Source organism: Eulemur rufifrons, chromosome 19 (assembly GCF_041146395.1).
Source record: "Eulemur rufifrons isolate Redbay chromosome 19, OSU_ERuf_1, whole genome shotgun sequence".
In the NCBI taxonomy this organism is placed as follows: domain Eukaryota; kingdom Metazoa; phylum Chordata; class Mammalia; order Primates; family Lemuridae; genus Eulemur; species Eulemur rufifrons.
Genome location: NC_091001.1, coordinates 79137383 through 79281561, shown reverse-complemented (window position 1 = coordinate 79281561; position 144179 = coordinate 79137383). Strand labels below are relative to the sequence as shown.

The window sequence follows — 144179 nt, the reverse complement described above, 5'->3', positions numbered from 1 at the left end:
AGCAAAGCTTTTAGACTTTATTCTGATGGTTCTCTGAAGGGTGAAATCAGCAGACAAACCTGACTAGATTTGCATTTTGAAAGCATCCCTTGGGTAGCAGTGAAGAAAATGAATTAGAAGGGCCAGAATGGAAGCAGAGAGTCCAGACAGGAGGCTCCTGCAGGAGTCCAGGTAGGGGACGCCGCTTGGACTAGAGGCGTGGCAGTGGAGGCAAAGAAAGAAGATTCGTCTGAGAGCACTTCAGGAGTGACAATCCAGAGGTGGGTGAGGAGAGAAAGGACCCAACACTAGAAATTGGATTTTCCAATATAAACTTCAGTACCTATTATAACTTTATCTCCTTTGAGCTACCAGATATCTGGGAAGGTAGTAGAGTAAAGGGAATCTCACAGTTATCAAGAATTCCGGGCAGGAAATTAAAAAAAAAAAAAAGAATTCCTGGCTTCCTGGCAGGGCACAGCGGCTTGTGCCTGTGATCCCAGAATTTGGGAGGCTGAGGCAGGAGGATCTATTGAGCCCAGGAGTTTGAGGTTGCTGTGAGCTAGGCTGACACCACAGCACTCTAGCCTGGGCAACAGAGCAAGACTCTGTCTCAAAAAAAAGAAATTTTTCGGCCGGGCGCGGTGGCTCACGCCTGTAATCCTAGCACTCTGGGAGGCCGAGGCGGGTGGATTGCTCAAGGTCAGGAGTTCGAGACCAGCCTGAGCAAGAGCGAGACCCCGTCTCTACTAAAAATAGAAAGAAATTATATGGACAACTAAAAATATATATATAGAAAAATTAGCCGGGCATAGTGGCGCATGCCTGTAGTCCCAGCTACTCGGGAGGCTGAGGCAGTAGGATCGCTTAAGCCGAGGAGTCTGAGGTTGCGAGGTTGCTGTGAGCTAAGCTGACGCCACGGCACTCACTCTAGCCTGGGCAACAAAGTGAGACTCTGTCTCAAAAAAAAAAAAAAAAAAAAAAAAAAGAAATTTTTGAATACATAATAGCCAAAATTTTTCTGAAGTTGATGTTGTTTAAAGTAAAACATGTCTTAGGGGTTTACAACATATATAGAAGTAAAATGTATGATCACAATAGCCCAAAGGATGGGAGAGAAGTGGAAATATACTATTGTATTTAAGGTTCTTAAATTAAACCTTAAATTAAACCTTAAATTAAAATTTAAGGTTCTTAAATTTTATGTGAAGGGGTGAAATAGCATTTGAAGGTAACCTGGGTTAAGCAATTTATCTGAGGTTGTACGTGTGATGGAGCTGGGATCTGAATTAAGCAGTCCGGATTGCCAAGCCGTCTGTGGAGAGGTGAGATGTGAGGTCAGGAACATACCATGAGCTTATGCGTCTCTGTAAGCCAAGGAACACCCCCAGAAGTCGGGGAGAGGCAACTGTGGTGTTTTGTTACAGCAGTCCCAGGAACTAATATAATCCCTAAAACTCCCAGTCTGTGCAAGGTAAAGAAGTTCTGTGGGCCCAGCGGGAAGTGAATGTTGATGGCTGGACATTAAGTTGACAAAATAAACTAGCTTTGGGATCTAAGCGCCATAGGGAAAAGCACGAAGGGGGGACTGGTTGGACTGGTTTTCTCATAAATCTCAGTGACTTTAATCCCAACCAGGTCAAATCTAAAGTTAATTGATTCAGCGAGTAATGCCTGAGCAGCTACTCCACGTGTGAGGCTGTGCTGGGCCCACTGGGGAAGCCAGGTGAGTCAGCTGCCTCTGCCCCGGAGGAGCTCGTTCCAATAGATTCACCTGTGCCCACGGTGTAACGACCAGGTCAGTAATTAGTTAAGGTGTGAGTAACAGGCTGTGTGGGTTCCAAATGAAGAGAGCGATTCATTCTACCTGGGGAAGGAGGAGGAGACGGCTCACTAGACGATGCCTGACTGTGGGGTGCACGGCCCCCCCCCCAGCAGAGGAAAACAAATCTACAGAAATGCCGGTTCTTGTCTGGGGACTGTGTCACCCATAATGCGGTCATGCTCTCTGCTCGGTGGAGAGGTGCAAAGCTGCCTAGCCACCGCTCACACAGGAGGGGATTCTCTGGGCTCTGAAAATCTCTGCTTTTCCCTTCTGGTTCTCCACTGGGGTGCGTGCTCACCACCACTCTCTGCAGAGGGTGGGGAAGGCGGTGAGGGTGGAGAAGGTGCACAGAGGACGGGGGACCGCTAACCATCTCTTCTCAATTACATTTTGTTAGAGAGCGGGTGCCTTGGGGAGAGGAGCAGGCCCTTGTCTGACATTTGCAGGATCTGGGGCGAGGGTGTAGCCCACTTGTCTAAGCTCCATCTACAGTGCCCAAAATTGACACTCCATGGGCCCATTTGGGCCTATCTGGTGGCATGGTCCACAGTCTGGAGAACTGGCTCAGAAAAGAGGCCACGTAAGCCCTGAAAGTAGACTTGGCCCTTCTGAGCGAGAACATACTACAGTGCTGTAGGACAGCCTCCAATAAGAAACAATGATTTGGCCCCAAATATCAATAGTGTTGAGTTTTTTTTGTTTGTTTGTTTGTTTTTTGAGATAGAATCTCGCTCTGTTGCCTGGAGTAGAGTGCCATGCCATCAGCCTAGCTCACAGCAACCTCAAACTCCTGGGCTCAAGCAATCCTCCTGCCTCAGCCTCCCAAGTAGCTGGGACTACAGGCATGTGCCACCATGCCTGGCTAATTTATTTTTCTATATATGTTTTTAGCTGTCCAAATCATTTCTTTCTATTTTTTAGTAGAGACGGGTTCTCGCTCTTGCTCGGACTGGTCTTGAACTCCTAACCTTGAGTGATCCTCCTGCCTCGGCCTCCCAGAGTGCTAGGATTACAGGCGTGAGCCACCACGCCTGGCCAGTGTTGATTTTTGATGAATGAATTTTTAGTACCTTGAGCATGAGCATTTGGACTTGCTTGCTGGAGGGTATTGAGCCTGAAGACAGATCACAAGCGCTTGGGGCCCCTAATGGGGCCCAGAGCAACTGCTTCCAGAAAAATGGGCCCAAATCAGCAGAAATACAACCTGGGACTGTACTATCAGCCTCAACAAAGGGACTTGGGGCCCAGCAATCAGCCATGCCCATGCCATGCTCCCTAAGACTGATCGGTGGGAACTGCCTGTCCCTTTTCCCTGTGCAACTTTGTCACCCACCTCACCCACCTCACCCACCATCGCCTCACCTTTGGTCTTCACTGGGGCAGCTCTCTGATCAGATAAACCCCACTGCCTAAGCTGAACACCTGAGTTTTCTTTGCAGCTTAATGCTCACCATGCCTCACAGTGTCTCCTTTTATAAATCAGACTGTACAACTCAGGACACAGAATGTTCACTTAGGTCCATGTGACCCAAGGGCCAAGCTCAGCTGAGCAGCCAGGGCTCTGGTAGGGATGCTTTGAACAACATTTTACCAAATGTTTCTGGCCTCCCTCTAGCCCAGAGCAGAAAGTGGCGGTCAGGAAGTTCCAATGCCAACCCCTTCCACTGCATTCCTGGGTTCAGGACAACTTTTTAAGCTGAGCATACTGCATTCACTTAATTCTTCTAGATATAAAATAACCAGTAGATGTGTCTACTCTGAGCCTGTCAGCAGGCAGGGCCAACTCTAAGTGCTCAATCTCTTCTTCGGAATCTCAAGGCCTGGGATCCCAGCAGTTCTAGGATCTAAAGGCTTTTCGGTCTCCTGAAGCTCCCTCTAGTTCCGATGATGTTAATTAGCTAAGCAAAGAGGAAAAAAAGGTGCACTTTGATTATGCAATGAATTCCTAATGATTCTTCATTCCTTCCTCAGAAAATATTTATCTGACATTTACTGGACACGAGGTACTGTGCTAAGCACAGGCGTGTGGTGGTGAAGAGCCATTTTCCCATATAACAGTACCCAGGCTGACTCGGAGATTTACCATGTCAGGCAAGAAAGGGAGAAAGGTGTTAATGAAGTATTCGCCATGCAATTTTGAAACCAAGTATATTAAGAGAATGCAAAGCCATAAGGTAGAAATAGTAATAAAAATCTGATTTCTATAAAAGTATAGATATAGCCAGAAGTTAACCAGCCATTGTTCCCTAACTTCCTTACTGCTGTAGCTGCTCACTGCTTACATGGTACTATCCTCCCTGCCAAGTGCAAGATTTGTGCTTTCCCCAACAGCTTCTGCAGATAGTACTGCCATTGGGAAGCCAAAGACTGGTCTTCGAGATATTTTTCAGACTCTGCATTTGTTGGGAGGGACCCACTGATCTCAACTGGACCTGTGTGTGGACACATGTGGGAACAGATCCTTGAGACCCCCTATCCAGGAAATTTATCAGCTAAGATGATTTCTGCTTCCCAACCCTGTGAGTTCATCTCCAGCCAATCAGCAGACCCAATTCCCTAGCCCTTTCTTCACCAAACCACGTTTAAAAACCTTAGTCCCCAAATTCCTGAAGGGATGAATTTGAGACATTACTCCCATCTCCTTGCCTAGTGCCTTGCAGACTAAAATTCTTTCACTGCTGCAACACCTGTTGTCTCAGTGTTGGCTTTTACTGGGCAGTGGACAAGGGACCGGGTTGGGCTGTAGCAATTTCACCAGAGTAAAAACAACATCCTGGGAAATAATTCTTTAAAGGGTAAAGAGAGAATGTTTAAGAAGGGGGTTATCAGAAGAAAAGGGGAAAGAAAGGATTCTTAGTGGCTAGTTTTTACAAGCACCTCAATCATGCACGTATTTTTCAGCATCTGAGAACTACAAGTCAGCATCAGTTTTAGAGAGAAATAGAACAAAGGCTCCTTTCTGTGGTAAGAATATATTAGCTTAATGTTGCTTTTTAAAAAAAGTTTCCACTGACCTTAAAAACATTGAAATCTAAGAAATTGGATTCCGGAGTTTGAGGGTGAGGGAATCCCGGGTTGTGGCCACACAGCCACACCAACAGCAAAAACAAAAGGAAAATGAGAAAAATGGGGCTGCGGCCTGAAACACTAGGAATCCGGGTCCATGCGGGGGGGCCCTGGGGACTGCCAGGAACACGCCCCGTCCCTGCCACGTGACCTTCTCTAGCCTTCCCCTGGGGCTTGGAGACAAAGGAGAGGGTGGAGACTTGGGGACAAAGAGCAAGAGCTATAGAGACTGGCCCTGGGGTGAGGACGCCGCGGCCACCTGGGTCTGAGTTTCTGTCTTTGTTTGTTATCTCACCCAAAGGAAGGTAAACATTAACTGCAGCTGTAAAAGGACTAAGTAAGCAAAGGCACCCGGGAGGACCTCTAAGGGTCCCTGCTCATTCAGTCTGTTCGCCTTGCTGAGAGCAGAGCTTAGAGGGGAAAGGATTTTACGACCAGCTCTAGCCCCCAGCCCCTCCTTTCGGGGCTCTTTCCTTCCTTTCAGGGTCTCCCCTATGGCTCCCCATCTGATCTCTGGGCAGACTCCCCTCTCTGCCTCCATCTTACATTTATGCCTCCAGCTGCTGTCCCTGTGCTGGGAGATAAGTACATCACAGAAGAGGAAACTGTGCTCCCTGGTGACTGGGTGTCACCAAGCAGCCAATTGGTGGGAAAGGAGATCGCTTCTGTTATTTGATGGTGTTGAGAGAAATGCAAATATCATGATAATGAGGCCAGCCTGGAAGACTCGGGGAAAGCGGGACAGAGATTCAGGTCCCTGCAGGGCTGTGGAATCCATTTCTTCTAGGTACAGTGAAACTATGTCCTGTGGCTTCACATTTATAATGTCCACTATTTGAAATGTCTGTGACTCCCTCTCTCTCTCTCTCTCTCTCTCTCTCCCCCCCCCCCCCCCCCCCGTCACCTACACAGAAACACACTGAGAGCTAGATGCAATTTAGAAATTAAATCTCTGTTGAACAGACTGTGAGTTTAAATTTTGGAGAAAAGGAATAAAAATTTCAGTTCTACAGTTCAACGTTGAGTTTATCTGCCTTGTCTTTTTATTAGGAGTTCTGCCTGGTGCTCCTACCTGCCCCGATTCCTCTCTGACTTCTCCTGTAGCTGATGGAGAGGAACCTTGGAGTTGCAAGCTCTTCTGAGACTCCCAGCAGATCCTTTGCTAGTCACAGTGTGAGGATACACATTGATGAGGCCAGTTTTTAAAAATAGCTAGACGGATTTAAGGTCACAAAACAACATATGTTTTCCTCAGTTGCTTATTAATGAGTCATTAGTTCTAAGGGCAACATTTTTCTTTCCTTTTTATTTTTGAAAACTGAAGATGTAATTTACGTACAAAATGCACAGATCTTAGGGGTACTGTCAGGAAGTCTTGACGAATGCATACATTTGTTCAACTTGTGTAACTCACACCTCTATCAAAATGCAGAACGTTTCCACTACCCTCCAAAAGTTTTCCCGTGCCCTTTCCCTGGGGAGGGGACTCCCAACGCCACCCCTGTCCCTGGCAACTGTGTTCTGATTTCTGTCACCGTAGATTAGCTTGCCTGATCTAGAATCATACAGAGTGTGTATGAATGGAATAAATGGAATCACACGAGTGTGCTCTTGTGGAGCTGCCTTTTATTGCTTAGCACGGTGTTCCTGAGGTTTGCCCCTGTTGTTGCAGGTACCCACAGTTCGTTTTGTTTTGAAGGTACCTTTGATAGAAAATTTATTAAGTGCCCTCTGTCTAGGGTCTGTTCCTAGGTACTATGTTTGGTGTTAAGTGCGTGTGGTGTTGGCTTCCTTCTGTGTCAACTTAGGTGAGTTGGAATGACATTGCCCAGAATCCCTGTCCCTGTATATTCCAGTTAGTGTTTGCTACAAGAGAGATTTGCACAGTATTTGGAAGATGTAGGTGAAGCAGCAGCCATTTTTTTAGACTCGGAAGGTAGGGTGCAGGCAGCAGGTACTGAAGCAGCTAAGTGTGTTGTTACTGAGATGCCAGCTCACTCCCGGCTGCAGCTCCTCCAGCCCCGCCAGAACTCCTTCAGCTTCTCCAAGGTCTGAATCAAGTGTGTGCAGCTCCACCTGAAGGGTTCCAGCATCTCCCATGGGGCATTCAGAGCATCTGTGTTGGAAGTGGTGAGAGTCAGGCCTGGGTTTTACTTGTCCTCATGGGTTCTAGTCATCCTCAAAGTTCCCACGTGTTCTCGCTCCCATTCAAGCCCAGCTTGCTTTCCCGACTGCCAGTGTGGCAACCTACTGTGACTTCACAGAGACAACAGCCTTGTTTTCCACCAGTTCCCACAATTGTGTGATTCTGTGTTGTCCCTGAAATAAGTCCTTTATTCTTTCTCATTCGCAGTGGCTCAGATTCTCTGATCAAATCCTACCTGATTCAGAAGGGACAAGAAGTCAAACACCCATGTGGACAATGCATCCAGCATCCAACTTGCTAGCTCCTTGGATTTGGAACCCAGTTGTGGTTTCCTGCTGTCCGCTTTGGCAGTCCTCTTCTGTGGCCACACATTGGATGCCAAGGACCCCGGGAACTGTCCACCTCTCTCTCTCCTTGCAGGAATCCTGGTCCTTCCCACCTTCTTGCTCCCTCTCCATCACTCACCTGCTCCCAGTCCACATCTAGACCAGCCACCTTGACTTCTTTTTTGTCTCAGTCCTTCAGCCTCCTCTCCAGTCTGTCCCTCACCCACTTTCCTGCCAGCAACTTCAGTGCTGTTAAGAAAAATTATCTAAAACTTGGAAACAAAGCAAGAGGACTGCATGTCCTTTCAATGTGGTTTACCATGATTTACAGACTCGCCAAGGATTATTTAGTTATCAGACGAATGAATCTAAGTTTGACTTTGCTATTTACTATTTTTTTTTTTTTGAGATAGAGCCTTGCTCTGTCGCCTGAGTTAGAGTGCCGTGGCATCAGTCTGGCTCATAGCAACCTCAAACTCCTGTGCTCGAGCCATCCTCCTGCCTCAGCCTCCCGAGTAGCTGGGACTACAGGTGCGAGCTACCATGCCCAGCTAATTTTTCCTATTTTTGATAGAGGCTAATTTTTTCTATTTTTGGTAGAGATGGGGGTACTGCTCTTGCTCAGGCTGGTCTTGAACTCCTGACCTGAAAGGAACCTCCCTCCTCAGCCTCCCATAGTGCTAGGATTACAGGCATGAGCCATCACCTGGCCTTGCTATTTACTACTGATAACTACCGGGATACTGCAGTTACATGTTAATTTGCAGGCTTTTGTCCAATAGAGATGCAAATGACTTCTGTGTGATGGGAAAGAAAAACTAAGGTTTGGTTTTATTGCCCTGTGGGACTTTGATCAGTTTCTATCGAACTTGGCAAATGGATTCTAACATTCTAAATACCCAGGTCCTCAGTGCTTGTGGAACCAGCTTTACCCTCTTACTGGTTCACTCATTAATCGATGAATTGCATAAAATCTTTGACGCATGTTCATTTCCTATTTGTATCAGAATCACATTTTCAGGCTGGTCCAAGACCAATGGTGTATTTTTTGTTTGTTTGTTTTTGTTTTTTGAGACAGAGTCTCACTCTGTTGCCTGGGCTTTAGAGTACTGTGGCGTCAACCTAGCTCATAGCAACCTCAAACTCCTGGTCTCAAGCAGTCTTTTTGCCTCAGCCTCCCGAGTGGCTGGGACTATGGGTGGGCACCACCATGCCTGGTTAATTTTTTGTTTCTATTTCCAGTGGGCCGGCTAATTTTTTCTATTTTTAGTAGAAACAGGGTCTCGCTCTTACTCAGACTGGTCTCAAACTCCTGACCTGAAGGGATCCTCCCGCCTCGGCCTCCCAGAGTGCTAGCATTACAGGCCTTAACCACAGTGCCGCCCAGCCCCAAGACTAATGGTGTTTACAACTAATTGATCACAACCAGCTACAGATTTTTTTGTTCCTTCTCCCTTCCCACTGCTTTACTTAACTACTCTTTAAAAAAAAAAAAATTCACATTTTAAAATTTTTGAAAATTATACTTCGATAATACCTTCTTTCTTTGTCCATTCGAAGCATCGGCTCTGCAAACCACCAACCCTGTCTCCATCCGGCCACTTGTGCCAAACCATTCTGTGACATGATTTTCCTCCAACAGCGTCCAGCAAGGCCGGAGTGGACAAGGCTAATTACGGTTGCTCTGCAGTAGCTTCATCAACTACCCTCTCTTTCCTGTATTTTCACCTTTTTCTTCCCTTCAGCCTACAAATATGCTCAAATTTTGTCCTTCTTAAAAAAATATCACTCTTGACCTGAGAACATGCAAACACAGGGGAAAATACCATGGTTATTGCTTGGGATTATCATACTATTGAATCACTGGTCTTTCCTCTGCTGATCTGTTGGGGAGGGAAGAGCCAAGATTCCGGTAAGAAATTAGGGAAGAAGAGGCAAGGCATTTCTGTTCTGGTTCTAGACTCTAGGTCAATCCTACCTCAGGCAAAAGTACTTCCTCATATGGTCTGTCTTTGTTCACTGGATTCTTCTAGAACCCTGGGTTTTTAGGCCAAACACTCACCTATATCATTGTATTCCCTTGCCAGCCAGAGACCTCTGTGTATGTATAGTCATGCCTCAGTTAACGATGGGGATATATTCTGAGAAATGCAGTTAGGTGATTTTTGTCATTATGTGAACATTATAGAGTGTACTTACACAAACCTAGGTATAGTCTACCGTACACCTAGGCTTTATGGTATAGCCTATTGCTCCTAGGCTATAAACGTATACAGCAGGTTACTTACTTAATACTGTAGGCCATTGTAACACAATGGTAAGTATTTGTGTATCTAAACATGTCTAAATATAGAAAAGGTACTGTAAAAATATGCTATAAAAGATAAAAAATGGTATATTCATATAGTGCACTGACCATGAAAGGAGCTTACAGGACTGGAAGCTGCTCTGGGTGATTCAGTGAGTGGTGAATGAATGTGAAGGCCTAAGACATTACTGTACATCTAGGCTACACTAGATTTTAAAAAAAAAATTTTTTTCTTTCTTCAATAATAAATTAATCTTAGCTTACTGTAACATTTTTTTCTTTAATTTGAGATAGGGTCTTGCTGTGTTGCCCAGGCTGGTCTCCAACTCCTGGCCTCAAGCAATTTTCCTGCCTCAGGCTCCCAAGTAGCTGGGACTATAGGCATGTGCTCCAATGCCTGGATATAACTTTTTTACTTTATAAATTTTTTAAAACCTTTTGACTCTTTTATAATAACACAGCATAAAACACAAACACATTGGACAACTGGGCAAAAATATTTTCTTCCTTTATATCCTTATTCTATAAGCTTTTTTCTATTTTTTACTTTTTAAATTTTTTGTTAAAAACTAAGACACAAACACACACAGTAGCCTAGGCCTACACAAGGTCAAGATCATCAGTATCACTCTCTTCCACCTCCACATCTTGTCCCACTAGAAGGTCTTCAGGTCCAATAACACACATGGAGCTGTCACCTCCTATGATAACCTTCTGGAATATCCCCTTAAGGACCTGCCTGAGGCTGTTTTACAGTTATCTTTTTTTTTTTTTTTTGGACAGGTTCTTGCCCTGTCACCCAGGCTGGAGTGCAGTGGCCCGATCATAGCTCACTGCAACCTCAAGTTCCTGGGCTCAAGTGATCCTCCTTCCTTAGACTCCCAAATAGCTAGAACTACAGGTGCACAGCACCATGCCCAGCTATTTTTTTTATTTTTTGTAGAGATGGGGTCTCACTGTGTTGTTCAGGCTTGTCTTGAACTCCTGGCCTCCCAAAGTGCTGGAATTATAAGTGTGAGCCACTGCACCCAGCCTAACTTTTTTTTTTAATAAGTAGAAGCAGTACACTCTAAAATAAACATATAAAGTATAGAATAGTATAGTAAAAACCAGTAACACAGGTATTTTTATGATTATCAAGTATTCTGTACTGCACGTGCTATGCTTTTATACAACTGGCAGCACAGTAGATTTGTTTACAACAGCATCACCACAAACACGTGAGCAATGCGTTGAGCTACATCATTACAATGACTAGGAGGATACCAGGTGATAGAAATTTTTCAGCTCCTCTATAGTTTTATGGGACCACTGACATATGTGTGGTTGACTGAAATGTCCATATGCAGCACATGACTGCGTTACCTATAAGGACCTTCATTCATCCACTCATTTATTCATGCATCACACATTTATTCAGTGTCTACATAAACAATGCATGTGTTAACGCTGGAGATACAATGGGTGGCAAAGACCTAGTCCTTGCCTCACAGAGCTCATAGTCTGGTGTGAGAAATGGATATTAATCAAATAACCCTCCAAATACAAAATCACATCTGTGAAAAGTGCAACAAAAGAGAAATACTTGGGACTCTAGGAGGATCTGTCCTGTCTGATAGAGTCAGTAAAGTTTTCTGAAAAGAAACAAGGATCATGCTGAAGTCTGAAGGATGAATCAGTATTAATTAGACAAACCAAGGGGGCAGAACATTTCAGGTGGTCTCAAAACACCGTTTCTATCCCTAGCATAGCATTTATTTTAGTGTTTCATTAGCATGAGCACTTATTAATGAGATAATATAGGAGGTGGACTTTGGCTACCTGCCTGAGCCTTGAGCCAAAGCTTAAGTGTGCTTACAATACTGAACAAAAGCTTTGAAAATGATTAATACCCAGCTTCAGGAGGAGGTAGCTCTGCTTTCTTTAACGGGACGTGCCACCCGTTGGAGCAGGGGTCAGCTGGCCCCAGTCAAAGCCAACACAAATTGGTTATTGCTGAGAGGAAGCCCAAAGGCGACCACTCATAGACCTTTTGCCTTCTTGTAATGCTAAAAATCATACCCAAGGGTAGAGATTTAACATGCTAATGAGAAATGTGATGTATGAAGAAGCATGATCACCGGATGGGCAGCTGCTAACAAAACTGCCTCTACATGCTATGATTTCAATGCTAGAGTTAAACTTTCTCCCTCTACCCTTTAGAAGTTCCCCATCCCTTTATTTGGAGAGCCAGGAGGATTCCTCCTTAACCAGTGCTGTCTCTCTTTTGTTCGGGCAAAATCACATACACGCACGCACACACACACACACACACACACACACCCATAAAGCTTTGCCTGCATAAATTCCTTTTTCAGTCTATTTCTATTGACTTGTGTAACAAGACCCGTGAGGTCGGTAACAGCAATGGCTATGTCTCCTTCACTTCTCTCCTTTCCTCACCCCGCAGAGTTTTTAGCCTAGTATTTCATACATAGTAGGTTCTCAAAATATTTGTAGAACTGAAGTGTGTCTTTCTCCAGTTTCACTCCAAGGTCAGGGAAAGGCTGTACTCACTGTCTTCACCTCTATCTCCCACTCATCCCCCGTAGTCTGTATTCTGCTCTCCCTGCCCCAACACTCCTCTGAAACTGCTCTTGCTGAGATCACTGCAGCCTCCCGGTGCCCAAACACAATAGACAATTTCAGTTCTTGCCTCAGCCTGAACTCTATCTCATTGGTTTCTTTTAACTGTTCTTTTCTTCAAAAACTTCCCCTTCCTATTTTTCTCGATCTCACTCTCTTCAGGTACTTTAACTCTCTAATTGTTTCTTCTCAATATTTTTTAAGAGCTCTAGTTCCTCTACCTATCCCTCAATTATTGGTGTGCCCAGAAATCTAGTCTCAGCTTCCTTTTCTTCTCTTCCTGGGTAATTATTAATAATTCATATACACCATCAACTATGACCTTAGATACTGATGACTCTGATATCTCTCCATTTATCTATCCTAAAACTTTCTTCTTAGCTCCAGATACGTGTTTTCAACAGTGTATTAAAAGTCTGTCTCTAGATGTACCACAAGCACCTCAGACTCAAATATGAACTGACTCTCATCCTTAAATCTACTGCCAAACCTGCTCCCTCCCCTTCACTCCCCGTCTCTGTAAATGGTACAGCCATTTACCCTGTCACCAAATCCAGAACACTGGAGTCATGCTTAATTGCTTTCCTTTTCCAGCCTCCTGTGCCCTGTTGACTCTATCTCAAACACCTCTTGGGTTTGCGCTCTCTTCTTCAACGTCTCCTCCCCACCAACGTCCTGGCTCAGGCCTTTGTTGTCTCTTTCCTTTGACACGGTCCCCTGACCTCAGTCTTCTGACCCCTCTAAGCAGTCATATCACACCAAGTGGGTGTTTCCACACGCCTGACCATATCCCTCCCAGGATTTGTCATCACTTAGATAACATCCCCACTCCCTTATCTCCCATCACGCCCAGATGTACCCTATAATCTAGCCATGTTCAGCTATTTTTAGCTTCCCAAACTCATCACACAGTTTACCCATCTTTTGACCTTTGTATAGGCTGTTCCCTCTGTCCAAACGCCCTTTCCCTACTTGTTGGCCTCACAAATTCGTGTGCATCCTCAGGACAATTTGAGCATCCCCTCCTTGTGCAGCTATCTCTTGTCTTCTCTGTGCCCTTGTAGCACCTTGACATTTCCGTACCACTTATCTTCTACTCCCTTAGTCCTGGACTGTGAAGTCCTCGAGCAGAGTGACCTGTCTTATCCATCTCATCTCTTAGCCGGCACTGTGGCTAATCCAACGAACATTGATTGGAAAGGTAGTGCATTAAGTGAAAAGAAAGCCTCTTTAATCAAGAAATTTACTATTGGGTAAATAAAATTAATCTATAAACATAAAATGGAAAGGGAATGTAGAGCTGTATATGAGTGAATGCAAGGTAATAAAATGCCATGAGGCTGAGACCAGAACTTACTGATAAGACAAGATTTCTATTGAAATCTCAGTGATTTTTAAAATCAATTTTTATAAGCTTTTACATGAAAACCTTTTGTCATATGTACAGACAAGTGTTTTTTCCCAGTTTTTTGCTTGTCTTGTAATTATGTTGGTGTTTGTTTGTTTGTTTGTTTGAGACAGCGTCTTACTCTATCACCCAGGCTGGAGTGCAGTGGCCCAATACAGCTGGCAGCACCACTCCTGGCTAATTTTTTAATTTTTTAATTTTTTGTAGAGATGGGGATCTCGCTATGTTGCCTAGGCTGGTCTCGAACGCCTGGCCTCAATTAATCCTCTTGCTTTGGCCTCCCAAAATGCTGAGATTACAGATATTATATTATTTTTGTTTTATAGAAAGTTTACATTTTCATATAGCCGCATCTATCAGCCTTTTTCATTAAGTTTTTTTCTTCCATTACTTTCATGCTTTGAAAGAGATTTCCCACCCAGAAAGTAAATAACTATTTGTTGAATTTTTCTTCTAGATTTTTGAATGATTTTATTACTTGCAGTCATTATTCAATCCATATGGACTTAATCTCAGGGTATAGCATGAGACCAGGATTTTAAATTAATACATTTAAAAGTAATCTATTTCTCCAATGCCATGTCATGAATGAATGAATGATCTTTTTCCAATAGAATGGAGGTCCCTGTAAAGGTAAGCACCCAGTTACAAACTCCTTTTAGAATCAATCAGAAGTTATTAAGTGGCAGAGTTTATCTGATATAGAAGTCAACATTTCTTTAGCTTTTGACTACTAAGACACAAACTTTAAGGTTGACAAGAGCATTACATGAGTTAATGCATATGCATTCGCTATTATTTCACAAATTACTGAAAGGTTGCAGTTTAATGTCCAAATTATTATAAGTTGCTAAGAATGAACTTGCATAGGAAATTAAAATGTACTAATGATGGCGCCAATTGTTAGACAAAGTGGTCTCTCAGCTGAAATGCTTACTCATTGGTCTGCCATAAATGCTTTCAAGTAATAATCATTCTCTTTGGTGTTCAGGAAAAGATCAGTATCCAGACTGAACTTTGGAGCCCTGAAAAAAAGCGATTAATTTTCCCTGAAAGACACTCTGGAGATTAGTTTATGGACTCCCCACACCCCAGGGGCCCCCACAGTGCCCTCACGACAGGTTTGGGCACCATGCTGTCTCTCTCTTCTGCAAAGCTCAGCGCTGTACCTGGCACTATTGCCTGGTATTAATATGTAGCTATTTCTTTTGTAAATTCAGTGTGTGCGTGATTACTCCCAGCTAGGCTGGAGGCTTCTCAGGAACAGGACCTATAATATCTTCTACTTCGTGGACGCCATTAGCACTTAGTACAAAGTTGTACACATAAATTTAAGTTATTTAAGTGCTTAGTAAATAAGTTACAAATTAATCCCATGCCAGCCCTGTGCTTCGGTGGAGTGATTAGAAAGGTCCTACAAGGCCCTGCTGCTTGAAACATACCCCTCAAAGACATGTTTCTGTGCCTAGATGCTCACCATTGCCTGCTTTATAAAGATAAAACATCATCTCCAGAAGGCTTGTATTAAAACCTAAACTAGGCCGGGCGCGGTGGCTCACGCCTGTAATCCTAGCACTCTGGGAGGCCGAGGTGGGCGGATCGTTTGAGCTCAGGAGTTCGAGACCAGCCTGAGCAAGATCGAGACCCCATCTCTACTAAAAAATAGAAAGAAATTATATGGACAGCTAAAAATATATATAGAAAAAATTAGCCGGGCATGGTGGTGCATGCCTGTAGTCCCAGCTACTCGGGAGGCTGAGACAGGAGGATTGCTTGAGCCCAGGAGTTTGAGGTTGCTGTGAGCTAGGCTGACGCCACGGCACTCACTCTAGCCTGGGCAACAGAGTGAGATTCTGTCTCAAAAAAAAAAAAAAAAAAAAAAAAAAAAAAAAAAAAACCTAAACTAGGGGGGACAAAAAAAAAAAAAAACCCTAAACTAACCTGGGAGGTGAACTCATTAGCACATTATCTGTCTGACAGTTTCCTAGCAGACAGTTTGGGCTTAGGATTGTGTCCAGGGAAAGAGCTAGAGAACCCAGGACCCCACTTTGGGGATGCTGATGATGGGAAGCCCTCCATGAGGGCTGGGAGCAGATGAGTCCACTGGACTGGGCACGCGTGGGGAAGGGCGGGGGAACCCTAACTGGGCTGGAGGGCATCTTGACACAACCAGAGTCCATGTGTAGCACAGAGTCCTCACCAACCAGCCCAGCACTGTTGAGTATAAACTAAGCATTAGAGTGAATTCTCATCTGAACTTGGCAGACAGGCTGAGCAGTGGCTCATGCCTGTCATCCTAGCACTCTGGGAGGCCAAGGAGGGAAGATCACTTGAGCTTAGGAGTTGGAAACCAGCTGTATCTACTAAAAATAGAACAATTAGCCAGGTGCAGTGGTATACAACTGTAGTCCCAGCTACTCAGGAAGCTGAGGCAGGAGGATCGCTTGAGCCCAGGAGTTTGAGGTTGCAGTGAGCTATGATGATGCCATTGCACTCTAGCTGGGGCAACAGAGCGAGACTCTGTCTCCAAAAAATAAATAAATAAATAAATAAATAAAGGAAACTTGGCAGATAAATGACTGATCCAAGGCTGCACTTAGAACACTGAGTGGTGACTAAGAGCTACTGCTCTCTGCCGGCTGCTCTACTTTGAGAAACACCTGCTGAGCTCACTTGATCTTGTTCCAGTTGCAATGAGAACCAAAGCAGGGGAGCAGAGAACACAAGTTCTCATCTGGAATTGCAGTGGTGCAGCCCTTGACCCACAACCAGTAGAGCTTCTGAATTCTCAGTGACCTTCTGTACACAAAGGCACCTGTGCGTATGCATTACATGGTGAGGGCCTCTGTGTACATAATCTCATCACGGGGTTTTTTTTTTTTTTTTTTTGAGACAGAGTTTCACTCTCTTGCTCGGGCTAGGGTGCCTTGGCGTCAGGCTAGCTCACAGCAACCTCAAACTCCTGGGCTCAAGGGTTCCTCCTGCCTCGGCCTCCCAGAGTGCTAGGAATACAGGTGTGAGCCACCATGACCGGCCGCTCAGCATGTTTTTTATAAACTGCTTGGTAGGGTGGTGGGTGGGATTCAGAAGTCAGCAGCATCCTCTGTCCCCCGGCAATCCCCAGCAGGAAGCAGACAGGGAAGGTTCCTTTGGTTACAAGGGCTTGGCTGGTTTATTACTTTCATTCTAATGGGCGTTTTTATGGCAGGGAAGCAAAGTACAAAATATTTTATAGCCATTCAGATAGTAAGTCTGACACCCATTTCAAAGAGCAAAAGCCTATGTAAAGAGGCTAACTAACTATAAGGTCCTTTTGGAATCAATTGTAAGTTACTAAGTGCCAGAGCATATCTGATACACACATAAACACTTCTTTAAGTTTTCCCTACTGAGACATAAACTTTAGGGTTGGTAGCACCAAGGCTATGTGGTGTGGTGAAAGGGTGTAGGTTTTAGAGTCCCACAGACCTAGCTAGGATCAAGGCTTATGGCCATTATTCACCAACAATCCAATCTTGGTCATTACTTAATTTTGGTTAACCAATTTTCTCATTTGTAAAATGGAAATAAGTGATAACTAGTTCACAGTCTCTGGGAAGATTAAATGAGGTAATACGAAAGAAAGCATATAGAAGCAAAGTGCCATGTCCTCCACGTCAAGATGGCTCACTAACCCTTCACCAGTCTGAGATATTCTTTTAACTATCTGTAACATTTAGACCCACATACTAATTTCCCTGGACTGTTTTTTTGATCAAAGAGGAGGTGGAAACTTGGTTCTTAACAGTGCTCCAACTGTGTAAGAGATTCAACTCAGTACCCATTAGCTGCTAGCTGTATTCCAGCAAGTTCTGTGAGTTGCTCACCATGGAGGAGAAAGGAGGGTGGGGTCTCGGGGGAAGGCAGGGGATGCTAACTGTAGATTTGCTTTCTGTAGCACTTTATATGATCATCATCACCACCACTATTTTAACCAGCTGCTAGTTCACCTAGTAAATCCTGCATGGGAATGGGAATGTGGTCACTACTTGATCTGTCCACAAGACTTCCCTACAGACTCCTGAAGTTCCCCTTCTTTTCTGCAAACAGGAAACCAACCAACAGACATGACAAATCCTCCCTCCTCCAACGCTCTATCCACATTCTTGGTTTCCTTCTCCTTTCACTTCCTTCTACTAATTCCCTGCCATCCTTCTCCCTCTTACTCACCCCATCCTCAATGACTTCTGATCCTTGGTGCTGTAGGATGGGGATAACCGGGACTCCCAGCAACATTATCAAGCTGAGTACACTCTGAGTCAGTTTTGTGTACAGTGATGATGTGTGTTGTGTGTGTCTCAGCCGGACTATGACACTTGATAATTCCCTCATCCTGAGTAGGAGTATAAATGAAATTAAGTTTGTCAGATTTAGTTCATTCTTTTTTTTTTTTTCCCTTTGAGACAGAGTTTCACTCTGTCACCCAGGCTAGAGTGCAGTGGTGTCATCATAGCTCATTGCAACCTCCAACTCCTGGGCTGAAGTGATCCTCCTGCCTCAGCCTCCTAAGTAGCTGTCGTGCACACAACACCTGGCTAAGTTTTCTATTTTTAGTAGAGATGGGATGTCACTCTTGCCCAGACTGGTTTAACATTTAGTTCATGCTTATCACAAACCTTGATTTTCTAGGGACATCTCAGGAGTTGGGACATACAGATCATTCCAGAAAGGAGAGTAGTCTAAGTGTGTATCTTTCCCTTTTTGTTTCCTTATCATGCCTTGCAAACTGCCAATGCATTAGTCCTCAACCAGCTCCAGGAGAACTCATGGAGACAGCCTTTTTTGACCCAGTCTGGGAGGAAAGTTCCTCATAATTGTTTGTATATATTTGGCTGCTTCAGAGGTGTCATTAAACATGAGCACCACCATGTCTAAAAAAAAGCTCTCAAGTTTCATTCGGGCTGTTGCATGCATTGTAAATGACCCATCATAAAGACCCACCCCTCTCTGATCCTGATAAGGCAAAGGTTAATGTCCGCCTCTGTTTGCCACACTCCATTTCCTTCTACGTAAGCCAGAACAGGGTATCTGGAACCAATTGTTTCCTCTATGAGCTGGCCATGAGGACACTGTATTCTTTTCTCAGTGTTGAATGGTTAAGTCTTACACAAAGTAGATGCCCAATAAGTACTTATTAATGATCACGACTCAACCATTCAGGTAGCTATGAAGCTAAGACCAGTCGCCCCGCGGCCCCTATGTTACCATGTGCTCCCAGAGAGAGCACTTCTACCCCTGCCTATAAAAGCTGCCACCACTACTGTACCCTGTGGGGAAGAACAGTCATCCTGAAGCCCCCTAACATTCATACTAACTATTCAATCTTCACACAATTTAGGCTGATTTCCCATCTTTCTCCAAGAGCTTCTCAGGCTAATCCCATCACGACTTATATTGCCATTTGCCTTAGTTGCTGCCAGAAGAACAAGCCTTCTAGGTCATCCAACATCGAGATTGGATACTCACCCCAGTACCCCTGAGATCGTCCTCTAATCTGATCAAACCCCTCCCCCTCCCCTTCCCAAACTCTTCCACTGTGCCCTTTGCAACCAGATATGTCACCGTTAAATGTTCTCATAGTGGCTGGGAGCAGTGGCTCATGCCTATAACCCTAGCACTTTGGGAGGCTGAGGTGGGAGGATCACTTGAGCCCAGGAGTTCAAGCCCAGCCTGAGCAACAGAGCAAGACTCTGTCTCTACAAAAAATAGAAAAATTAGCTGGGCTTGGTGGCACACACCTATAGTCCCAGCTACTCAGGAGATTGAGGCTGGGGAATTACTTGAGCCCAAGAGTTTGAGGTTGCAATGAGGTATGATGATGCCACTGCACTCTATCCCAGGTGACAGAGTGAGACTGTCAAAAAAGAAAAGAAAAGAAAAAAGGAAAGAAAAGCAAAGAACAGCAAAGCAAAGCAAAGTAAAAAGAAAACATTGGTCCGAGTGCAGTGGTGTTTACAACTAATTGCTCACAACCAGTTACAGATTCCTTTGTTCCTTCTCCACTCCCACTGCTTCACTTGAACAGTCTAAAAAAAAAAAAAAAAAAGAAAGAAAAGAAAAGAAAATTGTCCTCGTAGCCCCATCCTCTTCTTTGAACGTTCCTTTCACCTCCTGGCAGTAAATGAACCCAGATGTCCCTGAGGAACCCATCTCCTGAGAAGCCCTGGCAGGTAGAGCTGTTTTTACCTGACATCCCAGTCACCTCAGGGCCAGGAGGTGTAGTAGTTTTCTACCTACCATTTCAAAACTATTTCTTTCCTTTTTTCCTTCAGACACCCAGCTTCTTTGAAGCCCCTGCTATCACCTCTTATCCTTCCAGCTCACTTACTCAAGAGCTCCCATTGTCATTGACGACCATTTCTCTCTCCTCTCTGGTCTTCACTTCCAGATCCTGCTTAGGTTCTGGGGCCCAGCATTCTCAACCCACTTTTGCAAATGCCATCTAGAACCATCTTGTCCCTCTCTCTTCTATCATACTGACCTGAAATATCCCATTCTGATTGAACTCCACGACCTACTCTCTCAGAGCCGGCACCCAAGCAGCTGGGCACTGCCGGAGAAACTCACACAAGGCAGATGACTGATTTCGGTCCAGCCTCAAATGGCCACACCATACCACCTGGCATCACCACCACGTTTCCCAGGAAAGTTCACTTTCCTACTCTAAAATGACTCTCACTTTTTCCCTATTTTTCTAAAAACGCCCATAGCACATAGCTTTAAGGGGAAATAAAATGTCTATATAGCCTCAAATTATCTTCCCTAGAACATTTATTATAACTCTGATGGTTTTAACATATGTCCATAAACTCTTTCATATGCCTCCCTTCAGGGGGTGCCTCTTAATTTCCCTCCCCTTGGGCTAAATATAGTGACTCACTTCTACTGAATAGAGTATGAAAGGGTAACAGTAGAAACTTAATAGAGGAAGTATCTGGCAGACACCACCTTGTCCAAGTGATCAAGCTTGACATAACCAGTAATAAACCATACTGATTCCATGCAGTCACCAACATGATGTGATGAAAAGGGCTTACTACCTCTGTGGCATTCTCCCCCAAATCCCATAACCTCAGTCTACTCATGAGAAAACATTAGACAAACTGTGGTTGAGGGACATTTTACAAAACACCTGACCAGTTCTCTTCAAAAGTGTCAAGGACTGGCCGGGCGCGGTGGCTCACGCCTGTAATCCTAGCACTCTGGGAGGCCGAGGTGGGCGGATCGTTTGAGCTCAGGAGTTCGAGACCAGCCTGAGCAAGAGCGAGACCCCATCTCTACTAAAAATAGAAAGAAATTATATGGACAGCTAAAAATATATATAGAAAAAATTAGCCGGGCATGGTGGTGCATGCCTGTAGTCCCAGCTACTCGGGAGGCTGAGGCAGTAGGATCGCTTGAGCCCAGGAGTTTGAGGTTGCTGTGAGCTAGGCTGATGCCACGGCACTCACTCTAGCCGGGGCAACAGAGTGAGACTCTGTCTCAAAAAAAAAAAAAAAAAAAAAAGTGTCAAGGACAGAAAAAAAGGAAAAGACTGAGAAACTCTCCTAGATTGGAAGAGACTAACGAGATATAATGACTAAATGCAATGTGGGACCCTGGATTGGATCCTACAATAGTGAAAGGACAGTAATGGAAAAAACTGGGAAATTTCAGACAAAGTCTATGGCTTAGCAATACCATACCAAGGTTAATTTCTTAGTCTTGATAAAGGTACCATGGTTATGTAAAATATTACTAATAACACTAGGGGTAACTGGGCAAAGGTCGTATGAAAACTTTCTGTCCTATATTTGCAACTCCTCTATAGATAGAAAATTATTTCAGAATAAAAATAAAAAAATAATAACTTCTGTGTCTCCTCATCCCCATACCCTTCTCTCAGCTGGTGACCTCACTTCCTGTGTTGTTTAGGAAAGGGTCAGAGCAGAACTCTTCCATTCTCCCACCACCAGGGTAGCTGATGCATCTGCCACTGCCTCCACCCTGCTCTGCAAAAGCAGACCGGCCCTGCTCTTCTCAAGGCCCAGCCCCTCTGGTAGTGCTCTGGGTCTCCTCCCTCACCTCTCTCCCTTCCTCAAGGATGTCCCTCCTTCACTTAGTCCTGTTCTTTCCATGCCACCCATCTTCTCTCTCACCAGGCTCATTTTCGTCATCACATCAACGTGCTATATTATCTCTTGGATGAGCAAGACTCTCCCTTGAGCCCTCATGTTTCTCACTTTACTACCCCTTTTCCCTTCCCGCCTTGTAAAACATCTTGCAAGAGTTATCTGCATTTGTTCTCTCTATTCCTTGATTGCCATTTTCTCTCAATTTCTCTCCATGCTGGCCACCATTCCACTGAAATGACAAATCCAGAGAACTTTTCTGTGCCATCATCCTTGACTTCGCAGCAGCATTCAGCACCGTTGACCCTTAACTGTATTTTGAAACCACTGTTTCTCTTGGCTTCAGGGGTATTTTGAAAACCCCTTTCCCTAGTTTATCCCCACGTCACTGGCCCCTGCTCCTGCAGCTCCTTTCCTGCCTCCTCCTCTTCTACCAAACCCTTGAATCAGGGAGTACATCAGGGCACCATCCTAAACTCTTCTTTTCTCTATCCACACCCTCTCCCTCATTACATCATACCCTCCCTTAGCTCTAAAATGCCACCTATGTGCAGATGACCCCCATAGGGACTGGGACTTGCATATGCCACACTCTACTTAATCTCTGTATGGATGATCAAACTTTCCCCCCAAGTCCCTTCCTCCTGCAGTCCTCTCCATCTCAGCAAATGGCACCATCATCCCCCCAGAGCTGCTCAAGCTGAAAACCTAGAAGTAATCTTTGATTCTTCCCTTCCCCTCATATCCCCACATTGGTATTAGCAAATCCTATCTGCTATAACTCCAAAAATATAACTCTTAGATATTGATACTTATTTTCATTTTCACAGACACTATGCTTGCCCAAATTAACATAATTTCTCACCTGGACTACTACAATAGTTTCTTAATTCATCTCCATTCTCACATTTGCCATCCATTCTCTACAAAACACCCAGAAGTGCTCTTTTTACAACATAAAACATGCCTGTCCTCTATTCTCTCCCTATATCAGAATAATCTTCCAACTCCTTACCATTCCTTATGGCATTGCAAGAGATCACTCCTGCCCTCAAATTCTCCTTTCTCCCTGTATCAGATTCAGAATAACCTTCAAACTCCTTTTACCATTCCTTATGGCATTACAGGAGATCACTCCTGCCCTCAAACTTCTCCCCTCTTAATTACCCAGTTCCAGCCCCATTGACCTCCTTCCTGTTCTCCCGGCATACCTTGCCTATCTTATCAATGGCAATATGAGACATTAGGTCAAATCCATTCCTGAAATCAAGGTATGCTATTATTTAAGGCAGCTCTCAATCAAAAGTGGTACTGCCCTCCCAGAGGGCTGGAAGTGTGTGGAGGCTTTTCTGGGTTGTCAAAATGACTGAGGGGGATTGAGTGGCTGAAGACTAATCTCCTTGAAATGTTACGAAGAACATCCTATCTAAAATACCAATAGTCCTCCATGTAGAGACATCTTGTCTAAGGCATTCTTGTGTCCACAAAAAAGAACTGTGCAAGAATGTTCATAGCAACTGTATTCATAGTAGCCCAAAACTGGAAACATCCCAGTGTCTACCAACAGGAGAATGAATAAATGAACTATGGTGTATTTGTACAATAAAACACTGACTGCTCAGCAATAAAAGATAACAAATTATCAATAAATGTTAACATGATGAATCTCAAAAACATGCTGAGCAAAAGAAGCTTTAAATGAAAAATTATTAATACATAAGTATAATTCCATTTATATGAAAGTGCTAGCAGGACCAGCTATATAATTTCTGGGGCTCAGTACAAAATGAAAATGTGAGATCCCTTGTTAAAATATCCTTAAGAGGCCGGGCGCGGTGGCTCACGCCTGTAATCCTAGCACTCTGGGAGGCCGAGGTGGGCGGATCGTTTGAGCTCAGGAGTTCGAGACCAGCCTGAGCAAGAGCGAGACCCCATCTCTACTAAAAATAGAAAGAAATTATATGGACAGCTAAAAATATATATAGAAAAAATTAGCTGGGCATGGTGGCGCATGCCTGTAGTCCCAGCTACTTGGGAGGCTGAGACAGGAGGATCGCTTGAGCTCAGGAGTTTGAGGTTGCTGTGAGCTAGGCTGACGCCATGGCACTCACTCTAGCCTGGGCAACAGAGTGAGACTCTGTCTCAAAAAAAAAAAAAAAATATCCTTAAGAACTTCAAAATGGTGACAACAGAGCATTAAACCAAGTGTGGGGTCTTTTTAAGCACGGGGTCCTATGTTACCACACTGGTTGCATGCCCATGAAGCTGGCTTTAAATTCTAGCATAGGCAAATCAATTTATGGTGAAAAAAATTACATATATATGTAAATAAAATTGAGGTTGCATCTGGAAGGGGCAAGAATGGCTGGGAAGCGAAAAATGGAACCTTCTAGAAATCATAGTTATGCTTACCTTGATAAGAGTCTGGATTACAGGAATATGCCTTTGTCAAACTCATTTAATGTTACACTTAAAAGTTTTTCTTTTTGGTGGGGGGGCATGGGCAATATACATAACCTAAACTTTTGTACCCCCATAATATGCTGAAATAAAAAAAAGTAAAAAAAAAAGTTTTTTATTGTAAGTTTTACCTCAAAAGAAAAGAAAAAGACTCTAAGCAAATATTGACTTCTAGTTAAGGATAGACATGCTCAAGTATTTGGGGAGAAGTGTACTGAAGTCTGCAACTAACTTTTAAATGCATTAAAATAATAAGACAGATGAAAAGACAAGTGATAAAGCAAGTAGAGTAAAACATTAATGCTATAATCAAGGGATGAGCATACAGTTTTCACTGTAAAATTCTTTCAACTTTTCTTTCTTTTCTTTTTTTTTTAGCTTTATTTATTTAGAGAAGGAGTCTCGCTATGTTGTCCAGGCTGGTCTCAAACTCCTGGCCCCAAGCGACCCTCCCATTTCAGCCTCTCAAGTAGCTGAGATTACAGGTATGAGCCACTGCACCTGGCGTTTTCAACTTTTCTCTATGTTCAAACATTTTCATGATAAAATGTTGAAAATGTATATTACACCTAATAATAGAACTTCAAAATACATGAAACAAAAACTGACAGAACTGTAAGGAAAAATAGATTTGTTCACAATACATTTGCCCATAATGTCCACAATTAGAGTTGGATGTTTTAATACTCCACTCTTGATTCTGATAATTGATAGAAGTAGGCAGAAAATCAGAAGGAATATATAAGATCTGAACAACACCATCAACTTAACTGACATTTACACAATACTCCACCTAAAATACTTATTCTTTTCAAGTGCACATGGAACATTCACCAAGATGGACCATACGCTGGGTTATAAAACACATTTTTTTTTTTTTGTTTTTGAGACAGAGACTTGCTCTGTCACCTGGGCTAAAGTACAATGGTGTCATCACAGCTTACTACAATCTCAGACTCCTGGGCTCACGCGATCCTCCTGCCTTAGCCTCCTGAGTAGCTGGGACTACAGGTGTGTGCCACCATGCCCGGCTAATTTTTTCTATTTTTTTGTAGAGATAGGGTCTTTCTCTGCTCAGACTGGTCTCAAACTCCTGGCCTCAAGCAATCCTCCTGCCTCAGCCTTCCAGAGTGCTAGGATTACAGCATGAGGAATTATGCCTGTCCTAAAATACGTTTTTTTTTTTAAAGTTTTATTTTGTTTTTAATTGGCACTTAATAATTGTACATATTTCTGGTGTACAATGTGATGTTTATAATGTATACATTGCGTAATGATGGAATTGGTAAATTAGCATATCCATCACCTCAAACATTTATCATTTGTTTGTGGTAAGAAAATTCAAAATTTTCTCTTGTAGCTATTTTGAAATAGACAACACATTATGTTAACTATAGTCATCCTACTGTGTAACAGAACACCAGAACTTATTATTCCTATTTTTTTTTTTTTTTTTTTTAGGACAAGGGCTTGCTGTCACCTAGGCTGGAGTGCAGTGGCACGATCATAGCTCACTGTGCGCACCCCTGAACTCCCAGACTCAAGCAATCCTTCTGCCTCAGCCTCCCGAGTAGCTGAGATTACAGATGCGAGCAAGCCGCTGGCTGGCTTTATTCCTCCTATCTGTTACTTTGTACCCATTGACCAATCTTTCCCCTTCCTACCTCTCCAGCCTCTGATAACCACTATTCTACTCTGTGCTTAATATGAGACCAACTTGTCTAGATCCCACATATGAGTGAGATCATGTGATATTTGTCCTTCTGTGCTTAGCTTATTTCACTTAACGTAATGCCCTCTAGGTTTATCCATGTTGTCACAAACATGAAAAAAGATTTCATTCTTTTTATGGCTGAATAGTATTCCATGTGTATATATACCAAATCTTTTTCAATCCATTCATGTGTTGATGGACACTAAGGTTGATTCCATATCTTGGATATAGAGAATAATGCTGCAATAAACACGGGAGTACAGATGTCTGACACACTGATTCCATTTTCTTTGGATAAATACCCAGTAGTGGGATTGTGGGATCATATGGTAGTTCTATTTTTACTTTTTTTTTTTTTAGATGGAGTCTCACTCTGTTGCCTGGGCTAGAGTGCCATGGCGTCAGCCTAGCTCACAGCAACCTCAAACTCCTGGGCTCCAGCAATCCTACTGCCTCAACCTCCCAAGTAGCTGGGACTACAGGCATGGGCCACCATGCCCGGCTAATTTTTTCTATATATTTTTAGTTGTCCAGCTAATTTCTTTCTATTTTTAGTAGAGACGGGGTCTTGCTCTTGCTCAGGCTGGTCTTGAACTCCTGAGCTCAAATGATCCTCCTACCTCGGCCCCCCAGAGTGCTAGGATTACAGGTGTGAGCCACTGCGCCCAGCCCTATTTTTGCTTTTTTGAGGAGCCTCCATACTGTTGTCCATAATGGCTGTGCTAATTTCCATTCCCACCGACAGTGTACAAGAAAGAGTTCCCCTTTCACTGGACAAGGTGGTACCAGCCTGTAGTCCCAGCTACTCAGGAGGCTGAGGCAGGAGGATCTCTTAAAAAAAAAAAAATCAATGTAATTTGCCTTATAAATAGATTAAAGAAGAAAAACCATATGATTATCTCAGTAGACAGAGAAAAAGCATTTGGCAAAATTTAACTACTTGTGACAAAAACTCTTAGCATACTAGAATTAGAAAACAATTTTCCATTTGATAAAGGGCAATCCATAATAAAACCTGCAGCTAACATAATACTTACTAGTAAACAATTGAATGTTTTCTCCCTAAGATCAGAAACAAGGTAATGATGTCCATTCTTTTTTTTTTTTTTTTTGAGACATAGTCTCACTGTGTTGCCGTAAAGTGCCATGGCATCAGCCAAGCTCACAGCAACCTCAAACTCCTGGGCTTAAGTGATCCTACTACCTCAGCCTCCCAAGTAGCTGGGACTACAGGCATGTGCCACCATGCCCAGCTAATTTTTTCTATATATATTTTTAGTTGGCCAGATAATTTCTTTCTATTTTTAGTAGAGATGGGAGTCTCGCTCTTGCTCAGGCTGGTCTCGAACTCCTGACCTCGAGTGATCCGCCCACCTCGGCCTCCCAGAATGCTAGGATTACAGCCGTGAGCCACCTCGCCCTCACCACTCGGGAGGCTGAGGCAGAAGGATTGCTTAAGTCCGGGAGTTTGAGGTTGCTGTGAGCTAGGCTGACGCCATGGCACTCTAGCCCAGGCAACAGAGAGTCTATCTCAAAAAAAAAAAAAAAATACTCCTACTCTATCAATTAATACTCTGTACCACCCATTATATCTTTTCCTAACTAGTTTCTCTCCTTTTCCATCCACACTTTGGCTTTTGTTGTGACTTTTTTTTTTTTTTTTGAGACAGAGTCTCACTCTGTTGCCCGGGCTAGAGTGAGTGCCGTGGCGTCAGCCTAGCTCACAGCAACCTCAAACTCCTGGGCTCAAGCGATCCTCTTGCCTCAGCCTCCCGAGTAGCTGGGACTACAGGCATGCGCCACCATGCCCAGCTAATTTTTTCTATATATATTTTTAGCTGTCCATATAATTTCTTTCTATTTTTAGTAGAGATGGGGTCTCGCTCTTGCTCAGGCTGGTCTCGAACTCCTGAGCTCAAACGATCCGCCCACCTCGGCCTCCCAGAGTGCTAGGATTACAGGCGTGAGCCACCGCGCCCGGCCTGTTGTGACTTTTTAATTGGGTTCTTAGTTGATGGACTTCAGGAGTTTGGTTAGAAAAGTTTAGCTGTTGTTTTAAATTTTGTCATGTTTCTTTCTTAGTCAATTATATGTCAAACTGATTACTATACAAATTAAAAAGCAACTCTATAAAAATTGAGAATGATTTTAGAAATGTATTTGGGTATGAAATCTTACCAAATAATAATAAATGTTCTTAAATATGACACTAGAACTACAGAAGATTCACAAAGCATAAAATGAGAGTAATTCTGAGCAGTGAATGACAAATTGAGGTGTTAAAGAGCTATAAAAATAAACAATACCTTGGATGCACACTCAGATTCTGTGAGTCAAAGATTAGTATGGTATTTTGTCATCTATTTAATAATTATGTTTACTCAATTCACTTCATTGCAACGAACAATAAACAGTTGTCAAGTTGCAAGATGTAGTTCTCCTGGTTAAGTAACAGATTTAGACCTGGCAATGGAACATTTTGCAAATAAAGCCACAATAGCCAGTTAGATGATTCTTGGGAAAAGTATGTGTAGTTTGGGGGCTGGCAGTGTCCAACTTCCTGAAAACATCCAAAATGCAGCAGACAATAAAAATCTGGTTGATAACTTGTTCCTGATTTCTTGGTACTATTCTTTCCACTTAAAACAAATTGCTCAACAGACCACAAATCTCCAAAACTAGGTCTAGCAACTCAGATTTATTAATATATTTAAAACACTGGCAGGATTTCCTTAAGATGTCAAAATCTAATAATTAAATAGCTTGCTTAATGCATCAAGTAAAATTCAAATTATAGAGATACTTATACCAATGTGACTATTTACATTAATCAACTTACCTATATTTCAACAGGAGAGTACAACACACTTAAATTATTATTCAATATAAGCATAATCTTTGACTTGACATACTTGTAAAAATTAATCAAATTTAGTTGAGTCTTAAAATTGCTTTTCACCTTTCCCCTTTTGAACTGTTAACACTCACAATTTCTTAAGCAGATAAAAAGCCTCTTTTAAATAGGTTATAATATTACAGCTAACAAAAATAGCATTAAAAACACAGAAGTTATTAAAAGCTTTAAGTCATTACAATTTTAAGGCTAATAATAGTGTGTTGTGATTTGAATTCATTTGCACTGAAATAAATTATTGTCCTTTGTTTTACTTCCCTGAATTTTCTTTTCGAAGGACTCCTCAACATTGTTTTCTAATATTAGTCAAAACCAAAATTATCTCAGCTCCCAGCATTTGGCTCTATGGGAACACATTTTCCTACGTTTTCAAGTGCTAAAAATACTTATAAAAAAGGGAAAAGAATTATTGAGCGTAATTATAAAGAAATACGAATTGATCATTCTCGAAGAGCTAGGGAGATTTCTTCTTTCTTCTTTTTTTTTTTTTTCCCTAGTTTCAAAAGAGTACAATTAGACTGTCAAGTAAAGCTCAAAGGTCGTTTGTTTTAAGGTGCTTCGGGCGGCTCTCCGCTTCTCTTTGTATTGCACTTTAGCTTCCCTGTTCTTCTTCAGTCCCCGCACCCTTTTCCCCAGGCCCCATTCTTCAAGGCTTAGAGAGTACGGCTCTTCAGTGTAAAGTCTCAGTAGAGTACTATTAAAACATCTCCGAGGCCACAAGGGTACCTGCGGCCGCCACAGAGAGGAAGCACCTGGGGCGACACGGGGCGGAGCGCGGGCGCACACCTGGGGAGGTGGCTGCGCCCCAACGGCCGAGCTGGGGGAGGGGAGGGGGGGAGGGGAGGGGAGCCTACCCCGCCCCCCGCCCCCGGGCGGTGACTCATCGCGGAGCTCTGGCCCGCAGAGGTGAGCAGCCCCGAGTGGTGGCCGAGAGGCGGGGCTGCCAGGTCGGGCAGGTCTGTGCTCCGCCCTGCCGCGCACCCAGAGCGCGCCGTCCCCCGGAGAGCTCGCATCTTAAGCCGGGTACGGGAACCGCCGCGCCTCAGCCCTCCCGACGCCAACTCGCACGCCTCTGGCCTCGAGCCGCCCTGCCGGCCCGCGGCTCCCCGCGCCGCACTCCCTCCACGCGTCCTCCCGCGAGTCCCGGGGCCGCCCCACGCCCCTCTTCTCGGCGCGCGCGGCATGGCACCCCCCCAGGTCCTTGCGTTCGGGCTCCTGCTCGCGGCGGCGACGGTGACAGTGGTTGCGGCTCAGCAAGGTGAGGTGTGGACTTGGAGCGCAGTGGTGGAGTTGGGCTGGGCGGGGTGGCAGTCCTCGACGCCCGAGGTGGGGGTAGTGAGGAGGGGACCAGGAGGCTGTGCTTTCCCGCCTGGAGACCGTTGGCGCGGGCTGAGCCCCGGCTAGGCCCTCCGCGCGGAGGCGGCGGCGGGAAGGCGCCCGCTCACGCCGGCTGGAGGGAGCAGCCTCACTTTTCAGCTTTGTGCGCCTGTCTAGGGAAGTGGCCCGGGGCGGGGACAGGCGGGGAACGGAGTGGCCTGGTCTGGAGATCCCGCGGCCACAGAACCAAGGCCTCAAGCCAGGGCGTGCCCACCTCCTCTGGCTGGATGAACTTGGGGTTACAGACCAGCCGGGGCCGGTGGTGGAGTCTCTGCGACGGCGACCAGCCGTCCCTCCCCTACTCGGGTCGCCTGCGGTGGGCCCCGGATGTGGACCTCGGGCGGGGACAGGTGGCTGTGGGCAGGCGGCCAGGGCCGCTACGCACCTGCGCGCGGGAGACGGGCCTCCCGGGCCTTGACCGAAGGGCGTGTGGATGTTTTCCCTTTTCTAAGAATCATATGAGTAATGCTTTATAAGTTTATTGTAGGGAGGCAGAAATAACAATAACCGTAAAGAGTAAAGAACCTGTAATCCCACCACTTCGGGAGTCCCACAGTTAATAATTGTGTATTTTTTTTTTCTTTTAGACGTACTCTTAACATTACTTTAAACCTAAACATGTAGTTTTATATCTTGATCTTTTTCCTATTTTTCTCTTTTTTTTTTTTTTTTTTTTTTTTTTTTTTGAGACAGAGTCTCACTCTGTTGCCCAGGCTAGAGTGAGTGCCGTGGCGTCAGCCTAGCTCACAGCAACCTCAAACTCCTGAGCTCAAGCGATCCTCCTGTCTCAGCCTCCCGAGTAGCTGGGACTACAGGCATGCGCCACCATGCCCGGCTAATTTTTTCTATATATATTTTTTTTAGCTGTCCATATAATTTCTTTCTATTTTTAGTAGAGGTGGGGTCTCGCTCTTGCTCAGGCTGGTCTCGAACTCCTGAGCTCAAACGATCCGCCCACCTCGGCCTCCCAGAGTGCTAGGATTACAGGCGTGAGCCACCGCGCCCGGCCCTGATCTTTTTCCTATATAAGATCCAGGCTGGAGTGCAGTGGATCCTGGGCTCAAGCAATCCTCCTGCCTCAGCTCCGGGAGTAGCTAGGACAACAGGCGCACACCACCATGCCCAGCTACTTTTTTCTATTTTTAGTAGAGACGGGGTCTGGCACCCCTCACCTCAAGCCATCCTCCCGCCTTGGCCTCCCAGAGTGCTAGGATTACAGGAGTGAGCCACTGTGCCTGGCCTCCAGTTTTTCTTACTCTGGAATAAACAGCTTGGCTGCCATCTCTTGATTTATTTATAAGATGTTGCCTAGAAGTGAAGTGACAAGCTCTCTCTAAAGACTTTTATACTTTCACCAACTGGGTGGCCTAAATTCAACAACTACACTTTGAAAATAATGCAGTTTAATCAACTTGTGATTTTTCTAGCTTCAATCTGGGACTTAGTACTTCATATTAAATTACTTTGAAATGGTAATAGTTGCTATAGGCGTATGCTCAGAAAGTCTGTACCTGACTGGTCTGTTTTAAATTTCACATCCTTTGGGGATGAAAAATGTGTTTTATACAAGTACAGTATAGTGCTGCATAAGATTTTAACTCCTTGAGGACAGCTGCCATACTTTCTCCTTTTGTGACTCCAATATTGTGTTTAGTGCTGGACAGATTATAAGGGGTACATATCGATTATAACAGACACTGAGAAAAATTAAAGTCCACTTCGGGTACTTGGGATATGAAGGATCCATATAAAAATTCTTTGGTTTGTCATGCTAGTTTTTGTTTTCAATGATTGCGCTCTCTTAACTAGACAAATAAAAGGAATTAGATGGGCTTGCCAATTTGAAGTTAAAATCAACTTTAACTTCATTTGAGTTAAAGGATAAAAGTCAAGGATGAAGTCAAGGATAAAACTGTTAAACTGACATCAATACCCAGGATGGGTTGCTTAGTATCACTTTCAAAATTAGGTACCAGGATTTGATTTAGTTAGGAAACCCACATACAAGGATGCCCCCAAATTCAATTGAAAGTATAATTTTTCCAAGATATAAAGTGGTCTAGAGATTGAATATGTTCCTGTTAAACCCAAAAGCAAGTATCCCTTATTTAAGAAAATGAGGTGGGAGAGGGAGAGAAGGTAAGGATTCACACAGATCCTAGAATTGGAGTTGTTAATTTGTTTTTGGAAAAGAAGAAGTGACTTATAGGCAGGGATGTTTCTAGCAGGATAGGAGGAAGGAAAGAGCTGAGACTGGAAGTATCACAAAGGCAAAGCTGGATATGATGTTTGGACGGCTGAGTCCTTGTTTAAAAAAATTGAAACAGGAATGCATGCAGATTAGACTATATATGCAAAGTATTTAGCAAATGCCACTTAGGAAGCACTGAAATTGTAGCTTGAAAGTAAAACATTCAGGACCATCTTAAGGCTTTGTGTCTCTGTAAGTTGGATATTATTGTCAGAACATAATTCACCTGGGATATCACAGTTGCTAATTGAATCTACATTTTAAAGTGAATTTTTTTCATTTTCTAGAATGTATCTGTGAAAACTACAAGCTGTCCACAGACTGCTCTTTGAACGTACATGGCCAGTGCCAGTGTACTTCAATTGGTACACAAAATACTGTCATTTGCTCAAAACGTAAGTAAAATATCCTTATTACCTTTAAACTTTATTTTGACTTAATACTTCTTTAATTGACATGCCTCGAATTGGGAAGAGTTTTATTGGCTCAAATCTGTTTGCTGTTACTTTATCGAAATTATCTCACATCTGAAGCTTTTATTTTCAGAAAGAAAGTGTGGGAATATGAAAGTTTGAAATAATCTTTGGCCCTAGGAGTTTGGAGTTAAATTTAAAAACTTTTTCCCCTGTAAGTATGAAACCAGTTATTTTTCAGTTTGACATTAAGCTTTCTTTTCAGTGGCTTCCAAATGTTTGGTGATGAAGGCAGAAATGACTGGCTCAAAGTCTGGGAGAAGAGTGAAACCTGAAGGGGCTCTGCAGAACAATGACGGACTGTATGACCCCGACTGCGATGAGCAGGGGTTCTTTAAAGCCAAGCAGTGCAACGGGACTGCCACATGCTGGTGTGTGAACACTGCCGGGGTCAGAAGAACTGACAAGGACAGTGAAATAACCTGCTCCGAACGAGTGAGGACCTAGTGAGTGGAACTGCCTATGTTACTTGTTTTCATGTGTTTCAGATTCATTTCATTAAACTTATTTTTGAATATATAATATAATTTCATAGTTTAGAATTCAAAAGATAGGAAAGGATATAATGTATGTGAATAATTTAATCTATTTATATATTTGCTCATTTAATGTGTTTTGAAAGTGAGATATGCTTGTCTTAGGGATTATTTAGTCAAAAGGAACAGAAACCCACTAAAGCTACCTTAAGCAGAAAATACTTTATTGGAAGGGACTAGAAACTGGAAAGGTGTCAGGACCAAAACCAGTACTTTCTCCATTTCCATCTTCCACCATCAATTTTCTGTTTCTCAGTGCTTTTTTTTGTCTTTTCACTTGAACAGGGAACCAACATGGCCAGCTCAGCCTTGACTTCTGTTGTGGCCAGATAGCCAGAGAGTAGGGGGTCAGTATTAGAAAGGGTGTTCCCTCCTGGATGGGTTCTTTATGAAGGATGTATGAGCGGAGAAATTATGGGTATACCTACTGCCCACATCCTTTTTCTGCTAGCTCTACTGTAAATCCACTTGAGAATTTTAGTATTAGCTTATTAGGAAAGTAGTATAAAAGACTTGAGTTATAGTCAGTTGACACTGTTTTTTACTTTATAGCTGGATCATCATTGAACTAAAACACAAAGCAAGAGAAAAACCTTATGATGTTCAAAGTTTGCGGAAGTAAGTGCAATTAAATGCATCATATTATTCTTGCACAATTGGTGTTCAAATCTTCTATCCTACACCATTAGAAAAACCAAGTCTAAATGCTTTTTTATATTTCTGAAAAATAAAGTTATTTGAAATAGAATTGCAAGAATAATACAAAGATTCCTGTAGTACCGTTCACTTAGATTCACCAATTAACATTTTGCCATACTTTCTTTTTATATGTGTATGCGTGGATGCATATGTGTGTGTACTTTATCTATCTATGCATGTATAAACCACTTGAGAGCAAACTGTAAATGTCCTATCCCATTGCCCCTAAGTACTTTAGTGTATCTTTTCCTAAGATCAAAAGGCATTCTCTTAAATAAACTACTATACAATGATCAAATTCAGGAAATTTAATGTTATATTACATTGTGCCAGTTTTCCCAATGTTGTCCCTTGTAGTAAGTTTCTCGTCTTTGATCCAGGACCCAATCCAAGATCATGTATTGCATTTAGTTGTCATGACTCTTTAGTCTCTTTTAATATGGAACAGTTTCTTGGCTTTTCTTTGTCTTTCATGACATGAATTTTTGAAGAGCATGGGCAAGTTGTTTTATATTAAGTCCCTCAAATTTGGGTTTGTCTGACATTTCCTTTGTTTTTTTTTTTTTGTTTGTTTGTTTTGTTTGTTTTTGAGACAGTCTTGGTGTGTTGTCTAGAGAAGAGTGCAGTGGTGTCATAATAGCTCACTGCAACCTCAAACTCCTGAGGTGAAGTGATCCTCCTGCCTCAGCCTTCCAAGTATCTGGGACTACAGACACATGCCATAACGCCCAGCTAATTTTTCTATTTTTAGTTAAGATGAGGTCTCACTCTTGCTCAGGCTGGTCTCAAACTCCTGAGCTCAAGCAATCCTCCTGCCTTGGCCTCCCAGAGTGCTAGGATTACAGGCGTGAGCCACTGTGCCTGGCCTGACATTTCCTCTTAACTGAAAATAGGTTATACATTTTTGGTAGGAAAACTATTTAAGTGATCTTGTGTCCTTCACAGTACTTTGCATCAGAAGGTGCATGATGTCCGTTTATCTGTTTACTAGTAATGTTAACTTTGATTAAAGTGGTATCCACCAAGTTTTTCCATTGTAAAATTACCATTTTCCCCTTTGTAGTTAATAAATAATCTGTGGGCAGATACTTGGATACTGTGTAAATGTTCTTTTTCTAATTAAACTGACACTCAGCAGTTATATCAATGGACAATTCTAGCCTGAATCATTTATTATTATGACCATTGCAAAATGGCATAAAAATCTCAACTTTAGTTAATGACAGCTGTAGACCTTGGGCTATCTGCTTAGTTAAAAAATAGTGCTTCTTACTGTTGTGTGGTACAAACATTTTTTTAAACACAGATTTTTAATTATTTACAGTGCGCTTCAGCAGACACTCACAACTCGTTATCACCTGGATCCAAAATACATCACAAACATTCTGGTATGATTTTCTAATAAATGAGCTTTAGCAGAAAGTTGGTAGAACAACATGGTTTTGGTATAGAGGACAGCCAGTGATCTTAATAGTGGTTAAATGCATTTGAGTAACAGTTTTAAGTCCTGGGTACTTAATGCGTATTTCCTGTGGTGGTAGTTCTCCTTCCATAGCCTTTAGAAAACCCCATTTTACCCTTAAAAAAATGTAGTATGTCTTAGTATTCCTAAGACATGTGAATCTTCTTACCCTGAAGAACCTCTTTCTCTGATTGCTTTTGGCACATATGTACCTTAGGATATTACTCTAGTTCCCCATCTTCTTTGGTTTGAGGAACTAGTCCTTACCTAGTTAGCCCTTTCTTAACTCTTTCAACTTTGGTATGGAAGAAAAAAAAGATGAGTGACTAGTGTGATGGAACTCTTTAGAGGCAGTATGAATTTATTCTTATATTTTCTGGATTAAAATTAATGTCATTTTAGAAGGAATATATCTTTTTGCTCTCTAAAAACAACATGGTAAATGCATACTGCATTTTGGATTTCATTTCTTATTATTATTTTTTTTTTTTTTCTTTTTTATTCCGCCTCCTCCTCCCTGGATTTCATTTCTTTAGTATTTTAGTTTTACATTAATTCTATACTGAGTATTCTGATTATTGAATATTTTCATATGTTTTTGATTATATTAATACCAATTTGTATTTTTTAATTTTTCCCCCAGTATGAGAATAATGTTATCACTATTGATCTGATACAAAATTCTACTCAGAAAACTCGTAATGATGTGGACATAGCTGATGTGGCTTATTATTTTGAAAAAGATGTGAGTATAATCTTCCTTGTTTTATTCCTGTATTCAGAAATGTAATGTTCCTAGCACTCTGGGAGGCCGAGGTGGGAGGATTTCTTGAGGTCAGGAGTTTGAGACCAGCCTGAGCAAGAGTGAGATCCTGTCTCTACTAAAAATAGAAAGAAATTAGCCAAACAACTAAAAATAGAAAACATTAGCCGGGCATGGTGGTGCATTCCTGTAGTCCCAGCTACACGGGAGGCTGAGGCAGGAGGATTGCTTAAGCCCAGGAGTTTGAGGTTGCTGTGAGCTAGGCTGACGCCACGGCACTCTAGCCTGGGCAACAGAGTGAGACTCTGTCTCAAAAAAAAAGAAATATAATGTTGTCTATCATGCCCAATGGATTCAAGATCTTTCATCAGGCCAGGCGCAGTGGCACGTGCTTATAATCCTAGCACTCTGGGAGGCCAAGGTGGGAGGATCACTTGAGCTCAGGAGTTCGAGACCAGCCTGAGCAAGAGCAAGACCCCATCTCTACTAAAAATAGAAAAATTAGCCAGGCGTGATGGTGTGCACCTGTAGTCCCAGCTACTCAGGAGGCTGAGGCAGGAGGATCACTTGAACCCAGGAGTTTGAGGTTGCTGTGAGCTAGGCTAATGCCACTGCACACTAGTCAGAGCAATGGAGTGAGACTCTGTCTCAAAAAAAAAAAAAAAAAAAAATAGAAAAGATCTTTCTTCAACTTTTTCTGCACTAATGGACCAACCATGTCTCCAAGTGGTTCTTCTGCAGTTCATTTCATCCTCCCTGTCACTTACATGTGCCTATCTTATTTGTATATTTATGCCTCTTATCAAATTGTTCTGCCTAGAAAATCTTCACTTTCTTATAATTTTTTTTTTTTTTGTATTTCTGGGTTGGGTTTTTTTGTGGGTCTTTTTTGTTTGTTTTTTATTTCAAATACTGAAAAAGTCCCCTGGGCTCCGTGGGGCTCCCCATGCTCACGGCTCCTTTCCCCCACACTCACTCCCCTCTCCCCACATCAAATCTATTTCAAGGACAGCACTTTTTTTGTTTGTTTGTTTGTTTGTTTGTTTGTATTTTTGAGGCAGAGTCTCACTCTGTTGCCCAGACTACAGTGCCCTGGCGTCAGCCTCGCTCACAGCAACCTCAAACTCCTGGGCTCAAGCAATCCTACTGCCTCAGCCTCCTGAGTAGCTGGGACTACAGGCATGCGCCATCATGCCCAGCTAGTTTTTTCTATATGTTTTTAGTTGTCTGGTTAATTTCTTTCTATTTTTTAGTAGAGACGGGGTCTCGCTCTTTCTCAGGCTGGTCTTGAACTCCTGACCTCGAGCGATCCTCCTGCCTCGGCCTCCCAGAGTGCTAGGATTACAGGTGTGAGCCACCTCGCCTGGCCAAGGACAGCACTTTTTTAAATGAACAATTAACATTAGGTTCTCAGCTAGCTCTACAGAATCAGAGGAGCTGTTTGAATCTGTTGTATGTAGACTGAGTTTCTTTTGTCTGGCACGAGGTCTCCAGCCATATCCAAAGGCATTTACCCACAGAACTGAACTAGAACTGCTTACCTTTAGTCTACTCCACTTCCTCCCCCTCACACCTACCCTACAGCAGTCACATGGTCAAGGAGGAGGATAGTTAGCAATGTTTTTATCAACTCCAAGCTCTAATTCATATTCTCCCAAATCTCCCTCCCCACCCTCTCAACCCCACCCCCAGGATTTCATTGAGATTTCTCCCAACAGTTATTTGGAAAAAAGGTAAAATAAAAAAGGTTCAAGGTCTTGGTGCTCAGCCCAAGGGGTTCCATGCGCTGGGACACCAACGTGCAGGGGCTTCTTCCTCTCCAGCCGGTGCTGAGCCACCTCCTGACCCTTGGCTGCAAAAGCAGGGAGAGGCAGGAGCCAGCACAGGACCCAGGGGGGCAGCGTCTCAACTTGGCCACCCGCAAGCTTGCTGGTGATGAGCGAGGACTTTCTCTGGGCAGATCCTGTAGGGTAGGGATGTCATCAGCAGTCACCAGGGTCTTGTCTGGTCCTGTACTTGGCAGGTACTCATTCTTCATCTTGGCTTTGGCCATGTTGTAGTCTCCTGAGTCAAAGTATTTTTGCTGTTTCTCCTCGCTGGTCTCCTCCGCAGGGTTCTCTTTGTCTTGTTTCTGGGACATGGCGGACCGGGACTGTGGAGTGGAGTGTAGGACTCCACTCCACTGTAGGACTGGGGTGTAGAGGCCCCGGGAAGTCAGCCAGAGAAGGGAAGAGGGAGGGGAAACAAGAACAACCTGCGCTGCTGCTTCGGCTCGGCTCCTGTCACTAGGGTTGCTCAGTCAAAATGGCCTATAATTCTTACTTATTATCTCCTTAGTAGTTACTTAGTTTGTGCAAACATCCTCCACTGTTACGATTTACAAATATATTTTGTGCACGAGTCTGTGTACAAAAAAATACCATGTAACTGATGTGATTAAAATATTTTCCTTAAATATTTTAAAGAAATATTTATATTTTCAAGGATCATTTCTACAGTTGGTTACTAGAGAAGTTTCTCTGAATATGTAGAGCAAAATAATAAAAATTTTGTTAAACTTTAACATATCATAGTGAAGTATTTTCTGATAAAATATGAGACGAACTTCAAAATAGTCTGGGCCGGGGTTGGGGGCTAGAAATAAGAATAGATGAAGTAAGATTGTGCATGGGGGGATATTGTTGAGTGTGGGTGATAGGTTCATTGTATTACTCTTTCTGCTTTTGTGTGTGTTTGAAAGTTTCCTATAATAAACCGTTTTTTCAAAGTTTCAATGGAGCAGATTGTTATCACTATAACCATAAAGATTCTTGGCAGCAGTTTTTATGGCATACAATTGGTGTGTAATTATATGTAGCCATAGTTGGCTTTCTTAAACATTTTTAAATGCTTTTCTCCTTTTCAATATAGCTTAAAGGTGAATCCTTGTTCCATTCTAAGCAAATGGACTTGAGAGTAAATGGGGAACAACTGGAGCTGGATCCTGGTCAAACTTTAATTTACTATGTTGATGAAAAACCACCAGAATTTTCAATGCAAGGTCTAAAAGCTGGTGTTATTGCTGTCATTGTGGTTGTGACAATAGCAATTATTGCTGGAGTTGTTGTGCTGGTGAGTACAGAACAAGTCAAATTTCATTGAAGGGTGTATTCTTTGAAGAAAAGGTTAATGATATGAAAAAGTTACATCCAGGTTCTAAACATTTTAATGAAAGAAAATCTTCATTTTTTATAATTCTCTGTAGTGAATTATTCTATTGCATTCCTGGTCCCTTTTTACAAAACATCCATTTTATGAATCACAAATGGATACCAACCCAAAAAAGGTTGCAGCTGAGCACTTCACAGGCCAGCTATGTTGCCAACAAGCAGCAAATGTCCTTCAGTTCTAACTGCAAACAGGTCAACACGCCTGCTGGGATTAATTCAAAACATCTGAACTCCCAAACCACTCAATAAGATGGAACAACAGAGCACAAAATTAAAGTTAGCATAGAAAAGAGTTAAAACTGATAAATATGAAGCAACAATTCTAAGTAAAGATTAGCAAATTGAATTCATCAATGTTTCCACAGAAGAATGTATCATCTGAAGAAGCAGGGTTTATTTTAGGAATGTAAGGATAATTCAGCATTAGGAAATCTTAACAACACAAAAGAATTCAGAAAGAGATTTGAGGGTATGTGGGAACTTACATTTTCAGTTCAGTGGAATTACCATACTTGTTTATGCATCTGGAAGAAAACAAAAGTGGAATTCCTATCTCATCCTACCAGGGCTGGCCATATTACCCGACTGCATGTGAATGGCATGTCGAGAACACAGCAGTGTGAAAAGAGTTGGGCAGTGCGCCTCTGTTCAACACAAATTCCAGATGGATTGTAGTTTAAAATGTAAAAAAATAAAACAAGTCTCAAGGAAAATTACGAAATGTTTGTATGGCCTTGTGACAAGGGAATTCATGGAAGGCAAGAGATCCGTGAAGAAAAAGACATATGTATTTGACTTCATTAAAATTAAACATCTTTTTTTTTCTTCTTTTTTCTTTTTTTTTTTTTAGGCAGAGTCTCGCTTTGTTGCCCAGGCTAGAGTGAGTGCCGTGGCGTCAGCCTAGCTCACAGCAACCTCAAACTCCTGGGCTGAAGTGATCCTACTGCCTCAGCCTCCCATGTAGCTGGGACTACAGGCATGTGCCACCATGCCCGGCTAATTTTTTCTATATATATTTTAGTTGGCCAGATAATTTCTTTCTATTTTTTGTAGAGACAGGGTCTCGCTCTTGCTCATACGGGTCTTAAAGTCCTGACCTTGAGCAATCCTCCCGCCTCGGCCTCCCAGAGTGCTAGGATTACAGGCGTGAGCCACCACGCCTGGCCTAAATTTAAACATTTTATATGACAAAGATACTAGAAAGTAAAAAATATCAATGATAGACTGGGGAAAAATATTCATGATGTCTAAAGCAAAAATGGATATTATCTATAATATACAAAGAATTCTTACAAATTGATGAGGAAACCTAAAGTAAGAATTACAACAGGTATAGATAGATGATTTATAAAAGAGGAATTTCAGATGGCAAATAAACATGAAAGATTAATCTTAGAAATCTAATTGTCCTGTAGAAATGAAAGCACAAGTACAAAAAAAGCACATTCATGATTATGCAGTTTTGCTTGTGAGGGTGAATCTGGGAAAAAACCTGAGTATGTATCAGTGGGAGAGTACACTGTGATATATCTATGATATGATAATGCAAATGAGTTCAATCTATATCTTTGGTTTTGGAATAGTTCCTATGATGTTGATACAGGCTCTGTAAAGAGAGAAATGATATTACATGATCCCACTTTTAGACCATCAAACTTATATGCATGTGTTTATGTATGTTTCTATTAGTATGGAAGAAGATGTAGAAGAATGCACACCAAACTTAAATTTCATTAAAGATTATTCATTGTTTTAGTTCATTGTTTCTTTTTTTTTTTTTTTTTTTTGAGACAGAGTCTCACTTTGTTGCCCGGGCTAGAGTGAGTGCCGTGGCGTCAGCCTAGCTCACAGCAACCTCAAACTGCTGGGCTCAAGCGATCCTACTGCCTCAGCCTCCCAAGTAGCTGGGACTACAGGCACGCGCCACCATGCCTGGCTAATTTTTTCTATATATATTTTAGTTGTCCATGTAATTTCTTTCTATTTTTAGTAGAGACGGGGTCTCGCTCTTGCTCAGGCTGGTCTTGAACTCCTGACCTTGAGTGATCCACCTGCCTCGGCCTCCCAGAGTGCTAGGATTACAGGCGTGAGCCACCGCGCCTGGCCTCATTGTTTCTTAAATTAAAATTTTACTAAATGTTTATGGATTTTTAAATTAAGTATGTTTAGGAATTGTGTCCATTAAAAGCATATATGTTGACTGGGTTTGGTGGCTCATGCCTGTAATCCCAGCACTCTGAGAGACTGAGGCAGTAGGACTGCTTCAGCCCACGAGTTTGAGGTTGCAGTGAGGTACGATGACGCCACTGCACTCTACCCAGGGCAACAGAGTGAGACTCTGTCTCAAAAGAAAAATAGCATATATGTCAATTTTGACCAACTTTTTTGAGTATCAGTCCTAAAAATAGTAATCATTTTTCTTCCATTTAGGTTATTTCCAGAAAGAAGAGAATGGCAAAGTATCAGAAGGCTGAGGTAAATGGATTACTTAATTAATAAAAAGGCTTTGTTGAATCTCTTACTCCTAATAATCACCGTACTTTCCTAGACTCTGATGGAACTCAATTATGCTGGAGTCTGTTTGTACCGTGGGGTCTTAAGGACAGTCTTAGAATGCACTCTTACCTAAACTTTCTTGCATGAGTTCCATGGCAGACCACCTAATATTGAATTCTGCTTCACAGAAGAGTATAACGGAAAACGTATGATTTTTATTTTACAATGTGTTAACATTTAGTGGAAAATTTTAGAGCTGTGGTCTCCAACCCCCAGGCCTCAGACTGGTACTGGTCCGTGGTATGTTAGGGACTGGGCCACAGAGCCCTCCCCTCTGTAGTCCATGGAAAAATTGTCTTCCATGAAACTGGTCCCTGGTGCCGAAAAGGTTGGGGACCACTGTTTTAGAGGCATACTCCAGTGAGTTCACATTAGGGAAACTCAGTGTTACTAATGATCTGATATATTGTCTCTATGCCAGTGAAATAATAATTTTAAATGAACTTAATTTGTCATAATAAATCTGTTGCATACTAACTAGTCACCTATACTAGTGTGAAATCAAAGTGTCAGATTTTTAGTGTGCTTAGTCTCTTGGAATTAGATTGGAACACACTTGTCCTTGAACCCTATCAATAACATTTTTTGTATACTCACCAATTTTTGTATATCTGTGTGTATTTATATGTACCACTTACTAGTATTTTAGCAAATAACAAAAATAGAAATGTAAAAGAATATTGAAAAAATCTAATAGAACCAGAAAATTCTAGCATTTTCTTCCCAATCCATAGTAACCATCTGGTTTACCTGGTTTGGTGACCATAGGTTTAGGGGACTGTCTCTGAATTGAATTGTAACAGACAAGCAGAATGACAATGTAGTGTTGTGGTTAAGAGCAATAGACCTGGATTTGACCACTTATTAGCTGGACAAGTTATATAACTTCTTTAAGCCTTTATATTTCCTCATCTATAAAATGAAGATAATAGTACAGACCTGTTGCAAAGATTAAATGTAATCTGTGTAAAGTAAGATTGACATTAATCTACATAAAGTGTTGGTCCCATGCTTGGCATAGCAAAATGTTTGTCAACAGTAATAGGAGTAATTATCACTGTTTTCTCAGTTCTGCCTATAATTATGTGATCTGGGATACTTATTTTTGAACTTCAATTTCCTCACCTATAAAATGAAAGATTGGTAATAGAAAATGAACTGATTCTTCCTAGCTATAAAAATAGTATAAATTTAATAAAAATCTTATCTATTTTTGAAGATCTAGCATACTTGCTACTTTCCGTAGTCATTTTGGCCATCTTATCTCTAAATAGCAGCTTGGACACATTCAGTTTGTGTTTCCTTGTAATATAGATGTCTTTTTTTTTTTATTTAAATAAGTCTTATAAATGTGGATCATCTTGCTTTCCTCTCCAAATGTTTGTTTTTTTTTTTAACTGTTTCCAGAATAAACAAAAAATTGGAAAATTACTTAAAATTTTTTTCCTGTGCCTTTTCTCTCTGTTTCAGATAAAGGAGATGGGAGAGATGCATCGAGAACTTAATTCATAACTGTCATTTGAAGATTACAAGAAGGGAAATTAGCAAACAGACTCAGATTACAAATGTGTGAACATGGGACAAAGGGAAGATCTTGGAGGATTACTGTTTTGTTAGTTAACATCATATATTTGCAATAGTGAAGTCTGTACTCAGAATATAAGCAGCATAAAATTGACTTTACCAATCTTAAAATTTGACCACAAGTGTCTTATATATGCAGATGTAATAGAAAACCCAGAACTTGGACTCCATAGTTAAAATTATTTATGCATAACATTGAAGAGTATGCATTAGATATGCTTCCACAGTAGAGTTTAAATGACTACTGTCTCATTTGTGATTGAAAGCTGCCTTTCTATTTGAGTCTTGTACATATAAACTTTTTTTATGAACTTTGAAATAAAACATTTAAAACTGAATTTTATAACTTTGAATCATATTGAGTGAAATTTCAGATTTCATGGCATACACATAATAGGTTAAAATGCTTTGAATGCCAACTATAAATGAGAGTTTTCCATGAGTACTTATAAACATGTATATTTGATATAAAATGTAGGCCGGGTACAGTGGCTCCTGCCTGTAGTCCAAGCAACTGGGGAGGCTAAGGCAGGAGGATTGCTTGAGCCCAGGAGTTTGAGGCTGCAGTGAACTATGATCATGCCACTGCACTCCAGCATGGGTAACAGAGGGAAACCCGGTCTCTAAAATATATATATTTTATATATACATAACATAACATATACATACACATAACATATATATATGGTATATAATCTATAATATGGAACTTCTGTACAGAAAAATCAATTTTATTCTGTGTGAATCTAAGATTCTGTTTTAGACAAAAATTGGCATTTTGATACAACACTTATACCTTGAAGCAGAGTTAATTACTGAGGAGTGTTAGAAACCATGAAGTCTGTGGTTGCTTTAGTTAAAACTGTTTAATACAGCATTTTTAGTGTCTTACATAATGAACAATTATGATACAAATACATTTTATTTTTAGTTACCTAGAAAAGTTACTACGGGGCAGGTACAGTGGCTCATACCTATAATCCTGACACTGGGAAGCTGAGATGGGAGAATCACTTTAGACCAGGAGTTTGAGACTAGCCTGAGCAACACAGCCAGACACCCATCTCTATAAAAAACTTAAAAATTAGCCAGCTTTGGTGACACATGCCTGTAGCCCCAGCTACTTGGGAGGCTGAGGCAGGAGGATTGCTTGAGTCCAGGAGTTGGAGGCTGCAGTGAGCTATGAACACACCACTGCACTCTAGCTTGGTGACTGTGAGACCCCATCTCCAAAAAAAAGTTACCATGAAGTTGAAATATCCTGAAATATTTTGCTTTTAGTAAGTCCTTGACAGGACTTAGTAAAACTATGAAAAGGATAACAGTAAAGAAAATATGAAAGCTAGATTTAAGCATTTATTAAATACCTGTGATTTGTATTCCTTCTGTGCTGGGCAGAATTCTGTGATGGCCCCCAAGATTTACCGCTGATGTACATCCCCTATATAAGTCACTTGCCCTCCACCCCTTGAGTGTGGCAGGACCTGTGAACGTGATGGGCCATTTTAATCTGTAACAAGATAAAAGTTACATTATATGGCACAGGTGAAGGGATTTTGCAGATATAATTAAGATCCCTAATCAGTTATTTTGAATTAAAAGGGCGATTAGTCTGGGTGGGCCTAACCTAATCAGGTGAACCTTTTAAGAGCGTCTAAAAGAGATAAGAAGCAGAAATAGAGGTGCTCTCCCGTTAGCTTTGGAGAAAACTGCCATGTTGTGGGGAGGGCCATGTGTCAGGGAGCAGCAGGTAGACTCTAAGAACTGAGGGCCTCAGTTCCACAACCACAGGAACTGAATTTTGCCAGTAACTAGTGAGCGTGGAAAAGGCCCCTGAGCCCCTGATGAGACGGTAGCCCGGGCCAACACCTTCACTGCAGTCTTGAGACCCTGGACAAAAGACCCAGTTAGCCTATGCCTAGACTTCTGACTCATGGAAACTGACATAATAGATGTTTTAAGATGCTAAATTTGTGGCAATTTATTATGTAATGATAGAAATTAATACAGCTAGAAAAAGTAAGAAGAACTATAAAGACTATAGGAAAAGTAGACATAAGAAGCAGCCGCTTACCCCTAGGGCTGAGACAGCAACTGAAGAAGAGACCCTCTCCATTCCCCCCAGCCCCTATACTGGGCTGAGATCCAGACCTTGTGGGAGAAGAAACTGGGACTCATTGAATAGCAGAGAGGTTGCTGTGGTGCCGCAGTGGCAGAACTTTTTGAAAATTTGAGTTGTGGAACTTGCTGGAAATCTCTCTAGGGTAGGAATCATCAAACTTATGATCATCAGGCTGGCCTGCTACCTGTTTTTATACAGTCCAGGGGTCAGTGATGGTTTTTGCATTTTTAAATGGTTGAAAAAATCAAGAGTATTTTATATATGAAAATTATATGAAATGTACATTTCAGTGTCCATAAAGTTTTATTGGAGCACAGCTACAATCATTCATTTATGTATTGGGTGTGGCTGTTTTGCACTACAACAGCAGAGTTGAGTACAGTTGACCCTTGAACCATGAGGGGTTTGGGGCACCCACCCCTGCACAGCTGAAAATCCACATATAACTTTTTTTTTTTTGAGACAGAGTCTCGCTTTGTTGCCCGGGCTAGAGTGCCGTGGCGTCAGCCTGGCTCACAGTAACCTCAAACTCCTGGGCTCAAGCAATCCTCTGCCTCAGCCTCCCGAGTAGCTGGGACTACAGGCATGCGCCACCATGCCCGGCTCATTTTATCTATATATTTTTAGTTGGCCAGATAATTTCTTTCTATTTTTAGTAGAGACAGGGTCTCGCTCTTGCTCAGGCTGGTCTCGAACTCCTGAGCTCAAACGATCCACCCAATTCAGCCTCCCAAGTGCTAGGATTACAGGCGTTAGCCACCACGCCCGGCCTCACATATAATTTTTGATTCCCCAAGAACCTAACAACTAATAGCCTAGCGTTCACCTAAGCCTTACTGATAATAAACAGTTGATTAACATATTTTATATGTTATATGTGTATTCTTACGATAAAGAAAACTAGAGAAAAGAAAATGTTATTGAGAAAATCATAAGGAAGAGAAAATATATTACCATTCGTTAAGTAGAAGTGGATCATCACAAAGGTCTTCATCCTCATCATCTTCACATTGAGTAGGCTGAGGAGAAGGAGGAAGATGAACAGTTGCTCTTGCTGTCTCAGGGGTGGCAAAGGTGGAAGAGGTGGAGGAGGTGGAAGGGGAGGCAGGAGAGGTAAGCACACTTGGGTGTAACTTTTATTGAAAAAAAATCTGTGTATAAATAGACCCATGCAATTCAAACTCGTGTTGTTCAAGGGTTGACTATAGTTTTAACAGACCCAGTGGCCCACAAAGTCTAAAATATTTACTCTCTGATCCTTAATTTACTGAGCCCCGCTCTTGGGTGCTGGGGGAAAGCTATTCATAGGCAGGTGTCTCAGCAGACACCAAAGGCACTCTGTGAAATTGCCCATGGGTGGGGGGCTGGGCAGGCACTCAGGGAAGCTTCTGGCAGGTGCAGCAGTGCGCTGGAGAAGCCACCCATGCTGCAAGAGCCTGGTGATGGAGAAGACTGGGTGCTGCAAGGAGCCTGCCAAGCCAGCACACAAGAGCTAGGAAACAATCCTTCTTCTTGCAGTGCCTCTCAGCGCCCTCTGCTGACCAAGCTTCAGATCCATTTTCACAGAGAAGCAAAAACGGTGAACTTGAAACTAAGGCATAAGTCAACTGGCACACTCGTCAATCTGTTGCCTCCTAGTCTCTGTCCTATCACTTCTGAAGCTACTATTGCTAAGGTCAACACTGACCCTATTGCTGATGACTCTGTTCCCTCAGTGTTGAATCATTTGGTCTCCCTGAAGTCTATCACCATGATGACTTCCCCGTTCCCTACCCCTGTATGTTGCCTATACATTCTCTTCTTTGGCTTCACTGGTATTAGTGTCTTCTAATTGTTTTCCTCTTCTACTGACTCTGCAATAGTGATGTACCCAGGATTTGTCTTTACTTCTATTTTTCCTCCCTTTTTCTTCCTGGAGGGTTTCATCCATTACCTTGCCTTTGTTACCATCTGTGAACCTAGATGATAACAGAAGCACCATCTCCATCTCTGTTCTTCATCTTGAGTTTTGTACTAAACTGTCTGTTTCATGCAACTAGCCTTTAATGATCTCTTCATCTTCCTCCACAAACCTATTTCATCTCATGTATTCTCAGAGTCAGTTAATAGCATCTCCAGGAACCAAGTCCCAAATTCCTCTCTCTCTCACTTCTGCCATTATTTTAATTGCCAGTTCCTGTGATTCTCCCCCAGAAATAAATGCTCCTCTAATCTGCTTTCTCTTACACACTTCCCTTGGTCTCTTTGCCACCAATCTATTCCCACTCCAGCCCAAACCCCACATTGCTCTCAGAATTATTTGCCTAAAGTTGATCATAACACTTTTTTAAATTTCAAAATATTAAGGGGGTACAAATGTTTTTGTAACATGGATAGCTTTTATAATGCTTAAGTCAGGGCTATCAGTGTGCCCATCACCCCAGTAGTGTTCCTTGTACTGATAGGTAGGTTTTTACCTCTCTCCCCTCCTCCCTTCTTGATTTTCAATGACCTTTATATCTTTTTGTGCCCATGTGTGCCGACAGATTAGTCCCATATCATCAGAGAGTACGTGAGGTGTTTGTTATAATGGTCTGGATAATGGTCTCCAGTTCCATTCAAATTACTGCAAAAGACATTATTTCATTCCTTTTTATGGCTGAGTAGTACTCCATGGTATATATGAACCACATTTTCTTTATCTACTTGTGAATTAACGGGCACCTAGGTTTGTTCCACATCTTTGCAACTCTGAATTGTGCTGTGATAAACATTTGAGTGCAGATGTCTTTTGATAAAATGATTTATTTTCCTTTGGGTAGATACCCAACAGTGGGATTGCGAGATTGCTGGATCAAATGATAGGTCTACATTTATTTTTTTGAGGAATCTCCATACTGTTTTCCACAGAGGTTGTACTAATTTGCAGTCCCAATAAGAATGTATAAACGTTCTTACCTCGCTGCATCCATGCTAGCATCTATTGTTTGCTGACTTTTTAATAATGCCCATTCTGATAAGGGTAAGGTGATATCTCATTGTAGTTTTAATTTATAGTTTTAATTTCCCTGATGATTGATTAGTGATGTTGAGCATTTTTTTCCATAAGGTTTTGGCCATTGTCTATCTTCCTTTTTTGAGGGGGGGGGGGCACAATCTTCTGGTAAGGATGGGAAAACCTGCTAGACAAATTCTAAAAGAGATGTAACACTCATTTATCTATCTTCGTTTGAAAAATTTTTCATGTCGTTTGCCCACTTTTTGATGGGGTTATTTTTTTCTTGCTGATTTGTTTGAGTTATTTGTAGATTGATCAGAACACTTTTATACGACATAAAAGCTACCCCTTTCCTCCGCCAGAGGGGCATATAAGGTCTTTCACAGTCTGGCCCTGTAGTGAGCACTTTTTCTCCTTCTGACTGCCCAGAATCCTATCTCCTTAATCTAGGGAAAATTCTCTGTGTGTGTGGTGTTGATGACAGCCAGTTTTCCGCCTCCCTCTTCGGAAGTTTAAGAGCAGAGATCCTCCCTTTGCTCTGAGTATCCAGGACACAGGCACCCCCACCTATGACTTGGAATCTTGTGATGAAAGGAAGAACAGTTGAGAAAACACTCATGGCAGTGGTGTTATGAGAGCAATGGCAGTTGGAGGAGCATTGCAAGGTTGGCATCTCAGCCCGTGGGGTCCTGTGCATCCAGCTGTGGTCGCTCTACTTGGCCTCCTTTGGCTTCTCCTTCCTCTCCACTCCCATTGCCAATAACATGCCCCAGAACTTCATCCCACACCTGGATTAATGTAATTCCTGATTTCCCTGATACCAAATTCTCCCTATTCTCAATCGTTTCTCGATGTCATTCCCAGAATAACTAAAATCTAGTCACAATCTACGTTATTTCCCACTAATACTCCCAATATATCAAATTTTGCTGCATTCAAGATTTTCCTTTCCACTCCAAATGTTCCTGTTCCTCTGTCCTTTCACACGTTTGCTTGAGTTCTATCATGTCTTTGCTTATGTTCTTTCTTACGCGTGGGAAACCCGCTACTTAGCCAAGGCCCAGTGGAAGATCTACTTCTTTCACAAATCTTAACACTGCAACCTTAGCTCTTTCTACTTTCAATACTCAAAGTATACATAATTTCATAATTCTTCCCATCATCTTAAAACATGTTACCCTTCCCTTACTAAAAATTCCAACTGACCCTGTCCTCCTAACAAGCTACCATTCCTGTTGCCATCTCTCTTTTTCTTTCTTATCAAACTTTTAAAAGGGAACTAGCATATTCTGCTTTCAGAATGAACTCTTTAACCCGTAGAGCTTCTGTTCCCTATGTCAACTAATCAAAGAGCTTTCTCAAAAACCAAGGACTTCTCCAGATTCTTTGTCCATTTTTAAATTGGGTTCTTTATTATTGAGACATAAGAGTTCTTTGTTTATTCTGGATACAGTCACTTACCAGATATAAGGTTTGCTACACGCTAGGATAGTGATAATAAAGAAGAGAGACAATAACAAGTGTTGGTGAAACTGTGAAGTTGGAACCCTCATGCACTGCTGGTGGGAATGTAAAATGTTGCAGTCATTTTGGAAAATGGTTTGGCATAGCATGTAAATCATATGGGTTGTAGCTGTGGTCTCCAACCCCCAGGATGAGGACCAGTACTGGTCTGTGGCCTCTTAGGAACTGAGCCGCAAAACAGGAGGTGGTTACAGTGGCTCACGCCTGTAATCCTAGCACTCTGGGAGGCCAAGGCAGGAGGATCGCCCGAGGTCAGGAGTTCCAGACCAGCCTGAGCAAGAGTGAGACCCCGTCTCTACTAAATATATAGAAAGAAATTAACCAGACAACTAAAAATATATATAGAAAAATTAGCCGGGCATGGTGGCGTATGCATATAGTCCCAGCTACTTGGGAGGCTGAGGCAGTAGGATTGCTTGAGCCCAAGAGTTTGAGGTTGCTGTGAGCTAGGCTGACACCATGGCACTCTAGCCTAGGCAACAGAGTGAGACTCTGTCTCAAAACAAACAAACAAAAAAATTTCTTAGCTGGAGATGGTGGCATGTACCTTAGTCCCAGCTACTCGGGAGGCAGAGCTGGAAGGATCACTTCAGCCCATGAATTCGAGGCCAGCCTGGGTGACAGTGAGACCCCACCGTTTTTTTTAAATTCAGGTTTGAAACACATTTTCTTTCTCAGTACACAGTCTTGCTCTAGATTCTGTATACACACAGATGGTTACATGTACAGAATCTGAAGAAAGACTGAATTCTATCACTTACTAGCTCTGTGATCTTGAGCAAGTTACTTCACATCTCCAAGTTTTCATTTTTTTCATTGTAAAATAAAAATCATAATAGTACCTAACACCTAGAGTTGAGAGGATTAAAACAGTGAGCACATGTAAAAATTTAAAAAACACCTGACAATCAGTAATTGCTGATGAATGTTAACCAATATTATTAACTATAAATAAACATATACACACTCATTCCTGTCCTTTCCAGATGTTTAGTAAGAGAGACAGGTAAACAGATATATCTCTAAAACAATTCGGCAAGTATCATAACAGAGATATGAATGAAGTGGGACCTCAGCCAATAATGCAACTGATTACACCTGGGGAGACTGGGCAGGCTTTTCTGAGATCTTCGAACTGAGGACTGAAGGATGTCCAGGAATTTGCAACACAAAGGTCAGGGAAGGGCCATTCCAGAGCAGAGGGTCAAGTTTGTGTTGAAGTCACATACGGGAAGGTAAGTTCATTGTTCCAGATCTTAGCATAGAGGAGAGAGGAGAGAGTGTTGCCAAACCGCAGGAGATATTGCTGAAAAGGTAGTCTGCAATTAGACGATCCAAACTTTCTCCACTGCTCAAAGGCATTTGAATTTTAACCTGTAGATCAGTGATTTCTAAATTCAGCTGATTGTCAGGAATACCCAGGGAGCTTTCAAAAAAGATTCCAGGCTCAACCTCCAGAAATTATGACCCGTTATATGTGGGTGAGGCCAATGAATATGTTTGAAACCCCCAGGGTGATCCTGCTGCTGAATTAGGTTTGGGGGCCACTTCCGTGGGGGAAAGGTGAGTCAAACAGCATTGTGCAATACCTTTAATTTTGCAGGATGCATCCTGAGCTCCTTCAAGTCTTTGCTCAACATTTAAAAAAATTTCAATACTCCCTGATCTATGTATTTTTTTTTTTTACCTACTTCTAATGCATCATTTCGTTTACTTAACTGAATCCTTTCATTAGACTATAAACAGAACAAAAGCAATGATTTTTCTCTTTACTGGTGATCCTAAGAGCCAAGAAGAGTCATATAGCCATAGCAGGCCATATAAATACATTTTTGAATGAATGAATTAAATCAACGAGTGGACGAAACGAGAATTTGGCTAGCAGGGAGCAGGAAGGAGGCTATGGAGAAAAAACCTGTAATCTTGTGGTATTTGCTCAAAAAAGAAAAGGGAGGTACTGTTGAGGAGAAGGGATCGCGCTAAATATGCGCGTCTGCGGGCCGGCGCACAACCTAGGAGCAAGCATGCGCAGTGCACAGAGTCCCCAGCGTGCGCGGGAAGCTGGGCCGCGTCTGTTTATGATTGGCTGCCGCGGCGGACTCCCACCCACCGACAGGCAGCGCTGGATGCTGATTGGGTGTATCCGTAGAGGCCGGACGCCGTCTGCGGGGCGAGGGAGGGGAGGCGCGAAACAGCTTAGTGGGTGCGGGGTCGCGCGGCTCCTTCAGCCAGGCGGAGGAACGAGGTTCTGAAATGGCGGTGCAGCCGAAGGAGACGCTGCAGCTGGAGAGCGCGGCCGAGGCCGGCTTCGTGCGCTTCTTCCAGGGCATGCCGGAGAAGCCGACCACCACGGTGCGCCTCTTCGACCGGGGCGACTTCTACACCACGCACGGCGAGGACGCGCTGCTGGCCGCTCGGGAGGTGTTCAAGACCCAGGGTGTGGTCAAGCACATGGGGCCGGCAGGTGAGGGCGGGCACGCGCGGGCTTGGGAGGGTTTCGGGGTCTGGGGCGGCTGTGGCGCGGCTCCAGTCTCCCCCTAGAGAAGTGGGCGGCGGGCCGCCTTTCCGGCGTGGGGGTGGGGACGTTGGTGGTGCGGGGTGGGGAATTCTGCTTCCCCCACCCTGCTTGGCCCAGGAGGGACGGAAAATCCGTGCCTCCTCAGGTGCCGCACTTATAACTAACACTCACGAAGTGTTTACGCCGTGCCTGGCGTTTTAATATATTTTCTTGTTTCATTTTCCTGCAGTTGCGTAGGTCTCGCTTTGGCCTGTAGCTCTCACTACAAACACTGCCAAAATCTTTTATTACAAACAGCAGCCAGGAGTGAGATTTAGAATAGAGGGGGTTCGGGAGCGTCTGTCATATCACCCACATAATTTTGTCTACACGACAGCTTTATACCGCCGGTTCAGTTTAGGTCCTGTAATGGACCACTATTGAGCGGCAGTAAGGGAAAGTGGTCAGGACCATGGACTCTAGAGCCGAGCTGCCTGGATTCAAGTCCCTGCTCCTCCAGTTATTATCGTGTGACCTTTGGGCTAGTCATGGAAGCTGTCTGTCCTTCAGTTCAGCATTCAGTGTCCTCCATCACCCCCTGCATCCTCCAGCACCATCTCTCCCTGGAAAGCTACGGACTTCTCACCCTGTGCGGACTAGATGTTCTGGATAGTTCATGTTGACCCCTTTTCTCCCTGGCTTCTTTGCTTTTTCTTTCAGTTAGGATAATGGGAAGAGCATTCTGGGGGAGTAAGGAGTTGTGGGTTCTCATCCTGACGCTGCCACGTGCAAATGCGATGTTAACCGACGAGATGTTTCATTCATTAGATAGAAATTTATCGTCAGGGTTATGGACACTAGATGAAAAGGCAGCATCTCCACTTTTGTAGAGCTCACTCTGTTGGGGAGCAAGGCAGATATGATTACAGTTCAATTTGGAGATTTATGGAGGTGAGCTCCACAAGAAGTTGGTCTAGATGCTTAGAGGCAGGATCACCCAAGGCTGGAAACCTCATAAGAGGCATGGGATACTAAATTCCACTTGGAGTCATGGATAGTTTGCTGTGGGAGAGTGCCTGAAAGGAGGTAGATTCGTATTGCTGCTGCAGAAAATGAGAATGAGGAGACTGGTCCAGGTGGGTGGGGTCAGAGGACAAAAGGCTTTTTATGTTTTGCTCAGATTTTTTTTTTTTTTTTTTGAAGCAGTTTCTCGCTCTGTCGCCCTGGCTAGAGTAAGTGCTGTGGCGTCAGCCTAGCTCACAGCAACCTCAAACTCCTGGGCTCAAGCAATCCTCCTGCCTCAGCCTCCCGAGTAGCTGGGACTACAGGCATGGGCCACCATGCCCAGCTAGTTTTTTCTATATATATATTTTTAGTTGGGATCCTCTCGCCTCTGCCTCCCAGAGTGCTAGGATTACAGACGTGAGCCACCGTGCCCGGCCTGCTCAGATGTTGAAATTATATACTGTAAGTAGTGACAAGTCTGAAGACTTTTAAGTAAACGTTGAGTGGTGTGTTGGATTGTTTTGGCTATAGCGTGGAGGATGGGTTATAAAGGGGCAAGAGTTGAGGTATAGCACCAGTTAAGACTAGTCAGAGGTGGGATGTGGTGGCTCACACCTGTAATCCTGGCACTCTGGGAGGAGGAGGCAGGAGGATCGCTTGAGCCTAGGAGTTTGTGGTTGCTGTGAGCTGTGAGCACTCTAGCCTGGGCAACAGAGCAGGACTGTCTCAAAAAAAAAAAAAAAAAAGACTTGTCAGAGATAGTTATAGGTGGCTTCATAGTTAATGATGGTCTCAGTTGCTTTTCAATTTAAAGTGATTATTTGAATCCTGTTATTCAAGGCTAGAGCACATGCCTCTCTCATTTTTGAATTCAGCTTAGAATAGTTTTAGCATTTAGAGTGGTGTAAAAAGTTCTAAGCTCCTGTATACATTTTATGATTTGGATCACTGATTTTTTTAAGCACTGTTAAATATTCTAATACTTTTATTTTTGTAATTTAGATTGTGAAAGAAATAATGGGTGCTAAATATTACATGTGTTTATTGGGAAAGGAATTTTGTATGAACAACCAGGAATCTTTTATATTGGAGCACAGGTTTTTAAAAAACCATAATGCCGCCTTTGTTGCCCTTGAAGAGTAAAATGTGACTGTTTACCAGGGACATTTCTATTACTAGAATAACTTAGATAGTCACCTCATCTTAATCATGTTCAGAGTATGGTTAAAGGTGAATTTAACTTTTCAAATAGATTAACGAGAAAATATGAGTTATTCCCAAGGCTCCATTTCTTACACCAGAGACTTACACCAAAGACATAAAGGGTTGTCCTGATATTTGGGCATTATAATAAGAGTTATAAAAAGATGGGTAGTTTGTTAGAAATTGAAATAACTGAAAAAGGGAGGCACTCAAAAATGTACCATGATTCCCAAAAGCTGGTGAATTGTTCAAGGTGAAATGGAACTAAGGACTTTTTATAACGTACGTAAGGTTGCCGATACTTCTTTTTGGAGAGGAATTTTTCTTCATTTTAGTATTATGCCATGTGGGTAAATAGTTAACAAACTTTTCCTTTGCTACTCTGTTCCCCTGGAAACCTAATAAAGAAAGTTAGCTGTGTTTCTAGGCAGCATTGCCTATTACAAAAATGACCCCAGATTGGTAAATTACATCTGGACTCGAGGAAATATAAATACCTGATAAGGACCCCACACTTTGAGCTTTCTAAATGCACTGTTATAATAACTGGCTTGTTCCTTGTGGGGCTGCTGGAAGCTGCGCATACAGAGTAGTACAGGAGATATTGGCTCCTGAGGGCATGAGCTTCTAAACCAAGGTAGCCACTTGGACCACTGATGTGGATTCTGCTTCTTTCAACTGAAATGTCCTAAGGAAAAGGGCTGTGTACTGAGAGGAATATGTGATGCTGCCCAGCTGGCAAGCGATTTCTCTGAGTGGACTGGTATGTATGGTGATCTTCTGAGTCAGTGTTTAGCTGAACCTGGTGGACATTGTATACACTTACTAGTCTTTTGCTGTTAATCATTTTTGTGAAATGATGGTTTTAAAAAATTTCATTACCCGACAAATGAAAATGTTGGTAACCCTGAATTGGTACCCAATTTTTTGTTTTTGAAGTATTGCTGGTCTGTGAAATCTAACCTGAGAACCATTCTTACTCTGGATTTGAGTTTAAAATAGGCAAAGATTATAAAATTACAGTGCTTGCAAGAGTATGATGAAATAATATTATTTTCTGGAAAGCAATATGGCAGTAGTATATTAATCCTTAAAAATCTTTGTGGATATATAAAGAATTCCTACTACTCAGTGTAAAAGTACTGGCAGAAGACTTTACAGATGATATTTAAATGTCCAAAAAATGTATAACAAGGACCCCATCAGGGAAATGCAAATTAAAACTATAGTATGATACCACTACTTTACACCAGAATGACTAAAATGCAAAAATGATGGGATATACCAAGAGTTGGCAAGGATGTGGAGCATCTGGAATACCCATACACAGCTGGTGGGACTGTGTTGGCATAAATTGCAACTGTCTTGGCAAACTGTTTGGCATTATCTATTAAAGTTGAACGTACACATATCCCATGACCCAGCAGTTCTACTTAGCAGTGGAATACTCAGGAGTATACACCAAAAGAAATGTATATCTGTTCACCAAAAGACATGTATGAGAATGTACATAGCCCTAAATGGGAAACTACCCAAATGCCATTCAGTAGTAGAATGGATAAGTAAATTTTGGTTCATTCCAAGTAGAATATACTGTAGATAATGAACAACACTGCATGCAAAAAATATGAGTGAACCTCATGAAAATTGTGTTGGGTGAAAAAGAGGCCAAGGGCTGGGCGTGGTGGCTCACACCTATAATCCTAGCACTCTGGGAGGCCGAGGCGGGAGGATCGTTTGAGCTCAGGAGTTCAAGACCAGCCTGAGCAAGAGTGAGACCCCGTCTCTACTGAAAAAATAGAAAGAAATTATATGGACAACTAAAAATATATAGAGAAAATTAGCCAGGCATGGTGGCGCATGCCTGTAGTCCCAGCTACTCGGGAGGCTGAGGCAGTAGGATTGCTTGAGCCCAGGAGTTTGAGGTTGCTGTGAGCTAGGCTGACGCCATGGCACTCTAGTCTGGGCAACAGAGTGAGACTCTGTCTCAAAAAAAAAAAAAAGAAAAAGAAAAAGAAGCCAGGCATAAAAGGGAACTTACAGTTTGGTGCCATTTATATAAATATGAAAATAGCAAACATAATTTATATGCTGTTAAAAGTCTCTCTAGTGTGATTGCTCTTGCTGGGGAAGGAGTGAGTGACTGACTAGGAAGGGATACAGGAAGAGAGGGTGTTTCTTGGGGTGAGTTGTGTTCTGTTCTTGAGCTGGGTGCTGTTTTTAGGAGTGTGTTCAGTCTCAAAATTCGTTGGGCTCTCTTTCCCTCTCTCTTTGTTGCTCTGTTTCTTGCTCTTGCTCTCTCTTTTTTGATCTCTTTCTCTCTTGTTCTTGCTCTTTTGCATGCATGCTGTTTGCTTGCTAGTATCCAACCCTTGATTGCCCATGCCTACCACCTGAGGAATCCTACCTGACCAAGCAAGTTGGCTGATAATCTCTTTACCTTTCTCTTCTGTACTTAATAAGGCAATAAATGAATTCTGGCATTTCATAAAACTTTTCTGCAAAAGTGGTACCAAAAGCGTTTTTTGGTTACCTCTCAGTTAAGCTAAACATTTAGTCAAACAGAACTTTCCATTAACCCATGAGTCCATTACCAGCACTATCAATATAGTAAGAATAAAATCCCACCCAAGGGGATTTTCTGGGGTAATGAGACTATCTCGATTGTGGTGGTGGTTATGTGACTGCATGTGTTTGTCAAAATTCATAGAAATGCACATTAAAATGGTCAAATTTTACTGATGTAAATTATACCTGAATAAACCTGATTAAAAAAGTGAAAAAAATTCATTGGACTGTATATTTATGATACGTAGACTTTTCTGTTTATATCTTGTACTTTAATAAAAAGTTACCCGAAAATGCTTATATCCATTAATCAGGAGTTCCACATCTAGGAATTTATCCCAAGGAAATAATCAGACAAGTGAACACATTCACATTCAGAAATGCTTATCCTGTTATTATTTTTTTCTTTTTCTTTTTCTCAGGGACAGGATCTTTGTTGCCTAGGCTGGGGTGCAGTGGTGCCATCATAGCTCACTTGACAAACTCCTGGGGTCAAGCAATTCTCCCTAGTAGCTAGAACTACAGGCATGCACCACCACACCTGGCTAATTTTAAAATTTTTTGTATAGATGGGGGTCTCGCTATGTTGCCCAGGCTGATCTTGGACTCCTAGCTTCTTGGCCTACCAAAGTGCTGGGGAGTAAGCCACTGCGACTGGCCTTCATGTCATTATTTATCATAGAATTATTTACTTACAGTCTAAACAAACAGAAGGCCCTAGGGATATGTGTGCTCCCATGTTCTTTGCAGCATTATTCATAGTAGCCAAGATATGGAAACAACTTAAGTGTCCATCCATATATGAATGGATAAAGAAACACAGTGGAACATTATTCATCCTTAAAAAGGAGACCTTGCCATTTGTGACAACATGGATTAACCTAGAAGACATGCTAAGTGAAATAAGCCAGATACAGAAAGAAAAATACTGCATGATGTCACTTATGTGGAATCTAAAAAGAGTTGAATACACAGAAAGAGTAGAATGGTGTTTACCAGGGGTGGGGAGCGAGAGGAAATGGGGAAATGTAGGTCAAAAACAAAGTTGCAATTATGTAGGATGAGTAAGTCTAGAGATCTAATGTACAGCATGAGGACTATAGTTAATATCGTATAGGGAAAATTTGCAAAGAGGGTAGATTTTAGGTGATCTCACCACAAAAAATGTAATGGATATGTTAATTTGCTTGAGTGTAATAATCATTTTACTATGGATATGTAATATATATCAAGATAACATTTCAAATACCTTAAGTATATACAATTTTAAAAAAACGAACAGAGGGCAATAATTTCCTAAGTTATGGCACCAAACTTAAAATCCCTGTATATCTGTTCCAACAGAAGACTGACTGCCCATATTATTTCTGCAACCTTTACTTCAGCTCCCAAAGTCCTCGTTTTGTTTTGGCTCCCTCCCTGCTCCCTTGACCCAAACAGTTGTTCCTTTCTTCCTACACTTTTCTACTGTCTACACTCAGGTCCCATTTTATGGATAACAGTTTTCCCTATAATTTTTGGCCTTGTTACCTTCTGCTCTTACCTGAAACTCAGCTCTTTATAGCTTTGCTCCTCAATGTGGCACATGAACCAAAGCATTGGCATCACCTGAGTGTTTGTTAGAACTTTAGAAAGTCTGGAGGCCCCCACTCCAGACATACTGAATCAGAATCTTTGTTGATGGATATCCGTAGGTGATTCATACACACGTCAGTATCTGAGGAGCATTGTAGAATACACTGATTCCTTTTTTTTTTCCTTCTTCTTTCTTTCTTTCTTTCTTCTTCTTCTTCTTCTTCTTCTTTGTTCTTTCTTCTTCTCATGTAGGGCATTTGTTCATAGGGAGGCCACAGGTTTTGTGTCCCTCATCGCAGTGACCCCAAGTTCCTGTTGGGTGTGTTGTAAACAGAGGGGCCATTCTTCAGGCCGCCTGCTCTGAGCACACCTCTCACTGATTCCTGATAGAGGTTACACTTCTTGAAAAATCTGGGACTTTGTCACCTTTCCCTACATTCTTTAGCAATCTTATCTCTGACTATGGAAAATATAAATTGTTAGAACTCTGTCAATGTCCTGCCATCAAACTTGTGCTTTTAAAAAAGATGTAAACATCTACCATATAAGGCACCTACTTAAAGTGTGTTTACAGTGGTTTTTAATATATTTACAGAGTTGAGGACCATTCACCACAGTAAATTTTAGAACATTTTCCTCGAAATCTAGAGCCTTTCGCTCTAAAAAGAACCGTGTACCCATGATCAGTCACTCCTTGTTTCTCCCATAATCTCCCCAGCCCTGGGCAGCCACTCTTCTATTTTCTGTCTCCAGATTTGCTTATTCTGGACATTTCATCTAAGTGGAATCATACATTATGTGGTCTTTTGTGACTTGGCTTCTTTCACAATATTTTCAAAGTTTATCTATGTTGTCAGTTCTTCATTCCTTTTTATTGCCAAATAATGTGCCATTGTATGGATATCCTACATTTTGTTTATTCATTTTCCAGTTAATTTGGGTTGTTTCTTGAACTTATGCTTTTCATTTGTACCTGTTGGAAGAACCTGCTGGGCCAAAATGAGCCTTTGCTGTGCTCTGGGTGCCATCTCCTCTTCTCAGAAATGGTTTTCTGTTTTCTTTTTCCAAAAAGAAAGTTATGTAGCTTTTGTCTCTTTTTGTGTCAGAGCTCAACTTGGAAGGTATCTCCTCTTGGAATCTTTCCTTCATTCCCATGTTAAGTTGCCCCTCTTAGGTGTTCTCTGCCCTAGGACCGTGTAAAGCATTTACTCTTGCCTGCTTCCCTTAATGGACCGAAAGCTCTGGAGGGCAGGAATTGTATTTTAACGCATCTCTTCCTGTAAATCTCCAGCACCTGGCACAAATGAATGGAGGTGGGGGTTCTAAATTATTCTTGAAGAAAAGAACCTTTTTTTTTTGAGACAGAGTCTCATTCGTGCCCAGGCTAGAGTGTTGTGGCGTCAGCCTAGCTCACAGCAATCTCAAACTCCTGGGCTCAAGCAATCCTCCTGCCGCAGCCTCCCGAGTAGCTGGGACTACAGGCATGTGCCACCATGCCTGGCTAATTTTTTCTACATATTTTTAGTTGTCCAGCTAATTTCTTTCTATTTTTTTAGTAGAGACGGGGTCTCACTCTTGCTCAGGCTGGTCTTGAACTCCTGAGCTCAAACGATCCTCAGTGCCTCGGCCTCCCAGAGTGCTAGGATTACAGGCATGAGCCACCGCATCTGGCCAAGAAAAGAATCTGGAGGGTATTTTTTTCTGCCATACCTCAGGTAGAGGCTGGATAGCTTCCTCTTCTGGTTCCCAGTTTCATACCAGGAAGTCAGCCCTACTTCTGAGCTAGTCTCACTTAAAGCATAATTAGCTGCACTTCAGATGTTTGTCAGGAAGCCGTGACTTAAAATGCACTGCCACCCATCTTTGGAGTATACGCTTGAAGGCTGGGCATCCTATCTGTAGATTCATAATGGGGGTAGGGAAATCCCTGACAGGGGGTGGAGGGGAATCACCTCATTCATCTCTTCACCATAACCCACTCCTCAGAAATCCCCGCAGTGGTGAACTGGTGTTCCTGTTGAATGTGTCAGTAAAAAGACTGAACCATTGCTCTGGATCCTTCTTCCCAGGAACAGGCAGATAACATTGACTTGTAAAGTGGTCGAGTGTTAAGAGTGGAATGAGCTTGCTTATTCGTCCAGGTAAAAGCATTCAAATTCAAATGCTTTAAAACCCTATGCTGGCCAAGTTATTCTGCTGCCACATCATATTAGGCTAATTTAAGAGCTCTTCCAGAATTATGCCAGACCAGTATTTTTTTTCCTTTCCCCAGAATTGTTTTTGCTGAATTGCCTTCTGATTGAGGAATGATATGAAAAACAATGGTTTTGAAACTTATTGCTGTATTTACTGAAAGTTGCTGATGATATTTGTAATGGTATTTATGAGTGTTTCTGGAAGAAATCTCTCTCTTGAGTTTTGTGTTAACTCTGGCTTGGTGCTTTTGTTGAGTAAGTTTGTTTTTTTTTTATGATGTTTCATCATATACGCAATGTAACTTACATGGATTTCAACTAGATGGGCTGATATGGTAACCAGTCATTCTGGTTTGCCTGGACTGAGGGAGTTCCTGAGACAGGGGACTTTCAGTACTAAAACTGAGAAGATCTTGGGCAAACCATGATGAATTGGTCGCCTCATATGTTATATAAAAATGGGGAATAATTTAAATGAGGCCTGCCATTCCACTCTGAGGTTCTGATACTGAGTGAGTGCTAGTTAGGACACGTAAGTCTGCTGCACCCTAGATAGGCCTTAGTTACTTATTATGTCTCTGAAAATGTGAGTACAGGCCTTGCTGAATGGGATTCTAGAGTAAACATAATTTCCATGCTACTGGCTTTCTAAATGCAAGCTAAAGAAACAGTAGTCTATTCAAGTATGTAAGAAAATGTGGCTGTGTTGAACTTATTTATTTACATATTTTATTTTAGAAGTGAGGTTTTGCTTTAGTGCCCAGGCTGAACTTGAACTTGAACTCCTGGGCTCAAGCAGTCTTCCCTCCTCAAGTAACTGGTGGTGTTGAAACCGCAGGGAGTTTTGGCTTAGGTCCAGTTGCTCATTGCACAAAGATCCAATTATTGAGACAATGCGGATTGCAAAGGAAGAAAGGAATTTTTAATGTGACAGATCTTATTGGGAGAACAGGAGAAGCTGCCTCAAATCTGTCTCTGACTAATGAAGATCCTGGGCTTTTCAAGGAGAGGCCATGTGCCTAGGGGCAGGTCAAGGGGGATGGTGAGTCTTGTCGACAAGTTTGCCCTGAGGCCTTCAGAATCTCAACTCCTTTGCCCTGAGGCCTTCAGAATCTCAACTCCTTTGTCCTGCAGAAAATCCATCGTTTCTGGGAAACAACTCAGAAGGGAAAGGTCTAGTAAAGGGAGAGGATTATTAAAAACATAGAGGGGTCATTGAAATTTGTTGATGGAGCCGGTTATACTGGCACTACAGGTGGTATCTGCACACGACTTATGTTGGATTTACTGAGCTGAGAACTGGTGGGAGTTCTTTTGAGACTGAGCATAAATGTACCTGTCTGAACATAAATATTCCTGTAGTTCAACAGTGGGTTGAAGCTGAATAGCTGCTCACTCTGACCCAGTGAGTCGAGAGTCCTCCTCTGCCCTAATTTGCTTCCCTTATTTTGTCACAGTGCCGACCATTTTATATGGTCTCTGTTGGACCCATTTGTCATCTGTCAGCTCTTGTTATTCTTATCTGTGGCCTCTCTTGTTTATTTGTTACCTGCCTGGTCTCTGTAGATAATTCACTTTGCCAGGGCTGGATTAGATCATAAGAAATGTTCTAGTAGGGACTAACCTAGAGATGCAAGATTTGAGCTAGTTTTCAGGTTGTCTGTTGACTGAGGATTCCTGTCTGTTACTCGGCACTTGTCCACAAGGCCGAATAACGATGATGAGCAGTTTGAGGAGAAGGAAAGAGAGAGTTTACTTTGCAGGCAAAGGAGGAAAAATGGCAGACCTTCGCATCTCAAAATCCCAAATTTCCTGAACATTCACGGAAATACAGACCTTTTAAAGGATGGGTTCTCAGCTTCAGACAATTATAGTTGATAATTCTGATCATCCTATCTCTGCTGAAGACAATCTTGTGACCTCCACTCATGATCTCCCTGTCAGGTTGGGCTGGGCCGGGCCATCTTCTGTTGCTAAATGTCCCCTAGAGAAGCAGAATAGCCCCAAGTTGAGAACCGGTGATCCGAGATAAAGACCAGAAAATTTGAAAATTCTGTGTTGACTGGGCAGAGGAAATAGATTTACTCATACTTTATGTATTATAGTGTTTTGTTGTTGTTGGAGAGAGGGTCTTGCTCTGTCACCCAGGCTGGAGTGTGGTGGTGCCATCAGAGCTCACTGCAGCCTCAAACTTCTGTCCTTAAGCAATCTTCCTGCCTCAGCCTCCAAAGTAGCTAGGACTACAGGTGCACAACACCATGCCCAGCTAATTTTTGGTGGGGGGTGGAGATGGGGCCTCCCTATGTTGCTCAGGCAACTCTCAAGCTCCCAGGCTCAAGTGATTCTCCCACCTCAGCCTCCCAGAGTCCATAGATTATAGGCCTGACCCTCTCTACACCTGGCCGGAATGGTGGTGTTAATTGGCAAAACCAACCAAGAGGATAGTCTGACAATATTTGGGAAAGTCCCACATATCCTTTGATAAAATCCAGTTTAGATACTCACATTCAGTGAAGGAAGCATGCACAAGGTTATTCATGCAGCATTATGATAATTACAAAAGACTATAAAAACCTACATATCCATCAGTAAGAGACTAATTAAATTATACAACGTCCTTCTAGTCATTGGGATGTTTGCAGCTGTCGACAGAAAGAAGTGCATTATATACTGATGAAACATTCTCTAAAATATAAGTTTAAAAGAAAACATGGTACAGGACAGTATGTGTAGTGTGCAACTATTTATGTAAAAGAGGAAAAAATAATGCTTTATATTTGCTCATGTTTGTGTAGACAGTGTTTACAAATATGTTCTACAAACTGATAATTAGGTTGGTGAACTGGATGTGTAGGGGACAGTGGTGAAAGGGAGACTTCATTGTACCTCTTTGAATCTTTGAGTTTTGAACTATATGAATATATTACCTAGAACATTTTGCAATGGATAATGACTGACTGATTTTCATGGACCTTTTGAAAAATTAATTCTATTTTATACAAATAGTATATAGCTTTTATTTCTCTCTCTTTTTTTTTTGAGACAGAGTCTCACTCTGTTGCCCGGGCTAGGGTGCCTTGGCGTCAGCCTAGCTCACAGCAAGCAACCTCAAACGCCTGGGCTAAAGCAATCCTGCCTCAGCCTCCCAAGTAGCTCGGACTACAGGCATGCACCACCATGCCTGGCTAATTTTTTCTATATATTTTAGTTGTCCGGCTAATTTCTTTCTATTTTTAGTAGAGACGGGGGTCTCACCTCTTGCTCAAGCTGGTCTTGAACTCCTGACCTCGAACAGTCCTCCTGCCTTGGCCTCCCAGAGTGCTAGGATTACAGGCATGAGCCACTGCACCCGGCCCAAATACTATATAGTTTTTAAATAATACTTTTATTCAAACTTGTGAAAAATTATAGAAAAGGACAAGTAAGGTTAGTTATATATGTATTTACCCATTATTTTATCTTTATATGATCTTCAAAAGTTTAGCTTTCGTTGTACAGGCTCTGTAAAAGTAGAGGGGCTATGTCGATTTGATATTTTATGCCTCACCTACCATAGTCCCTGGACATAAAATAGGTGCTTGATAAATAATTTATTGAATAAATAAATTACTGAGAACTCTATAGGAAGTTCTTGGGGAAACATTGTGTTAGGTGCTTGAACACTCACTACCTCAAGTTTGTAACATGTACTTTTTTTTTTTAAGGAGCAAAGAGTCTGGAGAGTGTTGTGCTTAGTAAAATGAATTTTGAGTCTTTTGTAAAAGATCTCCTTCTGGTTCGTCAATATAGAGTTGAAGTTTATAAGAATAGAGCTGGAAATAAGGCATCCAAGGAGAATGATTGGTATTTGGCATTTAAGGTAATTATATTTTTTTAAAAATTTACTTTTTTTAAGAGTAGAAAAAATAAAAATATGAAGAATTCAACTGTGCTTTAATAATTTAAGCAGGCTATGATAGAAAATGCTTTGAGACACTTTAACAATTAAGCATGTGGTTTTTAAAAAGTTAATAGTTTAATAGCAATTTAGAAATTCTGTGGATCCTCATTATAAGGTAAATTCGAATATGCTGAGCCTTGTCACTGTTCCTAAAACAATGTTATATAATAACCTGGACATAAAGTTGAATATCAGCGTTAAGCAAGGGTTTGATTTTACCATTTCAGTACATCAAAGTACTTAAAAATCAAGTCCAGATTTACCTTATCCCAAATATCTCATTTATACACATTTGTCATACATTTGTATCTTTGTATATAACTTTCTTTTCCATTAGATTGTAAATTTAAGTAAGTCTAGAACATCATTAATGGTGATCATATTCCTCGGTGTGCCTAGGAAGGCACACTGACATGCATGCTTCTAATGCCTTTAAGGAGATAGTGCTATTGATTTTTGTTTTATTTATTTAATGGCTGTCTTCCTTTTTTTTCTTATTAGTCTATAAGGTTATGTGTTTGGTTTTTTTGCACACATAATACCTGCATAGACTACGTTGTTAAGAAATACTGGAATAAATTAATGGTTAATAAATTAATGGTTAAAATGTTGGGGAGGTGAGATTTCTTCTTGAAAGGGAATGAATAAATGTATGGTGAGGGGGCAATGCTCTGAGCTTGTAGTCAGGTTTCATTTCTCCTCTGTTCGTAATGCGTGACCTTGGCAAATTCCCCAACCTTCTCCTGCATCTGTTTCTCATAAAGAGTAAAATTATTAGGTTTTTAAAGATGCTTTTTGACTTTAAAGTCTTATGAGTTTTTTATTATGGGGCTTAATATAATATTTAAACATTTGATGTTGGAGCTATGTCAGATATAGTATTCTTCAATCCTCATTCCATATTCCCTCTCCCCTCCAATTCCTTTGTAAATATAGACATTTACTGTAGATTATATCTGGGAGAATTTAGCATCCTACATTACAGAGTTTCCAGTTTAATTCTTAACTGTACTGAGAAAAGTGGGACTGACATTTTTAGCCTATGTCTTGATAGATTTTAATTGAAAATTAAGGGTACCACAAAGGGATGTTTACTATCCTGTTCTTCACAGAATTGAATAAGTAACAAAAACAAAATGTGGAATCACAGGTTCAGATGGTTACCATGATTATCAGCTGATGACACCTCACCTCCCTTAAGTCATATTAGAATTCTTCAGGATGAATTTTTTTTTTTTTTTTAAACTCCCACCCTTTAGGTCAGGGGAAAAAAATTTTAAGATATGTATCTTTGCCAGGTTAAAAAGATGGTGTCTTCATCCTGACATTTTAGGAAGTCCAGATCTGTAAACTGATAAAACTGATTTGTCTTTACTTTTATTAACTTACTGATTCTATTGGAAAATATTGGTGATATTTGAAGGAGTTGATTTCTATGATTGATTTCTTTTTCATGTTCTCAATAGTATGTTCAGAGCAGGAAAGGACCTTAGATAGGACCTCCTTCAGATATTACCAGCCTTATCCTTTTCAAGGATCCCCAAGAACCTAATTTTATTAGTTGCTGGTTCACTTTTGAGTGTTTTTTTAAAGGTGTGTTTTATAACTTATACACGTAAATCTAAAGCATATATGTGAAAAACAGTGTTTCTTTTCTTTTTTTTTTTTTTCATTTGAATTTCAGATACAACTTTTTTTTTTTTGAGACAGAGTCTCATTCTATTGCCTGGGCTAGAGTGCCATGGCATCAGCATAGCTCACTGTAACCTCAAACTCCTGGGCTCAATCATCGCTCTGCCTCAGCTTTCCGTATAGCTGAGACTACAGGTGTACACCACCAAGCCCAGCTAATTTTTTTTTTTTTTTTTTTGAGACAGAGTCTCACTCTGTTGCCCAGGCTAGAGTGAGTGCCGTGGCGTCAGCCTAGCTCACAGCAACCTCAAACTCCTGAGCTCAAGCGATCCTCCTGTCTCAGCCTCCCGAGTAGCTGGGACTACAGGCATGCACCACCATGCCCGGCTAATTTTTTTCTATATATATATTTTTAGCTGTCCATATAATTTCTTTCTATTTTTAGTAGAGATGGGGTCTCGCTCTTGCTCAGGCTGGTCTCGAACTCCTGAGCTCAAACGATCCGCCCACCTCGGCCTCCCAGAGTGCTAGGATTACAGGCGTGAGCCACCACGCCCGGCCTAATTTTTTTAAAAAGTTTTTGTAGAGACAGGGCCTTGCTATGTTGCCTGGGCTGGTCTTGAACTCCTGCCCTCAAATGATCCCTCCCGCTTACACCTCCCAAAGTGCTGGGGTTACAGATGTGAGCCACCATGCCCGGTCTCCATTTCATTTTTGATTTAGATTTTAATCAATAATCTATGGTTGTAAGGGATTCAGAATCATGAAAAGATAAATGATTATCATGATTATGATGCTAAAGACATTCAAAGATGGCTACAGGTTGCTTAAATAGGGCTGCTAAACTTTGCTCATTTGGAGAACTGTTCATTTTCTATCTCATGTGTAAAACCATGGTCTCTCTCTATCTAACTGTCTCATGTGTAAAACTGTGGTCTATCAATTGCCCCAGAAATACCTGATGTTAACAGCAACCTATCAGCTTCTAATTGGGTTGAAGTATATACTGTCACCCACTGAATTGACACAAGCTTAGTCAAAAGCAAAGAAACTTGGCCATTTAGTTACCTTGTGCAGTCTTTAAGAGATTTCTAACCTTTCTGAAATATAGCTTGAGTATCCCTTATCTGAAATGCTTGGGACCAGAAGTGTTTTGGATTTTTTTTTTATTTTGGGATGTTTGCATATGCATAATGAAATATCTTGGGATAGCACCAAAATTTAAACATGAAATTCATTTGTTTCACATACACCTTATACACATAGCTTGAAGGCAATTTCATACAATATTTTAAACAATTCGGTGCATGAAATAAAGTTTGTGATAAGTACTTATGTGTGGAATTTTCCACTTGTGACACCATATTGGTGCGTAAAAAGTTTCAGATTTTAGACCATTTTGGATTTTTACATTAGGGATGCTCAACCTGTATTGAAAATAGGTCAGGCCGGGCGCGGTGGCTCACGCCTGTAATCCTAGCACTCTGGGAGGCCGAGGTGGGCGGATCGTTTGAGCTCAGGAGTTCGAGACCAGCCTGAGCAAGAGCGAGACCCCATCTCTACTAAAAAGAGAAAGAAATTATATGGACAGCTAAAAATATATATAGAAAAAATTAGCCGGGCATGGTGGTGCATGCCTGTAGTCCCAGCTACTCGGGAGGCTGAGACAGGAGGATCCCTTGAGCTCAGGAGTTTGAGGTTGCTGTGAGCTAGGCTGACGCCACGGCACTCACTCTAGCCTGGGCAACAGAGACTCTGTCTCAAAAAAAAAAAAAGAAAATAGGTCAAGGACCCTTTATTTGGAAATCACTGATTTAGAACAGTCTCTGCATTTTACAGGTAAATATGTTGATTTAAAGAGGTGACATTCCCAGTTCAGTAAGCTAATAGTACTGTTGTCCTACGTGATATAGCTACTCAGTGAGAATACTGATATGAGCAACCATTAGGTAGTTTGAGAATATAGAAATTTAAGCATAGCGCTAACAGGCTTACCAGTTTGAGTACCTTAATGGTTACATGTATAAGCACAGCTGCCAGATTTCAAATTGAAAATCACTTTTGATACAGTTATTTTTAGATGTGCCCAAGTATTCTGAAAATAATTGGAAACAGAGGGAGGGAGAATGCTTTATAGAAAATGTAATAATTAGAATATATGGTCATAAGCAATTTTTTTGGTAAGAAAACTTTAATAAAATTCATCAAGATTGGGTAATTCTTGTTTGCTAGTAAAATTTTAAAGTATGTTCAGTTTCTTAAAAAGTTTTATTTTTGTTTAGGCTTCTCCCGGCAATCTATCTCAGTTTGAAGACATTCTCTTTGGTAACAATGATATGTCAGCTTCCATTGGTGTTGTGGGTATTAAAATGTCCACAGTTGATGGCCAGAGACAGGTTGGAGTTGGGTATGTGGATTCCATACAGAGGAAGCTAGGACTGTGTGAGTTCCCTGACAATGATCAGTTTTCCAACCTTGAAGCTCTCCTGATTCAGATTGGACCAAAGGAATGTGTTTTACCAGGAGGAGAGACTGCTGGAGATATGGGGAAACTGAGGCAGGTAAGGGAATCAAGTCTAGTGATAGAGAATACGAGCCTGGGAAAGGCTCTTTAATTAACATGATATTCTTTTATTTAAGGAAAAAATTAAAAAGTCAAATTTTTGTATATAGTTAAAATAATGTTTTATTTTGAGGAATAAAATAATGATGTTTATCTTTGATGGAAACTTTGTACCTTTAATTATACTTTAGAACAAGTTATTTCTTGTTTGACTTATTCTACCTCAGATCTTTTCTCTCCTTCCCTTTCTCCCTCCCTCCCTTTCTCTCTGTCTTACTTTGTTCCAAAAGAATAATTACTATAGAAAATATTACTGTATTTAGCATGTGAAACATTAGATTTGTCAAGTAAGATGCAGTTCTTTAGGATTTTTTTTGATAGTTCGAGTGGAAATTTACCCTCTTATTTTACTGATTGTATAGGTATATAGTTTATTATTTAGATATTTCTTAAGGGATATTGTATCCCCCAAGGATTCTTTTCTTTTTGTGGGCCTCATATACCATAAGCACTGCTGTGCAAATCTGTGATGGTCATTTTTAGCATAGATAGTATCTAAGCAACTTTCCACAAGTAATATTCTGAGTTTTTACCAGTAACTATTTTTGAAAGCTTCATGTGAACATAATTTTACATTTTGATGAAAATTAAAGTTTATAGCTTTAGAAAGTATGTTAATACGTGTATGTTACCAATGTCTTGCACATTGTATAAACCTTTAATGTGGATTAATAATCTGTTAAGCTCTTGTCACTTTATATTTGTCAGTGTTAAAATTTTCTTCATTGCTTTTCTTCTTCCTTTTCCCATAGCAGTTTAAACTATTTCTTGTAAAATAGGTTATTCAGAGAGGAGGAATTCTGATCACAGAAAGAAAAAAAGCTGACTTTTCCACAAAAGACATTTATCAGGACCTCAACCGGTTGTTGAAAGGTAAAAAGGGAGAGCAGATGAATAGTACTGTCTTGCCCGAAATGGAGAATCAGGTATGTAGATTATAAACATGACTTTATTCTTAAGTGATAATAGTGACTTTTTAGAAGGCTACTTCTGTCACATCTCAAAAGCTGAACTGTGGATCAGTGATATTAAGCTTATTTTATCTATGATGAAGCTTTAAAAAAAACCTCAAGGAAATGACTAGAAAAATTTAAACATAACCTTAAATATAATCTCATTATATTTGCACTACACATATTCCTGGGGTGTGGAGGGGTCTTAATAGTTTCACACGAGGGAACCTGACTTCTGGCACTTAAAGTAGTTGAGATAGAATAGTGACTGGAGGGGAAAAAAAATCCGTTTCCTGTTTCATCTTTATTATGTAGCAGCTATGGGGTCTTTAATATATTACTTCACCTTTTTGAGAGGCAGTTTTATTATCTGTTAAATAAGTCTAAAAATACCTGCCTTAAAGGATTGTTATGGAAATTAGTAGGTAATAAGGGTGAAAATATATACATATAGCACATAGTAATGCCATAATAAATATTACATCTCAACAGTTTGGCTCAGAAATTGGCATGGTTATGTATGTTCAGTGGTAGAAATGAGTGTGCACACAATGTAACTTTTATGAGATTTTTCATTGGTTGAAGTTTATCTTACTGGTCAAATTTTAGAGGTGGGAATGGCTTGAGAGATGTATTGTTATGGTAAAATATTGGACAAACTCTTATCTGGATATTTGTGGATCATGAATAAGTAAAATGAAAAATCTGTTGTTTTTTATTTAAACAAGACAGAACAGACTTTATAACTGCTTATAATTTTTAGAGTACATTTCAGACTGGAATGAGAAACTTATGACTATAAAGATTTTTCAGTGATTGTTTATCAAATAGTGGTTTGAACCTTATAACCTAATTTTATCTGTTTATATTTTACTATGTATTGTGAGACAATCAAAAACCAATATGGATGAGTAATAATCCCAGTAGTAGAGCAACTTATCCCGTTTTTGAAAATATGAGGAAGTTTTTAGAGCTACCAAAACGTTTTTCTCTCTGCCTCCTGGTGTCATAGCAGATTTTTGCTTATACCTTTATTAGAGTTTATTAGAGTTTAGCAAGGGCAGATAGATTACTATGTTATCAAATGGGAAAAATAAACGTACTTGGTAGGGTGGAAAGCCTAGTAGGTGCTCATGGTGTGGGTGGAGAAAGATTTCTCACACAGAGATTAAGGTATAAAAGTAAAATTTATTTTATCTTCTTAGAGGAGGCGGGGTGGGGAAAGAGCAGGAAGATGGGTGTGGCATCCCAAAGCAAGAGAAGGGAGATACCAGCAGTGATTTTAAGGGGATGAAGATAACAAAAGCAGCAGCAGGTTGTCAAAGTCCCAGACTGGGTTTCCTGCCTTTCCTTGGAGAAGGGATTATCACAGGAGATGTGACTTTGTCCTTGAGATGTGGTTGAGGCTTGGAGCTCGTTCTCATGCTGCTTACTCAGGAACTCTGTAAAAGCAGATTCTTAAAAAACAATTTTGAAAGAGAGAGATTTACATCTCTTTTCTGTCCATTAAATTCTTTTCAGAAGTTGTGCAAAACAGAACTCCTGCAGAGTCCCTGTTAGTGAGAGAACTCATCATAGAATTGATCTTTAACTGTTACTGGGGAAATTGTAGGATTAGGTATATTCCTGTTATTTTTGCAAGGCTGCCTTTACATATTCACAATGAACAGTACCAAGTATTAATATATTTTAATAAGTAGAATTTGTCATTGAGCTATCAGTATGATGTGTTGTATTTTATGCTGTAGTAATAACATAGGCAGTAAGAATATAGATAAATTGAATTTATTTTCTTTAAGTACACATATGGGAAAGTACATATACCATAAGTATATAACTGAATTTTCATAAACTGAGTACACCCACATAACTAGCATCCATGAAACAGAATATTACTAGGAGCCTAGAAGCCCCTCTCATGCTTCCTCATACTCGTTACCGCAACCAGGGGTAATCTATGGTCACCTTGTTCTCACTTCTGACAGAGTAGGTGAGTTTTGCCTATTTTTATAGTTTATATAAGTGGAATTACGTAGCATATACTCTCGTGTCTAATTTCCTTCATTCAATATTGTGTTTGTAAGATTTATCCATATTCTTGAGTAGTTGTTGATTGTGTCATATATATTGTTGTGTAATATTCCATAGTGTGAACATGTCAGAATTTATCCATTTTATTCTTGGTGGGCATTTGGGTAATTTCCATTTTTGGCTGTTATAAAATAATGCTGCTATTACAGTTAATTTTCACTTCCTAAAAGTCATTTTCTAATCAAGAGATTTAAACTTTGATTTTCTTGGTTAGGTTTGGGAAGGAACACCAAGAAAAATGATAGAATTCAGAGTTTATTTTTATTTTGTGTTTTTAAAAAATCTCTAGAATTAGTCCTTGTAATAATAGGGATCTTTTATTTTAAATTCTTAATTTTAGGTTGCGGTTTCATCGTTGTCTGCAGTAATCAAGTTTTTAGAACTCTTATCAGATGATTCAAATTTTGGACAGTTTGAACTGACTACTTTTGACTTCAGCCAGTACATGAGATTGGATATGGCAGCCGTCAAGGCTCTTAACCTTTTCCAGGTAAAATACATGGGTTGCAAATATTGACTCATTAAAAAATGTTTTCTTTGATATATACTGAAGGATCTTACAAAGGAACTTAAATATTTTGAAATATTATTATACTTTGAACAGATAAGTAGTTTTGAGTTGCCATAGATTTTTTCAATTTTTTTTTTTTTTTTTTTTTAAAGAAATTGGGCTGGCTGTGTAGCCTGGGCTGGAGCACAGTGGCTGTTCACAGGCTACATGATCATAGTGCACTACGTACATACAGACCCCTCCTGGGTTCAAACAATCCTGCCTCAGCCTCCAAAGTAGCCAGGACTGTGGGTGTGTGCCACCATGCCTGGCTCTTGAATTGCTATATTTTATTTTTCTAGTTTCGAGCTATATGTACAGTATTTATCCTGACTTTATGGATAATTTTGTATATTAACAGCAATTCATTAAAATTACATTCTAAGATGTTTTATATATAAAACTGCAGTAATTATAAAGTAGGGGAAAATATTCAGCCTAAAATATAGATTAACATGTTGAAAAATTGGTTTGGTACTTTTGTGGAAATTTCTCATTTATTAGTAATATTTGAAGACTATTATGTGTTCTTGTTCCCAAAATTATTTAATTACTTTTCATGGCATCGTAAGGTTTTCACTAATGAGTGTGCCATTCTTTCTATTTTATTTTTTATTCACTAGGGTTCTGTTGAAGATACCAGTGGCTCTCAGTCTCTGGCTGCATTGCTGAATAAATGCAAAACCCCTCAAGGACAAAGACTAGTTAACCAGTGGATTAAACAGCCTCTCATGGATAAGAACAGAATAGAAGAGAGGTATATCATTAGTATATACTTTTGTCAGCTTTAAGTAATTTGCAGTTATTCCATATGATTATACTACTTATTCTTTCCTTTTTTTTTTTTTTTTTTAAATACAGATGGGGTCTCGCTCTTGCTCAGGCTGGTCTCGAACTCCTGAGCTCAAGCGATCCTCCCACCTCCGCCTCCCAGAGTGCTAGTATTACAGGCGTGAGCCAACTTGCCCGGCCTTGTATTACTTATTCTAATATGCAATTTTGCACCTATATTTTTGGCATTTAACTGCACAGAGAGCCACGTGCTAATAGAGTAGTAGTGGCGTAGATTGATTTAAAGAACTTATTCTTCTTAATTTTTTTTTTTAAAGTAAAATTTATTAGAGAGATAGTATGGTATAGAGTATAGACTTGGGAGCCCAGAGTACCTTGGTTCATATTATGAGTAATCTTGGGCAAATTACTCAACCTCGCTGTCATAGTTTCTTCACTTTTAATCTTCACTTTTAAAATGACAATAACTCACCTACTTCATAGGGTTGTTATGAGGATTAGGTGATTTACTATGTATAAAATACTTTGCACTCCAGCCTGAGCAAGAAAGAGTGAGAACTTGGCTCTTAAAAACAAAGAAACAAACAACTTTGAGCAGGGTCTGGCACATAGGAAGCACTTCATTGTTCTAGAAAGGATTTAAGGTGACCTAAACATATTTTAGAAAATCTCTAAAACTGAGGAAATGAAAAGTTACATAGTTTTGTTACCCTCATATGACTAGTGATCGGAAATATTTTATTTTTAGATAAGAGTTTTAGGGCCGGCGTGGTGGCTCATGCCTGTAATCCTAGCACTCTGGAAGACCAAGGTGGGAGGATTGCTTGAGGTCAGGAGTTCAAGACTAGCCTGAGCAAGAACTGAGACCCTGTCTCTACTAAAAGTAGAAAAAAATTAGCCACACATGATGGTATATTAGTCCTAGCTACTTGGGAGGCTGAGGCAGGAGGATGGCTTGAACCCAGGAGTTTGAGGTTTCTGTGAGCTAGGCTGACGCCATGACACTCTAACCCCAGCAACAGAGGGAGAATGTGTGTGAAAAAAAAAAAAAAGAGAGAGTTTTAAAACTTTTAGATGAAGTGTAATATATGTAAGAGCACAAATTTCATGTGTGTGGCTTGATGAATTTTTCAAAGTGAACACATCTATATAACAACCTGGAAGTCAAGAAGTGACATAACTAGCATCACAGAAACTCCTCTCAGTTCTCCTGCTAATTAACTACCCCTCTTACTTCAAGAGCAACCGTTGTCCTGATGTCATACATTAGTTTTGCCTGTTGTTGACCTTTATATAAATGAAATCATTTTATATAGTGTACTCTTATGTTAGACAATCTTTTTTCTTAAACATGGTTGTAATACTAATATAGTTTTATGCCCTGTTTTTTTTCTACTTATGCTTTTATTATCATAAACATTTTTTTTTTTTTTTTTTCTTTGTTAAGACAGAGTCTCACTTTGTTGCCCAGGCTAGAGTGAGTGCCGTGGCGTCAGCTTAGCTCACAGCAACCTCAAACTCCTGGGCTTAAGCGATCCTACTGCCTCAGCCTCCCGAGTAGCTGGGACTACAGGCATGCGCCACTATGCCCGGCTAATTTTTTCTGTATAGATTTTTAGTTGTCCATATAATGTCTTTCTATTTTTAGAAGAGACGGGGTCTCGCTCTTGCTCAGGCTGGTCTCGAACTCCTGACCTCGAGCGATCCACCCGCCTCGGCCTCCCAGAGTGCTAGGATTACAGGCGTGAGCCACCGCGCCCAGCCAGATTCAGCTTTTTTTTTAGAGACAAGGTGTCGCTCTATCACCCAGGCTGGAGTACAGGGGCGAGATCATAATTCGCTGTAGCCTCCAACTCCTCGGCTGAAGTGATTCTTCTACGTCAGCCTCCCAAGTAGCTGGGGCTACAGGAACTCACTACCACACCCAGCTATTTCTTTTCTTTTTTAAACTTTTTGTAGGGAGGAGGTCTCACTTTGTTGTCCTTGCTGGTCTCCACCTCAGGCAATCCTCCATCTCAGCCTCTCAAAGTGCTGGGATTACAGGTGTGAGCCAATATGTTAAATAAGTATATGATATTTCATTGACTGGATGTACTTTATCTTTCTCAATATTCAGGTTATTCTAATGACCTTATTGTGCACCTACTGTTTTCCATTTGGCCAATTAATATATGTTGCCAGAATGAGTAAAAGAGATTCAACATTTTTATGGCTTTGATATTGTTAAATCTTTCAAGAATGATTTGTTGAATACTTAAATGCTCGTGGTTTATAAAAGCATAATGATTTTATGACTATTTGGGAAGATGCCAGGCAAACATAAAGTAGTTGATCAGTATTGTAAGACACCATGCAAATAATTACCAAGCTAAATGTTAGTCTTGTGGATTCCAAAGAACCTTACAATAAAAACAACTCACAGGTTAGTGAATTCTGAGTGTTTAGATATTTCATTGAAATTGCTTAAGATGATTTCCGAAGCCAGGTTTGTTGGGGAAGAAGAGTGGGGTTTGGTGACTTAGAATAAGAAATTGGAAGGATTGGATCCCCAAATAAAGAAAAGATAAATGTTTGAGGCCGGACATGATGGCTTATGCCTGTAATCCTAGCACTCTGGGAGGCTGAGGCAATAGGATCACTTGAGCTCAGGAGTTTGGGACCAGCCTGAGCAAGAGGGACACCCTGTCTCTACTAAAAATAGAAAAAATTAGCTGGGCATGGTGGTGCATACCTGTAGTCCCAGCTATTCAGGTGGCTGAGGCAGGAGGATCACCTGAGTCCAGGAGTTTGAGGTTGCTCTGAGCTAGGCTGTTGCCACAGTACTCTAGGCATGGCAACAGAGCAAGACTCTTGTCTCAAAAAAAAAAAAAAAAAGATAAATGTTTGAGGTGACAGATATCCCAGTGACCCTAATTTGATCATTATGCGTTGTACACATGTATCAAAATAAGACATGGGCACCAAAAATATGTACAACTATGATATATCAATAAAAGAATTTGAAGGATTGGATACTTCACAAGTAGTTAAGGCAATTTATAATTTTTAATGTTAGTTATTGTGAAGTAAGTAATTACATCTCTATGTGTCAAAATGCAAATAGAATGGAAGGATATACAGCAATAAGTTTTCCACCTTTGCCCCCCAACTCCCAGGACCCTTTCCTCAGGGTCTGTGTGTTGCACAACTCCAGGGGCATGTTTCTTTTTTTAAATTTTTTTTTCTTCTAAAACATGTATACCTCCATACAGGGGCACATTTCTTCTTGTATTCTATGTGAATTGCCACCACCTGCCCTGGGAGCAACAAAGTGTTATCAGTTTCTTGAGTATCCTTCCGGGGAAAGTCTGTGCATAAACAAGCAAAAATGTATCTTTTCTCCCTCCTCTTTTAACTTTTTTTTAAAAAGGAAATGATAGGTAATTTAAATAACTCAAGCTATGGGTCATTGGTTATATTTTTCACTTTTGGCTTATGGGAAAAGACGAAGTGTCAGTGATCCCCTTCTAGTTTAACAACTGGAGCTTGCATGTATTTAGACCTTTCAGAAACCAGGCCGGGCGCGGTGGCTCACGCCTGTAATCCTAGCACTCTGGGAGGCCGAGGTGGGCGGATCGTTTGAGCTCAGGAGTTCGAGACCAGCCTGAGCAAGAGCGAGACCCCATCTCTACTAAAAATAGAAAGAAATTATATGGACAGCTAAAAATATATATATAGAAAAAATTAGCCGGGCATGGTGGTGCATGCCTGTAGTCCCAGCTACTCAGGAGGCTGAGACAGGAGGATCACTTGAGCTCAGGAGTTTGAGGTTGCTGTGAGCTAGGCTAACGCCACGGCACTCACTCTAGCCTGGGCAACAGAGTGAGACTCTGTCTCAAAAAAAAAAAAAAAAAAAGAAACCTAAGATGTCTTTTAATATTATTACCAGAGTAACAAATTATTTAGAAGACAAGCTTTCAAAATCAGATTTTTTAAGAGAGGAAGGAAAGATTACTATCATGAGACATAGCAATAATTTCCAAAATTTGGTGGTCCAACAAGACTTAATTATTAGAAATAGCATTTGTGAGAATGGCTTCATGAGTCAGAATATTATGTGCTCTTTATTCCACCTGTAGGGTAAGAGAAATACTCTTTTTATCTTGATGAGAAATTTTTTTTTTTTTTTTTTTTGCCAGCAAATAGAAAGGCCTGTGGTTTTCAAGGTCAAGTGTTGAAAATCCACACAGTAGGAAGAGTTATTTCTTATACAGGCTTTGTTTGGACAGTCTCCTTGTTTTTATCACCACCTCAACTCTGCCTGCTGTCGTACCTCGTGCTTCTTAGTTTAAGATTTCCTGGGGTTCTCAGGGCAAATCTGTTATCTCCCTCTCTCAGCATTTAGGATTGATCTTCCTTTTGGGTTACACATAAAGTCAACTTTTTCTGTTTCTTACTGTCATTGTTTTGGGGTGATTTTCCAGAAGAGAAGGTACTGGAAATCTTTATTCCACCCTCACACTCTAAGTAAGTAGTTAATTTTAAAGTATATGGCTATAGGGTCAATTTCATTAAAGAAAGCAAAGATTTTTCTTCTATTTTTATTACAGCAGACATAGAGACAAGTGTCACTAGAGTTTGGTGCATGTATCTTGTCAAGGACTGTAGCCAGTGGTGGGTTCAGGAATAATGATGAAAATGGAATTACTTTTAAATTATTGTGAAGAGAGAAGGAGGAGGAGGGTGATAATACTGGTTTCTACTATGTACCTGGCCCTTTGCTAAGCACCTCATATTCATCAGCTATAATGTAGTGGAGACTGGCTTTAATGCCAGTCCTGACTGACCCTAGACCTCATGCTCTTTTTTTTTTTTTTTTTTTTTTTTTTGAGACAGAGTCTCACTTTGTTGCCCGGGCTAGAGTGAGTGCCATGGCGTCAGCCCAGCTCACAGCAACCTCAAACTCCTGGGCTCAAGCAATCCTACTGCCTCAGCCTCCCGAGTAGCTGGGACTACAGGCATGCGCCACCATGCCCGGCTAATTTTTTCTATATATATTTTTAGTTGTCCATATAATTTCTTTCTATTTTTTAGTAGAGATGGGGTCTCGCTCTTGCTCAGGCTGGTCTCGAACTCCTGACCTTGAGCGATCCACCCGCCTCGGCCTCCCAGAGTACTAGGATTACAGGCGTGAGCCACCGCGCCCGGCCGCCCTCATGCTCTTAATCGTTGTGCTTTATTGCTTCTATCAGTGATATTTAATTTGATCCCAGTTGGATTTTATCATCAGAAATAAAACTTGTATTATTTTGGTCTTGATTTAAATTATATCCATGAATCACTTTATTGTAATGTTCATCTTCCCGTTCACTAAAACCTACTTGAAACTATGAGAATATGTTATTATCTTCTAGGAGTGAGTTTCTAGGGATTGCTTCCTTTTTGTACTTTAAAGAAATTAGAAATTATTTATAAGAGCCATGTTCATATTGTTTTTTCCCTTATTTTCTGGTAAGTCCAAAGAGTCCTTGTGTCTGCACATACACTTGAGACTGTTGCTTTATAGCTTTAAGCTTTTCTTTTGTCTTTTCATAGATTCATCTGAAGCTTTGGTAATTTTTTCGTGTTTTTAAACTTAGAATTCTACAAGGAATATTAAATATGTTAGCATGTGAACTAGTTTATTCTTGTGAAATTGCTGATGGATGTTGAATTTATTTTTATTGCCTTCTAGTTTAAGATTGAATAGTCATCTTTTTTTTTTTTTTTTTTTGAGACAGAGTCTCACTTTGTTGCCCAGGCTAGAGTGAGTGCCGTGGCGTCAGCCTAGCTCACAGCAACCTCAAACTCCTGGGCTCAAGGGATCCTCCTGTCTCAGCCTCCTGAGTAGTTGGGACTACAGGCATGCACCACCATGCCCGGCTAATTTTTTCTATATATATTTTTAGCTGTCCATATAATTTCTTTCTATTTTTAGTAGAGATGGGGTCTCGCTCTTGCTCAGGCTGGTCTCGAACTCCTGAGCTCAAATGATCCGCCCACCTCGGCCTCCCAGAGTGCTAGGATTACAGGCGTGAGCCACCACGCCCGGCCTGAATAGTCATCTTAATTAGAAATGTCTTTAAGTAAAAGTATGGCTCTTGTAAAGAGAAAGCTTAGAAATGGTGGTGGTGCTTGTGTGAGAGTATATCATACCTCTAGGGTCCCTAAACTTGTATTTTCATTTTGGCTTCAGAATGTTTGTGCAAGAATATCTCTAGTGAGTCCATGTTATGTGGAAATAGAGCCATCTGGAAATCATACAGTGAGTGCAGTTTCTTTAAAATAGTCAAGCATTGCTTGAACTTCTGAGGAAGAGCAGAAGGGCTTCAACTCTACTACTTTTCCACCACTATTTTTTCCTCCTCTAAGTCAAGTTTAGTGGAGACTCTTTTATTCTGGTGTCTGGGCTGATCTGATAGCCACTCTGAGTTTCATTAGCGTGCATTGCAAAGGCAACTGTTTTTCCAGTGCTTTCATGGGTACCATGGAGGTTCTTACTCCATTGGCCCTTTATCATATTGACCTCTTCCTCAGCTTTCTTTCTCAGTTAAAAGTTACTGTCGCTGTGCCCGTAGTCCCAGCACATGCCTGTAGTCCCAGCTACTTGGGAAGCTGGGGCAGGAGGTTCACTAGTTCAAGCCCAGCCTTGGCAAAATAGCAAGACCTTCATCTCCAGAACAACAAAGTTGCTGGCGAAGGTCACATAATGCTACTTAAGCCCGTTGTACTTTCATGCTGGCTAGCTTTCATTGATGCTGGGTCTTACTTTTATTGCATAACTCATTATAGTGACTAACCCCAAATTTTTTACTTTTCCCGAAAGCCTTCAGCTACCTCCTGCCTCTAAGCAGATGATTTCTTCCTTAGTCATTGTGACCTCAAAATATATCTGTATTTTCAGTCTTTTACTCTCTGGCTCTTTCTCAGAAGAAGACTTAACATTTCTTTCCTTTCCAAAGCTAATGTTTCCGTTTTACCTGTGGTTATAATTTTTTCCTATTCCGCTTCAGTTTTCTTCCAATGCATCCTTAACTTTTCTCCCTTCAAATCTTTGCTGTTGCCTCCACCTGGCCCCACAAGTATTGTCCCTCAAATTCCGTCTCTGTAAATACCAACTATTCAGACTATGGGTAAATGAAATACCCCAAACTGAAGTTTCCCGGTTCCCACAGGAACTTCCTCTGGCCCAGCACAATATCCCTAATGTATCAAATGAGTGGTTCTGAGTGCAAGAATCAAAAACTTGTAGTTGCAGTTCTTTAGGTACTATGTTTGCTCTCAGCCTTATAAAAATGGCGTTACATAATCCCAGTCAGCTCTTAAATATGAGAGCTCAGAAATTCTAGTTTTAAAGGATAGAATGTTGATTTTAAAATACCAAAAATTTCATGATTAACTGATTCCCAGTAATCTTGAATGCCAGTCAGTTTGCAGGTTAATATTGTATCAAATTGTATACTGCTAAGTAATTTTATTATAGGATTGATAGATATACTATGTTATGCCAACAATAACTTTGATACTTCTAAAATTGTGATTCAGCAGTGGCATTGTCATGGAAACAGCAGAGTAGTCTTTTTTTTTTCTTTCTTTTTTTTTTTTTTTGCTTCTTTGAGCTAGAAACATACACTGACACTGTAATTATTTCTGCAATGGTATAGTGAATAGAATTGTGAAACTAGCAATTTATTAGGCTTTTAATGATATCTGGACCAAAGACTAAGGGGGGATGTGTATATTGCTTTGTGCTGTTTTTTTGAAGCTTTTTCATTTCTTTGCTATTTTGCTTCTTTCTTAATGCCCTTATTGGAACTTTAGAAGTGGAAATTGTGAAATAACTTAAAATTTATTTTTTTTAATCAGTTTTTGGGAAAGCACTCAATGTAAGGTTGACATCATTTTCCTTTGACTATACGGTTATTATTTGGTTTTAAATTGGGGGACCTAAGGACAGAAGTCTGATGGTTGTTTCTGAATTTCTGAGAATTGTTAGAAGATGAAAATCCTAGCACCCTGGGAGGCCGAGGCAGGAGGATCGCTCGAGGTCAGGAGTTCGAGACCAGCCTGAGCAAGAGCGAGACCCCGTCTGTACTAAAAACAGAAAGAAATGATCTGGACGGTTAAAAATATATATAGAAAAAAATTAGCCGGGCATGGTGGCACATGCCTGTTCTCCCAGCTACTCGGGAGGCTGAGGCAGAAGGATTGCTTGAGCCCAGGAGTTTGAGGTTGCTATGAGCTAGGCTGATGGCACGGTACTCTAGCCCGGGCAACAGAGCGAGACTCTGTCTCAAAAAAAAAAAAAAAAAAAAAAAATACATATATATAGTCTTTGTGTGCTTACTTTTTACTTTGGAGGTAGCATATTTTTTTTCCCTCATATAACATGTTAGTTAAACATTTTGATGATGCAGGAATTATAAATGCTGGTGGAGAGGTCACTAAATAAATAGTTAAGAGATTTAGAAAGCAGATTTGTTTCCTTTCTCAATCCCTGTGTAATTTGAGAGTAAATTTACTGCTCAAGTAGTTTATAAATATAAAGAAAATGGTTGCTCATCTGATAGCATTCCAAACCTTGAATCATTTGCTGTGCCCAAGGCCTCCAAAAAGGTTTCCCTAAGACTATAGCTAGAGATGTATAAATGTGTAGGAACAATTTCCCTACCTTCGGTTGTTAAATTTACCTTTCAGCTATTCAGTAAAGTCTACAACATTGTTTTTCAAATTCCAAGTTGTGGCCAGGCAGTGGGTTGTGTAATTAGTGTAGTGAGTGATAACATTTTTGAAAAATTAAATACAATAGAAAATAACAGTTTATCATATATGTTAAGTGCTGTTTTGTGAGACCTATTTTAATTATACATCTGTGCATGCATGTGCAGCATCATGATATAAAGACATATTTCTTGCTGTGGGTTACAGTGAAAAAAATGGAAAGCCACTGATTTCAAGTAAATTGCAAAAGCAGTCTGGGCTACATGTTCTATAGTTTTTGAAACAAGCTGAGATTTTATTTATTGACTTTGGGAAGCAATAAAATTATTCAGTTTTTTAATTAATGTTTTTGGCTTTGTACTGTCAAGAGGTAATTTTGGAAAGTATTCTGAAAAATTGTAAGACCTTCTGATAGACTATTGGATTTGGTAACATTCTTGGACTGTAATTCTATTTCATTAAACGTCACTGTTTACATGTGCAATAATATGTCAATAACAACAATGTCTCAGTAATGAAATTTTTCTATTTAAGAAATGTCAATTTGATGTAAGTCAAAACTGGGTATATTTTAGTGTCTTATGACACTACTTAACTTAACATTAATTTGATGCTTAGCTAATCAGGAAATGCTTGCCTCATAGTTTTATGGAGCTTTCCACCTCTAAAACAGGGGTCCCCAATCTATGGTGAGTTGTATAATTATTTCATTATATGTTACAATGTAATAATAATGGAAATGAAGTGCACAATAAATGTAATGCACTTGAATCATCCCTAAACCATCCCCCCTCCCTCCCTGGTCCATGGAAAAATTGTCTTCCATGAAAACAATCCCTGGTGTCAAAAAGGTTGGGGACTGTAGCTCTAAAAGAAGCTAACATTTCAGAATAGATTAAATCTTACATGCAGTTTTGAGTTCATTTGGTTGAGCCTTATGTGCCTAGTTGACAGACTCTCATTTTATACTAAGATATTTAAGATTAATTCTAGTTAATTTATTTCAGATTAAATTTAGTGGAAGCTTTTGTAGAAGATGCAGAATTGAGGCAGAGTTTACAAGAAGATTTACTTCGTCGCTTCCCAGATCTTAACCGACTTGCTAAGAAATTTCAAAGACAAGCAGCAAACTTACAAGATTGTTACCGACTCTATCAGGGTATAAATCAACTCCCTAATGTTATACAGGCTCTGGAAAAATATGAAGGTAACAGATGATTTTGGTTTTTTTGTTTTGCTTCACCCTTACAATTTATGCTTGGCAAATGTGCTGTCCTTATACAGTTGGTGGTAGTGATTCGCTCTTGTGACACATTGTTTTCTAATAACAGATTTGTGTTGACCTGTAGGTTCATGCAGAAGACATGAGTCATCTTAGAATTTTTGCTTTTTAGAAATGATTGTTAGCATTACTGGGTTTATTATTAAGGCCTATTTGCACGAACAGAGGCAGGATTTGATGGCTGAAGAGACTCACAGGACCCAAATGACAGTGTTTACACATCTCAGTTTATTACAGGAAAATCTAGTAGCAGCAGTAGTTAGGATATGCATCACAGTCAAAGGCTGTCATAGTAAGTTGTCCTGAGAGGTCAGATGCAGGTTCTAATTGTCCTTTCTTCTATAAAGTTCGTTGTGGGGTGTGAACTTTCTCAGATCAGGATGTGTACACAGGACACTGTGGAACCAGGGAACCCAAATGAGAGTCTTGGCTGGGCTTTTTTATATTTTCCTGGTCAAGTGGGCAAGTTCCTATTTGGTAATTAGCATCTACAGCAGAGTCCTCTGAGGGGAAGGGGGGTGTGCTCACTGAGACCAGGTGCAAATCACCAATCGCAATAAACAATGCCAACAAACTTGGACTAACCACCCAGAACGTCTTCAGACCCATGATTACAAAACACCACCGTTAAATCAGTATGTTTCATGCCTTGATCAGGAGCCATTGCCATGCAGGAATTTTAACAAAACAGCACAGACTAATATTAGCACTGTTGGAATTAACCCTCACAGCACACCTATGAGAGAAAGTTACGACAGAAGGTCTCGGTGTTGTCTAACAGCTGAAGTGAAGTGGGGTTACCAGAATAAAGTGAGCAAAGTCACATTTAGTTGATTAACACACAGTAAGGTATATAAAAATCAACTTGTGATAAGCATAGTTTTTTAACTTTATTATTTATTTATTTATTTATTTTGCGACAGAGTCTGTCGCTGTTGCCCAGACTGGAGTGCCGTGGCGTCAACCTACCTCACAGCAACCTCAAACTCCTGGAATTAAGCAATCCTTCTGCTTCGGCCTCCCAAGTAGCTGGGACTACAGGCATGCGCCACAATGCCCAGCTCATTTTTTCTATATATATTTTTAGTTGTCCAGATAATTTCTTTTTATTTTTTCTTTTAGTGGAGACAGGATCTTGCTCTTACCCAGGCTGTTCTTCTTTTTTTTTTTTTTTATTTCATCTTGTTACGGGGGATACAGAATTGCAGGTTACATACGTTGCTCCTGTACCGCCAGGCTGTTCTTGAACTCCTGACCTCGAGCGATCCTCCTGCCTCGGCCTCCCAGAGTGCTAGGATTACAGGTGTGAGCCACCGTGCCCGGCCAGTTTTTAACTTTAATTGAACATGTTTCTACAACCATTTTAGTAGTTATAGTGTTATCTCTTAACACATAAAGCATTTTAAATGTCACTTAAAAATCTTCATCTCTTGAAACTATTAAAATATACTTTTCAATATTATGGGAAAATACTGTTCTGCTTTTGTAGACAGACTTAAACTCAACTGTGTGATGACAAGTTACAAAATAAGTATAGATTTAAAATTTGTGGTAATCTTTTCTCTTGTTTATCTAGTGTAAAAGGTAGCTAAGTGCTTACCTTCTCAAAGTACCTGTGTTATAAAAAGTGTTCCCCTTGTAGCCAAAGCTCTTCATTAGACTGATAAGACTTAGAACTCTGGCATTTATTTCCACCAAAGCAGAAATAGAGAAAATGTTCTCACGCTACTTTAGTGTGGCTTAGGTAGCCATTTACCCTCCTTATGCCTCAATTTCCCAGCCCATAAATGAATATCTTCCATTGCTATGCTTTTCTGCTTCCATATCCTCTGGTCTTGTCCAGTAGGACCAGCTGGAAACACAAAGCGATGCACCAGTATTAGGAATGGGATCAGAGTATAATTATGGAGATAGGCTCTTTAAATAATTGAATCTCACCATTTACATCAGCCATTTTGATCCTTTTCTCCTCATACATCTCTTCTCTCATATAGTAAATAAATATCCTTTTATTTTCCTCAGAAAGTACTTGCCTTGAGTTTGGAACTCCCTTAATTTCCTTTCCCCATGTTCCTACCCCCTTGTTTTTATTCTTTATTTCCCACTTTCCTTTAATCTCTCTATTGGCTCTTTACCACCAAGTATTTTAAAATGCTCACATCTATCCTATTAAAAAAAAAAAAAAAGGCAATGTTGTCCCTAGGTCTTTAGTTAGTACCATTTATATCTATCTATCCCTCTTTCCATTCCCAGCCAAGTTTCTAAAAGCCTACATTTCCCATCGTTCATTCACTCGTCTGGTTTCCAGCCCTGACCACAGAATTGAAATAACATTTGCTAGGTGACCTGTTTTTTGCTAAATTTAGTGAATGTAGTGTAGCCCCTCTCTTCCTAGTGAGGCATCACTGATTAATTTGACAATATTACGCCAGGCGAGGTGGCTCACGCCTGTAATCCTAGCACTCTGGGAGGCCGAGGCTGGAGGGTCACTTGAGCCCAGGAGTTTGAGGTTGTTATGAGCTAGGCTGACACCACAACACTCTAGCCCTGGCAACAGAGTGAGACTCTGTCTCAAAAAAAAAAAAAAAAAAAAAAAAAAAAAGAATTTGACAATCTTGATCTTCCCGAAACTCTCCTCTCTAGGATTTTGTTAAACATTTTTGTGTTCCTGGTTTTCATTTTGTTCTATGGTTATTCCTCTTTATCCTTTTTTTTTTTTTTTTTTTTTTTTTTTTTGCCTTTCTCTTAAGGGTTTCCCTCACCTGTTCAAGTTCTGTTTTTGGCTCCCTTCTCACTTAATACAAGGAACTTTAAAGCTGGAATTCTTGAATGAGTTTTTGGAGTCTTCCTGAAATTTTATGCAAAATTTTGTATATATGCATATTTTCCAGAGAAAGGATCTGTAACTTTCATCAGATACTCAAAAGCATAGTTTAACACTCTTTCCCCCACTGCCCCCCAAAGGTAAGAAGTACTGCTCTGTACACATATTCCGTGGGTGATCTTTCTCACTCTCTGGCGTAATTATGGAAGTTAGGAATTGGGGATGGGGCTGATTTGGCTCCCTTCCTCAACCTCCCTGTGTATGCATGGTCTGAAATACTTGATGGGAGTTTTGCAACAAGTCAATAATTTCATAATTTTATGGTGTTACACTTAAGTTATAGACCTGTGAGAGATCATAACATTATCGAAATCAAATGCTTCACATTATAGGTTTGGCAACTGTTGTCCAGTTAAGATATTTGAAATCACATGGCCTGGACGGTATTAGAGGGGGAAGACTGTTGTTCCAGGTTTTGTGGAGTGCTAAGAGCTGTGTTTCTTTCTATTATACAAAATGTTTGAGACTCTGGTTGTACCTTGGTCATTGGGAACCTGAAGGATCTCTTGAATTTTTTTCCAACGACAACAGAATGGCGTTTTGCAGAGTTCAGTGTAGCTCCGTAGCATATTTATTTCAAGGAGAAAATCAAAAGTGGGACTAATTTGTGAAGAAAATAGACCAAATGCACTATCTTTAAAAATAAAATTCTGACTATTAACAGTTTATTTATTTATTAACAAACAGGATCTCACTCTGATGTCCGTGCTAGAGTGCAGTGGCATCATCATAGTTCACTGCAATCTCAAACTCCTAAGTTTAAGCAATCCTTCTGCCTCAGCCTCCTGAGTAGCTGGGATTACAGGCATGAACCACTACACCCGGATGATATTTAAATTTTTTTGTAGAGATGGGATCTTGCTATTGCTCAGGCTGGTCTAGAACTCTGGCCTCAAGTGATCTTCCCACCTGGAGCTCCCAAAGTGCTAAGATTACAGGCATGAGCCCCTATGCCTGCCCAATTTTTTAAATATATTGGTAGAAATTGAGTATGCTCTGTTGCCATCTTGTGGGGGTTTTTTGTTTTTTTTTGAGACAGAATCTTGCTCTGTTGCCTGGGCTAGAGTGTCATGGCATCAGCCCAGCTCACAGCAACCTCAAACTCCTGGGCTCAAGCAATCCTCCTGCCTCAGCCTCCTGAATAGCTGGGACTGCAGGCATGGGCCACCATGCCTGGTTATTTTTTTTCTATTTTTAGTTGTCCTTCTAATTTCTTTCTATATTTAGTAGAGATACGATCTCGCTCTTGCTGTGACTGACCTCAAGCGATCCGCCGGCCTCGGCCTCCCGGAGTGCTGGGATTACAGGTGTGAGCCACCACGCCTTTTTTTTTTTGGTTTTTGATTAACTCTAAGCTTAATGTTATCTTAACGTCATTCCTGAAAAAAACTGAAAATAAAGTGAATTGAGAGACCAGTAGGTGGCAGCAACAGTATAGAGAGTAACTTTGCATTGAGTGATAAAAGCTGTTTTTCTTCTTTTTTTTTTTTTTTTAGATAGAGACAGGCTTTGGTCTGTTACCATGGCTGGAGTAGAGTGTAGTGGGCTCAAGTGATCCACTTGCCTCAGGCTCCAAAGTGGCTAGGACCACAGGTGTGCTCCACCACACCTGGCTGATTTTTCTTATTTTTTGTAGAGATGAGGTCTCACTATGTTGCCCAGGCTAGTCTTGAACTCCTGGCCTCAAGTGATCCTCCCATCTCAGCCTCCCAAAATGCTGGGATTACATGCATGAGCCACCACACCCGGCCAAGAAAAATATTTTCATTGTGACTTAGTGCATACCACATAGATACTGTATATATAAAAACTGAAATAATCACATAATAAATTGTATGAAACTGAAGCAATGTATAAAACTAAACCAATAAACAATACTCCTATGTATGTTGATATTTTCTATTTTATGTCAAAGGTGAATCTTTGGATCTTGCCTTTAAAAGTCATTTCTTGAAGACAAATAGATATCAATTGCCTACTTTGTGCCAAACATTGTTCTAGGACTTACAAGGGTAGATATGACAGATAAGGTTCCTGTTTTGTGGAGGTTCTGTGATAGTGGAAGGGTAGAGGGACACATATAATAAGGAAATAAATGAGCAAGAATTTCAAATAGTAATAAGTACAATAAAGAAAACATTGATGTGATACAGTGATTTGGCAGGGGCCAAGGAGGCAGTAGATCTGGAGACCCTAAAAAAGAAGGCTTCTTTAAGGAATTTCTGTTTAAGGTGAGACTTGAACCATGAGAAGGAGCCAGCTGTTCATATCTTGGTGGTGAGGGCTGGGAAGTTAGTTGGGTCTGCTAGTGCAGGTACCTAAGGCTGGCATGGGCTTGACTTGTTGAAGGAGTGAAGGAAAGCTAGAGTGGTCAAGTGTAGAGGTAGAGAACTAGGGCAAGGTTGGTAGGAGTTGAGGCCAGAGAGGCAAGGCTTGTCTGACATTTTAAACCTTTTTGTGCCATGGGCTCTTTTGGCTTCTAATGAAGCCCATGAATCCCTTCTTCACATAGTGTTTTCAAATGCATAAAATAAAACACATAGAGTTACAAAGAAAACCAGTTTCTATTGAAATATGCTTATCAAAATATAACACAAATTGTTGATATAGATATATGTCCTTTTCATTAATGCATTTAAAAACATCTGGCAGAAGATCTACTTTAATTTTGAAGTAAGAATGAGCTTAAATGATACTTCAGAATATTTCCAGAAACTATGATATAAAATATAGCTGATATTTTGTTTGGTAACAAAGACCCAGGTACTGGTAATATTAATATTACTGTAGTTTATTGTCTACGTTAATGATGGAGGGAAATGCTAACTTTCGGTTAGAGGTTAGAGAAAATAAAGATGGAATTTACTTTTCCATGTTTATGTACTACTCTGAATTCAAGGGATCATTGGGTTAAGACCCCAGGATAGCTTGTGTAGGGCATTCTAGGCTGTGATAACTAGTACAGAATGTAGTTTTTCAAAACCCTATTGGAAATTGGCAATTGAGGTTCAGTACAAGTAGGCGAAGGAATTCAAGATGCTAGTGAAAGTTTGCAGGATAAGGGAGCAGGTGAGCTCGGAGGGGGTTTGTAGACTCTGAGAAGAGCTGCAGGAAAGTGGGCCTGTGTGTTTGAGAGGCTAGAGATGTTGAGAGTGACATAGGTTCTGAAGTTTATATAGGTATTTCTGTAATAATACTATGTATGTATCCTTGGAAAGCCTTCTTTAAAGTCGTGCTAGAAAATTAACAGAGCTTATGGAAAAAATAGGGTTGGTGCAGACTTTACATGAAAATTTTAAAACCATTACTAACAAAAGCATTAACAAACTTTGATAAAATCAGTGGCCTCCATTGCATTTGCATCCAGCACCAGCTTCAGGCAACTCTTCCCAGCCTTACAGTCAGGAGCTCTTGTTTCCTCCTTTGAGATATAGGTCACTGAGGGGCGTTTGCTTCTAATGGAGGTCAGTTTCATCAAAATTAAAAATCTAAAAGCAGAGTATAGAATTTAGTCAATTTTTTTTTACAGACTGGCAAGGGTCACTCCTCAGCCTTCCCACGTATCTTAAAGTAGTGAAAAGTATAGTGACCATTAAGCTGACTACCCAGAAGTCTTCATTGCTGAGACTTACTCTTGTATCAGAGCTTGCCTTTGATCCCTTCAAAACGTTAATAGGCTGGAAAAAAAAATTCATGAACCAACACCACCTCTGTATTTTACTGCCATAATTCCTTTATTTACCAATACCACATAAGCGGACTTGAAATAAAGAACCAGGCATTGTAGCACAACAGACATTATGTGGGCAAAGTGTTGTTTATAGTCTTTCTAAATGATATTTCACACATATGTACTATTTTCTAAATATGTTTAGATGCTGTTGTGATTAATAAAATATGAATTCTTAAAACAATTTTGCTGACTTCATAGTAGCTTTTCATCATTCTCACTAGCTACTAAAATGGCAAAGTTTGGGAACTATTGCTTTGAAGTGAAATTCAGTGTGCTAGAGATTGCTTGCAGAATTCTAGGGGAATTTATTGGATAGCAGGAAAAAAAGTACTTGCATTATACCAATAGTAATAGAGTAACTGTTGAACTTCTGTTAAGTGTCAAGGACTATACTAAGTGTTGTATATAATTATCTCATTTATTCATCTCCTAGGTAGCTACTGTTATTATTCCATTGTACAAAAAGGAAAAGGGAGCTCAGAGTAACATGCTCCAAATAACAGAGCCAGTAGATAGCAGAGCTGGGATTGGCACCCAAGGTCTCTCTACTCCTGCTTTTTCACGCTATTTATTCTGTTGCTTTACTTATTCCTTCTTACATAATTCCCCAGCATATACTCTTAAATAGCATCAAGCCAAGTTCCATTGTGTAAAAACTTGGCTTGATTTAACCTCTGGTAATTTGAACACTCTGTTATTAATGGAAATTAGGAAAAGCTAGAGGTCTTATTTAATGGCTTTGACTTTGGGTTATTAAATCAACAAGAAGTAAAATTCATTTAGTTGTAATTAATGTCAGGTTTCTGCATCTCTAGTACTCAGTTGTCAAGGAGATTACAGACAAGCAGGGGAGGCAGTGTATTGTTAGTAGGAAGCTCTGAGTGTTAGATCACCTTCCTTTCTATAAAATAGATTATTAGACACATTTGAATTAAGACACCTGAGTAAATGGTAACTTTGGAGATGTGCTGTATTATTTGTACCATTTGAATCAAATGATGCTCGTTATGTCAGTCAAATTTGTATAATCAGTAGTCCTGTATTTTTAAAAATGAGAACTTTTATTTTTCTTACTGCTTTCTTTTAGGAAAACACCAGACATTATTGTTGGCAATTTTTGTGACTCCTCTTATTGATCTTCGTTCTGATTTCTCCAAGTTTCAGGAAATGATAGAAACAACCTTAGATATGGACCAGGTATGCAATATACTTTTGAATTCAAGCAACAGAATATTTTTGAAAAGCAAAGACACATTAGAAAAGTTTGCAGATTTCTCTTTTTAGTAACTACTTGTGGCACTTTTGTGTGTGGCACTTTTGTAGACAGTGGATGTAAGATTGAGATAGGAAAAGAATTTTTAAAAAAAAAAACCAATTGCTTCAATGGATGCAAATAAAGATTAACAGAAGAAATGAATACTGGGCATAACTGGCCTGGTTAAAGAAAATCTCATAATAAACAATTTCACATATGCAATTAGGTTTTGTTTCATTTCCAAGAGAGAAGGAAAATTATAGTCACTAGGATAGGGAAGAGAAGGTCGTGGTAAATATAGGACGTGAGAAAACTCTTTTGTTTATTTCCTGTGTAGAGAAGTTGTTTGGGAGAGAAGGTTAGAATATGTGTATATCTTCTCAATAGTTGTCAAATATAACTAAAAAGTTAACCTTGTTTAACTAAATACTGTTTACTTCCAAATTTCTTGTTAATTGAGAACATTTAGGGTTTAATTTAAATGACCCATATCCTCAAGTCTTTAACAATTTTGAGTGGTAATTTGTACATAAAGTGGGAATAGTTCCTGAAATAATTGAAAATACACTTATATGAAAATGAATTCAAAAGCAGAATTTATGAAATGGTAAAGTTTTATTTTGTATCTGTTAAAAATTTATTTATATGAACAAGTTTAATATAATGAGGCCATTTAATATAGTGTTTTTAAATTGTGACTTTAATATTTTGAAATTTTTCTGAATTTTGTTAAAATGATTATGCAGGGAATATGTGTTTGTATTATTCATATTAAGGTAACAGCATAGTTTACTAATTGTTAGATTCTTTGCATTCTTCTCAATACCTGTGAGTGTGAATTAATATTTGCCCTATGTGATGTTGATTTGTTTTTACTAGGTCATTAACTAAGACTTAAAGAAGTTAAATCTCATTTGCTCTGTGCTGTATTTTAAAAGTACATAAGTGTATGTATAGTATATTTTATGTCATTGATGGGGCAGTCTTTTCCATTTACTTGCAGATTAAACAACCAAAAAACTTGTATTAATATCATTATCTGTTGTTTAGGAAAACTTGCATTTTGGCTTTTTCTTCCATGATATTGCTGTTATTGAAATGATTTTTTTTTTTTTTTTTTTTTTTTTGAGACAGAGTCTCACTCTGTTGCCCAGGCTAGAGTGAGTGCCGTGGCGTCAGCCTAGCTCACAGCAACCTCAAACTCCTGAGCTCAAGCGATCCTCCTGTCTCAGCCTCCCGAGTAGCTGGGACTACAGGCATGCGCCACCATGCCCGGCTAATTTTTTCTATATATATTTTTAGCTGTCCATATAATTTCTTTCTTTTTTTTTTTTTTTGAGACAGAGTCTCACTCTGTTGCCCGGGCTAGAGTGAGTGCCGTGGCGTCAGCCTAGCTCACAGCAACCTCAAACTCCTGGGCTTAAGTGATCCTACTGCCTCAGCCTCCCGAGTAGCTGGGACTACAGGCATGCGCCACCATGCCCGGCTAATTTTTTGTATATATATATTTTAGTTGTCCATATAATTTCTTTCTATTTTTAGTAGAGACGGGGTCTCGCTCTTGCTCAGGCTGGTCTCGAACTCCTGACCTCCAGGGATCCACCCGCCTCGGCCTCCCAGAGTGCTAGGATTACAGGCGTGAGCCACCGCGCCCGGCCTATTGAAATGATTTTAAGTGCTTCTTAGATATAGAACTTTTTAGGTCAACAGGAGGCAGAAATACTGGTTCCAAGACATCTGGATGCTGAACATGTTTTGCACAGGCCTCTCTGAGGATGTGGCCTTGCTTATGATGGATGGAGCAGAGTTGGGTATTTGTTAACATTCCTTTAAATGAAAATATGTAAAGGTGTTCCTGATGATTGACAAAAAACTATGACTATAATAAAGCCTAATAGGGGGTGGGACAGCAAGTATTGAACGTTTCATTGTCACCACAGCTATATACCCTTGAAGGAACCCAGCCCAGGCAAAACTCTGCTGAAATGCTGCAGTTGATTTTGCCATTTGCGTCCACGTTTATTCCTTTTTTTTTTTTTTTTTTTGAGACAGAGTCTCACTCTGTTTCCCGGGCTAGAGTGCCATGACATCAGCCCAGCTCACAGCAACCTCAAACTCCTGGGCTCAAGCGATCCTCCTGCCTCAGCCTCCCGAGTAGCTGGGACTATAGGCCTGTGCCACCATGCCTGGCTAATGTTTTTCTATATATATTTTTAGCTGTCCAGATCATTTCTTTCTATTTTTAGTAGAGATGGGGTCTCGCTCTTGCTCAGGCTGGTTTCGAACTCCTGACCTCGAGCAATCCTCCTGCGTTGGCCTCCCAGAGTGCTAGGATTACAGGCGTGAGCCACTGCGCCCGGCCTTGCCTTGTATTTTATGTTGTCTCATTGTAAGAGAGCTATGTTAGAGTCTTTTTTTTTTTTAAGTTTTTTATATGATATATGAATTTTTCTATCCTTTTTGAGTCTTTATGGTTTAGGTAAAAAGGGTTATAACTGGGATTTTATTTATTTTTAATTTGATTTTTTTAGTCCATTTTGTTTATTTTGATTACTAATATCTTTGGATTGATTTCTGCCAAACTGTTTTGTTATTCCTCTTTCTGATTCCTCTTGCCTGTCCTATCTTACTTTTATATTGATTCGGTTTTTAAGATTCCATTTTGCCCTCTCCCTCTGCCCCTCCCCAATCCTGTCTCTCACACACACTGCTTTGGAAGTTATACACGGTTTTTTTATTTCAGAATATTACAGGAGTATAAACGTTTTGGTTGCATGTACTGCTTTTTTTACAGTTTGAGTCAATGTTGTAAGTGTGCCCATCACCCTGATAGTGTGCATGATACCCATTAGGTGTGAATTTACCCAACCCCTCCTCATCCTCATTTAAAAAAAAATGTTTATACTTAACACATCAAAGTCTAATTCCTATAATAATCTTCTCACTTAATCTCCCCAAATACTAGGACCTTAGGATACAGTAAATCAGATTATATTTCTTCATTATTATTTAGTATTCTAGTTCTGTCTTTTTCAGGCCTCAGATTTACGTTGTGCAAAGTCAATGTTAAGTTTACATTTGTCCATATGCTTACAGTTTCTTTGCTATTCAGTCCTTCTTTTTGGTTATTTTTTTAGAAGTTCCTTTATTGAAGGTCTCTTTGTTACCCTTGTTCTTGAAGGACACTGTATCTAGGTGTACAATTCTAGGTTGACAGTTATTTTTCCTTAGTAACTATAAGATTGTATCGTGCTGTCCTTTGGCTTGCATTATTATTGATGTTTTAAAGTCTTGGTGCCAAATAGCAATTCCTTTTACTTCTCTGCGTCCAAAGGTAGATTTCTTTTTATTTTTCATATTTGGGTTTATTGTATTTTCTCAATTACAGAATTCATGTCTTTGATCAATTCTGGAAAATTACCAGTCATCATCTCTTTGAATATTATGTTCCTTTCTTGTTTCCTAAAACTATGCTATGATTGGACATATGTTAGACTTTTTCTGCCATGTGTCTCTGTGCTGCTCTCTTTGTGATTACTTCAGATGCTCTGATTCATTGGGCATCTCTTTAGCTCTAGTATGTTACTAGACCAATTCATCAGGGTTTTTTTTTTTTTTTTTCCCCCAAAGATTATGTTTTTCATTTACAAAAGTTATTTGGCCCTTTTAAAACTCTGCCTAGTCTGTTTGGGGTTTTTTTTTTTTTTTTAGTGGTATTTTGTTTTTTGCTCACATGTTCCATTCTCCTTTATGGTTCTTTAAAAGTTTTAAATATACTGAAATATACTTAACATTCCATATCTGAAATCTCTTGGGTTTTAATCTCTGTTCCTTGTTTCTGTTGAGTCCTTTTCTTTTGTTTTTACTCTTGGTGGCTTGTTTTCTTGCCTGTTTTATATGTTTAGATTGTGAATTCTTGTTTAGCTGGGTTCTGTGCAAATCATACAGACAAATCACACATCCTCCCTCGGATAAAATTTGCTTTTGCCAGACACCCCACAGTGTAAGTAGCCTAGGAATACTTTTAGGTTCGTTTCTCAGCCTGGAGCTTTCCAGATTTATTAGGGTGAAGATTTAGCTGCTAAAAAAGAAACCAACAATAAATGACAGTGGCTTAAACAAGAATAGAGGTTTGATTTTCATCATAACAGTCTGGGCATAACAGCACAGGGCTGGCCTCGCAGGCAGCTCCACTGTTATCTAGGACCTGGCTCCTCCCTTGTTGCTCTAGTACCTCTGCATGCTGCCTTCATCTTCAAAGCCCAGGATGACTTGCCACCTTATTTCATTCCAGCGATTGGGAAAGGGTTACAGCAGAGCTGACCGAGAACAAACTGAATGGCACAAAAAGGGTGGAGAGAACCAGGTTTATTTACGCCGGGCTCAGAGGGGGCTCGCCACCAAATTCTGAGCCCCGAACAGAGTGTGTAGTGATCTTTCATACATTTTGTTTTAGGAAGGTTGTAGGGTACAGTTAAAATGTGCTTAACGTTAATGGGGCAGGGTCTCGAGCGACCCCAGTTCCTGGTATAGAGTTTCTGTGGAATTTCTTCCTGTCTTATCTTACCATGGCAGATAAAATTGCTGCAAGCAGTTTACACAGAAGCAAGAGCGGCAGCAGTTGAGCAGTTACATAGGGGCTTGTTCATGAGGAGGGGTTTTGCTTAGTGGAATTTTGCTTTTTTCTAATCAAAGGACAAAAGGGGAAGAGGAAGATACATTCTGGAAATGGTACACTTCATTTCTATTGGCCAGAATTTATTCATATACACATACCTACCTGCAATGGAAGCTGGAAAGTATATTCTTTGTTCTGAGTAGTTACGTGCCCTGCTAAAAATTATCAGTTCTATCACTGTAGAAGGGAGCGTATAATAGAAACAGTCAACAACCAGCAGCGTCTTTGACTGCCAACACAAATAGAAGGCATTTGAAATCTAAGCCCCTGTGAAGGCAGGTTTTCAGTCACAAACTGTCGGGGGAGAGATTCTGCCCCTACGTTCCCTTCCCTAGGGACCCAAGCTGATAGAGATAGGTTTCCCTATTATTGCCATTTATCATTTATCTGAGGTGGGTTTTAGAAATGGTCCACCTGGCTTTATGCTGGGGACTCTCCACTTTGCAGGGACTCAGAGCTCTAGTTTCTGTAACTCCAGCTATATGTTTATTTGGAAATATGGCTTATAATATTTTATCTAGTATTTTTAAGGTAGGGGAACTTTTAAAAAAATATTATTTAAAGATAGCTAATATCTTCCATATTTATACCTCCTTTTGTGTAGCCTTATGCAATGGCTGTGTGTTTCTGGTGCCCAGGTAGGGGATGCTGTTGGAAAAGAAGCTAGGTTAGGAGATACAGTAGAGGTCAGATGTTGTGTTTGTTGGACTACCTCAGTGCTAGGTAAGAATACCTAGTTGGATGGTGTATTTATTATCCTAGATTGTTTGGGGGAAGTGACATATTGCTGAAGATGCCTAATTTGTTGTGTGGCCCTTAGAATATTTACTTTAGTAAGTTAGAGCCTACTTACTCACTTTTCCCTGTCTGTGTTGGGTCTCCCCAGTAGCCCTTTCAAAACAGTATTCCCCTATCTGAAGATGGAGAATGTAAGAAAATTCAACTTTCTTCTCTCTATATTTGGGATTATTAGTATTAGTGAGAATTCTCATCGGTTTTTTGTGTTTTGTGTTGATTTTTTTTTTTTTTTTTTGACTTAATAGAGTTCTGGAAGGTATATGGGGTGAGGATAGGAACTTGGCCTTGCTCTGCTCACCTCTCTCAGATTCATTGGAAGAGTCAGGTTCTGTTCTATAGCATTGTTTCAATGCACCATTGATTGTAGCATTATTTTTTTCCCTGAATTATCATAAGTCTTGGTCCTTATTTCTAGATAATCTTCATTATCTGTTCAAATTACTGCAGCATATTCTATTCTATGGACATACCACTGTGCAAGTATTGTGATGTTTTATTATTTTTAAGTTATGCTGTAAAAAATAAATCTGCAGAGATGTTATTCAACTGTGTGTTATTGTGCTTTTCTTGTATTATTTCCTTAGATTGAATTCCTAGGAGTAGAGTTGTTATGTCAGACTCTAACAAATATCTCTGAGTCTCATTGCCTATTGCTTTCTTCGTTTTCAAAGGTTATACCAATTTAGATTATCACATAAATGAATGAGTATACTAATTTCACTGTGGCCTCGCTAATATTTGGTGGTGGTTTCTTTTTCTTAAAAATAAAAAAAAAGGCTGTAGAATAATCTGAAGGTTGTTTAACTATTCATATCTTTTATTATTATAGCATTTTCCCATGAATTAGTTTACTACTTATTTTCTCATCTGTGAGTTGTAGGTGCTTATACTTGCCCATTTAATGGCCTTGATTTTCATATATATGCAAACAGTGCCTTTATAAAAGAAAATTATTAAGCTTCACTTCATATTTTTACATTTTATGAAGCCATTTTTACAAATCTTTCATCTTTTAAAAATCACATTTAATAATTTAAATTTTAATATTTTATATTAAATCTTTTGGTTTTAAATTGAGAAGATTATTTGATAAATATTTTATTCTCTTTTTTTGCTAGCTTTCTGTAATTTTCTTTATTCCTTTTGTAGTTCACTGTTGGTATATAAAGGTGTACTCTAAATGCATAGTAATTAGGAACATTTTTTTTTCTTTTTTTTTGGTAAAGACAGATCTCACTGTGTTGCCCAGGTTGTTCTCGAACTTCTGGCCTCAAGCAATCCTCCTGCCTTGGCCTCCCTGCGAGCAATTGTCTCAACCTCATTTATTGCAATTCTATTTTATCATCTTGTTTTAGAAAATTGATTCTCTTATATTAAGTTTTTCTATATAATTGTCTAATGGTTTTTAATGCCTAATAAGGACAGATTTTATTTTATTAAAAATGTTCTTTCATAATTTTGTTTAAATTTTTATTGTTTTGTTTCAGAAAAGATTTCTACTGAACAGTCACTAGGAATGAATAGCTCTTAATTTGTTTGATTTAATTTTCTGTTTTCATATTTTGCCTCTTCCCTTATCAATTCTTTTAAATCTTCTAAATAGGTAGTCATCTTTATAAAGGCCCTATTTTATCAAGACTTTGTTTCTGAATATGTATATTTTTGCTATTGTAAATGAGATCTGTTTTTCATTATGGTTTCTTGCTGTTTATTACTGGTAAGAATTTAGTAAACAGGTTACTTAAAAAGTATGCTTTTAAATCACGAGATTTTGATGAATTTTCAGTTTGAAGAAATAAAATTCTATAGTTTTTTGGTTTTTTTTTTTTTGTTTTTTTTTTTGTTTTTTTTTTTGAGCTAACTTTTAGATTCCTAAGATGGATCCTTGGTTTGGGCAAAACCACACATTCTATTACAGGTTTTGAACATTGAACTTTCTTTAATAATAATGTTTTGAGCTCTAAGGTCCTAATGTCAGAACTTTACATCTCTTAATGAATAGAAACTTAATAGTTGTGACTGTGTAACTTAACTGATAGCAAACTATTTGACTTAAAACATTAATGAAATTTAAATAAGTAGAAGAAAATATTTGCTTCATGATTTATATCTTTACCTGTCATTTATACAGTTTAGCTACTCTTCTGTTTGTAGGTGGAAAACCATGAATTCCTTGTTAAACCTTCATTTGATCCTAATCTGAGTGAATTAAGAGAAATAATGAATGGTTTGGAAAAGAAGATGCAGTCGACATTAATAAGTGCCGCCAGAGATCTTGGTAAGAATGGGTCATTGGAAATTGGAATAATTCTTTTGTCTACACAACGTCCACACTGGTGCCAGAAATATTTTACTAATTTCCCATCCCAAAGATGACACATTCTTGCCAAACAGAAATTACCCAGTAGGCCCTTGCATGATATCATTTAAATAAGACCTATTTTAAATACCATCTCTGCTGTAAGCCTGATCTCCTAGGAATAGTTCATTGATTCGTTTGAGGCGTTCTAACCACTTCATTAATACCAACATTTTTTAAAATGTCTGTCTTCCATACTAGGTTATTAATTCCCCAAGGGTTCACACTTTTATTCTAGATTTCTAAACAACTTTTTCTTTCTTTTTTTTTTTTTTCAGATTTTTTTTTTTTTTGAGACAGAGTCTCACTTTGTTGCCCAGGCTAGAGTGAGTGCCATGGCGTCAGCCTAGCTCACAGCAACCTCAAACTCCTGGGCTCAAGCAATCCTCCTGTCTCAGCCTCCCGAGTAGCTGGGACTACAGGCATGCACCACCATGCCCGGCTAATTTTTTCTATATATATTTTTAGCTGTCCATATAATTTCTTTCTATTTTTAGTAGAGATGGGGTCTCGCTCTTGCTCAGGCTGGTCTCGAACTCCTGAGCTCAAACGATCCACCCTCCTCGGCCTCCCAGAGTGCTAGGATTACAGGCGTGAGCCACCGCGCCCGGCCATAAACAACTTTTTCTTTAACCCTTTTTAAAAAACGTTTGTTGAATGAATAAATGAATCCTAGAATGTTGGAACTAGAAAACCCCTTGGAGCAGTAATATTTAATCTTCTAGATAATCTGATTAAAGTTATGGATCCTCTTCCCAGAAATATGCCCATACCTACATATATTAATACAAAAAATTAGTCTGTAGTTTTCATGGAGAATCCAAATATGGACTAGATCCTAGATTAAGAACCTTTGCCTTAAAGCTATTGAAGTCCACCTTCCTCATTTCATAGCTAAGTTACTGTATATTTTCTTTTTTTTTTTTTTGAGACAGAGTCTCACTTTGTTGCCCAGGCTAGAGTGAGTGCCGTGGCGTCAGCCTAGCTCACAGCAACCTCAAACTCCTGGGCTCAAGCGATCCTCCTGCCTCAGCCTCCCGAGTAGGTGGGACTACAGGCATGCGCCACTATGCCCGGCTAATTTTTCTCTCTATATATTTTTTAGTTGTCCATATAATTTTTTTCTATTTTTAGTAGAGACAGGGTCTCGCTCTTGCTCAGGCTGGTCTCGAACTCCTGACCTTGAGCGATCCACCTGCCTCGGCCTCCCAGAGTGCTAGGATTACAGGCGTGAGCCACCGCGCCCGGCCTGTATATTTTCTTAATGATTTAAAAGTACTAACATATTTCTGTCTTTTCACCATATGTTAATTTGATTGGCTAGAAATTTTTCCACTAAAGAAAGAATTCTATTGAGAATATGTCATCGTATACATTAATTATTGCCTATTCTTGGTCTATTTTATTGAATGCTAATGAGAAAATTAATGGCAAACATCTATTTTTACAGTTTAAATTAAATTTAATTTCATTTTAGAATTAAATAGGTTTGTTTTATAAAAGAATTATGTTGAAAGCAACATAAAGAACACTCAAATTGGGAAGAAACACTGTGAAAAGCATTAGGCTGGGAATTGGGAAACATGAGTTCTAGTTTTAATTTAGAAACTTTGTGAAGCTTTTTACAAGTTTCTGGTTTTCAGCATATTCGTTTGTAAAATTAATAGGTTGGATTCAGTGCTTGGTTTCTTAGACCTACATGTCATCAGAAATACCTTTACACTTTGAGGATATGAGCTTCATTTTAGAGTTGTGATTTTCATGGTATCCTAAGTTAAATAAATATAGTATTCCATGAATACTATTGTCTTTCACATTTGACAATGTTGCTATTGTTAATATTATGCTAAAACACATATACAAGCAGCAAACTGCATCCTATACTGGTGAAAATGGTCCTTTGGCCAGGTACATAATCCCAGCACTTTGGGAGGCAAAGGTGAGGGGATTGCTTGAGCCAGAAATTCAAGACCAGCCTGAGAAACATAGCAAGACCCTGTTCCAAAAAAAGGGTGGGAGGGGGAGGAAGAAGAAAGAAGAAGAAAAGAAATGGTCCTTTGTTTTGAAACTTTGATCACTGATTGATTAGTCTTTCATTGTGGAACTACCCTTTCCCTCTGAATGTTTTAAGAGATCCTGTTGTTCAGATTAGTCTTATTTTATTTTCTGCATGGGTCACAACTGTCCCTTTCTTCACTGGTCAAGTGAGATCTGTCATTATTTTATGTTAGTGTATGTTATGTTATATCATGTCATGTCATGTTATGTTCTGTTTTATGTTATGTTAGAGACAGAGTCTTGCTCTGTCGCCCTGGCTAGAGTGCAGTGGTGCCATCATAGTTCACTGCAACCTCAAACTCCTGGGCTCAAGCCATCCTGCCTCAGCCTCCCAAGTAGGTGGAACTATAGGCACACACTTGGCTAATTTTTTCTATTTTTTGTAGAGACAGGATCTCACTCTTGTTCAGGCTGGTCTTGAACTCCTAAGCTCAAATGATCCTCCACCTCAGACTCCAAGAGTGCTAGGATTACAGGCATGAGCCACCACGCTGGGCCAAGATCTATCTTTAAGTGTTTGCTGCTACTAATATTTGATAGCCATGTTTCAGCAAATAAATTTGTAGATACTATCTCTCTCTTCTGATTTGTGGTCTGAAGATCACATTGATGAATGAAATTGTGAAGAGAGGACATATTTATAAAAACTCAAAAATCTTAGTTATATAAAAGTCTAACTGATGAATCAGATTGTTTGCTTTGTGACGTGTCTGATACTTAACAGAAAATATATATATTAATTTTCCTAGAGTTTCATTGTCTGAGTCTCAAGTTTTTGTTTGGAAATTGTATTTGGTCACTTTAAGTATACACTATGTTATTAATGTCAAGGAAGTGGTTTGTTTACGAAAAGAATCTTCATGCATAACTCCTTGAGGGTGGGCCGTGTTGTAGCCCATCCTCATGTGCCCACAATATCTGGGATGGTATGTATTGCTCAGTGCTCTGTAGCCTTGCATGGGTTTACCCAGAAAGCAGCTTCCACATAAGAAGCTGACATTCCAAAGGGAGTTTAAGGATTTTATAGCTATCCTTAATTCATGTAGTTTTCAAGTGAAATAGTGTTTGAATCTTTTCCAGTTAGATAATACTAATCATTTTGGCAGTATAGCGTCATGTCATAAAAGTATGTTTTCTACTATCTAGATTTAATACTTTTAAAGAGTTACACTGTAAAATGGCTGTAGGTATTTATGGCATACTTTTTCTTTTTTTCCTGATTATGAAGGCTTGGAGCCTGGCAAACAGATTAAACTGGATTCCAGTGCACAGTTTGGATATTACTTTCGTGTAACCTGTAAGGAAGAAAAAGTTCTTCGTAACAATAAAAACTTTAGTACAGTAGATATCCAGAAGAATGGTGTTAAATTTACCAACAGGTTTGCAAGTCTATGTTGTATTTTTAAGCCTTCGGTTATAATACTTCTCTGATGTAATGTGAATGTTTTATGATAGGGAAGTTTTACCTTATTCATTGTTCATTAATATGGGAAGGCGGAAGGCATTTATCCTTTCTCTTTCTGTACGGTTCTAGAACCTGTGACCTTCCCTACTCAAACCCCTCCTGAATATTCCCAGAACTTTACAGGCAGCTTTTATATATATGATCCTCTTTCATCCATTTATTTAGCAAGTATTTTGAGTGTCTATTACATGCAGACATTATTCTAGTTGGTCGGCGACCCAAGTAAAGAATACAGTCTGTTTAGTTTGTTCCTCATAACAACTTTCTGAAGTAAATAGGACAGGTATATTTCTCTCATTTTACAGATGGAGAAGCTGAGACTTCAATTCCTGTGCGTTAGACGGCTAATATTGGTGAATGCTTAAACCTAGATGTTTTGTTGTCAAATCTAGTTGTGTTGTTTTCCAGCACACTGTATCTCTTCCTGGTTCAAGAAATGTACATATTTTAGCTTAGATAAAACAACTTTTGGGGTTTCTAATCATCTTCAAAACACCCATGTGTATATATAAAAGAGACTGTGCCGAATGGCCTCATGGTTCCAAAAGTGAAAAATTCACTCATAGATTGTGACCTTCACCTCTGCTTTTATGTCTTGCAGCTCATCCCTTCACACAGTGGTCTCACATTTATGTCTTTGCCTCTTGCTTTGCTTTAATTCTTTCTACTTGCGTGTAGAAAGAATTCTTTCTACTTGCGTGTAGAAAGAATTCTTTCTAGTATTCTAGTATTCTTCCATAGTATTCTTTTTGTGCTGCTGCTTGCCCTGTTCTTGAGCTATCCATGTCTACTATGCCATTGACTAATTTCAAGTTCACAATTTTTGCCTTGGTGAACTGATTTCCTCCCACTTCTAATAATTACTTCTCCCTCTTTCCTTTCTGTATGTCCCATCTTTTTGTTCCTAATTTCATTCTCTTCTTTGATGCCAGTGAATATTTTTTCCTCACTTTATTCTCATCTGCCTTCAATATTTTTATATTTCAAACTGTAATTCATTTTCTCTTCAAATTGCTCAATAATATTTAGTTTTTAAAACATTTTCCTTATTTCGAAAACTTTCAATATCAAAAGATAGTTACGTTACAGTAATGAGAAATACTGTGTGTGTGTGTGTGTGTGTGTGTGTGTGTGTTTTAAAAGGGGTGATGGCCTCCATTCTAAATTAGTATTGCATTTTAATATTTTATAAAAGGGCACAGATCAGAATTTTGCTCAAGGGAGTAATTGTTATAGCAAGAATTATGCCAATGTTTCATTCCAAACAACATTAAAGAACATTAATAAACTGAATTCCAGCCACATTTACCCCTGATGAGTTGCCCATTTTCTACTTATATTATCATTTTATTGTTTCAGTGTTTCATAAGATAGATACTCTGGATATGTTTTATGTAGGACACATTACTTCTAGTAGATGTTTTAATATTTTTAATAACGCCATTATCTTGACTTGCAGTAAATTGACTTCCTTGAATGAAGAATATACCAAAAATAAAATCGAGTATGAAGAAGCCCAGGATGCCATTGTTAAAGAAATTGTCAATATTTCTTCAGGTAAATTTAATAGAACCAATACATTAAATGTTCTGAATGTGACCTGGTTTTTGGTAAAAAAATTATCAGGATATTTGAAGAGTGTTTTATGGTTTTTGTTTTTTAAAGCCATCACATACTGTGACTGTTTAATATCTTAGGCTCTGTATAAAATAAGGCCTGCTGTCTTATGGTAGGAAATGTAACTGGAAATTACTCTTGGACATAAAAAGGCAAGATAGTGTAGGCCAAGGAATGGGAATACCCTAAAAAGCAAAAAATGTGCAAAAAAGCTTAAAACTTACTATAGTTGTAACAAGGAAAGGAAACACCAAGGGGGGCTACAAGACACTAATGTCTTGGAATATATACGGATTCATGCTCTAGATTATGGAAATAAATGCTACTGAAAAGAAAATATAAATTAAACATGAGGCAAGCCCTTTTGAATTCTATGCACTGTTTTGTAGATTTTTAGAGTTCATTCTAGAGGCATTGTTTGAGATGATTTTCTTGTAAATAAAGGCACTGTACAAACTGGCACTATATTATTGCCCTTAGAATGAAATGAATGTATGTTTAGCACAAGGTAGGTGGTGACGTGTTAAGTTGGCAGGCTTTGCCTATCATAGTGCATATGTTGACTGTAACCTTTATTGTGCCTTTCAAAAATACACTAAATATACCATAACCAAGTAATCAAAGTTATTAGCATCACTAATCATGGGACAAATGACATTATGTATTTCCTGGTATATTATAGAGGGAAGGAAACAATATCACTTACGTAGTGTTCTTGACAAAAATATTTAAACTGATTATAAGCAAGAGGGAAAAATTCAATAAATTTAGATTGTGGGACATTCTTTTTAAGTCCTGAACTTTTAAAAAATGTCAATGTCATGAAAGCAAAAAAACGAATGGACAGGACTTAGACAAGACAACCATATGCAATTGCAATTGTGCTTATCTTCCTGTATTTTGTCACTCAGGTGTCAGGCAGCAAATTTTTAATGCATGCAATAGCTTTTAAGTTTTAATACTCAAGCACAGTAAAATCTTGAAAATATTTTAAGTTACAATTAGAGATCTAAATTTATGCCAAAATCCTCTGCATATGATACTGATGAAAAAAATAAAGCTCAATAAGCAGTCTTACAGTCAGTTTGTACATGCACAGGCCTTCCTGGTCACATTACAGCTTGCTACCTGGTGCTTGCATGTTTCTTATGATTTTGAGATGCCATTCTGGTTTCAGATTATTTAAAAAAATTTTTTTTTTAATTTCAAAATATTATGGGGGGGTACAAAGGTTTTTGTTACATGGATAGCTTTTAAATGCCTAAGTCAGGGTTATAAGTGTGCTTATCACCCAAATCGTGTTCATTGTACCTGTTGGGTGGATTTTTACCCCTCCTCTCATCCGACTCACCCCTTCTTGATTTCCAATGACTTTTATTTCTGTGTCCATGTGTGTTCATTGATTAGTTTCAAATTATTAGAGAGTACGTAGGGTGTTTGTTTTTCTATTCTTGAGATACTTCACTTAGGATAATGGTCTCCAGTTCCATCCAGATTGTTGCAAAAGACATTAATTCATTTTTTTTTTTTTTATGGCTGAACAGTACTCCATGGTGTTATATATACCACATTGTGTCAGATTCTTAAAATGTAGGAAAAGGGCGTGTCTTAATAATTGAGTATATTCCTTGGATATTACTGCACTCTGCTTCTCTTCCCTTAATCAATATATTATGAAAACTACTCCTTGTTTTTTCTTTTTTAAAGCTCTACCTCATGTCTTTATAACCAGCTGTATAGTTTTATATTTTATTGGTAAAGGAAGACTTCTAATTTTGAAGTCTGTTCACAGTAGGGAAGGATGTAGCAACACATTTTAACCCCATGTTGAGTTTTAGGTATTCCTTTCAAGTTTTGTTACAGCTAACTTTTGTTAATTTTAAAAAAATGTATAAATTAGGAAGTGGGTTTTGAATTCCTGAATGGCAGAATTAACTCTATTCTTATAACTTACATCTATATTATTCAATATTCCTGTGTACATTTTCTGTTTTTATTTTTATTCAGGGTATGTAGAACCAATGCAAACACTCAATGATGTGTTAGCACAACTAGATGCTGTTGTCAGCTTTGCTCATGCATCAAATGGAGCACCTGTTCCGTATGTACGACCAGTCATTTTGGAGAAAGGACAAGGAAGAATTATATTGAAAGCATCCAGACATGCTTGTGTTGAAGTTCAAGATGAAGTTGCATTTATTCCTAATGATGTATATTTTGAAAAAGATAAGCAGATGTTCCACATCATTACTGGTAAAGAACTTAGTTGATGGATTTTTGTGGGGGGAGTAACATTTTCCTTTTTTTTATGTGGGAGTAGAAGTATATTTAAAATTGACCAAGAAAATCCCAGTCCTTGACATTAGAAAAAGAACATGTTATTCATAGCAGTTAGTAATATATTCACATTTGGATTAGAGGGAAGATTTGGAAGGTGGGATTATAAGCTTATGAGAAAATATTGTAATCACAGAAACTTCTGTTCCAGGAGTTCAGAGTGTTTAAAAATGAACATCCCTTTACCCACAAAGCTTTCCTTTGAGCCAGTCATTTCAATAGTGCAGTCATTGAAAGTCAGGCAGTATTGGCTACTGGAGGACCTCAGCTTAGAGTAGGAATTATTTTAAGACATGGCATTATATTTATGTGAAACTCAAAAAAAAAATAGCCTTGCATATAGATTAATGTAGCATGTGTCAGCTGAGGTGTTTTGAGAGATTTTAACCAGATTCTAAAAAACAAAAAGAAGTAGAAGTCTTTGGGCAAATGTTTGGGAAAGTCAGTGATTATATTTTGTTTCCCCAAATGGGTTTTCAAGTTGTTTGTATAATCTAACACTAACAAATAAATTGCACATTTGCCAAAAGAAAAGGGTCATGTCTTAGGGCTTTAGTGTGGGGTTTAAGTGATTTGAAGAATTTGACCATACTGATCCATTCACTAGTAACCCCATTTACTAATGAGTAATGGTGTTGAGATAATCAATTTGGCTTATACTGCTTTTCTGGAAGTCATTAAGTTATCCTGTAGGCAGCTCTGTGAACCATGGGAAAATGTGTGTGTGGTCTTTCTAGGCCATAGTCAAATTACAGGTAAAATATATTTTTCATTGTTCCTCTTGATGAAAGGCCCAGTGTTGATTTGTCTGAAGACATAATAATAGAATTACTTTTAAGGGCAGTAATTTTGTTCACATTTTGGGCAGCCTGTGGTTTTGCTTCTGGTGTGCCATATCAGTGTGACCTGGGTGAAACATCATCAATGTACAGTTTAGGACTAACAATCCATTTATTAGTAGCAGAATGAAATTAAAAATCTTGCTTTTTGATATAATTTGTTTTATAGGCCCCAATATGGGAGGCAAATCAACATACATTCGCCAAACTGGGGTGATAGTACTCATGGCCCAAATTGGGTGTTTTGTACCATGCGAGTCAGCAGAAGTGTCAATTGTGGACTGCATCCTGGCCCGGGTAGGGGCTGGTGACAGTCAATTGAAAGGAGTCTCTACATTCATGGCTGAAATGTTGGAAACTGCTTCTATCCTTAGGTAGGTACATGTCACAGTCCTCTGAAAATGGAAATATATGTCTGTGTCCTGTGAGAAGCACATTTGCAGATTTATCTATAAGACATTTGAGAACAATTATCTAAGGTTAATCATTTTCCTGTGAACTTCATGCACTTTATATTATCTTAAACGGGTAATTGGTGATAGTTGTAGAAAACTCTCATTTTTAAAGTTGTTTCTTTAAGGTATCCAGTAGTAGCCCCCCTTATAAATCTCCTCCACTACCATGCTTTTGCTTGCATTGTTTACACGACCTGGAATGGTCCTTCTTACCCTTTACCATTCTGTCCAATCTTTAAGTCCCTAATGACAAGAATTCTAGTTCTCTGATGATTTTTCTTTGAACTCCTGCTCTTTGACCTGCCTGTAACTTATTAATTCTTTATTTTAGAGTTTACTGAAATGTTTTGTCTTATTTCAGTTTTTAGGAGCTTCCTTGAAGACAGGGACTATGCCTTCCATTTCTTGGTATCTTCTAAAGTACTTTGTATGTAGTAGGTCGTTAGTAAATTATGTGTTGATTTAACTTTTGAGAGCTTCCATTGTTTATGAGGAATTATAAAAGCAGTACGAGTGTTCTGTATAGAAATTAAGCAACAGGTTATATTTACAGCTTGTAAGATTAAAGAAACAAGCAAAAGATGTCAGGTGGCAATTCATAGAAAAAGAAACAACCAGTGAGCACATGGAAGACTATCAAATTCTCTAATTAAAAACAAGTTTCCTTCCTTACATTTGGTTAAAACTGAGAAAAGAAATGGTAATATCTGGTATTGGTAGGGCTATGGCAGGCACACAATTTACATAACCACCAGCAGAGTATATGATTGTCCTTGTCATCATACTCTCATCCTATCTTCATTTGGTTTTATTTTTTTTAAATCTTAGCTTATTTGATTGGGAGGAAATGAACAATAGCTTCTTTATTTGGAATTTCTTTGATTACTACTAGTCTACTAGTGTTATTCACCATTTGTTTTCCCTTCTATCCATTATTTATGTTCATGCCTATTTTTTTCTGTCGAAGTACAAGTGGTTTTTATTGACTTTGTTTATATAGTAAGATAATCTGTTATGTTTGTGGCATATCTTTCCCAACATATTGTCTTAATTTTGTTATTTGCACTTCCACATTTAATATCATGGAAAATTTTCATGTAATTATGTGCTTAGGTCTGCAACCAAAGATTCATTAATAATCATAGATGAATTGGGAAGAGGAACTTCTACCTACGATGGATTCGGGTTAGCATGGGCTATATCGGATTACATTGCAACAAAGATTGGTGCTTTCTGCATGTTTGCAACCCATTTTCATGAACTTACTGCCTTGGCCAATCAGATACCAACTGTTAATAATCTACATGTCACAGCATTAACCACTGAAGAGACCTTAACTATGCTTTATCAGGTGAAGAAAGGTGAGTATATATCATTGGTATACTATACATTTCAGAATATGACAATGGGAAACTTTTTATAGGACACATCTCTTAATTTACAGTCTGGAGGCAGGAACATGGTACATTATCTATATTTCTTTTTCTTTTTCTTTTCTTTCTTTTTTTTTTTTTTTGAGACAGAGTCTCACTGTGTTGCCCAGGCTAGAGTGCCGTGGCATCAGCCTAGCTCACAGCAACCTCAAACTCCTGGGCTCAAGCAATCCTCCTGCCTCAGCCTCCCGAGTAGCTGGGACTACAGGCATGCGCCGCCATGCCTGACTAATTTTTTCTATATATATTTTTAGCTGTCCAAATCATTTCTTTCTATTTTTTAATAGAGACAGGGTCTTGCTCTTGCTCAGGCTGGTCTCGAACTCCTGACCTCGAGGGATCCTCCCGCCTCAGCCTCCCAGAGTGCTAGGATTCCAGGCGTGAGCCACCTCGCCTGGCCCATTATCTATATTTCTGTGTCTCTCATGTAGGACTACTCATTCTAAAGCAATCACAGAAAGAATAGGCAATACTCTTAAACATCACCACGGAGGAATTTTCTACTACCTCCCATGGAATTACGTTTTCTTGTCAAATTAGATACTGGTTAGAATCAATGTGCTTTGAAGTTCGAAGGCTCTACCTGTTAATGTTTAATAAAATCATTATTGTAATTATTTTATGTGTATAAGGGTATGTTATAGAAACAAGTTCATTTTAAGCTAGGGGTTCCAGAAATCCTAAAATTGTTAGTAGTTATTGCATGGGGAACGACTTAACCTGTTGGTATTTCATCCTTTCAGAAAAGTTTATCATTTGTGGGTCTGCCACCCAAATTACTGAATTGGTGAGATTAACATATTGTAAGGCTTTATAAGGTTTTTTTTTTTTTTAATCATACTTTAAGAACTTTTTCATAGGTTATCTCGTTTTTCTGTATTAGTTGGTTGCACATGGATGAGATAGTTTTGATTCTTTTATCCTTTGTTACTTATGCTTCAGTGGAAATCTTTTTGAGTTTCAGTGTTTACATTAATATTATTGTTGTAGAATGCAGATACTTTTAGTGGGTCTGGCAGTGAGCATGAAGTTTTGGTTTTGCTTTTAAATCGTTGTGTTTTGTGTGCTATCGAAATGGGTGTGGAATAGTTTTTTAAAGGCCAGATGAAGTGTGAAGATAGAAAAAATTCATCCTTCACTGTGGATGTGGATCAAACATTTGCTTCTGCTTTATTTTTGTTTGCTTCTCTTAGTTGTGTAAAGTATCCAGCTCCAGAATGCTTGGGATTTATAGCTTGGCCAAAACAATTCTTTACAGTTGATGTATAATTGAAGCAAAAACAGAAACTATAATAATTTTGCAAGCATCACTTGTATTTAAATGCTTGGAAAGAATGTCTCAACTCAGTTTAAGTATTTCCTGCAAATGGGGCTGAGGATAAGCCACCTAGTCTATAAATTTTACTAGTGATTTGGGTCAAAAATTCCATTGTCATGTGCTTGCAGTAGTTCAGAATCAGAGTGACATTATGTGAGAATGGTAAGTAACTTTTCTAAGAAAAGTATTCTAAATTCTGAAATGTATTTAAATGATTTTCCTGAGTTGCCATGTCTAGAAAGTGACAGATCCAAAGGATAGACCAATCGCTCATAATAAATTGGTATGTTTTGAATTAAATGCTACTCTTAATTAGTGGCACTTTTATATGTATTTCTCTTTTTCTTGGTACTTTAGTTTCTCCCTCATGAAATGAGAAAATCTCAAATATTGGGTTAATTTTTCTTCTGATTAAGGTATTTGTCTAGGGCTTTGAGGATTATCTGTTAAGCTTTTCCTCTGCTATTTTAATTTTTCCTACTGCATTTGTCAAGGATAAAATATAACGCGATATGCTAAGTCATAATCACTTTTCAATAGAGGCTTGATTAAAATGCCTTTGTCTAAGTTACTCTGAAACATTTGACTACTGTATTTGAAATAATCCAGAATTCAGTTTCCTAATGACAAGGTAAGAAGTATAAATTCCATTTGTATAAATTGCTGTCTCTTCTCAGCCGATCTCCTACACTCCCCCCAAATTTCTTGTAGGTGTCTGTGATCAAAGTTTTGGGATTCATGTTGCAGAGCTGGCTAATTTCCCTAGACATGTAATAGAGTGCGCTAAACAAAAAGCCCTGGAACTTGAGGAATTTCAGAATATTGGAGAATCACAAAGATACGATGAAACGGAACCAGCAGCAAAGAAGTGCTATCTGGAAAGAGAGGTTTGTCAGTTTGTTTTTGCAGTTATTTATTGTTACATAAACCAGGTCATCAAGATGAGGGGTTTTTCCCCCTTCCATGTGATTCTAGTGTTTACTTTTTTTGATCATTCGTTATTGGCTTTCACTTATATTTCTTTCCATGATAAAGAATACATGTTTCATTTTGATTTCTGTACTGTATACATCTGCATGATCAAAAGGTATCATGTTAAGTACCAGATTTAAAAAGCAAGAGTAAAAGAATATTAATCTAGGTTTAAAATTAGTCATTCAAAAGATCTGTAGATGTCCATCTTTGGTTACTTCATAAATATATCGAGTCCTGTTAAATTACATGTTTACGTAGGTAAGATAATGACAAAAAAATAACATGATTCATAATTTTTGTCCTCCAGTTGGTTAGAATGTAGTTGGGGAGATAAGAATGAATGTGACATAGAGAATAAAGTGGTATATGACATATGTTTATTCAAAAAAGCTGTTTATTGGCAAGATATTTCAGTTTTCATGGGAGAAGTGGGTCTTATGTTTGGCTTTCTCCGAGTAATGGGTCAAATTTGTATGTTTACACAGAAAGGAAAAACCTATGCCTAATGTGGTTTTTTTTTGTTTGTTTTTTTTTTAACTAAAGGCTTACCTGATGTTCTTTAATAATGAAAATAAAAGAATCTCAGTTCACTGCCTAGTCCTGGCAACATTTACTGTGATATACATTATGACAACTTTTTTTTTTTTTTTTTTTTTGAGACAGAGTCTCACTCTGTTGCCCAGGCTAGAGTGAGTGCCGTGGCGTCAGCCTAGCTCACAGCAACCTCAAACTCCTGGGCTCAAGCAATCCTCCTGTCTCAGCCTCCCGAGTAGCTGGGACTACAGGCATGCACCACCATGCCCGGCTAATTTTTTCTATATATATATATATTTTTTAGCTGTCCATATAATTTCTTTCTATTTTTAGTAGAGATGAGGTCTCGCTCTTGCTCAGGCTGGTCTCGAACTCCTGAGCTCAAACGATCCGCCCACCTCGGCCTCCCAGAGTGCTAGGATTACAGGCGTGAGCCACCGCGCCCGGCCTATGACAACTTTTTACTTGTGATGTTTTTAGCTTCTACCAGTGAATTTTTTGTTGTTCTTATTTAAAGGATAGAAACTTGCTTTAACAATAATAGATAATAGGTATGGGTTTTGAGTTTAAAGTCTATACTTTTATCTGTTGTACTGACACAAGAGGAGAAATATATCGTAATTTGTTAATAATTTTAGGTATGGAAGGTTACCATCTTAAATATGAAATGGTTTTTGCATTAGCCCCTCCTCTTTTTTCCTAAAGGCAGTCAAATTTAACAGTGAGGGCTTGTATACCAACTTTAGTGACACTGATGTTAGTAAGTTCTGACAACCCACTACCATCGTGAACCAGCCTGTATTGGCTCTTTAATGTATCAAAATCATAGCTCTCAGTGATCTGGGATTAGGCAGGCTCTTTTATGTAATCCCTGGTTTCCAGTTAGAACAGAAATCATATATGTTTGATAATTATAATTTATTTTGAGCCATGTGAGGTTGATGCTATTATACCCATTTTATGGATGAGGAATGTGGGTTAAGGACTTTGCCCAAGGGTCACATAGCAAGTAATAATGACCATGCTCTTTGGAATGGCAATAACTGGGCAGTAAAATAAAAAGGAAGCATTCTGTGTGTGTGTTAAATTTTCAGTGACTGTTTATGCCTTGTAGTATTCTTTGTCAACCTTGATTCTTTTTTTCTTGGAGGATTAAGTTTATATGTCAACTGTAAAAATGGAGGGATTTGGGAACTACTAAAATTTTAGTTCCTTTGTCATTAGCAAGTGAAAATAGATTTATTCAAGTCCTTTTATGACTTGCTGTGAAGAAATATGGTCAACTAAGGGTTTTGTGATATGTTCTAGACAGTGTATGCTTATAAAAAATAAAGTTTTTTAAATATTGGGTGGTATGTTTACATGGAAATAATTCATTGCTGTTAATGTGACTTTTAGAAAAGACATTTTAATAACTAATGGGACATTTATATGTTTTTCAGCAAGGTGAAAAAATCATTCAGGAGTTTCTATCCAAGGTGAAACAAGTGCCCTTTACTGAAATGTCGGAAGAAAGCATCACTATAAAGTTAAAACAGCTGAAAGCTGAGGTGATAGCAAAGAATAATAGTTTTGTAAATGAAATCATTTCACGAATAAAGGTTACTTGAGAAAATCCCGCCAATGGAATGAAGATACTATTGATAAGCTATTGTCTGTAATACTTTTATATTGTTTCATATTAACCCGTTTTCCATAGTGTTCACTGTCGGTGCCCGTGGGATATCAACTTAATAAAACATTCAGTACTACTTTGCTCTGAATGCATTTTCAAAGATCTTCATTTTGAAAAATGACAGCTATAACTGAGGACTGTTTAAATGGACTTGGGCAATTATAAGCAATATGCTGAATTTTATAAATAAAATCATGTAGTTTGTGGAATTTGAGATGCATCGTATTTCTTTGCAGTGTGACTTCTATACATCTTTGTTCCAAATGGTATGAAAGAAACAGCCCAGAGATCTTGTAAAAATAAAGGATCTTACCAAGCTGGCGGTCACTGTGGAGATCATTGCCAGTATCCCCAGTGTCCCTCTGTTGACAGGAGCCAGGTTGGCTGCGTATGCATTAGCCGAGGAACTTACAAATCCAGAGTTCTAGTGTGAGCCTGTGTCCCCCCTGCCAGTCTCTCGCCCCTAGTCTGTCACGAGACTTAGACATCTGGATTTTAACAAAACATTTCAGATCGGGAACGCTCATTTAGTCTACTACTTTTATCTTACAAGAAAGAGATGGAGGGGTTACTAGTTAGTTGCTGGTCCTGCACAATGTTAGGGGGAAAGGACAGGCTTTTCAATGTAGTGGGATGGTGGTGTATTCATATAAGAACAAATGAAATTAGACTCCTACACCTTCTATAAAAATCAACTCCAGTGAATTTTAGACCAAATATGTAAGGCACAATTATCAGACTTTTAGTGTTTAGTTTTATAGTCCTGTAGAAGATAATAGAGGAAAAGATTCTTAGGTCCTTGGCTTTGGGGGAAACTTCCTAAGTCACAAAAAACACCATTCATAAAGTTTGACATACGTAGCTATATATTGAAATTAAGAACTTCTTTTCATTAAAAGCCACTACAAAGTGAGAAGACGTGATCCATAATGGAAGAACATACTGGTACCACATAAAATATCAAAGAGCTGGATGTGGTGGTGCATGCCTGTAGTACCAGCTACTGGGGAGACTGAGGCAGGAGGATCATTTGAGCTCAGGAGTTCAATGAAGTCCAGCCTGAGCAACATGGCAATATCGCATTTCTTTAAAAAGAAAAAAAATTCAAAGGATTAATATCCAGAATAAAGAATCCCTATAAAATCAATAAGAAAAGGGGTCACTTTGTCTCCATATAACTCAATAACAAAAGACAAGCCAATTAGAAATGGGCAAAGAATCATAATAGATATTTTTCCAAGGAGATATGCAAATGGACAAGAAGTACATGAAAAGATACAGATCAAGGAAATGCAAGTCAGAACAATGAGCTACCAGTTCACACCAGCAGTTAAAGTTAGATGATAAGTATTGTCAAGGAAGTAGAGAAATTGGAACTCTGGTGCACTGCTGGTGGGAATATAAAATGGTGCAGCTGCTTTGGAAAACAGTCTGGCAGTTCCTCAAACAAACATACAGTTACCATAGTCTCAGCAATGCCACTCCAAGATAAATATCCAAGAGGAATAAAAATGTATTTCCACAAAACTTGCACACAGATGTTTATAGCCGAATTATTCATAATAGCCGAAAGGTGGGAAACAATCTAAATGTCTATTAGCAGGTTAATGTATAAACAAAATGTGTCATATCCATACAATGTAATATTCTGCCATAAAAGGAATGAAGTACTGATATATGGTACAAGCATTTCAAGGGTGGCAATGCCAACTGTTGGTGAGTATGTGGAACAACATTGCTGGTAGGTGTAAGATTAGTGAAGTTGAAAATACGCATACAACCCAGCAGCTCTACTCTTAGGTGCATACTCTGGAGATGCTTGTGCACATTGTGCTGCAGTATGTACACAAGAATGTTCATAGTAGCCAAGATCAAGGTGCCAGCAGGAAAGAAAATGGAAGGAAAAAAAAATGTTCAGAATAGCCCTGAACTGGAACAACCCAGCAGTGAAAATGAACTCCAACTACACAAAATAACGTAAATGGAATCTTGAAACACTAAGTAAAAGAATTGGCACAAAAAGGATACACCGTTTTTCCCCATTCATACGAAGTTTAGGAACATGTTACTGGCCAAGGTACAGTGGCTCACACCTGTAATCCCAGCACTTTGGGAGGCTGAGGCAGAAGAATCCCTTGAGCCCAGGAGTTGGAGGGTGCTGTGAGCTATGATGATGCCACTGTACTCCAGCCCAGCCAACAGAGTGAGACCCTGTCTCAGAGAGAGAAAAAAAGCCTATATTGTTTGGGGATGCAGTCATAGGAATGGCAACTGTAAAAGATGTGAAAGTTCTCGGCCTTAGCACTATCTTTCTAGAAACCTCCGCAGCATGAGAGCCAAGTGGAGGAAGAAGTGAATGCACAGGCTAAAGGGCAAAAGAAGAAAGGTGAGGCAGAGGTCCAAGTAAACAGCTTGCCTTGTGCACATGTGAAGGCCACAAGAGCAGAAGCATGGAATGCCAGAGTCTGGGGACACTGGTACAACTTGGACTGCATGCAACTGTCTAGAACTTGCCTCTCAGTGGATCTAGAACTTCAGCACCATCTGATCGCCAAGACCACCTCTAAGAGACCCGTCTTGCTCATACCAAAACAGTCCCTATTGGTCCTTTGCCCTGGACCTGACATTCTTGACTAGTTCTGTTCTCAGTTGTGGCCAAGTGTAACAAGTATACAATAAATCATATCTTCTTCATATCTTCTTTCAGCTGAAGAATAAAAAAAACAAAAAACCAAGAAAGTGATTATGTAAGTCAGGAGAGTGGTTGTCTTTGCCTAGGGACATGGGGTGCTGATGGGGAGGGGGCAGATAAGGGCCTCTGGAAGGGCACCGCATTGTGTTTTTTGACCTGAGTGGTTTTGCAGGTGTTTGCTTTATAGTTACTGCAATTTTGTTTTATACACTTAAAATTTGGTATGAGAACAAATTGAAATTTAAGATCAATGATTCCTTTAAAATACTCAATTAGCCACGTTCTTTTCCCTCATCATTGGTAATTTAGAGTGAGTTACATCAGTTTTTCTTTTCTAGATACCAGAAGCTTAGGAAGAAGGCAAACTTAGAAAGATTTTAAATGTGGCAATCTTTATTGGTTTACAAAATCATTTAATCACTTATAAGTGGAACACTTATAGAAATCAAAAAGCAATTTTTAAATTCCAGTGAAATATTTCATCCCTTAGCTGTAGAAGAGTCTTTTTTAGATTGCTGCACAAAAGCATGTTTAACATGGAAATCAGCTTTTAGTAGGTTTTAGTTGTTAGGGCTACAAGAAATGGGGGGAGGTGGGGAAACTGTTGATTCCAAGAAAATGTATAATCTACCAAGCTCTGATAAATCAAGCTGCTTTCATTTCTCTAAAAGAGACTTGGTGTTTAGTTCTCAGATGTTTTTGAAAATGAAAAACATAATAGATCTGCTCAGGTGGTTTCAGACTTAAGCTGTGCTTATTACATGAATATGCTAATGAAACAACCAGGCCTTCAATTAGAGTCTCCTTCCTGTTAAAATGGTGGATGTAAAACGAAATATAAACTAATTTCTGACCTGTCAAAGGTTTTTCTCAAAATTTTAATTGTAATGTGGTTTGGTTTTTCATCCCCACTCAAACATACGTTTGAGTAATACCAAAGTAAAGCTGACTATATATTATCCAAGATTTAACACTGAACCATACTGTTACTATGAAATTTGTTGACCACATAACCATGTTTCTGAAAAAATACTTTTTTTTTTTATTAGCACTAAGAAGCCAAGATGCAATTGTTTTTGCAATTAATTTGATTTTTTTTTTCCTTAAAATACTGTTTTGGGGTTAAATGTTGTAACAAAACAGGTATAAGAAAAATGTTTTAAGGTAGATATATTTAAGATTCTGTCTCATGCTCTTTCGACTGAGCTAGCCGGGTGACTAGGGTAGATATATTTAAAGAATAACTTTTTCCCCTTAAAATCTCAATGTTCTACATACTAAGCACATCCTGTTAGACTTCTTGAGTATTAAATACATCTTCTATCCTTGGTCTTTCTGCATTTAGCTTTTTTGGGAAGTATGTTTTTACCCACAGCATATGGTATGAGCTGCTGATTCAGTATTGAGTGGCTCTTTAAGCTTGTTAGTTATATTCTGTTGATTAAAATGTTGTGCAGAATAGTCAGAAAAAACCAGCCCCTGACCTGAAATAAATTAAACAATGTTAATTAGCTTATGGGGAAGAACAAATGAGTAAAGAGGATTTTCATAGACAAAGGAAATCTGTTATTACCTTCCTGGACTCGGTGTGTTTGGGTTAAGGAGATAGGGTGTGGCCGGGGAAGATGATGAAAATGTCCAGAATGATGCACATATTTTTAGACTAAAACTGGAAATACAGCCCAACTTAAAATACTGGTGTTCTGCCCAATGTCCGCGCTCCACACCTGCTTCACTTCACTTTCCTTGGTAGATAGAGCTACTGCTTTCTCCTATTGTTCTGCTTCAGAACTTACCTCTGTGGTTTTTAGATGTCTGTGAACATTCTGGTGCAGTGCTGGGATGTCACAGAGGAAATAATCCCTTGTGGACGTCTTGCTGGTAGGAATCGGCGCCTCCTGATCTCTCTGAGGAGGGCAGTGGGAAGCCCTTGCCTTTCATGTGACACAGCCGTTTCCCCACCTCCCTGAAGGACTGTGTTCTGTGGTGGTGTTGGACAACATGCAGAACACGAGCAAATTCAACGTATGTCAGCATATGTTTGGTGTGTGGTTTGTCCAAATCAAAGTGCCCACACGCATCTCTCATCCAGCCACGGAGGCAATTCAGCAGTGGCGTGAGCCATATGGAGGTGGCGGGTGTTGGGCAGCCTTGAATGGACTGCCCCGGTCTTATTTCTGGATTTGGTGAGTAGAAGATCACACTGTTGTTGCCTCGGGTTCACCTCAAAGAGCGAAAGAGAAATTAGAAACTCCTTCAAATGGTTAAATTTAGAGGCAAGAAAACATTCTGTCAGAGGACAGTTTCTTACTAGTTCTAACAAAAGAACAACGGCAGTGAATTCCTCCGTGTTCAGAATCAACCAGTAAGCAAAACCATAGCAAGTAACAGTAAAGCACACTATTATAATTGTGTTTATGTCCTGGAATTTTATTGACAGTTATAATTAGCAGTCAGATAAATTTTATGAATAATCTTGGATGGAGATAGCTTAAAGTCAAATTAAGTATAATTAAACCTACAACAATGCAACTTTTCAGTTCAGCCACTGAGCTGCAGTTTTAATATGCATTGTCCATCTAGCAAGAAGTATTTTTTCCAATTTTTTCTTATATAATGATTAAGACTTAATATTGTCAATTCTAATGTGATGTTTTATTGCTAAACATTGGCTCAGCCAAATCAATCACAAAAATGTCTTTCCACATTGAATCCTTAGCATTATAATGTGGATTAACAATTTGGCAACATTAAATACTTGGCGAGTATCTGTAAAGTGCAAAGTTACTGTGCTGGGCTACTCCTCTTAAACAATACTAAAAGGCAGGTACTTTTATTATCTACATTTTCCAGATGAGGAAACCTAGGTACAGAGGTTGAGTATAAGTTCGCCAGGTCACACAGCTGGTAAGTGGCAGAGCTGGGATTTGAACCCTAGCTCCCTGTCTCCAGAATCCATACTTTTTTGTTTTTCTGTTTAGAAGCTTAAAATGTAGTTAGGAATCTGAGATGTACACATGATAATTTAATCGTTTTACATATTACTAAGTTATTAAGTGTCAAAACGAGTGGTGTAAGCACTGTAACAGGAGTTAAGAAAAATCGTGTGTTAGAGATGTATTTCTGATTCTGCCCTGGAAGCTGGCACCCCTGTGGAAGGCTTCTCTCCTGTCTGCCCCAGACAGCCAGAGGCATCCTCCTGGGCCCTGCTGCCCACCTGGCTGCCTGCTACCATCGCTGCTCTCCTGGGGCTTGCTCGCAGTAAGGAAAGTGAGCAGCCAGGAAGCTGCATCCTTTCAGAAGTTCACCAGTCACCAAACGCTGACATAAACCAAGTGACTGCATTGTACCTGTTTGGGTGAAAGATTGTGTTAAATGAGAAGAGAGATGATCAGCCAGAAGCATGGAAAATGGGGAGTTAGAATAAAATGTCAGCAGTGTTTGGAGCAAGACACTGAATGACATCTGGTGCCCTCCAGTCTTCTGATCACTTGGAGGATATGTGTGTTCTATCGTGAGCCAGGAATGCTTTATCCAGCCTCTAGGGAATAACCCTGGAGATTCCCTTTATCACTCTGCTCTTAATGTGTGCTTATGGGGTAAACTTCAGATGACTAAGGCCTACAGGTCTGGATGTGCTGTTAAGTTAAAGTGAGCGGCAATGTGGTATATTAGGAAGAGTTGGGTTCTAGTCCTTGCTTTGCCACCTGGCCCTATGACTTTAAGCTGGTCACTATTCCTCTTTGGGGTTTTTCCCTCTCTTCTGTAACTTATGGGATTTGAATTATTAGAGTTCTTGAATGTCATACGTTCAGGGCCAGGCAGATGCAGGATACAGAGAATAGTGGGCTTAAGGTGAACACCCCAACTAAAAAGCAAAAATTTAAAAACATAACTGGCCAAGCAAATGTGTCTTTAGGTCTTAATTTAGCCAAGGGTCACTAGTTTGTGCCTTTTGGGGTACTCTAATATTTCATGAAAATATGAAATGATTTTTCCATACATACTAAAAAGGGGCTCAAGCCTCTGTTGCAATTAGTCTATGTCAGCATCCAAATAGCCACCCCCGGGCGGTGTTCACCTTCTTCCCTCCTTTAAGTGCCATGTTGATAATCTAGCTCATAATTCTCTCATCAGCAATAGAGCACTTTGCTGCTTTATTTTTATTGTTAGCTGTGATCTTATCAGCCCAAATATGTAGGGACTTAGAAATATTCATCAATGATTCTTTTCCCCAAAGCTCTTTTGGTGACCACTTCACTAGGATCAGACATGGAGAAAAAAGACCCAGTGAACTTCAAGCAGGTGGAATGGGGGAGGAGCCAAGGAACAATCCCGCTTGCCTGAGAAAGAAAAGGGGAGGTGACTGGATCAAAGCGACGCTTCCAAGCCATTTTCAGCACAATGAGCGTAAGTCTAGGTTTTGGGGAGAACCCATCTTTGTGGAGTGAGGAAATACAGTAGTCTGTATCCTTCAGAATTGGGCATGACTCAAGCAACTTTTAAGATTGGATAATAGTAGCTCGAAGTGGCCTGGCGCGGTGGCTCACGCCTGTAATCCTAGCACTCTGGGAGGCTGAGGCGGGTGGATCGGTGGATCGTTTGAGCTCAGGAGTTCGAAACCAGCCTGAGCAAGAGTGAGACCCCCTCTCTACTAAAAAATAGAAAGAAATTAGCTGGACAACTAAAAATACCTAGAAAAAATTAGCCAGGGATGGTGGCGCATGCCTGTAGTCCCAGCTACTCGGGAGGCTGCGGCAGTAGGATTGCTTGAACCCAGGAGTTTGAGGTTGCTGTGAGCTAGGCTGACGCCACGGCACTCCAGCCAGGGTGACAGAGCAGGACTCTGCCTCAAAAAAAAAAAAAAAGTATTAGCTCGAAGTGAATCTAGAGATCAGCCAGCGGGAGGAAGGCAGGAAAGCAAGAAATGGAGTGAGCGGCCTGCTGGGTTTGAGTGACTGGGAGGAGTTGGGGCTGAGTTAATAACTACAAAATCCCACAAGGCAATGGGGAGGAAAGGGGGGATTATTAACTCTAGGAATAGCAAACTTTGTTTTTTTAAAGAGTGTCATGATAATGTACTGCCCACCTCAATTGTGAATTTTATTCATTTAGTCATAATAATTTAAATAGCAATGATTTAAGAAAAATAACTATATTGGGATGGGGGAAGGTATAAGGGTAAATCTCTTTCTGTAAGATAATGTCTAAAATTGGAAAATAAATAGTGGCATGAGCATGTTATTTAAAAATACAGAGGTACGTGTTAGAGGAGTCTGCTAAGAGAGCTGGAAGTGGACACCTCTGGGACAGCAAGCAGGCCAGCATTGAGACAGGGGCTCCGTTTTTCATTATAAGCCTCATGATAATGTTTATTGCTTTTATAAAAATCAACATTATATTGAAAATTAACACAGAAAAAGAAAACTGTCTAAAAGTATACTTATGTAGTGATGATATTCACTTTGCACATTGACGCCTTAAAAAAAAATCAAACACACACAAATGTCATACTCTTGGCCCAAATAAATTGCATTATAATGTAAGCTCCTTCTCTTGGGGAGAATCGAAACTGATAGAAAAAAATCTATCGATTTTAAATCAAGGAATTATTAATATCTATTAACACAAAGTATCTTCCAGCACCCTTAAAATTGTGACTAACGGAGTCCACTTGCTTAAGGCTTCTTGATTGTGGCTCTGGGTCATGGTCCTCAAATTTGGCTCAGAATAGACCTCTTTAAATTATTTAAAAGAAATTGTGACTAAAGAGAATTTACTGTTGGGTTTTTTTTTTTGTTTGTTTGTTTTTTTTTCCTTTTTTTGAAACAGAGTCTCGTTCTATTGCCCGGGCTAGAGTGCCATGGTGTCAGCCTAGCTCACAGCAACCTCAAACTCCTGGGCTCAAACAATCCTTCTGCTTCAGCATCCCAAGTAGCTGGGACTACAGGCATGTGCCACCATGCCCGGCTAATCTTTTTTCTATATATTTTTAGTTGTCCGGTTAATTTCTTTCTATTTTTTAGTAGAGATGGGGTCTCGCTCATGCTCAGAGCTGGTCTCGAACTCCTGACCTTGAGCGATCCTCCCACCTTGGCCTCCCAGAGTGTTAGGATTACAGGCGTGAGCCACCATGACAGGCCGAGAATTTACTGTTTTAACAAAATAACACCTAGGTCTGGGGAGGAGGAAGATGGAAATGGAGAGTGACTATTAATGGGTACAAGGTTTCTTTGTGGGAATGATAAAAATTTAGATGATAAAATCTCAGGTTAGATTATGAAGATAATTGCAAAACTGTGAATATACTAAAAACCACTGAATTATACATTTTAAATGGGCAAGCTATTACAGCATGTAAATTATAGCTCAATAAAGCCGTTAAAAACTAGTAGCTTAAATAAGATGTAATAATAGCCAATTCTCAACATCTATAAAATAGATACTATTATCTCATTTTACAAATGAAGAAACTGGGGCATAGAGAAGCTAAGTGATTTGCCTAAGATCATCAGATATAAATAGGTTAGGATAAAAGTTATTTTTCTTTCATGTAAAAGAAATCAGAGGGCAGGAGGAGCAGTGGCAGTCTAGGGCTGATAAGGTGGTTCCATGAGCACCGGGGACCCTGGATCCTTTGAGCTTGTTCCTCCCCTGCACGCCTTTTCCTCTCAAGGCACCTCATGGCCCCAGACTGCTGGGGCTCCAACAAATGCATCCACATTTTAGGAAGCAGGAAGGAGGAGAGTGCAAGGATTCTCTTCCTACCTTTAAAGAAACACAGAAGTTGTACACAGTACTTCTACTTGCATCCTCCTTGGAAGATCTGAGTCACATGTCTGCACTGTCAGAACCTAGGAAATGGAGTCTTTGCTTATGAAACTCATTTTGAGGCTGGGCATGGTGGCTCATGCCTGTAATCTGAGCACTCTAGGAGGCCAAGGCAGGAGGATTGCTTGAGGTCAGGAGTTCCAGGCCAGCCTGAGCAAGAGCGAGATCCCATCTCTACCAAAAATAGAAAAAATTAGCCAGGCATGGTGGCATGCACCTGTAGTCCCAGCCACTCGGGAGGCTGATACAGGAGGAATGCTTGAGCCCAGGAGTTTGAGGTTGCAGTGACTCAGTGACCTATGATGACACCACTACTCTCTACCCAGGGTGACAGAATGAGATCTGTCTCAAAAAAAAAAAAAAAAAAAAAAATCCCAATAAACCCTCATTTTGAAAATCATGGTTTACAAAGGGCAAGGGATTTCCAGTTTGATTCTTAGTAAATGCTTTGGGATGCTGACATTTCCTCTTCTGCCCACCATCTTCACAGCCCCACCTAGTTTTTCAGTATTTATTTCCTCTCAAAGCATCATTTGGCTGGTCTCTGGTCTTCTTTCTCTTTCTCTCATAATAACTTCTTTGGACTCACTCTATCCTGTAATCACTGTTTCCACTGAATCCAACTAAACTCAAAACTCGGTACCTTGGGTGTCTTGTTCAAACTTACAAGCACGGTGCTAGGCGTGGAGTAGGCTCTTGGGAAACCTTTGTGCACAGAGTGTGGCCTCCTTGAGGCTCACGGATTATTTACACCCTTGAGCAGGGACTCTGGTGTGCCCGAATGTGCATACTTGTCCCTCTGGGCTGTGATGAAGGGTAGTGGAACACTCCAGCGTCCTTGGCGAGGCTGGAACAAAAGTCCCTGCACAGAACAGACTGGTCAAGCCTCCAGCCCGCAGGCACTTCCCTGTGCTTCTCAGTCAAACACTGATTGCCAGGCAGAGCCTCATCGCACAGGGTCGTTAAGTAAAATAGAAATGGATAATAAATTTTTATGTGTTTGGAAATTGTTTCTCTCCTCCCCTCTTTTTGGGGTTGATTAATTTAGCTGGAAATAACGAACCTGAACGAATTTTGGTAATTCCTGAGTCGGTACCTTGTTTATGAGACTTGGACAACCGTAATACTAAGAGAATCCTTTTCTCTCGCCCACTCTCACGCCAGTTTTTCCCTTGGTGTGAGGACTGGCAAGCCGGAACTTAAATGAGCCAGAGGGAAGAACAGTTTCTTTTTTCTAGGAGTTGTGTCATGTTTCCAAAGGGTAGCGCTGTCAGTACTTTACTCCCTTCTGGAAGCAGCTGTGCTTCAGGGACCCCTCACTGAGAGCAAGTCCAGGGAAAGAATGGCCAGTTGAGGACTTACACGAGTAGTCACTGGCCACGTTTCTTCCCTGCTACAATCTTGCTGACAGAGGCCCCAGGGTCATCTCATGGGGCTTTTTGGGCCATTACTGTTTTCTTCTGGCTTTTCTCAGTAGACATTTATGATTCTTAATGACATTCTCTCTCAGACTGCTTGGAACCAATCCATGTCTTTCTATTAGTCTGCCTGTATGAAGGAGACTCCTATTTGTCCTCAACTGGCTTCTCACGGGTTTCAAAGGCAGCCCTTCCTCCGAGTCTTTCGGGGGTTAGTGAGCAATTCTATCTGCATGGTTTGGGATACTTGGCAAGCCTGTAAGAGCATCACAGTCTCCCCTGGAGATAGTCCCATGGTGACTCCTGCCCAGATTCTGTGGTCACCAAAGGTCCCAGGTGACAGTCCAGAGAGGGCACCATTCCCTGGGAGTCCTGGCAACTTGCCGTTCTTTGGCTTTAAGACATTCTCTTATACATCCCACCTGGGCCCTGGAAGCCCGATAGCTAAGTAAGAAAAGGCCCAAGTCCCAAGCCCCTTGGCCTGAAACTGAGTTGCTTCCACTCTATACGTAGCTTTTACCCTCCCTGGCTCTCTCCCTTCCTTGGCCCCATATTCCCCCCCAGTGGTCTAAGCAGCCTGAGGGCTGAGTTCACCCATAGCATCCTCACCACTTTATCTATGCTGACTTCAGTTCTTCCTGGCCCACTACTCACCCACATGCAGTTTGATCTTCCATTTATACCTCTGCCCAGCTGCTTCCTGATCTTTGGCTCTGCTTGGCCTGATCTGCTCTTCTCCTGGCTTCAGCCGTTTCCCTGCCTGCCTTTGGCCCCAACTTCAGCCACCCTAGCACCAGCTCCTGCACAGCTTGAGGCCCCTTCCCCAGGAGGGCTTCATTACATGTGGTGGTGGCAGTCCTTGGATGATCAGAGCTGTGAGGGGCTTCAAACAACCATATCAAGTTCAAACCCTTGATTGAGATGTGAGGAAACCAAGGACTCAAGGCCACACAGGTGGTATGAAGTGGCACTGCAGGAACAGAGGTGTCTGGAGCAGGCTGGACTGACGACCACTACTAAACCTTCCACAAACTCTAATCCGCTTTGACAGTGAGATGACGTCTCGTCTTGTTTGTTCACCATCCCTCATCATCTTTCCTGTTAGGGCCCCTCTGTGCAGTTCTGAAGGGACTGCCAGTCACAGGGCCATTGTCCTGGCCACAGAACTGCACCATCAGAGTTTATGTTTAGATTCTGGGAATGAGAAGCTCTTCTTCCTCCCGGATTGTTAAACTTGGATGTTGCTGGAACTGTTTGTGGGCATACCCCCACCTCTGTTTATCTGCCCACACCCCTCCCACCCATCCTAGGGGGCCTGTCAGCAGCAGGAAAGAGTTAGGTCAACACACACAGAGAGGAGAGCTGTTCTGTGTTGGCGGGTGTTGGTGAGGGAAAGGTACAAGATCCAGCAAAAGTAAGCTGACCACATTGTTGGAGTCCCTGGAGATTCACCTCTGGGTTTCACCAAGTCTTCCAATTCCCTTTTGACTTAAGCTGCTCTCTTACTCTCTGACACCAACTGGGTGTCCAACAATTCAATCCACTTCTGATACTTAACTATCCAGAGTTAGCCCAAACCCTGTAGGTTGAGGGCTCAGTCCCACAAGACTTCCCCCACTGCAGACGTCAGCTGCAAATGGGGTGTCCAAGCTACCCACGTTTCTGCCTGGCTGACTACAGATTTGGGCTCCCCACAAGCCCTCCTCAGGTTTGATAATTCACTAGAACAACCCACGAAGCTCAGGGAAATGCTTTACTTGCCATCACCAGTTTATTATTATATAAAGGCTAAAACTCAGCAACAGCCAAGTGGGAGAGATGCACAGGGCATGGAGTGGGCTGGGGCCGTCTTGGAGTGCGTCATCCTCCCAGCACCTTGGTGTGCTCACCAACCTGTAAGCTCCCTGAACCCCATCATTTAGGGATTTTTTTTGAGGTTCCATTAAACAGGCCGAATTAAGTAATCATTGGCCATAGTGATTGGGCTTGATCTCCAGCTCTGCTCCCCAGAGAAAGTGGGGGGTACTGGCAAACATTTTCTCCTTTGACCAAAACTTTAGTGAGGCTCCTCTGAGTCCTTTCTGACCAGGCCCAACCTGGGCTTCCCTCTCTGTCCTTGAAGACTTGAGCAGGAATCCTGCCCAGTCAGTTTAGCAACAGTCCCCATCCTTGGTATCTGACCACCCTCGGCATCCCCCGGCCTGCCTTTAGCTAGAATTCTGTTGCCTCTGTCTAGCAGGAATTCCCCTTCCCCTTGGTGTTTCCTCTTAGTAATTTTCCATTCACTGACCTCCATCCTGCTCCTTGGCTATAAATCCCTACTTGCCACGCTGTAGTAGGAGTCAAGTCCAATATCTCTTCCCCTTTGCAAGACCCTGTTGTGGTACTGTGGTCCCTGTACCTACCACCAGGGCACCCCTTGTGCAGTCTGATCACCGCCTTTAACAGTCCCCCATCCAAAGAAGTGAAGGGGTGACTGAGAGAAACAGCTGACGTCTGCATACTTCTTTACAGGAGACTTGCGAGGATTCCAGGAGAGAAGGCACGAGAAAAGCTGAGTGCAGTGTCCGGCTCCTAGCAAGCCCTCAATCAACAGCAGCTGCTGCCATGATGAGGATGATCATGGTGGTCAGCAGGGACGCAGTGTGCCCTGTGCCTCGCACGAGGGTGGCCAGTGTGTGGCCAAGTGGGGCTACGCGCCAGCCTGCACTTCACCGTATGCCCGGGTGCACACGGTTTGTCTGCTCGGAGGGGCGCCTCATTTTACTTCAGAAAAAAGCACTGCAGGAGCTAGCAGTGGCCCTGGGAAGAAGACGATCTCTTTGTGCTAAGGCACGAAGAGCTAAAGTCCCTTAGCTTGCCAAAGGCCAGAGTTGGGAACATGATTTTAAAGTCTCGTAAGAGAATGCTGAATTGGAGCATGAATTTGTAGCTGGCGGTGTGGTGAAATGAGGAAGGGTTTTGGAAAATCATTTTCTAGGCTCCAGAAGCTGAGCCTGGATTGTATTCTCAGTGTGAATCAGCCCAAGGCATCGAGGAGGTGGGCACCTAACAATCTTCTGTTGCTGTTAGCTTGGGGGTCCAGGAAGACCCTCTGCCTCCTGCACTTGGCACAGGGGAACTCTGCCGAGTGTGGACAGCAAACGTCTCAGGGCAGGGAACTAAAATCTATTGAGCACTGAGCTTGTTCTGCACACTGCATGGATAACCTCATTTCACCTGCACACAGTAATGCTCACAGACAAGGGCATGGGAGCTCAGCAAAGGAAAGTTATCTGCCCAAGTTCGCTGAGCCAGTGGAAGGAAGGCGGACTGGCTTCCCGCTGTGCCTTCTCACTCCTGGGAGTAGTTTGCAGAGAGAACACTGTCATAGTCATTGTCACTCCAGCACTCAAAATGAGCTGTTTACGCAGGCAAGGCGGTGATTTCCCCACTCTCAGCGGAGTAAGCGGAGATTCGGAGAGCTGACGGGCCTGGCCCAAACCCACACAGACGGTAAGTGGCAGAGCTGGGGCTTCCGTCCCTAAGTTTACCACACCAAACAACTCAACTGGCAGCCTTGTCTCAGCAACATCTTTGCAGGAATCTTGCAGTCAAATTCCTCCTGCAGGGGAGAGTGGCAGCCTGGGGAGAGTTGGGGTCTTTCTTTCAGCATGTGGCTGGGTCCTTGTATCTCATGTGACAACAAAATGTAAGAGATTTTTTTCTTCCATCAGCTGCGAGCTATGCTGTTTATCAAGCAATTTCACTGGGAGATGTTCCCTCCCACCCCAACCTCCCCATTCTTCCTGGGGTTGACTTGAAATGTGGCAAGACTCAGGAGGTGGGGAAAGGCCTTGGAGGGGATGCAGGTGGGCTGCAGACTCACCTGCACGCTGCTGTGTAGGGAATGTCAGGCCCAAGGAGTCCATCTCTACTGTATCCATCATCTCCTTATTTAGCTCATTTTGTGGGCTTCAAAATCCCTCATGGAAGGTCCAATTAAAATCTTGGAAGAAACCTGGGCTCTGTAGATTGTCCTCAGAGGAGCAACTTACAGCTGAATACAATAAAATGAAAGGCAAGACAAAGTCATTGCCCAGGTGAGGCTAATTAGAATTTGAGGCATCTTCCTTGTGCAAAAGGAACAAAATGTCCTGGTGGTCTTCATTGGGGAATGAGAAATGTTTTATCACATAAAATGTAATCCTGGGAATTGCCTTCAACTGAAGCTTGAAGAGGGGCCTGGGAGTGTTTAATCTCTCAACACTTCCTCTGTACCTCTCTTATGACACTTTTCACTGCTTGCCAAGTTATTTATATCATGGTTTGATATATAATTTTTGCTTCTAGATTATATGTTCCCATACCTATTACTGTGGACAACTTGCAGCAGTTTGTGCATAGTAGGTAGTCAACAAATGATATAATATAAATACTTGGATGGATGGATGAATGGAGGTATAGACATATGAGTTGATGGATGGATGGATGATGGATGGATGGATGAGTGGATGGATGGATTAATGGATGAGTAAATGGATGGATGTACAAGTGGATGGATAAATGGATGGATGGATGAATGGATGGCACCTAGTAGTCAAGTTTGCACAAGAAAAGTAGAACCTGTGGATTGACAAGGGGAGGAAGGAAGGGGAACTCATACACCTTGGATGTCTGTGCTAGCTACTGTGTCTGGCACTTTTATAACCATTTCAGTTAATCCTCACACCAATGCAATAAGATAGCTTGTTTGTTTTTCCATTTCAAGATGTTGAAACTGATTCTCAGAGAGGTTAAGAAATTTGCTTAATGGGACTCTCATCTAGGTCAGTCTGAATGGAAAAACTCACCACACTCTGAAAGTCAACCCAGCACCAAGTAAACACCAAAACATGGATCTTTATGATGTTGTTTCCCAGAAGACTGACTCAGAGAGCATGTGGATGCTGAATCAAAGTGGGGCAGGCTGGCTTGGCTGTGTATCTGCACGGGTGCTGAGGGAGGGGCTGGCTGCCCAAGGCCTGAGTGACTCTGGTGTCAGCCTCGGAAGCCCCTTCCTCTCCTGGTGGGAGAGGAGTTGAGACCAGCAGAGCTGTCCTAAAATGCTGTGTGCAGGACAGGCGGGGCCCAGGCCCAAGCCAGCTGGCCCTGTCTACTGTGGCCCTTCTCCCCTCCCACGTACCCCAGCCTTGCCTCCCCAACGGTCCGCAGACAACACCAGAAGCCTTGTCTAGGTGACTTGTGAGGTGAGGCACCCGTTGGCAGGCCCCACCCTGATAGAACAAGCCACCATAACTGCTCTGTCCTCTTGGAGGCCAGGCTTCTGACAAACCACAACGCTGCTTAGCCTTTGTGTCCTGCTCCCCAGCTCTCCAGTGAGGCCTACTAGTTCTGCCTTTAGCCTGGTCACAAACAGCTCTCTGCAGGGTTCTGTCATCAGTCATTTGCATGTAGTATAAGTGGAAACCACAGTGTCTCCTTCCTCCCCAGTTACTTATACTTCAAGTCATACATGGAGAAAAAACTCTGGGCAGCACAAAAACTCAGTAATCCTCTTCATTTCTATTTGTACAGCTTTCAATAGTTGACATTATTTTTTTCACATATGTTGTCTTTGGGGTATAACCCTGTTTGACTTGCAGCCCTGGGAGAGGCTCACTGGCTTACAGGCTCTGGCAGGCCCAGATAGCACTGGCATGTGTTCATACAAGGACCCTCAGGGGTTCCTTGTGGGCTTTGGAGCGGGTGCTTGGATCCTGACACACATCCCCAAGGTCGGGGACAGAGGTTGCCCTTTCCCATCCACTAGGGCGTTGATAAGGGGAGAAGAAATTTCCTGTGAGGTTGCAAAGACTTGGGGCACTTGCATCAGAACTGGAATTCTGTGGGGAGAGACAGTTTTGGCTATGACACTGGATAGAGCCTGCATGTACCATTTGACCCAGCTTGTCCCTGGGTCCTTGGGTGAGAGGGCTTCAGGGAGAGGAGACAGCTAGGCCCCTTTCAGGATGCTACTAGGGGCAGTAGTGTTGGTGGGGACAGGGCTGACAGCAGGCTGTGTGGCAGTGGTGAGAGGGGCACATCAGGTCCTCTCCCACTAGACACAGAGACTCAGGAAGGAGAAGGGGTGGACACAGCGAGGCTCCCACGGGTACAGTGAAGTCACCAAGGAGAACACATCAGCTGCGTGGGCCCCTGTGCGAGGAAGGTGGGTGGGTCTTTGGGTCTGGAATCTTTGGTGCTCACTCTGCTGGGAGGGGCATGGAGCCCAGATCAGCTGTGGCTTCCACTGTTCTTGTTTGGTGACTGGCCTTCGTTGGCATGACCTGGGGCAGCAGAGGCTGCCGACAAATGAAGCTCTAGGCCCAGGTGCAAGTGTGTGCAGTAAGGGCTAGCTCAGCAGACTTGGGGTACTCACACCTTCTGTGTTCCGAAGAAGGGACAGGCCCTTGACCTGCTCCTGGGAAATACCTTATAGTACTCCGCCTGACAAGAGTATCTTTGGACAACTGAGAACTGGAGCCATGTTGGATAGTTTATGCTAACGATATGATTTAGGGTAAACACCTGCCTTTGTTCCCCTGAGGCCCTGGGCCACACTATATCAGTTTGACCTCTGGAGGGACTGAAGAATGAGAAGCTGAAGTCAGTTACCTCCCTGGTGTGCAGTGGGTGAACTAGAGCAGGGAATGAAATGCCAGTGGTGCTTAGCTCCCTCCTGCTGTGGCCAGCTGGCTTAAGGGGGCAATGGGAGCTGGTGGCAAATTTCCCTGGATTTTCTCCCCCAGGAGTGAAGCACCTAAATCCCATCAGTCAGGGAGCAGCGGTGTGAGCCCCGCAGGCGTGGTACAGAGAGGAGCAGGGCAGCTCCCCGCCTGTCAGGCTGCAGGAGGGGTGAAGGAGTCGGGGGCTGACTGCCTTCAGGGGAAGGTGTCACAGAGGACCACAGCGCCCAGGAGAAGGCTGGACCCTGGACTTCTGGGGCCAGAAAGCTTGATTCCATCCCAAGTGCTTTTGCGTCACTCCTGTTTAACTTGTTGTTTAGGACAAAAAATAAAGTCAAAATAAGAACTTTTCCCATTTTTATTATTTTGATTTTTAACCAACGAAAAGGAAAATCCCTTATTAGGGAGGGTGGGGGAGAGGATAGTGGGCTGGGGAGGGGCAGACACTCCATGTTTCTGGGGCAGAGACTCTCTCTGGCTCTCTAACCAGTAGAAACCTCCCTTCTGCCCTCTTGACCCAAGCTCTGGGTGCTCAGAAGAGAATCAAGGGCAGTTGGAATGCAGAAGAAGGCAGACTGAGAGACCTTATGAATGTCGGGGTGCTTGGTTGATAGTATTAGAAGTTGGGCTGGCAGAAACTCTGCCACATAAACGTTAAGCCAACACTGGAGACTGAGCATTTGTTAGAAACTTAATGGAGGATGCCCGAAAATTTGCTTTTTAAGGGAAAGGTGTTGGTGGGGTTCCATCTCCATCTGCCAGTAGCCAAGGCTTTTCCCTCCCCCTGCTCCGTCAGAACCTGGTCTCAGGAGAAGCTATACTATGAGTCATTTACACTTTAGTGTGACTATGTCATTGTACCTTCTCTCCTGGAGGTGTCTGCATTCCAAGGCTGAACTTTTCTATGAAAGTTGCTATCACTGTGAAAGGCATTTCAGCCCTCAAGCATTGAGAAAGGAGACAAGTTTGGATAAAGGGACAGTGTTAGTTCAAATTTTTTCAGTTGCAAGTAAACCTAACTCAACCAAAGGGTGAATTTACTGGTTTGCACTGGTGGGAAGAAAGTGGAGGAAGCTCCCAGACTTGGAGGAAGAGCTGCAGGTGCCCAGCCAGGGGCCCGCCTCCACCTCCCTTGGCACAGTGGGCAGATGCTCCAGGTGGTGGGGACATGGGGACAGCAGCTGACTGACAGCCCCAGCAGGGAGGATGTAGTAGACGGCACTCAGCATCTCCTCCACCCTCCTTCTAAAGGGCTGTCCTGTACTGCCGAGGCTAGAAGACTGAAAACTACATTTCCCAGACTCTCTTGTAGCTACTAAGTAGAGGAGATTTAGATTCTGCAGATTACAAGCACTTGAGCAAGATTTGAAAGGCAGATTAGAAGAGGAGCTGTTTTTTGCTAGCAAGTGGGGGTGTCTGTTTTTTCTGGAGTGGCTTCTTTATCATGGTGGCATCTGAAAAGCGCTGCCTCCTGATCAGAGGAGAAACAGCAATCCCCTTAGTGACCGGGTTCTGTGAGTGTGTATCTCTCGACAGTTTCTCCCAGAGCTCAACCTAGAATCTCTCCAGCCTTCCCAGTGATGGTGGGAGGGGCATTTAATAGTCCAGGTTACAAAGAAAATAAAGCCCATTAGAGAACATTGAGCACTGAGTGAAAGAGTTTATTGCCAAACAGGAAACTTGACTCAGGACAGGCCTTGGAAGGCTATTCAGGATGAGGTTTGGGGAAGAGAAATGGGGTAGGTCTTTTAGAATCAGAAGACTGCAAATTTTCTGTCCCATAGCAGGAAAGCAAAATCTCTGAGTGATGTTGACTGGCTCCCAGCATTTCGGTTGTGTAAGCACTAGCTGGCTGGAGGTGGGCTGCTGTGTGCACATGGTACCTGCCTCAGGACTGCGGTGTCCAGGTGTCTCTCCTGAGCACACAAGACCTGCCTGGGGACTGTGGCATCCAGCGCCCTGTGACATGCCCAAGTTGGGATTATGTCCCCCGGCTGGGTCATCAGTGTCAGGAGGCTAGGTGGCCAGGTCAGAGTTTATCATTGGTCATAAATCTTTTTCTGCTTAAACAAGCTAGACTGGATTCAACTGCATTAACTTGACCATGACTGATGCACCTAGGCCTAATTTATAAACCAAGACAAGAAAGGGCTACTCCACCACCTTCAATCCATGGAAAGCCAGGAAGCTTCTCTCCTGGCCTGGGGCATGTGCCCTCTGTGGGACAAATGGCTGTGTCTTTGTAGATGATTAATCCAGCCTCAGTGGGGAAGAGGCAGCAGGTATTGTAGACAGTCTCATTCCACACCCACCTCATCCCCTCTGCCTTGCTATCCTTTTATATGGAGGATTGAAAGCAAAAGGCTCCGTCCCCAGTCTTCCTCATAGGTGGCAACGACCATGTGACATCCTTCTGGTCAGAGAGATGCCAACAGAAAGTCCTAGGGAGGCCTAGGAAAAGGCTTGTGAGGAGAGAACATTTTTGGCCTTCTCCCTTACTTCTTGCTGCTAGTAACATGGATGTGAGCCGTGGAGGTGTAGCTGCCATCTGGCACCTGAGGTGACAAGCCAGCATGGAAAGGATGGCAGAGCGGGAAGGAGGAGGAGCCAACCTCACTGACAGCATCACTGTCACTGCACCAGCCCCAGACCACCTGCTCCAGAGCTCTGGGTACGGTAAAGAAATAAACCCGACTTCTATTCCTTAAGCTACCCTTTGTTGGTTTTCCGTTACTTATGGGTGGATGCTTTCCTAGCTGATACAGGAGGGACCCTGAGATTGACAGGCCCACTAGACCACATGGAGATGTGTAGAGCTTTCCAAGAGGACAGGTATAGTGTTCCCAGAAGAAGGTGACAGGAGAGCACCCTGGACACACAAAAGCCCAGGCTCCAGAACTCTGTGGTTTGTCCTGCTCAGTGGAACGCAGCGGGTCTGTGACCTGGCTTCGAGAAGGACTTTAAGAACCTGCCTTAGGGCAATTTTAGGTGGAGGAGCAGGGAGGATGGGGTATAGGAGGAAGAGGTCTTTGACCACTGGTATCAACTGCCTGCTGAGGTTTTGATAAACAAAGGGTGTGGCTCGTTCTTTGCCATGTTGAGGATGGGAAAGGGAGGGAGGGCAGGAGAAGTGGAGCTGGGTGAGGCACAGAGCAGTCCAGTGCCTGGTGCGGGGCCCAGGTCTGAAGCAGCCTCTCCAGGACTCTCGGAGCCCAGGGGCTACCTGGCCATGTGACTGCGATCTCCCTGCTTCTGTGGTCACCTACTGACACGTCTTAGCTCCTAGACCATGGAGGACCAGATTCCGGTCTCCTTGACTCTGTACCCTCCATGGGGCCTAGCACAGAGCATGCACACAGTAGGTTCTCATATATGTTTGTTGAATGAATGAACACAATTCCAAACAGGTGGACTGGACAGAGCTGTGGGCTAGCAGGAAGGACATCCAGCTTCTGCTCGGATTGGCTAGAGAACTGCTGTGTGAGCTCCTTGCTGGGCCCCATTGACCTGATCTGCAGAGTCAAGCAAGTGCTTCATTCTTTGTTCCCTGTCTGCCAGAGCATTGCACAGTGAATGTCTGAGTTAAAGGGAGCAGCCTCATGAAGTTTTTCTTTGTGTCTTAATTACAGCAATTCATGGAACTAGGCTTTTAATATAAATATTTGTATGCCCGTGCATGCATATATGTATTTGGACCAATGCCCTCATATGTGCAAATACACATATCCCAAAGAAATCTATTTATAACCCTAACATCTGTGGTGCCCAGGTGGGAGGAGCTCTCATTTTACAGAGAGATGCCCACAGAGCATGGATGTTACCCACACTGGTGTAAAGTCATGTAATCAAATGCTTTTGCCCTGGAGGTGGGAGAGGGATGGGTGCCCCATGGTGAATGGCAGGTTGGGGGGGGTCCCCATAGGGGATAAGGAAGAAGAGCTGTCCAATATGGTAGCCATAAGCCACATGTGGCTATTGAGCACTTGAAATGTGGTTAGTGCAACCAAAGAGCTGAAAATTTAATTTAAATTCATTTAAATTTAAATAGCTGTGTGTGGCTAGTGGCTACCTATTGGACTGTACAACTCTGGAGAACAGCACTTCACTTGTTCTTGGGGAAGCAGAAACAAATGAAAACAAGGATCTGGTGCTCACGAAGGTTCTCGCGGGGTAGAGTGTGTGTGTTGAAGCTGCAGGGAATAGGAAGCTGGGCAGTCCTCAGCAGAGGACATTTCCTTCCATCCTGCATCCAGATGGCTGGTCCTGCTCCTCCCAGTCCTTGGAGGAGGAAGAATTGAAACAAATCGTCCAAGCTGGGTCAGGCACTTGGCAGATGTTTGCTGAGTGTGGTTCTGGGGTGGAAATCCCCATGGAACTCTTACATTTTCTCCTCTCGTTCCCTCCCCTTCGGAACCTCAGAGTGACAGAGCCAAAAGGCCAGCTCTTCGTTTTGCTGACATGGAAAAGGAAGCTTAGTGAGGGGAAGAGATCTGCTTGCAGCTCACTTCTCCAGGGCAGAAGTGAATCTCATGATTGGGTGTCTGTTGCCTTCTGGTTAAGCTTTTCTTTATTGATCCTACAAGCATCCCTTCTGTGAATATTTCCCTCAAAATGAAGTAGGAAGCCATAAAAAATGGAATAGGAAGGGGCTGGGAATGTAACTTTCCAGACTCCAGTTTTTACAGTGAAGAAAGCACCTGGGAACTTCATGATGGCCCAGTGTCCTAATGGGTGAGGTGCCATTATACACCGGCCTCTCAACTCTGCTCTGCATTGCGGAGGCTAGGGGTGTGCAAACTACACTTCCCAGGATTCCTTTCTGGCTTCCTTCCAAATAGGTTTGCCAGTGGGGGTACTTGTTTGGGGGACAGGAGGAGGGAGGAAAGGATGGGACTGACTCACTTCCTGTTTCCAGCTGAGGTCTGAATCAGTCCAGCAACAGCAGGCAGCTGTGGCACCAGCCTCGCTGTGACCCCTCAAAGTCCCACTGCAGCTGCGTAATGTCCCCTTGGTGGCCTGAACATGAGCTGAACCCCACCCTTCTTGGGAGTTCTAGCCCCAAGGCAAGAACTTGGTACATGGTCACCTTGAATAAAAACTGTTAATACATTTTTCAGATTCTCTTACAGCTACAGATTCACTTACAGCTTTGTCATGTGACAAAGTTCTGGCCAATGGCAAGGGAACAAAAGTGATGTGTGCAAGTAGACGTGGCTTGATGCCCATGTCACAGATCCAATATACTGCATAGATTATGCTTGCACTAATTCTTAGTAGAGAGACATGAACTTTTACCCACTGAAGCCAGTGTCATTTTGAATCTCTGTGAGAGCAGCCTGAATCTGTATCCTAACTAATATGTGGGACCCATGAAAATTAGACGTGGCAGCCCTGGTTCCCAAGAATGTCACACTCCCCGGAAGCTGCTCTTGCTGAGGTCACTGCTGTACTCCTTCACTAAATCCAGTGGGTACTTTTTTCATCTTAATCTCTCAATGGCATCTGGCACTTGTTCCTTCTTGAAATCCTTCCTTCCCTTGGCTCTGTTTTAGGGAGCTTAGTTTTCTCCTACAACTCTGACCCTCTTTCCTTAGTCTATTTTGCCTTTTTCTTCTGGCTGTCCCTTAAATGTTGATTATGATCCTCTTTTTATCTCAATCTACACACTCATAGCCTGAGTGATTTAATTTACCATCTTGGTGCTGAGAACTTCCAAAAGTTCCAGCCTAGGTTGTTGTTCTGAGCTCTAGACTCTAGCCAATGGCTTAATGGAACCCCCTGCAATATCTCATGGGCCCCTCAAACCCAACTTCTCCTTCACTGAACTTATCACCTCTCTTCTGTTCCTCCTCCTGGCTTCCCAGGCTTAGTGGTGGCACCAATGTCTATCCCACTGCTCAGCCTGAGACCTGGGTCCCTCCTAATTCCTCTCTTGGCCTTATGGCCCACGTCTAGCCAAATCATTGATTCTATTGATCTGTTTACTCTCACAGGTGTCTCTCAAATCTGTCTGCATCTCTCTGTGCTCACTAGCACTACTTTGGCCCCTCTTTCTGCCTCCTTTCCTCCTCCAGCCCTGCAGCCTCAGTCATCTTCTGCAGCACAGGTATCCTTAAAACCCCTCTACCGGCTCCCTAGTATCCTCAGGATTAAGCAAAAGTTCTTTGCTTTGGCTTACAAGGCCCTTCATGATCTGGTGCTTCCTCACCTCCTTTCCTCTGGAGGCTCCAGTCCTGCGGAACAACGTACAGTTCCCCAAACAAGCCCCCGCTCTGCTCTTCTCACACCCGCTCCTCTGCCTGGGATGCTCTTCCTGCTCCTGCTGGAGAGGCTCCCTGCAGCTCCTTCTCAGGCTCTGCTTGGACAGCTCCTTTTGAGAGCCTCCCCTACCTGCCCAAGCTGCCTGTGGACACGGAGCCCTCAGCATGCTGTACTGCAGTGCCCCGTCTCCTGTCAACCTCCATGAGCCTGGAGTCCAGGGCCAGCAAGAGCTGCCCCATCTTTCTCACCCGGTCTCTCCAGTCGGAGGTGGCTGGCGCCAAATTAGACAAGTCACTTGACCTCTCTGACCCAGGACAAAATGGGGGGAAAGCTCCATAGATTAAATGAGATAAATATGCAAGTCTCCTGTTCAGGGGCCTGGTCTGGTAAATGTAAGTCTCTTTTACTTATCTCCTTGATATATTCATAGAAAGGGAACTGACCACAGAAGGAAGAGGGTTGACAGTCCATCCATGGATCACCGGTTGGGAGTCTAAAATGTCATAGAAATCACAGTCCTTAGAACTTGAAAGGAAGCTAAGCATCATCTGGACAACTTCATGTAGGTAAAACACCCACCTGTGTCCATTGCACAGCTGGGGCACAGCTAGGGACCCCGACAGAGAGAGGAGCTGGTGGGTGACCAGAATCGAGGCCCCTTCACCACTGCAGCCTAGCTAATGGGTCTTAGCTGGAAGCAGGGTAAGAGGAAGCCCCTTTTCCAGAAACATTGTAGGGCAGTGTTTTGCAAACTGTTGGGTATGATTCACAGGCATATCACGAAATCGATAATAGCTTAGACCAGCATTAAAACAAAACAAAACCAGAATGGAAAACAGTGCACGGCCTGTACAGCACATCGTGTGAGATTCTTACTCCATTTTATCATGTGACATCATGAAAGCTCCTGTTGTAGACAGGAGAGGGGGTGGCTCATGCTTTCGGGTGGCTGTGGTTGGCAGAGAGGGAGTACCTCTCATTTATTTCTCCTAAGGCTTCTGGGAGGAAGGGGATGGCATCATCATCCCATTTTAGAGATGAGGAAACTGAGGATCAGAGTGAGCTAAGTGACTGCCAGATCTAGAAGTAGCTGAGCGTGGTGGAGCACGCTGGTAATCCCATCTACTCAGGAGGCAGAGGTGAGAGGATCGCTTGAGCCCAGGAATTCAGCACCAGCCTGGGCAACATAGTGAGATCCTGTCTCAAAAAAACAAAAAAGATGACAGATCCAGAAGTGGAATTCAGATGTCCTGGTTTCTAAGTGCTCTTTTCACACCACCATAATCTGAGTGCTCTGTGTCTATAATGTGGGTTCAAGACCATTGCTACCCATCAGAATCCCTTCAAAAACATTCCAGAGCCTGCCTGAGCTCTTTCGCAGCCCAATGAGATCAGAATCCCTTCCAGCTCCACTTGGAGAGTCTAGTGTGCAGCCAGGTTGGGTCCATCTCCCAGCTCCCCCAGCCTAGGCCCAGTCTGGCCAAGCTGCCCCCAAGACCCCCTGGTGCCCCGGGGTCAGATGGGTGTTACTATTGTTTTGTGGAGTAACTTCCCAGTGGAGCTGCCACCCCGGCCCAATCCTGGAAGCTGAAGTCTCCAGGGCTCTTGAGAGGAGGTGTGAACAGGAAGACGGGGAGGCAGGCGGCTCTGACAGACAGAAAGCAAACAGCTCAAAGGGGTGGCAGGCTGCATTTTATTCATCGTTAATTTAAACACCCTTCAAGTCCTCTCTTGGAGTGCTGCTCAGAAAAATAGATGTATTGTTTAAGAAACCCTGCAGGCTTGCCCCCGCATGCTCTAACCCCCCTCCTGAGAGAACACGTAGCATAAAAATTTCTAAAGCAAGGGGGAGCCTCCTTAGGGAAGAAGGGGAGAGGGAGGAGGCTGAAAGAAAGGGGCAAAGGGTCTCGGGCCAGGTTAGTGCAGAAACATCTTATCACTTCTCTTCAATGCACGATGAGACTAGCATGTGGGTGCAGCCAGTTGCACTCTGGGGTGCCTAAAGGTGCCAGAGCTGCTCGGGAGCAAGAGTCCAGGCCCCAAGTCCATGCTGATGAGCCTGCCTGGGGGCCAGGAATGGCTTCAGCAGGCCCTTTCTCCTCCTTCTCCAGCCCGGAGAGCAACCGCTGCAACAAATAAACAAAGCCCAGCGCCTCTTCTGGACTCAGAAGTGCCCTAAGCTGTCTGTCTGGATGCGTTTTCCAGACAGTGTGCATGTGGAATTGTGCTTTTTGTTTTTCAAGAATGTAAAAAGTTACAGTAAGACCGAACCGCATGGCTCGTAGCTCCTATGGTCTCTGCCTAGCTGGGCTGCTGTCTGCCTCAGTTCCCTGGAAGCTTCTCTGTTGGCCCTGAGGGCTCAGTCACCCCTCACCTCAGAGCCCACAGGAAGAGGGGCTCTGCTGGGAGGCCTGAGTGAGGGACAGAGCATCTTGGGTCAGTTTAGCAGCTGTTTTCCAGGGTCTGGCTTGGGTTTGGATGCTGGCTTCTGTGTAAAACACAAATACATGCAAATTGTACGTAAAACTCCCCCATGGAATTTTCCAGGCCCTGGTAGATCTCTAGGGCATTAAAAACGGGAAATCTTTCTTCTTAAAGTGGCCCAGACTGGGATTTTTTCTTGAGGAAAGGGCTAGTATGTCTTTGTAAGGCTGGTGCGTGTATGTGCGTGTATGCACATGTATGCACACACATATACATGATGCTGTACAAATGCCCAGGGCTGTCTGGCATTTTCCACAAACTGAGAGCCTGAGACTGCCTAATCCTTTAACTCCTTCACCAGGCCTGGAGGCTCTGGCTTCACTCAGATGACATAACGGCCTGACCACCTGACTTTAGCATGCTTGGATACCAAGGGTGGATTTTTTCTTTTTTTTTTTTTTTTAGAGACAGGGTCTCACTCTGTCATCCAGGCTGGAGTGCAGTGGTGTGATCATAGCTCACTGCAGCTTCAATCTCCTGGGCCCAAATGATCCCCTTGCTTCAGCCTCCTGAGTAGCTAGGACTATAGGTGTCGGCCACTGTGCTTGGCTAATTTTTAATTTTTTTTGTAGAGATGGGGGTCTTGCTATATTGTCCAGGCAGGTCTTGAATTCCTGGCCTCAAGTGATCCTCCTGCTTCAGTCTCCCGAAGTCCTGGGATTATAGGTGTGAGCCACCATACCTGGCCAAGGGTGGCTTGTTTACCTTTCTGCTCAGTTCTGAGAAGGCCTGGCTGTTCCCCAAGATACTGGCTTGGGAGCCCATTCCACCTTTAAGGGAGCCCCACAGCCCTTGCACAAGATGAGTGGTGTGGGCCTAAGGAATCAACTCCTGGAGCCTGAGGGAGTTGTGAATTGCAGTGAGCTATCAGCTGTGCAGCAAACTGAAGCGCCCCCACAACAGAGGGAGAAGCCCGGAGTCTGGGGGAATGGAACTCCTTCTTAGCCCGAGGTTCAGAAGAGCCTGTGCCAAAGAAAGGGGTCCCTCACAATGCCATTGTTCCTGAAATGATGGGAGGACCCATCCCTGCTTCTCAGGGCTTACCCTCAAGCAGGGTGTCAAACCCATGTCCTGTAGGCATGGGTCTAATGTTCCATCAAGTCCCCTGACTTTGGTAGCCCCAGCTTTTCAGGAAAGCAGCTGCTGGCATCTGGGGCACTGAGCCCTTCGGCCCGAGGTGAAGGATGATGATGTATTGTATCACGACAGTGTGACTGAGATTGGGTCTGAGGATGGGGACCAGGGGAACACTGGCAAAAATATGTGTGCCATTGGATCCTGAGCTACCATTGTACCCTGGAGGACCGGCGTTTCTCTGGGAAGTTGTGGGGAGAGAACAGGAAGGGCCTTCCTTCCCTGCTCCCCCAAACCATGTTTATGGTTCCTTTAGAAGATTGCTCAAGCTGCCTCCAATTGCCTCCTTCCGAAGCCAAAGCATAGGAAAAGTGAAAACAGCTAAGGCTACAGCATAAGCAATTTAGGATAGACCCTAGGAAGCACTACTGACAGAAGACTGCCAAGGAATGTTTTGAGTTTTTCTTCTCTGGACGCAGGTCCTGGTTCCTCCCATGGAGACAGGATTCCATGCAGTCACGTGTGCAGGTCAGGGGATCGCCTGGGCACCTCTTTAGGCCTAATTCACGGGGTCTTGCTGGCTGGGCCTCAGGTCTCTTGTGTTGTTCCTGTGGGTAAGCTGCTATTCTGCCTGCAGATTAAGTCCTCACCATCTAGATGCCTCTATCTTGGGGATCTCTGCTTCCCCCTCTGGATGGCTCAGATCCCCAAGCTATTTCCTGTTGCCTAGGTGACACCTCTAATTGGATGCCTTTTAATCGTTCCTTCTTTTAAAGGGATAAGTGTGGCACTTTACTTTCAGGTCCCGTCAGAGGCCCCTGCCCTAGAGAACACATACCCCTCTGAGAGTGCAGTCCCTTCAGTGTGACAACAGCCCGTTGCTAGGATGGGGGCTCACAGGCCTGGCCTAACAGTCACAGTGAATCTTGGAGGTGTGGCTCGTAGAGGGGCCGGGCCTTAAGGATGTAGCAAGCCTAAGCTCTCTCCTGGCCAGCCCTGCCCCACTGGCTTCACCCCAGATTAGGGCCTGTGCTTAAAAACCAATCCCAACCCAAATTAGAAATTACCCAAAGCAGCCGCAGAGTCACTGAGATCCCAGCTAATGTCTTCCTTCCTGCCATGACTTGGAAGGGGAAAGAGGAGTTTGACATTCAAGCATGACTCTTCCTGCTGAGTGTGTGCGCATGTGTGTGTGTGCATGTTGTGTGCATGTGTGTGTTCCAGGCGCTTGCCAGGGAGAGAGATTTCACAGCATGGCTCGGGCTGGCAGTGGAGAGGTGGTGCTTTTCTAAGACTTCCTGTCAGAAGCTGTGTATATTGGTGGGTCACACTGGGCCTGAATAAACTCTGGCATGTCATCTTTTTGGATGACAAAAATGGGCAGAAAGTGTTCCTTTACAGCCCCAGATCTGCATCTTTGCAAAGAAGCCTGGGTATCTGGCACTCGTCCAGGTAGGGGACCCCTATGCTGCAGAGGGCAAGTCTGGGCAAACCTGTCCCTCAGCCTGCTAGTCACCCAAAGCAAAGCTTTCATCCTAAAATCACTTCCATCCACCAGTTCCACCAGCTCCCTCCCTCTTGCCTTCCTCTGCCTCCAATAGACTTGCATGGAGAAAACAAATTCACTTGACAAACAATAGTTATTAATAGAATGGGATTCTGCCATTCCTGACCCCCAAACACTACGGGCTCTGGAGCCAAATGCCTTGCCATTGCAAGGTGGCTGCTTTCGGGTTCCTAGTGCTGCAGGCCCTGGTTCCCCAAGGACAGAGCTGGCAAAGCCCTGACTCAGAGGAGGAGGAGGGGCTCTCTAAAAGGGGAAAATGTTGAACTGATCAACCATAGTTAAGAAAAAAATAATCAGCTCCAGTAAAGAAAAATCTTATCTGAGAAGACTCGCATATTCCTGGCTAATAATGAAAAGCATCTCTGTGGATGACGCTTGTGAAAGAAAGGAGGGCTGGGGGATTCAGGCTGTGCTGGAGCCAGGAGATCGGCAGCTGAAGCAGAGTAGGGTTCCTGCTGCCTCCAGCTCTCCTCCCCGCAGGCGCCCTGGGCTTTCTGCCGCTAGAAGTAGCTGCCCTATGCGCTGTGCTAAATGGACTAACTCCAGGCTGAGAAAGGCCTGCTAAGCCCCTCACCACTGCAATTTCCAAATCTGGGGGAAATGCCACAGTCCACGAGTTGGTGCTATGTTTCA

The 144179-nt window shown here is 41.2% G+C and overlaps 2 protein-coding genes, 1 non-coding gene and 2 pseudogenes across 7 annotated transcripts; 2 read left to right on the top strand and 3 right to left on the bottom strand.

Annotated features, from left to right (window-relative positions):
* The first annotated feature begins 29926 nt into the window (after positions 1 to 29926).
* Positions 29927 to 44123, top strand: EPCAM (epithelial cell adhesion molecule). The gene is made up of 9 exons (XM_069494527.1): positions 29927 to 30179; positions 32837 to 32944; positions 33228 to 33468; positions 34111 to 34176; positions 35582 to 35645; positions 36363 to 36464; positions 39393 to 39593; positions 42122 to 42166; positions 43718 to 44123. The coding sequence occupies exons 1-9, from the start codon at positions 30104 to 30106 to the stop codon at positions 43757 to 43759; spliced, it is 945 nt and encodes a 314-aa protein (XP_069350628.1). The 5' UTR covers positions 29927 to 30103; the 3' UTR covers positions 43760 to 44123.
* Positions 38201 to 38622, bottom strand: LOC138400070 (alpha-endosulfine pseudogene; annotated as a pseudogene).
* A 4955-nt stretch (positions 44124 to 49078) lies between the features above and the next one.
* On the bottom strand, positions 49079 to 49145 carry LOC138400427 (U7 small nuclear RNA; annotated as a pseudogene).
* Positions 49146 to 52646: 3501 nt separating this feature from the next.
* Positions 52647 to 114721, top strand: MSH2 (mutS homolog 2). Of its 5 annotated transcripts, none has more exons than XM_069495090.1 (16): positions 52647 to 52918; positions 65202 to 65356; positions 69352 to 69630; positions 70472 to 70618; positions 73077 to 73226; positions 73910 to 74043; positions 83825 to 84024; positions 91804 to 91913; positions 99602 to 99725; positions 103093 to 103243; positions 104789 to 104886; positions 106954 to 107199; positions 108292 to 108496; positions 109691 to 109938; positions 112040 to 112215; positions 114280 to 114721. In XM_069495090.1, exons 1-16 carry the CDS (start codon positions 52708 to 52710, stop codon positions 114445 to 114447), a joined length of 2802 nt encoding a protein of 933 aa, XP_069351191.1. In that variant the 5' UTR covers positions 52647 to 52707; the 3' UTR covers positions 114448 to 114721. The 5 variants fall into 5 exon arrangements, with proteins under 5 accessions (XP_069351191.1, XP_069351194.1, XP_069351192.1 ...); XM_069495093.1 differs by having other exon boundaries at positions 65202 to 65219; positions 69413 to 69630; positions 114280 to 114690; XM_069495091.1 differs by lacking the exon at positions 73077 to 73226.
* On the bottom strand, positions 59547 to 59675 carry LOC138400458 (small nucleolar RNA SNORA11). Its single transcript, XR_011236338.1, has one exon. It is a non-coding gene; the product is annotated as a small nucleolar RNA SNORA11 (small nucleolar RNA).
* Positions 114722 to 144179: the final 29458 nt, after the last annotated feature.

Coding starts and splice junctions, on each gene's coding strand:
- MSH2 (XM_069495090.1), top strand. CDS start 52,708: ATGGCGGTGCAGCCGAAGGAGACGCTGCAGCTGGAGAGCGCGGCCGAG. Junction 107,200..108,291: donor GATGTTCCACATCATTACTG/GTAAAGAACTTA, acceptor TTTGTTTTATAG/GCCCCAATATGGGAGGCAAA. Junction 108,497..109,690: donor GAAACTGCTTCTATCCTTAG/GTAGGTACATGT, acceptor TTATGTGCTTAG/GTCTGCAACCAAAGATTCAT.
- EPCAM (XM_069494527.1), top strand. CDS start 30,104: ATGGCACCCCCCCAGGTCCTTGCGTTCGGGCTCCTGCTCGCGGCGGCG. Junction 34,177..35,581: donor GATGTTCAAAGTTTGCGGAA/GTAAGTGCAATT, acceptor AATTATTTACAG/TGCGCTTCAGCAGACACTCA. Junction 42,167..43,717: donor CAAAGTATCAGAAGGCTGAG/GTAAATGGATTA, acceptor TCTCTGTTTCAG/ATAAAGGAGATGGGAGAGAT.